This window comes from Symphalangus syndactylus, chromosome 20, assembly GCF_028878055.3.
Source record: "Symphalangus syndactylus isolate Jambi chromosome 20, NHGRI_mSymSyn1-v2.1_pri, whole genome shotgun sequence".
NCBI lineage: Eukaryota > Metazoa > Chordata > Mammalia > Primates > Hylobatidae > Symphalangus > Symphalangus syndactylus.
This window is the reverse complement of record NC_072442.2, coordinates 53,079,182-53,183,266: the sequence shown is the minus strand read 5'-3', so window position 1 is coordinate 53,183,266 and position 104,085 is coordinate 53,079,182. Positions and strand designations below refer to the sequence as shown.

The following is a 104,085-nucleotide window of genomic DNA, read 5'->3' as shown; positions in this document are numbered from 1 at the left end:
TTTGGCAGGGCTGGATTCCACACACCTGCTCACCTCCTCTTCCCAGCAGCCCTCCGGAGTGCCATGATTCGTTCCCACTACAGATGGTGGCAAGGAGGCTCCAAGGACAAACCCTGCCTGACGTCACCTAGCGGCCACCTGGCTAGGCTTCTGCCAGCCAGACCCCCACTGACCAGGCCCCCACTGACCAGGCCTTCACTGACTACGTTCCCACTGACCCCACTGAGCAGAACCCTGAGCCGCGGTGCTCAATGTCCCCTGCCAATGACCCCCCTCAGTCCACAGACCTCCCCTCCCCGCATCAGCACCCACAGGCCATCCCCTGAGGGTCTTCTCGGGTCAAGGCCCCCATTCCAGGACACAGGGAGAGACAGTCGGCCTCAGGCTCTGGGTGCCCAGCTTCATGCTCGCCCCCAAAAGCCCTCTGGGCTCACCTCAAAGGGGGCAATGAGGTGGCCTGGCACTGCCTGGACATGATATCTCAGCCTACTCCTGAGCCACAGAGCCAGAGGAATGGGGGGATGTTTGTCAGACCAGGCACCCCGTTTTGCTGGGTCTCCCAGGGTTCTTCCTGCGGAGGCTGGATCCAGAGGCACAGCACCGAGGCTGCAGGGTGACCGGCCCAGAACCCTCGAGACTGGGCTGGGGACCACATGAGAACTGTCCCCAGATGGCCAGAAGACCCTTTGCTAATTTCCTGGTACCTCATTTCCCACCAGCTACCCTTGCCCCACCAGGAATCCCCTTCTGGCAGAGTCAATGAGGAGAGGAAGATGGTCACAGAATCCATTGAAAGAAAGAAAACAAAATGACAATGGAACATCATCTATTTCCTGTCCATCTAAAAGGAAAGCCTAAGGAAGCTTATTGGGTTCCATCACCCTGAGGGCCCTGAGGATGGCATCACACAGTGCAATACCCAATGGCAGGGGCAGTGCTCCATCCCTGCAGACATCATCGAGGGCACACCTGGGGTCGTCCAGGGTCATGGACCTGGCCACAGAGCAGAAACTGGGTCAACAGGAGTGCACACACGCACACATGTGCACACTCACACACTGGAATAAAATGAATTGAATTTTGTCGCAAGTGTCCACGTGCGCGCGCACACACACACACATACACACACTTGTTGCTGATCTGCTGACTTATCTCATTGGCAAGAAACAGCAGCTAAGCCTGTAATTGCTCTGCTTTTCCCTGGATTTTTCCTTTAGTTTCTCTGACTGCTGGGTTACTGGCCTGTGTTTAGCTTCATGAACATGGGTTTCACTTTATTTTTATGGGGTTCCAGCTCTTGCTCATGGAATCCCTCCCTGCCTGTTCTGTAATCTTCCCTTGTTTACTGCCTGTGGACTTCAAGTATCAGACACAGAGAAAGATTTGTAGAGACTGTTTACTCAGCCCCCACAATTTCCATAGCAGTTCTCTTAATTCCCATCACCTCCAGGGAGGGTCATTGCTGGGATCCTAGGAATCAAGTGCCTTGTCTTGATGGCCACAGTGGTAATCATAATAGTCAATTTTTCCCTCTGTGCAATTCTGGAACATAAAAATCTTCTCTGGTAACAAGACTACAGAAAGCAATGAAAGCAACACTAAACTGAGAGTTTGCTAGCCTATGTTTCTAAGAAATTTAATGTTTTTACATAAATAATGAAGAAGAAATGACTTTTCCAAAGTTCCTGTCATTTATGCCATGGATTGGACTCTTCTATGAAAGCAGTTTCATTGATGGATGGGGATAATTAGCTTAACTTCAAGTAAAAGATTAGAGAGCAAATTGTAAACATAACTGTGCTTTTTTACACTCAAATGACATTAATCAGATAGTTTTGGATCTCTAGAAATATATATTAGAACACATAAGTTCTATATTGAAATACCCAAGTTCGGAATCCTTCGGGTGACTTATTTTTCATCAACTAGAAATAATATTAAAATTGCAAAGATTATGATTTATATTATTTGTCCTAATGGCAAAAATGAATTCAAATACATTTATTAAAGTATAATATACACAGGAATCCTATTATTCTACTACTCAGTGATTTATCACAAAGAGGACACCTGCTTGGAGCTACCACACAGTCCAAGAAAATGAAATAAAAATAACAATCTGGAAATCCCTCTCCTGAAGATCTGCTCCCTAACCACTGCCCATCTGTCTTGCCAAAGCAGTCACCTGGTTTTTAGCAGCCCCAATTAGTGTTGTCTGTTTCATAAATGGATGCATGGAGGGCCGTTCAGTAGGAATGGTTTTGTGTGTGGCTTCTTTGGCCTAGCATTACATTTGTGACACTCCTTCAGGTGGTTTTATGAAGCAGTTCTTTTTTTTTTTTTTTTTTTTTAAGACCGAATTTCGCTCTGTTGGCCAGGCTGGAGTGCAGTGGTGCGATCTCGGCTCACTGCAAGCTCTGCCTCCCAGGTTCACGCCATTCTCCTGCCTCAGCCTCCCGAGTAGCTGGGACTACAGGCGCCTGCCACCATGCCCAGCTAATTTTTTTGTATTTGTAGCAGAGATGAGGTTTCACTGTGTTAGCCAGGATGGTCTCAATCTCCTGACCTAGTGATCCATCCACCTTGGCCTCCCAAAGTGCTGGGATTACAGGCGTGAGCCACCGTGCCTGGCCCAAGCAGTTCATTTCTTTTCCCTGCTCGGTGGTGCTCTGTATGAATATGGCACATCTATCAATTCTACTGTTGATGGGCATTGGTTTGTTTTCATTTTGGGACTACTAGCAATAAAGCCACTATGAATATTCTTGTAATTTCTTTTGGTACACATGTATAGATATTTTAGTTAAGCACAGCCCTACAAATAAAATACCTTGGTCATAGTAACTGCATATGTTCAAATGCAATGCATGTCACTAAAAATTTCAGCTAGGAGGGAAAGCTCAAGACCTCTATTGTACAACATGTTGACTACAGTTAATAACAATGTGGTAATACTTGAAATTGTTGAGACAGCAGATTTTAAATGTTCTCACCACACAAAAAAAGATAAGTATCTGAGGTAACTGATATGCTAGGTAGCTTGATTTAGCCATTCTACAATGTATGTCTGTGGCCATACATATACACAGATTTAGCTATTCTACAGTGTGCGTCTGTGTGTGTGTGTGTGTGTGTGTGTGTATATGTGTGTAAAATGTGGTATAGCACAAATACATACAATTTATCAGTTAAATTTAAATTCCAAAGATTTTTTTGACTAATATATAACCCAACCACAAGTTTGAGAGTTCTAATTAGATGTCCTTTCCAACACTTGATTTTGTCAGTCTTCCTTTTATATATTCTGGTTTGTGGATAATGTTATTTTGTTTTTATTTATTTTGGTCATCTGATTATTAAAGGGCCTGATACCACTTTCATAAATGTTTATTGAAAATGTATATAATCAGGCTGGGCACGGTGGCTCATGCTTGTAATCCCAGTACGTTAGGAGCCCGAGGTGGGCGGATCTCTTGAGGTCCGGAGTTCGAGACCAGCCTGGGTAACATGATGAAACCCCGTCTCTACTAAAAATACAAAAAAATTAGCTCGCCATGGTGGCAGGCGCCTGTAATCCCAGCTACTCGGGAGGCTGAGGCAGGAGAATCGCTTGAACCCGGGAGACAGAGGTTGCAGTGAGCCAATTGCGCCATTGCACTCCAGCCTGTGCTTCAAGAGCGAAACTCCGTCTCAAAAAAACAACAAAAAAAGAAAATGTATATAATCATATTTTCAGGGTTCTATGCAATTTTTTATACTTTTTCCGATGTGGTATCAATCTTTCTAAATGATCTTCGAGAAGTTTTTAAAAATAAATTCTTGACATAAATTTTTGGGATTTTGTCAGTTAAAGGTGCAAATATCTTCCCTTTAAGAAAGAGCTTGGCTGCGCGCGGTGGCTCACGCCTGTAATCCCAGCATTTTGGGAGGCCGAGGCGGGCTGATCACGAGGTCAGATCGAGACCATCGTGGCTAACACGGTGAAACCCCGTCTCTACTAAAAATACAAAAAAAAAATTTAGCCAGGCGTGGTGGCAGGCGCCTGTAGTCCCAGCTACAGGCTGAGACAGGAGACAGGAGAGGAGGCTGAGACAGGAGAATGGCTCCAGGAGAATGACGTGAGCCCGAGAGGCGGAGCGTGCAGTGAGCCGAGATCGCGCCAGGGCACTCCAGCCTGCGTGATAGAGCCAGACTCAGCCTCAAAAAAAAAAAAAAAAAAAAAAGAAAAGGAAAAAAGAAAGAGCTTATTAGGCCGGGCACAGTGGCTCACGCCTGTAATCCTAGCGCTTTGGGAGGCCAAGGCTGGCGGATCACCAGGGCAGGAGATTGAGACCATCCTGGCTAACATGGTGAAACTCTATCTCTACTAAAAATATAAAAAATCGGCCGGGCGCGGTAGCTCACGCCTGTAATCTCAGCACTTTGGGAGGCAGAGGTGGGCGGATCACGAGGTCAGGAGATCGAGACCATCCTGGCTAACACGGTGAAACCCCGTCTCTACTAAAAATACAAACAATTAGCCGGGCGTGGTGGCGGGTGCCTGCAGTCCCAGCTACTCGGGAGGCTGAGGCAGGAGAATGGCATGAACCCGGGAGGCGGAGCTTGCAGTGAACGGAGATTGCGCCACTGCACTCCAGCCTGGGCGACAGAGCGAGACTCCGTCTCAAAAAAAATAAATAAATAAAAAATCAGCCGAGCGTGATGGCGGGCGCCTGTAATCCCAGCTACTAGGGAGGCTGAGGCAGGAGAATCGCTTGAACCCAAGAGTTGGAGGTTGCAGTGAGCCGAGATGGCGCCACTGCACTCCAGCCTGCACTACAGAGCGAGACTCTGTCTCAAAAAATAATAATAATAATAAAATAAAATAAAAAGAGCTTATTAATGGATAATCATTGGAGACGTTAAGTTTTAGGTAAGATAGAAAAAAGGGTCTTTTAACATAGTTGTATTATATATATATTTTGCCTTGTATTTTCATGTTACAGAATGGGTCTAACTTTGGGTCAATATATGTGTTCACTTACTTTTTTTTAAATTTGGAAGTAACCTGAAATTTACACAAAGACTGCGATAGAATTAAAAAGGATAGCCAGGTTCCTCTTAGACTGACACACAGTTAACGTTTAATCCTGCTTGTTTTATCATTTGCTCTTTCTATATACAAATTTTTCTTGAATCATTTCAGAATAAATTTCATACATTACTCTTCTTTACCTCTAAATAATTCAATATGCATTTCTCAATCATGAGGATATTATTTTTACTTTACACAACCATGATATAGTTATCAACTGCAGTAAATTTAACATCAATACATTACTTTTATCTATTCTATTGCTTGTATTCCAGTTTTGAAAAATTGAACCAGTAATGTCTTTAGGAGATTTTCTCTCACACAAGACCTAGTCAAAGATCCTGTATTGTATTTGGTTGTTGTGATGCTTTAGTCTCTTTTAATTTGGAACAGTTATTCAGCTTTTCCTTGTCTTGTGTGACATTAATGTTTTTGAAGAATGCAGTCCTTTTAATAGTCCTCATTTTGGAGTTTGTCAAATATTTCCTCATGATTAGATTCCAGTTATGCATTCCCAGCCAGAATAGTACACACATTATGTTGTGTCCTTCTCATGGTATCACATCTGAGGCACACAATGTCCATGTGCCACTTACTCATTATATTAATTTTGATCATGAAATCAAAGTTTTTTCCAGTTCTTCCACTATATAATTATTTTTTGCCTTGCAATTGCTAATCATAACAAGCAATCTCTGGAAAAGATACTTCAATTCTATGCAAATATCCTGTTCCTCATCAAAATTTCCCCTTAGATTTAGCATCCATTGATTATTCTTGCTTGAATCAGTCTTTACTGTTATGGCTACAAAATGATGGTTTTCCAGCTCCAACATTCCCTTTGCATTTACCCATTGGCATAGGGTATTCTGCGGTAAGCAAGGGTCCTCTGTTATCGTTCATTTATTTACTTATTATCAATGTGAACTCATGGACTACTACTTTTCAATGGTTTACAATTCATCATTTTCTTGTTTTGCTGCTCAAATTGTTCTGGATTTAGTCAGTGAGGACTGCTTCCTGTGTGTTTGTGACCTACCCTCATCATTTTTTTGAGTACTAATTTTTTTTTTTCTTCTGGAATAAGATGTTCTAGGATCTTCTTGGAGTTTCCTTCCCTCAGACCTGCAATCAGCCATTTTTCTGAGGAGCCTTAGTTCCTTTTAGCAGAGAACGATATCAGAAACCAAGATCTGGGCTCATTGCAACTGAGGTGTCATTGCTTTTAGCCCGTTTCGGTAGACACAGCTAGGAAATGTGTGTGCTAAGAAGGTATAAAAGGGATGTGTGGCTGCAGGAGGTCATTTTATGTGTGTTTGTGAGTTTTGCTCATCTGCTAAGTTGCCTGTCTAATGTAGAGAGTTCTGATTATCCACATCCCAGTTAATTTCTTTGGTTAGCAAATTTGTGATTAATATGAGTGGCTGGGAGGCTGTATGAAAACAATAGTGGCAACGAAACTGTGCAGAAAAGTTAACATAGCAAGCCCGAGCCTGCTATCTTTAGAAAGACTTGCCTACAAGGTTGGCCACAGGCGGGCATCTGGGAAGTATAACTTTGGGATCGTTCCCACTAATTCCAGAATTAAAGTGGATCACTGCTCCTCAACTGTCTGTAAAAACAATGCAGCTTATGCTGAACACCTCCTTTCCTTCTGGAAGTCTGGAGTTTTGGTACATGCTAGACAGAGAGTGCCTATGTGACTAGCACCCAGTACAAACCTTGGGATTTGAATCTCTACTGAGCTTCCCTGATAGATCACATTTCACACATCCTGTCACAACTCCTTGCTGGGGGAAATGAGCAAGTCTTGTGTGACTTCACTGGGAGAGGACTCGGGGAAGCTTGTTCCTTGTTTCCTCCAGACCTTGCCGCCCCATGAGCCTTTTCTCTTTACTGGTTTTGCTGTGTGTCCTTTCACTATAATAAACCACAGCCAAGAAAATGACAACATGCTGAGTCCTGGGAATCCTTCTAGTGAATCATTGAACCTGGGGGTGGTCTTGGGGATCCCTAAACATGTAAAAAGAAAATGTGATGTTTTTATCAAAAGAAAACAGGACTATTTTTCTCTTAGAGTGAAATGTGTGGTTGTTGCAGAATGCAAAAGATAGTTAAAGCATAAAACTGGAGAGGATGCTGTAAGTTTTGGAAGGTTTGGGGGAAAGTGAACTTTACTTGTGCTTTATAATAGCTGTGAATTCTGAAAAGAAGAATTAAAATGTATTAAAATTTTGACAAAAGTTGGCTTGATTTTGATGGGTTTATTCATTAAAATCTTTATGAAATCTTTAATTCAAAATATTATATTTAAAAAGATTAAAACTTTGGTTATCTTTGCTTAAGTGATAGTTTGTTCAACAAGAGAAAGGGAAAGATCATTCTTTACCTTCTGTGTAATCTGCCCAAATAGTAGAAATTGTCTCTCATCAGAACTACAGTTTTGTGCTTTGTTCTGTTATGCTTTTCATTATATATATATATATATAAATGAACAAAGCCAAAACAGACCCTTATCTTGGAGCTTATGATATGGCACTCATAAACACGAAAATGTAAGAAATACATGGGTTTGGTATGTCCTATAGTTATTAATTAATTCAAAATGATTGTAAGAGCTGCTCTGTTTATGGGAAGAGGTGTCAGACCAAAGAGAAGGAAAACCTTCCCTAGTTTAATTTTGTATAGATGTTACTAAAAATAAATGTTTCAGAAACTGTATACTTACTGATGTTTGGAAGGCCCTGGAGATATCCACATTGTATATAATGCATTCTTACTCTCAGGGGAACACTGATCAACTCCTCTTTGAAATAATCATGTGTTATACTCCAATAAAGGATTTTACTCTCCTTCATTCTGATAGTTATTGTAATAAATTATAAAGTGTTAATTATAAATTCAGATGGAATTAAATGGTGCTGAGATAGCAAGAGAATGAGCTGATGACATCTTCTGAATATCTGAATCCAGTCATATCTGAAGCCAGATCTCACCATGGGTTTTTAAAAATTACAGTCCTGGGCTGGGCACGGTGGCTCACGCTTGTAATCCCAGCACTTTGGGAGGCCGAGGTGGGCGGATCATGAGGTCAGGAGATCGAGACCATCCTGGCTAGCACGGTGAAACCTCGTCTCAACTAAAAATGCAAAAAATTAGCCGGGCGTGGTGGCGGGCGCCTGTAGTCCCAGCTACTCAGGAGGCTGAGGCAGGAGAATGGCGTGAACCTGGGAGGTGGAGCTTGCACTGAGCCGAGATCATGCCACTGCACTCCAGCCTAGGCGACGAGGGAGACTCCGTCTCAAAAAAAAAAAAAAAAAAATTACAGTCCTGGATAACCCAGCAGGTTTGAGTCACTACAACATGAGATGCATAGGTCACAAGACTGGGAATTGAATCAACCATACAGAAAATTATGTTTTTGATATGGCAAAAGTAATATTTATGGTGGTGGCTGCCCTATACCATCTCGGGTCCCTAAATCACTACTGATGAGCAAAGCCTCCCTGCCAGGCCACAAAGGACAGGTGGCACAAGTTAGCATTAAGAACTGGCACCCTGGTGAGAGGTCCATGCTTTTTGTATACTAGAGCCTGGCATCAAAGAATAGAAAATTATCATCAAAATATAACTCAGCAATCTGCAACAAAGCCCTTTCACATATATAATTTCATGTAACCTTCACAGAAACTCTATGAAATCAATGTTGGAAATACTATCTTAGTTTTTTTTTGAGATGGAGTCTCACTGTGTCACCCAGGCTGGAGTGCAGTGGCACCATCTCGGCTCACTGCAAGCTCCGCCTCCCAGGTTCACATCATTCTCCTGCCTCAGCCTCCTGAGTAACTGGGACTACAGGCGCCAGCCACCACGCCCAGCTAATTTTTTTGTATTTTTAGTAGAGACGGGGTTTCACCGTGTTGCCAGGATGGTCTCAATCTCCTGACCTCGTGATCCGCCCGCCTCGGCCTCCCAAAGTGCTGGGATTACAGGCGTGAGCTACAGCACCCAACTTTCTTAGGTTTTAGGCTTCTGTCAATGTTATCACTGTTTGATCTTTGAAAAACTGCTCTTTTGGGGGGAATAGATGGGGAGCAGGAGGCCAGATTGTCTTATTCATGCTGAAGGTAACTTCCAATAGCAGTGTTTGTTTTACCTGCACAGCATCTTTGCATTTATTTTAGGGAAGCACCCCTTTCCCACCCACAGTGCAAATTGCATCAATGGGATGGACTCCACCCTCTCTTCCTCCAGGGTTTTACATAGACCCAAGCCTGGTCGATGAAAGGACCCCATTTCCGGGGTGCTATTATAAAAGGCTCAGTGATCAGCATGACTCAAGCAAAGTGGAGAAGCAGCCTCAGGGATTTTGCTGGAGCTATTTGGAAAGCGGTACTTTCCTTGGAATTGTGAATGCCAAGAACCATAATATAACTTCCAAGTGCCAGTAGGCTATTTGTCGCCGCAAGAGACTAAGGAAAGCACAGCCAACAGAGAGGAAGCCAGAGCAGAGATGGAGGCGGACAGTCCTTCATCTATTAATAGCAAAGCGTGAATCTCTAGTTTGACTACACGGATTGCCCCAGATATGTGAACTTTGCTGACATGATGATTATGTGTTTTATGAATTGGTGGGAGTGGGAGGGAGGTGAAGCATGCACCATGTTTTTGTATAGTCCACTCAATCTAAGGGATTTATAAACAGAGGTTACATCATGAAAAAAATAAAAAACAATTCAGTGAAAACAGCTAATTTTTTGAGGGTATCAGTGGAAACTACACAGTAGGACCAGATGCCACATTATATATATTACTACAGGGGAATAGCCTTCTGCCTTGTCAATAAAACTTATGGAGAGGGACAGCTCACATGGCTGTGGGTCCCAAGACTGCCTAGTTGGGGCCCAGAAAGAATTACACAAGGAAGGGATGAAAGTAGGCTTCCAACTTGAGTCATCTTCTGATAAACACATTTTATTTTATTTTTTTTGAGATGGAGTCTTGGTCTGTTGCCAGGCTGGAGCGCAGGGACTCGATCTCAGCTCACTGCAACCTGCACCTCCTGGGTTCAAGCGATTCTCCTGCCTCAGCCTCCCTAGTAGCTGAGACTACAGGTGCACGCCACCACGCCCAGCTAATTTTTGTATTTTTAGCAGAGACGGGGTTTCACCATGTTGGCCAGGATGGTCTCGACCTCTTGACCTCATGATCCACCCACCTCAGCTTCCCAAAGTGCTGTGATTACAGGCGTGAGCCACTGCGCCCAGCCGATAAACACATATTTTTAAAAGTGAGAACACATCTAAGAAAATAAAAACTATGACAGATTTTCAATAGATAATTGATCTAGTTAATTGCCAATCAACTTGAATGTTTAGTATTCTTACATTATCACTTTTATACTTTTGGGTGATATTACATTGTCTTCCCCCAAACCAGATATAATTGAAAACTTACACAAAATCAGATTTTTATGACATTTTACCTAATTTTTTTTTTTTTTTTTGAGATGGCGTTTCGCTCTTGTTGCCCAGGCTGGAGTGCAATGGCACTATCTTGGCTCACTGCAACCTCTGCCTCCCGGGTTCAAGTGATTCTCCTGACTCAGCCTCCCGAGTAGCTGGGATTACAAGCATGCGCCACCATGCCTGGCTAATTTTGTATTTTTAGTAGAGATGGGGTTTCTCCATGTTAGGCTGGTCTCGAGCTCCTGACCTCAGGTGATCTGCCTCCCTCAGCCTCCCAAAGTGCTGGGATTACAGGCTTGAGCCACCGCACCTGGCCCATTTTGCCTAATTTTAACTGTGCTTTTTATTCGAAGTTATTCCCTCCCTTTCACCCCAATTAGCCCTATTGAGTAGTGCCTAAACCTGGCCTGGGGACTCAGCACTACTTGTTAGAAACTATCTTCCTCTACTCCTTAACCTTCTTGCAGATACTTGGGCTGCTGAAGGTATCTCCCATCCCATCTGTCCAGAAGTTGTGAAGCCAGATGAACAGCTAGAAATGGGATTGGTATCCTGAATGATATGGAGATATTTTTTGGTTGGTCCTTCATTACATCTTAAAATACGCTTTAAAAAAGGAAGAATTTAAAAGTAATTTACAAAAGTTTCTGACAATACATATACAAACATCTTTATTGACAAGTGAGCCAATAAGGGCACATTTAGTTTACAGATAACCAAAAACATTTGAAATGCATAACATTAAAATTTCCAAGATTCATGTTGCAGTACAAACATGTGGCAGGTTAAACATCAGGCATAAAAAGGACAAATACTGAAACGCAAAGGGCCAGAGATACCAAGTCCCTTAGCACTATTTAAAATGCTATTCAACTGCAAACTTCAGCCTCTGGAAACATCCCAGATAGCTACTGGTTAAGTGATACGAACTAGGAAAAAAGAAGGTTCTGGAAGGTCTCAAGGAGGCTGTGCAGAAAACAGCACCAGATGGAAGCAAGAGCAGAAAGAAGTCAAGTCCCATCTTTATGATAAGCCAGAGAACAGGATGGTCACAGTTCTTCATGGGTAAACAAAAGATGTGGAAGACACAGCCACCCTTAAGTAACTTCTACTGATGGATGCTCTGGCACTTCTCTATGTAGAGAAGGAGAGAAAGAGAGCACCAAGCAGGAGTGGGGGACTCTGTATTTATTGTCTGCCAGTTCTTTTATATGCATTGTCTTGTTTAATCCTTATGACAACCTCATGAGAAGCCAATGATTTATTCCCTTTGTTGAAACCTAATACAGATAAAGAAACTGAGACTCAGAGCAGGGAGTTTTTCAAGGTCACATGACTGCTTAGTTGGGGTGGCAGAATTCAAACTCAACTTTGGAAAGCCCATGTTGGTCTTCTTTCCTTAGTCAAATTTTGGTCCTCAAATGAATTTCTTTTCACTCAAGAATTTGGCAGGTTTCAATAACTTGAATTCTCCTGACAATACATAGTAACATCCTAGAGGCAGGAGTATTTTGATGCATCATTTTCCATCTCTTTTATTTTTCTGACCCCAATTATCTCTCAGTAAGTTCAACTTTTCCATTCCACCTAGTTTCTCTGACTGGTTTAAACCCTTTATCCCACTTCCTGATGAATGCTCTGGAACAGGGGCCAAGCAAATATTTTCTGTAAATAGCCAAATAGTAAATATTTTAGGCTTTCGGGGACATACAATCTACTATGGGCTACATCCCCACCAAAGTCATATAATGAAACTTAAGGCCGGGCGCGGTGGCTCATGCTTGTAATCCCAGCACTTTGGGAGGCCGAGGCGGGCGGATCACAAGGTCAGGAGATCGAGACCATGGTGAAACCCCGTCGCTACTAAAAAAAATACAAAAAATTAGCCGGGCGTGGTGGCGGGCGCCTGTAGTCCCAGCTACTCGGAGAGGCTGAGGCAGGAGAATGGCGTGAACCCGGGAGGTGGAGCTTGCAGTGAGCCGAGATTGCACCACTGCACTCCAGCCTGGGCGACAGAGTGAGACTCCGTCTCAAGAAAAAAAAAAAAAAAAAAAGAAACTTAACTGATGGTATTTTGAAATGGGGCCTTTTGGAGGTGATTAGGTCATGAGCTCTCATGAATGGGATTAGTGCCCTTATAAGGGGCTAAAGATACCAGAGCTCTCCCCTTCTACCATGTGAAGACACAGTGAAAGATGCTTTCTATTAACCAAGATTTAGACCTTCCCTAAATCTGTTGACACCTTGATCTTGGACTTCCCAGCCTCCAAAACTGTGAGAAGTTTCTGTTGTTTATGAGCTGCTCTGTTTGTGATATTAAAGCCCAAAGGCACAACCTCTGCTGCAGCTACTCAGTTCTGACACTGGACACAAAAGCAGTCAAGGACAACATGTAAATGAGTAAATGTGGCTGAGTTCCAACAAAATTTTCCTCTGAGAAGCAGGTGGTGGGCCAGAGTTGGTCCATGAGTCCAGGCCACAGTTTGTCAATTCCTGCTCTAAACCATTAGTACTAAAGACTAAGATGATAAAAGAGGTGAGTTCCTTTTCCTGTGCCTTTTCTTTTCTTTTTTTTTTTTTTTTTTTTGAGAAATGATATGGTTTAGATCTGTATCCCCACCCAAATCTCATGTTGAATTGTAATCCCCAATGTTGGATGTGGGGCCTGGTGCAAGGTGACTGGACCATGTGGGTAGTTTCTCATGAATGATTTAGCACCATTCCCCTAGTGCTGTCTCGTGATAGAGTTCTCATGAGATTTGGTTGTATAAAAAGTGCGTAGCACCTCCCCTCTCTCTCTTCCTCCTGCTCCAGCCCTGTGAAGATACCTGCTCTGGCTTTGCCTTTTGCCATGAGTAAAAGCTCCCTGAGACCTCCCCAGTCATACTTCCTGTACAGCCCATAGAACCATGAGCCAATTAAACCTTTTTTCTTTATAAGTTACTCAGTCTCAAGCATTTCTTTATAGCAGTGTGAGATTGAACTAATAGAGATGACAACAAAAAGTAGGTAAATATGAAGGCAGAGAAATGGCAACTTCTTCATGAGGGGAAGATGCTTATCCTCAAGGAAGTCAGTTGAGGACTATCCTGTGAGTTATTTTCCATACCTGTTTTCCACTCATACAGGGAAGTATGCCTTGGTGTCTCACAGTTGTTTCAGTTCTTCTTTACTGGGACCCTAAATATAATAACACACTGAACCACTCAACTTCTCAGACCCTCAATATCCCTGGGGCTTTTTCTCAAACGGACACAGCATAGCTTACAGAAAGCTGAATAATGTAGACAAAGGAAGTCTCCCTGACTCTTTGATTATAGAAAACCAAGGATTCATTCAGTGCCAAAGATAAGAAAGGAGGGACTTGATCAAAAACCACTGTTAAGATTTTGACCCATTCACTACTTCACATAAACTCCCAGGGAAATGGAAAATGAAAGAAGGTCTCCGCAGTAGAGGAACAACAATGATATAAATCAATAATGACACCAGACACAGTGGCTCATGCCTGTAATCCCAGCACTTTGGGAGGCCGAGGCAGGCAGATCACTTGGTCAGGAGATCAAGACCATCCTGGCTAACATGATGAAACCCCATCTCTACTAAAAATACAAACAAAATTAGCCAGGCATAGTGGCGGGCGCCTGTAGTCCCAGCTACCCAGGAGGCTGAGGCAGGAGAATGGCATGAACCCAGGAGGCAGAGGTTGCAGTGAGCCAAGATCACGCCACTGCACTCCAGCCAGGGCAACAGAGCAAGACTCCATCTCAAAAAACAAAAAACAAAATCAATGATGAACATAATCCATGTGAACATAACTTAGAATTGTCTGTAAATATTATACATCCTAGTTATGGTCATCAAATTAGACAGCAGCTTGTTGAGGGAGGAAGGGAATTCTAAGGACTTTCAACTCAGCCTTTTTAGTTTTTATGGCTAATATAAAAGAAATGAGACTCTACAGGAATTACACCATATGTGTATCTAGATCTCTACTTGGGACTCAAAGAGTAATAAATAACAACATTGTGTCCTCCTGATGATAAGGATGTAAGCCCTCAGCCTAACCTACCTGATAAGAATTTCCTTGCAAAGCGAGAGGCTTACAACAAAGCTCTGACATAACCAAGAAAGGGGAAAACTGGATTTCACAATGTTTGTACTGCTACCCACTCTCAGGGACTTCTTGAATTTCCACAAATAGCTGTTTGGGAGGTTGGAGATTAAAATTTTGAAATCGCTGGCTAGATTTCGTAATTATCAAATTAACGGACATAAGGAACCTGCCTATGGCTCAAAACTATGTATTACACAAATGAAATTAGATGCATACAGAATTGGTCCTCACATGCATATTATGGATGAGCCTTCCACCTAAACACTCAAGTATTTAATATAGTGACAAAACCAACTTACATTTCTTCACATTCAGTAATTTTTCAGGGTTGCTCTTCAGTGTGAATTCTTTGATGTCTGATGAGAGATGAACTGCACTTAAAGCTTTTCCCACACTCATTACATCTAAAGGGTTTCTCTCCGGTATGAGTTCTCTGATGTTGAATAAGAGCTGATGAATGAATGAAGGCTTTTCCACACTCGCTACATTTGTACGGTTTCTTTCCAATATGAATTCTTTGATGTTTAGCAAAATTGGAGCTCCGGCTGAAGGTTTTCCCACATTCATTACACTCATAGGGTTTCTCTCCAGTATGAATTCTCTGATGTTGAACAAGATGTGTGCTCTGACTAAAAGTTTTTCCACATTCACTGCATTCATATGGCTTTTCTCCAGTATGAACTCTCTGATGCTTAGTTAGGGATGAGCAATGGCTAAAGGCTTTCCCACATTCTTGACATTTATAAGGTTTCTCTCCAGTATGAGTTCTTTGATGTTTAATGAGTGCTGATGAATGAATAAAAGCTTTATCACATTCATTACATTCATAAGGCTTCACTCCAGTATGAATCAACTGATGCTGCACAAGATGTGTACTTCGATTAAAACCTTTCCCACATTCATTGCATTCATAAGGTCTCTCTCCAACGTGAATTCTCTGATGTGTTGCAAGGGATGAGCTTTCTGTGAAGGTTTTCTTGCATTCACTGCATTCAAAGAGAATTCTAGTATGAGTTCTCTGGTGTTTAGTTAAATTAGCTCTATGGCTAAAAGATTTCCCACATTCATTGCAGGTATAGGGTTTCTCTCCAGTATGGACTCTCTGGTGTCGAATAAGCACTGAATGGTAGGTGAAGAGTTCACCACAATCATTACATTTATGAGGTTTTTTCTCTTTATAAGTTCTCTGCTTTTTCATTAAGTTTGATTTTTGTTTCAAGCTTTTTTCAAGTGTATGGAAGGCATAAGATCCTTTAGGAACTCTGTCTTCGGTGATAAGGACAGATTTCTGATTGAAGCTTTTCCAGTATACATCATGCTCATGGCCTGTTTCCTCAGAGAGTGGATTCATGTGAGTGAACATTTCTCTCAAATGTCTCTCCTGATTTCCTTGCTGATTCTCTAACCAATTTTCACATTCAAGGGCTGCTTCCAAGTTGGAGTCATAGACACTATTCCGTGTCAGTCTGTCTGTTATTGCAACTTTGCATGATTCTGCTTTGGAAAAATCTTGCACTGAAGTTGAATCCTTGCTCTGTGGTCTAGTCTCCACGTCTGAAAGACATTGGAAATGCAAATTTCCTTCGTTTTCTGTGCTCAACAAAAAGGCAGTTCTGTAATAGGTAAGAGTTAATGAAAGTGAAAAGCATGCCTTCAAGGAGCAAGTGGATTTGACTCTTTCAGATGATTTGCAAAGAGAAACAAATGGAGGGAAACAAATGCTCAGAATATGCAGAGAAAATGAGTACATCCTATCCAGGAGAGTCAGAAAAGGGGAAAGGTGACAAGAAATATAAGAGTAGAGATGCTGATGAAGCAATATATCCACGGATGAGCAGACAATGAGTACACAGATCAGGATGGGAAGAAATAACTTTTTATAGAATACCTACTTGTAATAAATTTCTAGGCACACAACCATCTTAGTGTAGAGTACAGTTATGGCTTCTAAATTTTCACTATTCCAATCCTACTCACATCCAAATATGTATTCCATTGCCGGTTTAATCTTCCTAACAATGCTTTTATAACATTTTGCTGATCAAAAACTCCTATGATCTCCCAAAGACATAATGACAAGTATATGAAATGATATATGCACAAGGCTATTTGTTGAAACACTAACTGAGGTAGCAAAAGACTGATAACATCTCACATATCCTACTATACAGAAATGACTGAACATATAGTGGATACATACAATGGAGTACTATGCAACTCCTTAAAAAATGACAAAGATCTTCACATATTGCTTTAAGGTGCCCACCAAGATATATTAAGTTTAAAAAGCAAAAGCAAGATATAAATAAGCATGCAGTTTGCTACTTTTTTACAAAGAAAAAAAGGGGTACAAATACATATACTATTTGCTTACATTTTAAAAAACAACAACAAATAAAGGATAAATGGAAAACTAATAAAAATTTGTACCTATAGGGAAAACATCAGAACAAGGGAGAGAAGGCCGAGATGGAAGCTTAATCTCTCTAAATATACCTAATATAAATATAGTAGAATTTTTATATCCAATATAAAGCTAATTTATATAGAGACAAAATATTTTAAGCAGTGTAGTTCAAAGAAATAAACAGAGGAGTAAAATAGAAGAGCAAATACAGAAATAAAGTATAAGTAAGAACTAAAGATAATATGAAGGTGGTATTTCAGTCAGTGAACAAAACATAGATTTGTTTTTCCAATGATGCCATGGCAACTGATTAACTACTAGAAGAAAATTAAGTTAGATGAGTCACTCATTTCATACACTCAAATAAATTATATTCATTCATCTATCTATTCATCTTCTAACCATTTTATTCAACAAATATTTATAGAGTATCTTCCATGTGCTAGGCTCTGAACTAGTCACTGGGAAAAAACAGTCACTATACATGTAGAGAAAGAAAAAATTTAATCTAACATTCACAAGCAAACTCTGAATTGTAGTTCTGCCACTTACTAGCTGTGTGATACTGGGTAAGTTATTTAAGCTCTTTACTTCGGTTTCCTTAGTAAGAGGGGGCAGTAACAGTACCCATCTGGCAAGGAATGATAGCAATACCTACCATAATAAGCATTACATGCAAATATCTATGAAGCACTTAAAATTCTGACACAGCATTAAGTGCCACATTAAGTGCTTGTTAAATAAATAAAACATAAATTGATATAAGGCTTGTATAAGTAGGTAGAGGTAAAGATCCTCAAGTATGGTTCATGAACCCCTGGGAAACTGTAAGTTCAAAACTGCTTTCAAAATAACATTTAGATGTTATTTGCCTTTTTCATTGTGTCAACATTTTCAATGATGTTGTAAAAGTAATGGTAAACTGCTTACAACTTCACACAAATCAACACAATACTAAACTTACTAGTAGTCCTTGTATTCTTCCCCATCATGTACTCTTGGTTTAAAAAAAAAAAGGCCAGTTTTATTTAAAAATGTCTAAGGAAGCATAAACATTAATTTCATTGAATTTTAACCCCTGAAGTGCCTTTTTAATATTCAGGGTTAATGAAATAGGAAATATTCATAAGGCAATTCTGTTTATACCAAACAACAATGGTCATCTTGAGGAAATACACCATGCAATCATTTGAGTTGTGAGCCGAACCAGCCACTTGTTTCACAGACCACCATTTTACCTGAAAGGATGACTGAATGGCAAACTATGTTATCTAACTTGGGTATCTGGCAGACAGTTTCTCAAAAATGAACAAAGTGAACCTGTCGTATCAAGGACAACCATGAGTTGTTTATAAAATCTGAGCTTTCAGGCAGAAATTACAAGTTTTGGAAAACTTCTATTTACCACCAAGGGCTTGATGGCTTCCTAAAACTTAAAGGCTTTTCTGATAAGGTCAGTTGTGATACTAAAAGTTATAATATTAAAAAGTGTTGCACAATATAAAGTGCCAACAAAAAAGATTTGCATAACTTAGTGAACCAATATTGTCCAAAAGATTGATAGATTTTCAATATATGAAAAATTCATGGATGTGGTTTCAGATTCTACATTGTACCTAATCTTTCAGAAAGTACCACTTGTTCAGTTATGGAGCTGTTTCAAAGAAGAATAGCCATAATTACCTGAAAAGACTATAAAGTACTCCTTCCTTTTCCAACTTATATCTGTGTGATGCTGGATTTTCTCCATGCAAGGCAACCAAAACAACATGTCATATCAAGTTGCATTCAGAAGCAGTTGTAAGAATATAGCTACTTTCTATTATGTCATACATTAAAGAGATTGGCAAAAGTGTAAAACAATGCCATACTTCTTAATAATATTTTTTGGTTAAAGAAAATAGATGTTTTTTCATAAAAAAATATACTGTGCTAACACATAACAGGTTTATAATTTTTTATTTGTATTTTTCTTTTAAGAGATGGGCTAACACTTTATTGCTCAGGCTGGTCTCTAACTGCTGGGCTCAATCGACCCACCCACCTTGGCTTCCCAAGGCACTGGGATTACAAGTGTGGACCACCACACCCGGCCAATTATTTTTAAATGAATTAGCTAACAGCTTAAAATTTTTGTTTTAACTTGTAGTATAGTAACTATTGGTAGATATAACCCACATAAATGAAACATCTTTAGGGTCTTTAATAACTTTTATAGTTACAGTAGGTCCTTTGATGCCAAAGCATTAAGAACTGCTACACTAGAGCACAGAGATGGAAGAAGAGTAGCTGTGAAATGAGGTTGGGATAACGAGTAAAAGCCAGACTTCACAAGATTTTGTAGACCTCCAGGATTTTGTCTGTTACCCTGAAGGCAGTAAGAAGCCATTCAAATGTTTCAAGCAGACTGATGACAAGATCAGATTTGATTATGAAAATATCAGTCTCACTACAATGTTGAGAATGAAGTATATGGGGGCAAAGGCAGAATCAGAAAGATTATCACAGTAATCTAGGAAAACAAAAAATATATAAAGGAAAATTAACAGTGAAGAAATACTTAGAATATAATTAGGTAAATACAGTGATGAATTGGATAAAGGAGAGAGGGGGAGATGTAAAGACTGTGCATAGATTTCCGCCACGTACAATTTGATGACAATAAGTACCATTAAAACAATTACTGGAAAAGGATGCTGTTGGGGAGATGGGAAATTTAGACTTATTTTAGACATTCAGCTTTAAACATGTTGTACTGAAGTATCGTTGACATAAGCAAACAAAGGAATCAAATAGTTAAGATGTTGAGAACAGCCCTGAGGAGAGCTCTAGGATGGGAATACCAATTTGGGACTCATCTTGATAGAAGGTAACTGGTTGTGGGAATGATGAGACTAATGAAGTAGTAAGTAGAGGCTGAAAACAGTTGATCAGTTGGCCAAATTGGACCTTAGACACATTTTCTTTGGGCCATACTGTTTATACAAACTTTTAAAACTAGTTACACACAGTTAAAAATAGGGAGATTATGGCTGGGCGCAGTGGCTCACGCCTGTAATCCCAGCACTTTGGGAGGCCGAGGCAGGCAGATCACGAGGTCAGGAAATTGAGATCATCCTGGCTAACACGGTGAAACCCCATTTCTACTAAAAATACAAAAAAATTAACCGGGTGTGGTGGCAGGCACCTGTAGTCCCAGCTACTCAGGAGGCTGAGGCAGGAGAATGGCGTGAACCCGGGAGGCAGAGCTTGCAGTGAGCCGAGATGGCACCACCGCGCTCCAGCCTGGGCGAAAGAGCGAGACTCCATCTCAAAAAAAAAAAGGAGATTACAGATAAATGCAAATTTAGGGTTTCTCTCTTGAAAAAAACTAGAAGCATACTGAACGACAACCACCATTTAGAGCAGGGATTCGCAACTACAGCCTGCTGCCTACTTTGCTAAATAAATTTTTACTGGAACATACCCATTCATGTATGTATTTTCTAGGGCTGCTTTCATACTACTGTGGCAGATTGAATGGCTGCAGAGAGACCATGTCCCACAAAGCCTAATTATTTACTATCTAGCCATTTACATAAAAAGCTTGCCAGCCCTTGAGCTAGAGCTACTCCTTTCAGTTGAGGCCTGTACTCCTCTGGTTCACCAGTTTCCACCTTGCTTGCTTAACTCAGTGATATTACCTCCTGGCCCATGTAAGGACTCAAGTTTATGACTCCAGGTATACAAAAGGAAGGGAGATTAAAATCAAATTTCGAGCAATTAGAATATTTAATTGTTCAAAAAAGAAGGCTAAGAAGATACACTCAGAGAAGTAAGAAGCAATTCCAAATGGATTAAGAATCTAAAGAAAAAATTAAAGAATATACTAGGAAACAGAGGCAAATATATATGTAACCTTGGGTTAATGAAAAACGTTTTAAGCAGCACTGAAAAGGCAGAAAAAAAAAGATTGTAAAAAATTAAACTTGTACATCAAAATGCATAGCAAAACTGAAAGTCAAAAACTAGAAAAAGGCCGGGCGCGGTGGCTCACGCTTGTAATCCCAGCACTTTGGGAGGCCGAGGCGGGCGGATCACGAGGTCAGGAGATCGAGACCACGGTGAAACCCTGTCTCTACTAAAAATATAAAAAAATCAGCCGGGCGTGGTGGCGGGCGCCTGTAGTCCCAGCTACTCGGAGAGGCTGAGGCAGGAGAATGGCGTGAACCCGGGAGGCGGAGCTTGCAGTGAGCCGAGATTGCGCCACTGCACTCCAGCCTGGGCGGCAGAGCGAGACTCCGCCTCAAAAAAAAAAAAACTAGAAAAAATATCTGTAATATAACAAAAGGTAAAAACCTCATATATAAGGACCTCTTAACAGATCACTATGAAAACTGCAAAACCCCAAAAAAGGGAGATGGGTGGTGAATGGGTAAGTCACAGAAACTGATAGGTCTCTGAGGTGAAACAGACATATCCATAATCACAGGGAAAGATTTTAAAACTCTTTCAATATTCAAAAGTATAATTTTTTAAAAAATAAGAATATCCAGGAAGGATTTTCTTTATGAGCTATACATAATACTAAGTATAGTAATTAAAACAGTATGGTATTGGACATAGACAGACAAGTAAACCAGAGAGACAAGAAACAGAACTAAGTATGCAGGGGAACTGGGTTTACCACAGCTAGCATTACAAATCAGTAACATAAGATTATTCCATGAACAATGCTGGACTTACTGGCTTTCAGCATGGAAAAAGACAAAATGAGTTTTCCCATTTCATCATATACAAAAATAAATACCTGTAAGACAAAATTGAACATTTTGGAATAAAATAATCTTATTGACACTGGGATAAAGTAGATAGACAATTCACAAAAAGCAATACTTAAAAAAAGTCTGTTATTAAAAATGTTTAATTCTATATGCCTAACACACCAGAAAATAAAATAAGCCAAAGATTAGAAGAACCAATTTCTTCTCACTGACTTGCAATGCTACTTCTGTCATAGATTAGTACCTACAATATATGAAGAACTCCACCAAATCAAGAGAAAAGATATAAACAGCCCAATCTCAAAAAACAGGCAAAGGGTATCAACAGGTAACTCACAAGAAGAAACTTGAATAGCCAACAAACATGAAATGCTCAAACTTGTATTTATCACTCAGAGAAATGAAAATTTTAAAACATCATTTTGCATCCGTCAGATTGACAAAAATTAACAAGTCTGATAACTCAACTGTTGGCAGTTCCTAGTAAAGCTAAACATGCGATGATTTAAGACCTACTAATTCTTCTTCCAGTTATCTCCCTAAACCAGCTCTCAAGATGAGCATAAGGAATCAAAAAAAGGATGATCACTGCAACTGTTACTAATGGCAAAAAAATAAACTGTTCAGTTTATTCATACAGTAGACTTATTACTCCATAGTAGTTAAAATGCATAAACATAATTCATATATATTAACATAGATTAATATCAAAATACAATGTGAACTTTAAAAAATCAGACCACATAACAAAAAGTGTAACAATAAAACATACATATTGTTTTATATACATATGTATATGTCTCTGTGTATACACACACATACACAAACACCAAAATGATTCACACCAATTTCAAGATATAATGGTTACTTCTAGAGGAGAAAGAGAATAAAAGGGTTTCTTTTTTTTGTTTTTTGAGACAGAGTCTCCCTCTGTCGCCCAGGCTGGAGTGCAATGGCACGATCTCGGCTCACTGCAACCTCTGCCTCCTGGGTTCAAGCAATTCTCCTGCCTCAGCCTCCCAAGTAGTTGGGATTACAGGTGCCTGTCACCATGCCCAGCTAATTTTTTTGTATTTTTAGTAGAGATGGGGTTTCACCATGTTGGCCAGGCTGGTCTCAAACTCCTGACCTCAGGTGATCCACCCACCTTGGCCTCCCAAAGTGCTGGGATTACAGGCATGAGCCACCACACCCGGCTGAGAATAAAAGGGCTTTAACTGAATATATAATATTTTTTATTTCTTAAAAAATAAAAGATATCACACACCTCAAAAGGATGGCTAAAATGAAAACAAGCAATATTAAGTGTTGACAAGCATGTGGAACAACTAGAACGCACATACTCTGCTGCTGGGAATGTAATTGGTACAATGACTCTAGAAACCTCTTTGGCACTATCTACCAAAAGTGAGTATGCATCTATCCTATGATAAAACAAGTCTACTTGTATGTATATATCCACAAGAAATGCATATATTTGTTCACCAAAAGGCATTAAAAAAGTGTACATAGCGGCATTATTCAGACAGCTAAAAACTGGAAACTATCCAAATACTCATCTTCAGAAGAATAAACTGGTACATTAACAAAATGAAGAACTGTACAATAATGACAATGAATAAATTATGATGATATGCAACAACATAGATGTACCTCACAGCTAATGTTCAGTGAAGGAAGCCAGACACAAGAGTATATACAATACAATTCCATTTATAGAAAGTTCAAGAACTGTCAAAACTTGGTGCTGTAAGTTAGGATAAGGTTACCCTTGGGAGGAGGGAGGGGCCTCAAAGAGGGCACAAGGGTGCTTCTAGAGACGCTGGTAAGGCTATTGTCTTGATTTGGGCAATCGTTACATGAATGTGCTAAATTTGTGAAAATTCATCCAACTGTTTAATTATTAGTTTTATTTTTTTATTTTATTTTGTTTTTTGAGACGGAGTCTCGCTCTGTCACCCAGGCTGGAGTGCAGTGGCGCAATCTTGGCTCACTGCAAGCTCCGCCTCCCAGGTTCACGCCATTCGCCTGCCTCAGCCTCTCCAAGTAGCTGGGACTACAGGCGCCCGCCACCACACCCGGCTAATTTTTTTGTATTTTTAATAGAGACGGGGTTTCATGGTGGTCTCGATCTCCTGACCTCGTGATGCGCCCGCCTCAGCCTGCCAAAGTGCTGGGATTACAAGTGTGAGCCACCGCGCCCGGCCAATTATTAGTTTTATATTGTAAGAAAAAGAAAGGAAGAAAGAAAAGAGGCAAACGAAGCAAAATATTAGTACATGTCTAATCTCAGTGATGGATACATGAATGTTATTTTATTTTCTGGACTTCTGTATATATTTTAAATGTTTTAGAATTTTAAAAAAATTAAAAAATAAGGGCACACAGGCACTTTCCTAAGCACTGAAAAGTTCTTCACTGTCCTGCTGGGCTATCATTTCTGAAGACTCCCATCTATCTGGCTCACCTGAATAGCTGCTTTTGGGGGCTTTTCTCTCAAGCTTCAATGGTTCTTTTCCATGCTCCAAGTTGTGGTTCTCAGGTTTGGAAACTGGAAGCCCTATTCATTTAAAAAAAGAAAAAGACAGAAAGGAGAAAGTAATGTGAGTAAGTTATTTGTGGAAGTTTTCTTCCAGCAGGTTGAATTGTTACATATTCCTTAGTGAATTTCAACTTTCTTTGTTATTTTTTTAATTTATAAAAATTTACTTTTTATTTTTAAAGTTAATGGGATCTCACTATATTGCCCAGGCAGGTCTCGAACTCCTGGGCTCAAGGTATCCTCCCACCTCTGCCTCCCTAAGTGCTGGGATTACAGGTGGGAGCCACCACACCCAACTTTCATGGCCACTGTCCTGCTGGACTTAGTTATTTGTAATGGGTATAAAGATCTAAACCAGAATATGCTCTCAACCTCTTGATCTACAAAGACAAAGTATTACAGGAAGAGCTGAAGTAAGGGAGGGTGGACCTCTAAATGAAGCTTAAAATATCTGCAGCAAGAGTCTGGGCCTGGTAAAGAGTTCAATTGGATTTGTAAATACAAGTATTTTCAACTGTTAGAAAAGAAAGGAATTTCTCTTTATTTCCTCATTGTGTGAGGAAACTTCAGAGAGATGTTGCAAATTAGTCCTTACCTCAGGGAAGGAGGAAAAAGTGGGACCTCAATGGCAGCACCACATAACTGTAACGGTGGTAACTGAAGTTTCATCTTCGAATGTTTTTCCTTTCCTTCTTCAGTTACTAGAAGTCACTTTCTTTTCTTTTTTTTTTTTAGACAGAGTCTCGCTCTTTCGCCCAGGCTGGAGTGCAGTGGCGCCATCTCGGCTCGCTGCAACCTCTGCCTCCTGGGTTCATGCCATTCTCCTGCCTCAGCCTCCCGAGTAGCTGGGACTACAGGCACCCGCCACCGCGCCCGGCTAATTTTTTGCATTTTTAGTAGAGACGGGATTTCACCATGTTAGCCAGGATGGTCTCGATCTCCTGACCTCGTGATCCACCCACCTCGGCGTCCCAAAGTGCTGAGATTACAGGCATGAGCCACTGCGCCCGGCCTTAGAAGTCATTTTCTTAGGGGATTTTTTTTACATGAGGTTTGGGAGGGGCTAACAATCCCCTCCACCCCTCATACAATCATATGCATGCATGTATGTATGTGTGCATGCTAGTAGGCCCAGGATCTAAAACTGGCCACAGAGTACTCAATTTCACTGGCTCTAGAGATTGTTTCACTGATGGGCCTGTGACCTTATTTGCTGAAACTCTCAGGAAAGAAGCATTTTCTTTTTTAGCTTAGCTATCTAACCGGAAGAATAACGTAACCCTGGGACTGCCACTGGCCATCTTTGCCACATGGGGAAATCCTAGGAATAAAGCTAATACAGAGCAAAACCAAGACAATTGATTAAAAATAAATCAATGAATAAAGGAAATTCTTGATAATATATTTGGATCCCTGAAAAATCAAGATTTTTTTCCCCTATAAGAGTGTGAGTTACGTTTTTGTCACTTAAACCCAAAGAATCCTGATACAAAACAAGCATAGACATTTCATCAAGAATCTAGAGCAAAAACAGATTTTCCACACAGGCCAAAAAGAATTAACACTTTTTGACTCCTGAATGCAAAGGTGAAGGCTTTGTTAAGCTATTTCACTTTCATTAAAGTAATGATGCTCCCATAAGCAGATTCCAGAATCACAATCCATTCTTACAAAGTGAGACCAGGTTCCTATAGTTCTCCAGCATCACATCCCTTTGTGCAGGATCCAGCTTCCCCCACTCCTCTGGTGTAAAGTCCATGGCCACATCCTTGAATGTCACCGTTTCCTAAGACATAAAACATTTTTTTCAACATCTTTCCCTTGACAACTTCTCTTTCATCCCCCAGTTTCTGCTGGCCCTGAAGCAAAAGCCTGAGATGCACTTAACAGGGAAACTGACTATGATAAATGACAAGTATTCTAACGGTCGTCAGATTCGGAGTATTTTATGTAAAGTGTAACTATCAATTATGTGCCAGGCACACTATTCTAGATTCAATATGAGAACCAAAAGATGACCCTGGTTTCTCCATTGAGAGACTACAATTTTTCTGGGGAATAAAGTATTAAAATATGAACCAATGAGTCAACAATGTAGTTTGATTAAAGTAAAATATAAGCAGAGGGAAAAAAAGTCACCTCTACATAATGCTTCTCTGAGTCCTCAATAAAAAATTGAAGAGTCAATCTAGCCAATCACAAGATGAACTGCAATACAGAACTTGTAAATGGAGAAGTCATGGAAAGAAAAGACAGCAAAAACCAATCCAGTTAAACATGAATTAATTCAAAGTAAAGAGCATTAAATTGGAAAATGGCTCCAATTTATGACATACAATTCATAAATATTTATGTATAAAATATCATAAGATTATACTTCTATAAGACAAAAAATCAAAAACCATAAGGAGATAGATACATATCTGCATTGAACATGCACCTTTAAGTAAACCCATAGACAACAGGAATATTTCAAGGTTACTGAAATAAATATGAATCAAATGCTCTAACTGGATAGAAAACACCTTCTGTTTAAACATTCATGTAGCATTTGCAAAAAGTAACAAAGTAAATTTCCGTACATTCCAAAAATAGAACAGAATAATTTATAATAACTGAGAAAATATATCAAAATATGAAAATAATGAAATAAAATAGGAAAAAAAATGCCAAATGGCTAAAACTATACTCAGAGGAAATTTTGTAGCTTTAAACACTTTCATTTCATTTTTTAAAAATGTAAATAAATGACCAGAGCACACAAATCAAGTTAGAACAAAAAACAAAGGAAAAGAGAAATATTTACAATATAAAAGCAGAAATTTTAAAAAGAGAAAAATAAGGCAGCTAGAAAATCTGAATAAGGTCAGTAGGTTATAGTATTATGCCAATGTGAATGTCCTGATTTTGAAAAAATAATAACAAAGCAAAGTAAAATATAAATTTTTGCAAAATCTGGGTGAAGCATATACAGGTTCTTTGTGCTATTTGCAACACTTCGTATGTCTAAAATTATCTCAAAGTAAAGCTACTATGTGGAAAATAATCTAAGATTTAAGAAATAAGAGAATTATTCCCTTAAGATAAAATAATATGTAAAAATCACTAAGTGGCCCCTAAGTAGAAAAGACATTATGAGGAAAAATGACCTTTAGCCTAGAATCTGCATATACATAACTAAATCAACATTCAGTGGGGATTAAGTGCCCAACAATTAGAAGAAAAAGCCAGAACAACAAAAAATGCAAACCATTGCACAAACCGCAGGAAAACTACAAAAGAGGAAACAATAAAGCATAGGAAACAGAATTATAAAAATCACATGGCAAGAAAAGTTTGAAACACATGTATTATACGTGAATGAGCAAATTTCCTTATAAAAAGGTTTTTTAAAAAAGCCACATCCTACATACAGAATAGGCCATCCAAACAAAATATTATTGCTAGGTTGGGTACTGGTGGGTAAATGGAAGGAAATATAGTATACCGTATGTATGAATACAGTAGTGCCAGCAGAACAAAAAATGTGAAAAAATATACATAGTAGAGAGAGGCAGGGACTGAATTTGAGGGGGAAGTAGCATTACCTTTACATTTCTGTATGTCTGTGTTGTTCACTTTGTTACACTGAAGAAGAACTAAAACTTTTAATATTTTTTAAAATCTAATAAATCAAAGGTAAAAAATAGCCCAGGCAAATTCTAATAAGAAAAAAAGCTGCATTTTAAAAATCTAATAAAATGCACAAAGAACAAAGAGTTTTTAAAATTTTCCATAATAGGTTCAATCACCTTGATGCTGTTAACAGTGTTGAAGCTGATATCAAAGTATTGAAATATATATTCACACTTCTGGTACCTGTGCCCTAATTTTCCCCTAGCTACTATGCCTGGCCACTTTGAATCTGTGTAGTTCAGGTAGTATTGACGCCATCTTTGACTCTTGGGTGGGATGTGTGCGTGTACACGTGTGTGTGTATGTGTGTGTGCAGGTATATTCTATAGAGAATTACACTTAGATTTGGCCAATATCTCATCCAGGAATGGGCCTAATACTCCATTAGAGTCAATCCCAGCACTTCTGGAAGAATGACTAGAAGAGAATCTGCCCTTTTTCTCTCTCCTTTAACACAGGAAGATGAAAGCCTAAACTCGTTAGAGGCTAACACTAGGAGAAAAACCTGTTTGGCCATAAAACCCATGGAGAGAAAAGAAAAGGTCAGTAAAATGAAGAAATAGGTTTTAACATTCTTGTTTGAGCCCTATATGTAGCCAGACCTAGATTTTTCAGTTTGTTAGTCAATAGTTACTTCTTTTCACTTAGACCCATTTGAATTGATTTTATCAGCTGCAACTTAAAGCTTCTTGACATTATAATAAAGTCTTCATGACTAATATAAGACAGTTGGGAAGCCAATGGAGACAGGCAAGTACATAAAGGACCCTGAAAAGTCACTTTTACAAACACTATGAACGTGCAGTATCTATTTTCTACACCTTGGATTACAGAAGCAAAGAGAAAGGCTGACGGAGGAATCTCTGGGTTGTGGTATGCCACACACATCATGGAAAGCTCCTTTTTGCCTACTCAACTTCTTTTTTTTTTTTTTTTTTGAGACAGTTTCACTCTCACCCAGGCTGGAGTACAGTAGCCCTATCTGGGCTCACTGCAACCTCTGCCTCCTGGGTTCAAGTGATTCTCATGTCTTCGGAGTAGCTGGGATTATAAGCGTGTGCCACCATGCCCAGCTAATTTTTGTATTTTAAGTAGAGACGAGGTTTCACCATGTTGGTCAGGCTGGTCTTGAACTCCTGACCTCAGGTGATCTGCCCGCCTCGGCCTCCCAAAGTGCTGGGATTACAGGCATGAGCCACCATGCCCAGCCCTAACTTATTTTAATAAAAGTTTCAAACATACAAAAGTTGAAAGATGAATACAATAATCACTGATATAGTACAATCACCACCTAAATTCAAATTTTTTTGTTGTTGTTGTTGAGACAGAGTTTCCCTCATTGCCCAGGCTGGAGTACAGTGGTGCGATCTTGGCTTACTGCAACCTCCACCTTCCACGTTCAAGTGATTCTCCTGCCTCAGCCTCCGGACTAGCAGGGACTACAGATGTGTGCCACCAGGCCTGGCTAATTTTTTGTGTTTTTAGTAGAGATGGGGTTTCACTGTGTTAGCCAGGATGGTCTCAATCTCCTGACCTAGTGATCCACTTGCCTCGGCCTCCCAAAGTGCTGGAATTACAGGCATAAGCCACCACGCCCAGCCAAACATTCATAATATTTGCCATATTTACCTTTTGGGAGAGAGGGGCCGATAATATAAAAGTAAGTTGCTGCAGACGTGATCATACTTTAGCTTTCATCATCTCAGAGGGCTGGATTCTAACTGTAACTCTTTAAATTATGCCTTCATAGGCTTTCTTTTTCCAGTATTTCTTTGAACTATGTGAGGACTTATTATTTTTACAATGACTTCAGCATTTAAGCGCTTTCTGAAATTGCTACTTAAAGTCACATACATGCTGTTTCCTCTAGAGAAACAAGTTTTAAGAGGTATGTACCACATTATATTTAAAAGAGTTTCTCACATTACCAAGCACAGAAATGAGCACAGTAGGCTAAGAAAGGGAAATGCTGCTTACTTGTCTGTTGAGGGACAATAAACACTAAATAGGGAAGAAATCCATCCAGTGTTATAAGTAGAAAACATTTTCTTCTGAGTCCATTAGTCTCCTGACTAGTCTCTCAGATTTAGAACTCAGCTCTGTAGATGGGCTTTAGTGGATAAAGAAACTCCATATCACAAAGAAGGGAGTGCATCTGTACTCTAAGAAACAAGGTGTAATTCCAATAATCAGCAGACTCACTTACCTGGGATCTGGCCGTGAGGTGCAGAGCAGCCACTTCTCCCTCTTCTGTGATCTTCTCTTGGAAATGGGGAGAATCCTGGGAAGACAGAGCTAACGACAAGAAGGCAGCAATGATGAGACCTAGGCTTAACTTGCCACTCAGATTTAAAGTCTAAAAACCGCTTCAACATACTATACGTGCTGCCTACAAACACAGAGACTGAAGGTACCCCAAAACAACCGACCTCCTCCCAGGACCCTCGTCCCAAGATGTGCGGGAATATTGCTACTACTCTGGGCTGGAATTTAGTTGCTATAATCATAACACATTCTGTAAGATGGCATCCTCTGATCTAGAAATTAGAATATGTCAGTAAATTTCCCAGCTTAATCTATACTCATTGGTTCTCACTCTGAAAGCTTATTTATAATGTAGATTGCTGGACCCCCACCTCAAAGTAATAAGCATTAGTTGAGCCTGGGGTACAATCCAGAAATCTAACAACCACCCCAGGGGGAATTCTGGTGTAGGAGGTCACAGCACAACCTTCATGAAACTGGTCAGGTAGAACGGAAGTCAGTCATTAACTACCATGCCTGTTTTCTCCTATGTAAAACAAAACATTTTTGACAACCAAAGAGGTGGATTCTTGCCATAGAAGTTAACATTTCACTCACATTTTGGGGGTAGCTTTGAAGGGTCCACTGTGTGCCCAGCTGCCATGGAAAGGGCGGTGCTCCCATACCAAGCCGTTCAGTCTCACTTAAAAAGCCCATCCATCCCCAAGACAATGGAGACAGCCAGCCAAGAGCCACCTCCCCTGAGCCGACCGTTTTCCCTTCAGGAGCAGGAATTTCGTCCTTCCACGCCACAAGTTCAACACGTCCGCAATTCTCACCTCTTTTCTCAGGCATTTCAGCCAAATCTGTCTCCATGATCACCACCTCCTCCTTGTTCTGGAGATTCTGCTCTTCACCCCAATTCAGATCTCCCTGGCCAGACGAATCAGAAGCCTCCCGGGCCTCGTGGTCCCACTTCCTGCCTTTCCTCCTGGGCTCTGATGAAAGGCCTGGGTTAGATCGGGTCTCTTTCTCACCGTGGAGTCTGCCTCAGTCCTACGGCGCTGGAGCCTGGAAGCCCGGGGACAGCATCCCTGAGGCTGGGTCCTCAGATGTCTGTCCCTACCGCTTGAAGCTGTCCCTGGGGAAACTGGGAGCCTGGAAGAGGTGACGCTGGGGCATCAGGAGTTTGGACAAATTCTGCCGCGCTCGGGGCACTGGCCCAGGACCCCGCGACCGCCCCGCCCGTCGCACAACCGCGTCCCCCCGAAGAGACGATCAGGCCAGAGTGAGAAGGGACAGGGCTCATGGTCTGCCCTCGAGGCCCCTTTAACAAACGCGCACTCTAGCCCCGACTCGGCACAGAACGACCCGGGGAACCACCGCCGAGGCGGAGCGGAGACGAGCGACATCACCACAACCAACTCACCTCCCATCCCGGGCCTCACAAAGGGTACGAACTTCTTTGGCCAGCTCGGAGTCGCGCATGCGTAAGAAGGAGCGGAGCCAGGCGTGCCGCCCTCATCCCGCCCGGAACTACAATTCCCAGAAGACCCTTGGCATCGCCAGACTCCGGTTCTCCGCAGGTGGGAACACCCGTGGTGTGGCTGGGAGAATCGGAGGATCGAAGAGCTCCGTCCGTCTCGGGAGAGTATGAGGCAGCATCTCCTGTGTCTAATCCTCGGGGCAAGGGAGGGAGGGAGCAGCGGAGACGCGGACCGGAGTCAGGGTCCGTCCGCGCTCTTTGTCTGCACAAGTTCCTGCGGCACAGTGCTTAGGGCTGCTAAGTTCAACCCAAATTACTCCGGTGTAAAATACGTTAAAATAAATAGCTTTTATCCGTATTTTGTGCTCCCAGAACTCATCCTTTTGCTTTCAAAACATACGAAGGATGTTTTTAGGAAGAGCAGGTCCCTCTTTGTACACTCAGTCGGATGTTCCTGTATCCACAGACTACTTGTAATCCTAAAAATTCATGTATTTAAAATGAGTTGAAAAGATTGAACCTGTTTTAACAAATTTAAGCAACGGGTTCTTTGCAGACATAAACATTAGTTTAAATGTATCATAAAAGGTGGTTCTTTCAAGGGAGCGTTATTCAGTCTCTCCAATTCTGTTAGGGGACTAACCCATCCACCTCCAGCTTCGTGTCTAGACTGCCCTCCTTTTCTCAGTGAATGACATTACTGCCCACTCACTCATTTGCACAAACCAGAGCCTGAATATTCTTAACTCTTTAATCTCACCATCTATTTACAACCAAGTCCTATTCATTATATCTTAACTCCATTGTTTCCATCTTTCTCTATTCCCAGTAGCATTACCTTAGTTGGGGCCACCACCATTTCACTAGGATTGCCATTGCAGCCTAATAACTGGATTCCTTAACTAAGGTTTTCTCTACCACCAATCTGTTCTCGACACTTTCTGGCTAGTGCTCATTCTAAAACAAGAATATGCTATTACTTTACTGCTTCAAACCGTTCAGTGGCTTTTAGAAACTTCAAGGAAAGATGATTTCCAGCTCCCAGAAGGGATCTGTAACTCCCGTTATCTCAGCCACCTGGTAGTTACACCTTTGTGCAATCCCCTCTTGTGTATGGACTGGGACTTGCTTATAACCAATACAGTACAATAAAGGTGACATAAAAGTCTAACGTGTGTCTTGCTAGGAGACTCCTCTCTTGCTGGCTTTGATGAAGCGGTGGTGATGTTGGGGAGGCCCATATGACAAGGAACTGAGGATGGCCTCCAGCCAATAGCCTGCAAGAACCGAAGGCCCTTGGTCCCACAACCTGCAAGGAGCTGAACCCTTTGGACAGCTCTGTGTGCTTGGAAGTGAATCATTCTTTGTAGAGTCTTCCCATGAGAACCCTGTCTTGCCTGAGATCTTGATAGCTGGCTGCAAAGGACTCACTTAAGCTGTGCTCAGACTCTCACCTGTAGAAACTATGAGAGAATAAACGTGTGCTATTTTGGACCACTAAGTATGTGGTCATATTGTTACGAAGGAAAATTTAATTCCACTTTCTAACATAAAAGAGGATCTTCTTTGTCAAAATCCAATCTGGGGATTGTCTGGAAGAGGGAAAATTGTTGGATTGAGCAACTATTGAAAAGTTGATTTGAAACCCACAGGAAGACAAATGGCACAGTGGGTCCTAGGAGGTGTGTGGCCTGTACATGTACTTTTAAAAAGCTATCCTAAGAATGATAAAGGAGGATACAGGAAATATCAAGCAAGAACTTGTCATAAAAATAAAAACAACAACACTGTGTGTCAAAATATGATGGTTAATACTATATTGGATAGCAGAATGTGTAAAATTGAAAAGTGAATATCTAGAATATTCTAGTGAGGCTACAATATCAGGCTAGGGAACACTACACTTCCAGAAGATATCAGGAAGGGAGGAAAAGTTGAAAAATATGAAAGAAATGTTAAGCAGTATGGAGGCTGACTAGATTTTATGAGAATCCAGAAGGAGAGAAAAACAGAGAGGAGGAACTATTTTAAGAAATAATCAAGAATTATGGAAAAATGAAAAAATTAAAGACTTCATATCAAAAGTATTCATAGAGAGTCAAACAAAATTATGAAAAGACACCACATATTACAGTGAAATCTAACGGAGAAATTCTAAAGCCTTCCAGAAACAAAACATAGATCACCTACAAAAGAAAACAATCACAATTAAAAAAAAAATCCTCAGTGTTAAAAACAGTGCCTGGAATAGTACCAGGTAGTGTCAGATCTCCATCAGCCCAGACAGTGGGAACTAACTGGTGCATTCCCCACACTTACCTTCCGTTGGGTTGCTGATGAGAGAACCTGAAAAAACCTATACCTTGGCCGGGCGCAGTGGCTCACGCCTGTAATTCCAGCACTTTGGGAGGCCGAGGCGGGCAGATCACAAGGTCAGGAGAACGAGACCATCCTAGCTAACATGGTGAAACTCCGTCTCTACTAAAAATACAAAAAATTAGCTGGGCGTGGTGGCGGGCGCCTGTAGTCCCAGCTACTCGGGAGGCTGAGGCAGGAGAATGGCGTGAACCCGGGAGGCAGAGCTTGCAGTGAGCTACGATCGCGCCACTGCACTCCAGCCTGGGGACAGAGTGAGACCCTATCTCAAAAAAAAAAAACCTACACCTCTACAGCAGGTCAAATTCATGACCTGAAGCTGAATACTTCCAGCATATTCGTTCAGGGTGTAGATGGGAATAAAGTATCTTTGCAGTGCTCTGTGTCCTCTGTCTCCCCAAACATCTGACACCATAAAAGCCATTCACAACTATGGAGCCTGAGCAACACCTTGGTTTGTGTTGTCACCTGACCAAGCCTAAAGACCTCCAGCTCAGTCCCCAACCTTCATCCCACCCCCCAGATGATAAAATTCAGACCTCTCTCCTGAAAGGCAGAAGTTAAACATTCAGGACGGTTTCTGGCCAAGGACTTCTTCCAATGAAAACCCCCACCATGGGCTGTCTCCCCTCATTTCATTTTTCTAAAAGGGCAGAGGCCTCTTTTAGAAAATAATAAAATTCAATGTGTGTGATTTACTTTTCTGATCTCTTTGAGAAATACAGAAATATAAAAGTGTGTTCTTAATTCCAGAACCACTCTTTTTGCATAAATACCTCACTGGGCAGCTTTCTAAGTGTGATTTTTCCTGAGTCTCCCTTCACTGGATCTGCCAGAAGACTTGTCAGGGAACCTTTAGTGAGGGTACTTCTTCCTATTTTTCTTCTGTTTTTGGAGGCATACACATTATGCATAACCAAAACAATGGCTCGATTGTGTTTAACTTTGTATTTTGATTGTTGAGAAGAAAAAAAAGTATCAATGTGAAAAAAAAACAGTGCCTGGCATTTTGTGGCTTTTCAACAAATAATAATTAAATAAATAAATCTGATTTGTCAATAGCAGGACTGATTACAAGAAGAAAATGTAATATTGGTAAATAATGTTTGTACGTATTTATGGGGTACATGTGATATTTTGATACATGCATAATACATGTAATAATCAAGTCAGGGCATTTGGGATATCCATCACCTTCAACATTTATCATTTCTTTGTGTTGGGGAAATTTGAAATGTTCTTTTCTAGTGATTTTGAAATGTACAATATATTGTTGTTAACTGTGTTATTAAAGATTCTAACTTATTCCTTCCATCTAACTGTGTGTTTGTACCTGTTAACCAACTCCTTTTCATCACCCTCCACATCCTTCCCAGCCTCTGGCAATCATCACTCTATTCTCTACCTCCATAAGATGAACTGTATTGGCTACCACATATGGCTGAGAACATGTAGTACTTGTCTTTTTATGCCTGGTTTATTTCACTTAACATGATGATCTTCAGTTACATCCATCTTGCTGCAAATGATAGTATTTCATTTTTTATTATGGCCAAATAGTGTTGCATTATGTATATATACCACATTTTCTTTATCCATTCATCCATTGATGGACACTTAAGTTGCAATTGTGAATATGGCTGCAATAAACATGGAAGTGCATGTATCCCTGTGATACACCAATTTCCTTTCCTTTGGATAAACGCTCAGTCATGGGATTGCTGAATCATATGGTAGTTCTATTTTTAGTTTTTAGGCCGGGTGTGGTGGCTCATACCTATAATCCCAGCATTTTGGGAGGTTAAGGTGGGTGGATCACTTGAGGTCACGAGTTCAAGACCAGCCTGGCCAATATGGTGAAACCCCATCTCTACTAAAAATACAAAGCAAACAAACAAATAAACAAACAAAAACAAAAAACATTGGCCAGGTGCAGTGGCTCACATAATCCCAGCACTTTGGGAGGCTGAGGTGGGTGGATCACCTAAGGTCAGGAGTTTAAGACCAGCCTGACCAACATGGCAAAACCCTGTCTCTACTAAAAATACAAAAATTAGCCAGGCATGGTGGCACATGCCTGTAATCCCAGCTACTCGGGAGGCTGAGGCAGGAGAATTGCTTGAAACTGGGAGGTGGAGGTTGCCGTGAGCCCAGATTGCGCCACTGCACTCCAGCCTGGGTGACAGAGTCAGACTCCATATCAAAATAATAATAATGATAATAAGCAAACAAAAAAACAGAACAAAAAATACTATCTGGGCATAGTGGCAGGCACCTGTAATCCCAGCTACTCGGGAGCCTGAGGCAGGAGAATCACTTGAACCTGGGAGTGGGAGGCTGCAGAGAGCCAAGATCATGCCACTGCACTCCAGCCTGGGAGACAGAGCGAGACTCCGTCTCAAAAGAAAAAAAAAGGCTGGGTGTGGTGGCTTACGCCAGTAATCCCAGTACTTTGGGAGGCCGAGGTAGGCAGATTAGCTGAAGTCAGGAGTTCGAGACCAGCCTGGCCAGCATGGTAAAACCCCGTCTCTGCTAAAAATACAAAAATTAGCTGGGAGTGGTAGCACACACCTGTAATCCCAGCTACTCGGGAGGCTGAGGCAGGAGAATTGCTTGAGCCCGGGAGGCAGAGGCTGCAGTGAGCCGAGGTCATGCCACTGCACTCCATCCTGGCCGACACAGTGAGACTCTGTCTCAAAAAAAAAAGAAAGAAAGAAAAATAGTTTTGCTGTATATAGTATCCTGGGCTGATCAGCATAAAAGAATACACATTCACAACCATAAAAAATAGATGGGAGGTTGGGAAGAAACATAGGTGTGGGTTTTAATAAGTTAGGTACAAGCACCAGGAGAATAAAAATATGATGTATAATATTCAAAGCATAAGAAAAGAAGTGACTGGCCGGGTGCAGTGGCTCACGCCTGTAATCCCAGCACTTTGGGAGGCCAAGGCGGGTGTATTACCTGAGGTTGGGAGTTTGAGACCAGCCTGATCAACATGCAGAAACTCCGTCTCTACTAAAAATACAAAACTAGCCAGGCATGGTGGTGCATGCCTGTAATCCCAGCTACTTGGAAGGCTGAGACAGGAAAATCACTTGAACCTGGGAGGCAGAGGTTGCAGTGAGCCGAGATTGCACCATTGCACTCCGGCCTGGGCAACAAGAGCAAAACTCCATCTCAAAAAAAAAAAAAAAAAAAGAAAAAAGAAAAGAAGTGATTATTCCATGGAAACTGAGAGAAGAGGAATAAAAGAAACAGAAAGTATGGAAAAGAGAAAACACAACCCTGTCTCAAAAAAAGAAAAGAAAACACAATATAAGACCTATTATATAATTTATCACAATAAATGTAAATGTGTCAAACTTATCTATCAAAAGGCTGAAAATCTCCATTTGGATTAAAAACTAGTAAGTAGGGCCAGACACAGTGGCTCACGCCTGTAATCCCAGCACTTCGGGAGGCCGAGGAGGGTGGATCACAAGATCAAGAGATCAAGACCATCCTGGCCAACATGGTGAAACCCTGTATCTACTAAAAATACAAAAATTAGCCAGGCATGGTGGTGGGCGCCTGTAGTCCCAGCTACTCAGGAGGCTGAGGCAGGAGAATCACTTGAACCCGGGAGGTGGAGGTTGCAGTGAGCTGAGATGGTGCCCCTGCACTCCAGCCTGGTGACAGAGCGAGACTCTGTCTCAAAAAAAAGACAAAAAAACCAATAAGTAAAAAAAACAAAATGCAGCAATATGTTTTTTTACAAAACATACATTGGAATTCAAGCAAAACAAAAATATTAAAATCCAAGTTATTACAAAACATAAACCAGGCTAATATGAACAAAAAATAGCCAGATAACAATGTTATTATTAATAAAATTAAATTTGGCTGGGTGCAGTGGCTCACACCTGTAATCCCAGCACTTTGAGAGGCTGAGATGGGAGGATCAAAAGGTCAGGAGTTTGAGATCAGCCTGGTCAACATAGTGAAACCCCTGTCTCTACTAAAAATACAAAAATTAGCTGGGCGTGGTGGTGGGTGCCTGTAGTCCCCACTACTTGGGAGGCTGAGGCAGGAGAATTGCTTGAACCTGGGAGGCGGAGGTTGCAGTGAGCTGAGATTGCACCACTGCACTCTAGCCTAGGCAACAGAGCGAGACTCCATCTCAAAAAAAAATAAAAATTAAACTCAAGATTAAAAAAACATTATAATGGACAAAAAATGGACATTATTTTGTAAAATTCGAGAAGAGGTATGACCTATTGTATTTGACCATATTTTTACTTTTTCTATTGTTCCTTCCTTGCTTCCCGATACTCCATGATACTTTCATTTATTATATTCTTTTTGTTTAGAGAATTTCCTTTAGCCATTCCTTAAGGCTAAATCTGATACCAACAAATTCTTGTAGTTTACATACACTTGAGAATGATTGGATTTCCTCTTCATTCCTGAAGGATAATTTCACTGGATTCAATTCACAGTTTGCAGTTCCTTTTCTTTTTTTCTTCAAGTTGACAGCACTTGAAGAATGTGTTATTTGTTTCTGGCCTTCATGATTTCAAACATGAAACCTGGTGTCATCAAATTGGTGTTCCCCTGGATGTAATGGAAACATTTCTGTCTGCTGCTGTTAATAATTTTTTTATCTTTAGTTTGTAGCATTTTAATTATGATGTATCTTGGTAGGAATTTATTTGACTTTATTTGGGGTTCGTTCAGCTTCTTGAATCTGTAAGTATATGTCTTTCATAATTTGGAGCATAAACCAGATTTGGGAAATTATTTTCTGCTATTTCTTTAAATATTCTCAGTCCTACTCTTTTTTTCTCTCCTGGGACTCTAATGTTAAGATTGCTGGATCTTTTGTCATTGTTCCAAAGAAAGGTCCAGAGGCTGTGTTCATTTATTTTTAGTCCATTTTCTTTTTGTTGTTCAGATTGAGTAAATTATAGTAATCTCTCCTCAAGTTCCCTGGTTCTATTATTTGTCATCTCCACTCTACTATCAAGCCCATCCAGTGAGTTTTAAATATTTTAGTAATTGTATATTTTTAATTTCATAATTTTATTTTGGTTTTTTATAGCGTATTTCTTTGCTAAGATTTTTTATTTTTTCATCTGTTTTAAGAAAATTTGTAATTTCTTTTTTTTTTTTTTTTTTGAGACGGAGTCTCGCTCTGTCGCCCAGACTGGAGTGCAGTGGCGCAATCTCGGCTCACTGCAAGCTCCGCCTCCTGGGTTCACGCCATTCTCCTGCCTCAGCCTCTCCGAGTAGCTGGGACTACAGGCGCCCGCCACCATGCCCGGCTAATTTTTTTTTTGTATTTTTAGTAGAGACGGGGTTTCACCGTGGTCTCGATCTCCTGACCTCGTGATCTGCCCGCTTCGGCCTCCCAAAGTGCTGGGATTACAAGCGTGAGCCACCGCGCCCGGCAAGAAAATTTGTAATTTCTTATTGAAACTGTTTTTTATGATGGCTGCTTTAAATCCTGATAAGATGATTCCAGAATCTGATTCTTCTCAGTATAAGCATTAGTTGATTGTCTTTTGTTTTTCAAGCTGTGATCTTTCTATTTCTTGGGATGATGGGTACTTTTGGATTGATTTCTGGATAGTAAGAGACTTTGGGTTCTATTTAAATCTTTCATTTTTTAGAAGATTTATTTAGGTTTAGTATATAGTATACAGGCCTTGGTCTACTTTTTGTGGTGGGCTGTGCTTCCAGTGACTATTTAGTGTTCAGAGCCTTTGTGGCACTACTTTGGTCTGCTCTGGGTTATCTACTGATCCCTGCTGATGTTGCCTGAATGAGTGGAAAGAGGTTGCCCAGTCTGGGCCAAGGTGAGGAAAGGGATTCTCCAGTCTACATGGAAGTAGAGTGCTTCCTGTGTGGAGTCCTCTATCTCTATATGGTGGGATTTCCACCTGCCTGTACTAACCAACCACCTGGTGTCTCTAGGGGTGTGTGTGTGTGTGTGTGTGTGTGTGTGAGCGTGTGTGTGTGTTTGGGGTGGGAGAATGGGAATTCCCAGGTCTGATTGGGCTTGTGATTGCTGTGGCAGGTCCCCTGTGATGGTGCTGCCCTTCCACCTGTTGCTCTAGATGGGAGAGGAGAGTCTCAGGCCTGATGGAATCCCCTCTAGCTGCTTATGGTTAGTGGGGTTTCCAGTCAATCCCTCTAGGCTTACCTGGTGTTGTTAGTGGGGCCCTTGTTCCACAAGGGGAGGAATAAGTCTACGTGGGCCATCTTCTATTGCGAGGCTTGGGGTTATGAGATGCCCCACTAACATGATGTGCCTCCAGTCCTGGGGTCCCTCTCTACCCAGTCCAATTTCCTTTATCTACCTGTCAGAGTTCTTGTTTGTTATTTCTAGTGTTCATAGTAATCAGCAGGAAGGAACAAGGAAAAATAAATCTACAACACCTTGTCTGGACACATTATAAACTTATAAAAGGAATGTGAGATCAAGAAGGTATAATGACTGAAAGAAAAATCAATAACTGTAGTAGGAAAATTTTACATAATCCTCTGAAAAACCAATATATCAAGAAGACAAAAGGAAGGAGAGCTTTAGGAGTTTCAATAACAGGATTATGAATCTCAAGATAATAGGTCTACATACAACTTTACATGCAACAAACAGAGAATATGCATTCTTTTCTAGCACACGTGCATTATTCAGGAAAGTTGACCATATGCTAAAATACAGATGATTCTTCAGTGAGATTTAAAATAATTCATATACATCAATACCACTATATATAGAGAGAAATATAATGTAAGCCACATATGTAATTTCAATTTTTAGTCGCTCTATTTTTTTTTTTTTTTTTTGAGATGGAGTCTCGCTCTGTCGCCCAGGCTGGAGTGCAGTGGCGCAATCTCGGCTCACTGCAAGCTCCATCTCCCGGGTTCATGCCATTCTCCTGCATCAGCCTCCCGAGTAGCTGGGACTACAGGCGCCCATCACCACACCCGGCTAATTTTTTCTATTTTTTAGTAGAGACGAGGTTTCACTGTGTTAGCCAGGATGGTCTCAATCTCCTGACCTTGTGATCCTCCCGCCTTGGCCTCCTAAAGTGCTAGGATTACAGGCGTAAGCCACCGCACCTGGCCTAGTCGCTCTATTTTAAAAACTTTTTAAAAGAGGTGAAATTAATTACATAAACATATTTGTTTAACCCAACATATCCAATATATTTTATTTTAGCTTGCAATCAATATCAAACTTATCAATAAGATACTTTATGTTGTTTGCACTGTCTTTATAATTTGGAGGTATTTTACACTTACAACGCTTCTCAATTCAGACTAGGCACACTTCAAGTGCTTGGTACACACATATGGCTATATAGGCTGCCATTTTGGACAGCACAGATCTATTGCTCTTTGAAGATATGCAATAAAATTAGAAATAAAAAAGAAAAGAGCTAAAAATTTTTTCTGAATATTAAAAACAAAGAAAATCCCACAATACTAAGTAAATTTGGGGTTAAAGAGAAAATAGTGTAAGAAGTTACTAAACCTGAATCGCAAGTTATTCAAAAATGTTAGAGTACGTCTAGAAGAGTATTTAGAAAAATTTATAATTTAAATACATTTAAGAAAAATTGGAAAGAAGTGAGCTAAGAAGTTTATTCAAGGAGCAGGTTAAGCCAAAGGAATACGAAATACAGAAATAATAAATGCTCAAAAATCAAGGAAGTCGTGTACACAAAAACCAATAAAAAGATTATTGAAACGAAAAGCTGGGCTGGGCGTGGTGTCTCACACCTGTAATCCCAGCACTTTGGGAGGCCGAGGCAGGTGGATCATCTCAGGTCAGGAGTTCAAGACCAGCCTGACCAACATGGCGAAACCCCATCTCTACTAAAAATACAAAAATTAGCCAGGTAGGCATGGTGGCACATGCCTGTAATGCCAGCTACACGGAAGGCTGAGGCAGGAGAATTGCTTGGATCTGGGAGGCAGAGGTTGCAGTGAGCTGAGATCACACCACTGCACTCAAGCCTGGATGACAGAGCAAGACTCCATCTTCAGAGCGAGACTCCATCTTCAAACAAACAAACAAAGACAAAAGCTGGTTTAATGAATAGATTAATAAGATACATAAACTTCAAATGAGAATGATGAATTTAAGAGAGCAGACGAAGTTATACAACTGCAGACTGAATAAACAGAAAGAGAGGCACAATGGACATTATTAACCACCAATACATTTGAAAGCATAGATGAAGTAGATAAATTTAGGAAAATATGAAATAAATAAAAAGGTACAAAATGAAATTGGAAACTTCAATAGCTCAATTACCATAAAAGAAATTAAAATGTGGGGCCACACTCCAAATTCTACCAAACTTTCAATGAACCAATCTTCTCTATCTTATATAAAAGGTGTTCTAAAACAACTCAGAGGAATAAAAAGAGATAAAGCGGCCAGATTTATTTTAGTAATTTAATGTAAACTTGGTTCTTAAAATGGATGAGGATATACAAGGAATAAAAATGAAAATTATAAGCCAATTTTACTTATGGACATAAGTACAAAACCTAAATAAAATATTAGCCAACTGACAACTGATTTTTTCTTTTTTTTGAGACGGAGTCTCTCGGCTCACTGCAGACTCCACTCCCCGGGTTCACGCCATTCTCCTGCCTCAGCCTCCCGAGTAGCTGGGACTACAGGTGCCCGCCACCTCGCCCAGCTAATGCTTTGTATTTTTAGTAGAGACGGGGTTTCACCGTGTTAGCCAGGATGGTCTCAATCTCCTGACCTCGTGATCCGCCTGCCTCGGCCTCCCAAAGTGCTAGGATTACAGGCGTGAGCCACCGGGCCCGGCCTCTTTTTTTTTTTTTTTTTTTGAAATGGAGTCTCATACTGTCGCCCAGGCTGGAGTGCAGTGCCGCGATCTCCACTCACTGCAAGCTCCGCCTCCCAGGTTCATGCCATTCTCCTGCCTCAGCCTCCAGAATAGCTGGGACTACAGGCGCCTGCCACCGTGCCCAGCTAATTTTATGTATGTATGTATGTATGTATGTATGTATGCATGTATGTATGTATTTATTTATTATTTTTAGTAGAGACGGGGTTTCACTGTGTTAGCCAGGATGGTCTTGATCTCCTGATTTTGTGATCCGCCTGCCTTGGCCTCCCAAAGTGCTGGGATTACATGTGTAAGCCACTGCGCCCGGCCAGCCAACTGAATTTTTTTTTTCTTTTTCTTTTTTTGAGGCGGAGTCTCACTCTGTCACCCAGGCTGGAGTGCAATGGCATGATCTCGACTCACTGCAACCTCTGCTTCCCGGATTCAAGCAATTCTCCTGCCTCAGCCTTCCGAGTAGCTAGTATTACAGGCGCCGGCCACTATTCCCAGCTAATTTTTGTATTTTTAGTAGAGACGGGGTTTTACCACGTTAGACAGGCTGGTCTTGAACTCCTGACCTCAGGTGATCCACCTGCCTCGGCCTCCCAAAGTGCGGGATTATAGGCGTGAGCCACTGCACCCGGTCAGCCAATTGAATTTAACCTATATCGTGATCAAGTTGATTTTAACATCAGAAAATCTAGATATGAAATTTGCTACATTAATGGATTCTAAAGGAAAAGTAAACCCAAATAACTAACTCAATAGAAATCATTGATAACGTTCAATATCTGTTCATAATTAGGTTAAAAGTTAGTTTTTTAATTTAGGTTAAGAAAAGTTTATAACAGGAGCTGAAGGAGGCGGCGGGCGCGAGACTGGGAATGCGCAGGGCCCCCGCCTCGCCGCCCCCAGCCCGGGCCGCGGCCCCCGCCTTCCCCGCAGCCGTCCCGCACTCGGTGCCCGCCCCCCGAGGCCGGCGGCTGCTCCCACCCGGGGCCGTTGCTGCTTGTGCCGTGAGCGCCGCCCAGCCATTGTCCCCGTCGCTCAGTCACCCGCGCGGGGCCGCGCACCAGGAGGCGAGGGCGCGCATGGGGAGCCTCTGTTGATGCCGCCGCCGCGCCGCCCTCCGAGGCTGCGTCCCGGGAAGCCCGGCTCCCCGAGCACCCCGGCCTGGCCCAGTGCCCCGTACCTGAGTGGGTCCCCATGGAGGCGCCCGGGCTGGCCCAGGCGGCCGCGGCGGAGAGCGGCTCCCGCAAGGTGGCGGAGGAGACCCCCGACGGGGCGCCCGCGCTCTGCCCCAACCCCGAGGCGCGGTCGCCGGAGCCGCCTGCGTACAGCCTGCAGGACTTTGACACGCTGGCCACCGTGGGCACTGGGACGTTCGGGCGGGTGCGCCTGGTGAAGGAGAAGACAGCCAAGCATTTCTTCGCCCTCAAGGTGATGAGCATTCCTGATGTCATCTGCCTGAAGCAGGAGCAGCACGTGCACAGTAAGAAGTCTGTCCTGAAGGAAGTCAGCCACCCGTTCCTCATCAGGCTGTTCTGGACGCGGCATGACGAGCGCTTCCTCTGCATGCTCATGGAGTACGTGCCGGGCGGCGAGCTCTTCAGCTACCTGCGCAACCGGGGGCGCTTCTCCAGCACCACGGGGCTCTTCTACTCTGCAGAGATCATCTGTGCGATCGAGCACCTGCACTACAAAGAGATTGTCTACAGGGACTTGAAGCCAGAGAACATCCTGCTGGATAGGGATGGCCACATCAAGCTTACGGACTTTGGGTTCGCCAAGAAGCTGGTAGACAGGACTTGGACCCTCTGCGGAACACCTGAGTACCTGGCTCCCGAAGTCATTCAGAGCAAGGGCCGCGGAAGGGCCGTGGACTGGTGGGCCCTCGGCATCCTGATATTCGAGATGCTCTCAGGGTTTCCCCCGTTTTTTGATGATAACCCGTTTGGCATTTATCAGATTCTTGCAGGCAAAATAGATTTCCCCAGACATTTGGATTTCCATGTAAAAGATCTCATTAAGAAACTGCTCGTGGTTGACAGAACAAGGCGATTATGAAACATGAAGAACGGGGCGAATGATGTGAAACGTCATCGGTGGTTCTGCTCCGTGGCCTGGGAAGCTGTTCCGCAGAGAAAACTGAAGCCTCCCATTGTGCCCAAGATAGCTGGCGACGGCGACACTTCCAAATTCGAAACTTACCCTGAGAATGACTGGGACACAGCCGCGCCCGTGCCGCAGAAGGATTTAGAAATCTTCAAGAATTTCTGAGGACAGGAGCTCACATCTGGAAGCTCTAAAAATTGTTCGTGGACCTGGGAATTAAAAAGAAAAGAAAAGTGGCGCCAAGCAGAAGAAACCCTGCTGAGAGAGAGAGAGAGAGAGAGAGAGAGAGAAAGCAATCCCAACGTTATGAGAATCGGCTGCACGACCATCCCACGCCTTTCAGGAAAACCAACACAAACGCCCCAGTGGAGACATTTTTAACCATTGTAAAATTTTGTAGAAATCTCAGGCATGACTGGTTCTCTTGTGGCTGGTGAATCATATTATACGTGGTGCTGATGCATCTCGCAAAACGCTTAAAAGATAAGTGGACCACATAGGTTTGAACATTACGAATCGGAACATTTAAAAAAATTCCGTGGTTGCTTAATTCTTGGAAACAGAAACAATTTACTTTATAGTCATTTGAACTGTAAACCTAGCTAGTTGTTTGTATACAGAATGTTTGCGGGTATTGCTGACTGTGGCTTTGTGGATTATGAAACAGCTATAATAAATCAACAAGAAACCTTGAAAAAAATAGTTTATAACAAAGAGATAGCTGGAAATAGAGCAAGATGGCTGACTAGAAATGTATGGATCTTGCCTCGGCTCCTCCTATCCAGGAAGGACCAAGGCGATGAATAAACAGGTAAAACAGCTAAAACTTTACTGAAATGTTGAAGGGAAAGCACTGGAGTGCAGTGGGGGAGTGGAGAGGCAGCTGAGGTGATTGGAAATCCAGGAGAGCAGTGCAGAGTTACCCAGCCTCTGCAGCCCCACTCCCCGACCCAGCTTCAATCAGCCTGGAGACAGGAGGGACTTCCCCTTACAGGAAAAAGGTAAGCAGAACAACTCCACCAGCCACCACTGCCTTACCCACAGTCCTTACTACAGGAGAATGCCACAGTCCTTGAAAGCCCTGAACCTAGTTTAGAGACCTGTTGAAATTCTTGCTACTGCACTGCTCTGGATTAGGAACAGAAAGTATGTGCTCCCAACCTCCACTCACCCATTGTGAGCCAAGCTGTGGCATCAGCAGCGCTGTGCCATCTTGAGACTACAGCCACCTCTGGAGTGCACCGTCCTGTGGGGTCAGTAGCCACTGCACCTCTGCAGCATCAGGGCCCCATCTTCTTTCTACAAATCTCACAAGGGTGGCTAAACTCCATAATCCCACTGTGCATAGATTGGGCTTAGGACCAACTGTGATTCTGGTCCTGCACAACAGAGAAGACGACCCCAACCATCTGTACTTTGAGACAGAGGAACCATGTGGCAATCCCACCCAGGGCAAATATGCTCTTGAGCCGGCCAAACTGCTGACCACCATCCACAAAGCAGAAGAGGTCCCTGAGCCACCAAGCAGCTGACATGCTGCTCTGTCAGCAGAATGGCTATACTTCTGTGCCCACAGCCTGAGAAACAACGCTGTGGTACCCACTCCCATTGTTGACATGCCCTTGTCCTGCCCAAAGGCCCCACACCCGTGATCAGGGCCTATGATGCAGCATTGTGGCTCGCTTCCTGCAGACATGCCCTTTAGTCTGGCTGACCAGCTGTCCAACCACATCCCAGGCCTGAGAAACAATCCCACAGGGTGCCCCTGGAAGGCACACCCTAAGGGTGATCCAGTAGCTGTACCCCCACATTCCCAGCCTGAAAAAGCCTTTCAGGCCACCCCTGGCCAACCAAGAAGCTATGAGCCCACATCCTGAACCTGAGAAAAACCCTGTGGGCCATGCTTAGCAGACATGCACCCAGGCCCGCTCAGAAGCCATGTGTCTGTTCAGGGCCTGAGAAACAGCTTCACAGGCTGCCCCAGGCAGACACCCCCCCAGGTCAGCTGAGTAGTGTGCCTACATCCCAGGCCTGAGAAACAGTCTCATAGGCCACTCCAGGACACACATCTCCCGGCCAGCCAAGCAGCTTTGTGCCTTTGTTGCAAGCCTAAGTAACAGCCCCACAGGCTTCGCCTAGAAGACATGCTCCGAGGACAGCCAAGCAGCTGTGCGCCTGTGTCCAGGGTCTGAGAAACAGTGCCACAGGCCACCACTGGCAGGCACCCTCTAGGCTGGCCAAGCAACGACGCATTCATGTCCCCACCCAGAGTTAACAGTCCCATAGCCCCAACCCCAGTGAGCCAGACTCCAAGTTGGCTGACCCACCATGGGCACACATGAGCCCCTGACTTGAGAAACACCCCTGTGCAAAAGCCACATGACCGCCATCACCACCTCTTAGCCTATGCCACTGAGACATTCACAAATGTCACTAGCATTTTTTTTTTTTTGAGACTGAGTCTTTGTCTGTCACCCAGGCTAGAGTGCAGTAGCATGATCTCGGCTCACTGCAACCTCCAACCTCCGCCTCCTGGGTTCCAGTGATTCTCCTGCCTCAGCCTCCCGAGTAGCTGGGATTACAGGTGCCTGCCATCGCTCCTGGCTAATTTTTGTATTTTTATAGAGATGGGGTTTCACCATCTTGGCCAGGCTGCTCTCGAACTTCTGACCTCATGATCCACCTGCCTCAGCCTCCCAAAGGATTGGGATTACAGGAGTGAGCCACTGCACCCGGCCCGTCACTAGCATGTATTACAGCTGAAGAAACTTACATAGAGAATACACTACTGCATCCACCTAGAACGAAAGCCAACACACTCCATTGAAGCAACACCCCAAGACCCATATGAATAAATCTTTCCCTACAGAACCTACTCCATGAAATTGGAAGAGGTGATTGTTTCATCATATGTGTGTAAATCAATGTAGAGCTGGCTGCAGTGGCTCACGCCTGTAATCCCAGCACTTTGGGAGGCTGAGATGGGCAGATAGCTTGAGTTCATTCAGGAGTTCTAGACCAGCCTGGCCAAAATGGTGAAACCCTGTCTCTACTAAAAATACAAAAATTAGCCTGGCATGGCAGCACATGCCTGTAACCTCAGCTATTCTGGAGGCTGTGGCAGGAGAATCCCTTGAATGCGGGAGGCAGAGGTTGCCATGAGCCAAGATCTCACCACTGCACTCCAGCCGACAGAGCAAGACTCTGTCAAAAAAAAAGGAAAGAAAAGAAAGAAAAAGAAAGAAAGAAAGAAAGAAAAATGTAGAAACACATGAAACATGAAAAAGCAAAGAGCATAACACCTCCAAAAGAACACAATAATTTCCAGTAACAGATGCCAATCATAAGAAAATATACAAAGTTCCAGCTGGGTGCAGTGGCTCACGCCTGTAATCCCAGCACTTTGGGAGGCTGAGGCGGGCGGATCATGAGGTCAGGAGATCAAGACCATCCTGGCTAAGACGGTGAAACCGTGTCTCTACTAAAAATACAAAAAAAAAAAAAATTAGCTGGGCGTGGTGGTGTGCGCCTATAGTCCCAGCTACTCGGGAGGCTGAGGCAGGAGAATGGCATGAACCCGGGAGGCAGAGCTTGCAGTGAGCTGAGATGATTGAGCCACTGCACTCCAGCCTGGGCGACAGAACGAGACTCTGTCTCAAAAAAGAAAAAAAGAAAAAGAAAAAAAGAAAATATACAAAGTTCCAGAAAAAGAATTTAAAATAATAATCTTAAGGAAACAGTGGAATTCAAGAGCATACAGTTACAAAACTCAATGAAATCAAGAAAATTCATAATTTGAATGAGAAATTTAACAGAGATATAAAAAAGAACCACACAGAAAACTTAGAACTGAAGAATACAGTGAATTAAATGAAAAATACAATCAAGACTCTAACAGCAGACTAGATCAAGCATAAGAAACAATTTTTGGGCCAGGTGTGGTGGCTGATGCCTGTAATCCCAGCACTTTGGGAGGCCAAGGTGAGTGGATCACCTGAGGTCAGGAGTTCGAGGTCAGCCTAGCCAAAACGGTGAAACCCTGGTCTCTACTAAAATTATAAAAAAATTAGTTGGGCATGGTGGCGGGCGCCTGTAATCTCAGCTACTCGGGAGTCTGAGGAGGAGAATCGCTTGAACCCGGGAGGCGGAGGTTGCAGTGAGCCGAGATCGCGCCACTGCACTCTTGTCTGACGACAGAGCGAGACTCCGTCTCAAAGAAAAAAAAAATTCTGCTCTATAACTTCACTTTTAACATTGTTTAGTTTTTTTGTTTTGTTTTTGTTTTGAGAGAGAATCTCGCTCTGTCGCCCGGGCCGCTCCGGACTACGTTTCCCAGGAGCCTCGGCGCGCACTTCCGCTTCCGGCCCCTTTCTCTGGAGGAGCTCTGCGCGTGGCGGGTCTGTGTCCTCCCTGTCACCCCGAGCAGAGACCCTCCCTGTGTCTGGACAGGGGAGGAGCAGACGCTGGACAGGGTATGTGTGTTCAGCAGTGGATTGTCAGACTTGGGGTCCCGGCTGCTCCCTTTTGGGCCTCTCCCCGGGCCCGCTGATCTGACTGTAATTCCTTCTGCTGGAGCTAGGGTTCGGCCACCTTGACGCGCCCCCTCTGCCCCTGGAGCGTGTCTTTGAGTTTTGTGTGTGTGGGAGTGGGGTGTATGTGTGTTTCTTATCCGAGACACTTCCGGGTCGTTTGCTTGGAAACCGGCTGAGGGGCCGCATAGCCTGGAGCATTTGGTTGGAAAGTGAGGCAGGTAGCGCCCAAGGCTCCTGTACCAGGGCCAGGTTAGGCACCAACGCTTCCCTTATGTCTCTGCAGCCTGCAGTGTGGTGGAACCGTTTTATAGACTGACAGTGTGAACGTGGGAGGGGATGGATATCAGAGATCCGTTTATCCACATTTTCAGAGAGTGGTATTGCTCTGATGGTGAGTGTAGGCAGGTTACTCTCTGTGTCTCGTGTTCTTTACCTGTAATTTGAGGTTTGTTGTACCTACTTTTAAGTGGTGGTTGTGAGGATTAAATGGAATTTTGACATGCAACAGTTGACACAGGGCCAGACACCAAGTAAGGGATCAATCGCTTGTCGCTTTTATTAATAGTAGGCATCCATCTCCCCATTTGTACGTAGGAAGGAAACACCCAAAAATGAAAAGTAACTTGTAGGTCACCCAGCCAGCTAGCACATAGTGGAAATTAGAATCCAGGCACTCCCAGCAGGGCACTTTCCACCACCCTGCACGTTTGTATTCATCAGGCACAGTATCTTTACTGTTGTCTGTAACTAACTGTCTATGTTCCCAGTGTCTGACTCTGCAGGGCCCTGGTGGTATAAAGGTACTGAGACTTGCCAGTGTTTAGGGCTTCCTGAAGATTAAATGGCTGCTGAAGTTCTTGAGTTTAGCTTTAGCTCGAAAGATACTGCGTCAGACTGCGTTCTGAGTACAGTCTCAGAGAATGAAAAAAGAAATACAATGAAAAAGGGGAAAACTTCAATCCAGAACCTCTTGCCACAGTTTCTGGGAGAATGCTGGCAATTCCCAGGAAGATACGTGGAGAACGGAAAGGTTGCTACACCCAAATAGTGACGCAAAGGCTGTGATTATGGAGGATTGGACCTGCAAACTCCAGAACAGAGGTAAGAAATAGAAATAAAGGGTCCTGCCATTAGCCGAGAATCTACAGTGTGCACACACAACCTCGTTTTAGTTTTTCTGTACAGCAACCTTGTAAAATGTGTGTGGGCAGCACAGAGACCTTGGGCGAGTTAACAGTTTCCTCATCTATAAATAGTGATTTATGGAAAGCACCTAGTGAGTGTGCGAAGAATGGTAGTGATTTTACTAATATCATTCCCTTTTAATTTGAAACTCTGAAAAAACAAGATACCTTACTTCCGTACTCTTTCCGTTATACCACCTGCCTTTCTGAAGGATGAGGGGGGATAAGTCAGACTCCTTGGAAGAGGAGAAAGAAATAGGTATGGAGAGGCTGATGATTTGATTTGGCATTATAGCACATGGGAGAGCCCTAGTCCCTTGAACCTTCTATGAGCTCAGGGCTGGAGCTGGGGCCTGCGTCCCCAGGGTCCGTGGCCCTGCTGCTCATTTCTGGCGGAATTAGAGACTGCTCCTTGGCTCTCCTTCAGTTTTCTCTTAAAAAGTGCTTTCTCTTAAGGAGATACAAAGGGATGCCCCAGATTAGAAGGGACTTCCATAGTCTATCTCTAGTCTGTTTGACTTTCCTATAATATCCTGCCCTCAGGCCCTCTGATTTCTGGAAGTCCTGGAACTTAGGAGTTCCTAACTCTAAGGAACTCTACCTTAGCCCCCACTGATTGTCAGTGTCCAGTACAGGGAGGGGACAGGCATCTTGTGGGGAAGTTGGGATTTGGGAGTATGACCAAATGTATTGATCATACCTTTTTTTCCTCGTAAAACAAAGTATAGAAAGAAAGTGCCATAAAGTCTTTGTTAATGTTCATATGCAGAAAATATTGAGAATAATAATTAACTGATGATTAAATGACCTTTCCTGAGTGCTTATTCTGTACCAGGTACTGGTTTGGGCCGTTTATGTGCATTAACGCACATTGTAGCAACGTAGGTACCATTATATTCTCTTTTTTAAAATTAGGAAACTGAAGCCCAGAAGAAACTTGGCTATGGTTATACAGTGCCAGAATGTAAAGGCAGCAGGCAGGCAGACTGCAGAGCCAGAGTTCCAATGACAAAGGATTACAGGAGGAATGAATTCTACAAAATTGTGAAACCCTGTACTTGATAAGAGGCCTAAAAGAACTACTTCTTCCCCCAAACAAATCCACAAGGAGGTTTAAGTACTGCTTTTTGGAGATGGGTGGAGAGAGGATTGAGGAAATAATAAACTGTAAAATATCAGGAAAATATAGAATGATATGTAGAATACGATAAATAGCATGTAACTCTACTACCTGGAGATAAGCACAAAGAGATGCTCAAAGGTAATAGGATCAGCAGTTCTCTCCCTACAGGCAAAAAAATCAAAATGGAGAAGTAAATTATGAGCAGAAGGTTGCTTGTTGGGCATAGAATCAGATCAAGGGAATTTGGGGCTCATTCATTAATTCATTCACAATACTTAGGGACTGCTGTCTGCCAAGTACACTGTGCTTGGTGCTTAGGATGCAGTGGTGAATGATACGACACATGCAATTTAGTGGAGCGTGTGTGGTGTAACAGGCCTGAGATGGCCACAGACTCACCGTGGGCCTGGAATACTCATGATGGGGTGGCTAAAGGTGTCTATGACCATGACTGCTGGGGTGGGCACTGCTGTCTTTTGCTGCTGTGACTCCCTTTTTCTTGTTCTATAAAATTGGTCACTTTCTCCATTTGTGAATAAAGGAGTTGAGCCTGGAGGTCTTTAAGCACCTCTCCAACTGTAACATTGCACTTCGTGTTTTGTTTTAGGGTTTTTTGGTCCCAGGGAACCTTGTTTTTCAGAGCAGTGGCTCATGCAGATCCTGAGCCCAGTTAAGCATACCTTTCCCTAAGTTTATGTTCATTCTATCCTCTGAGATTATCTTTGAAGTCTCATTACATAGATGTCTGTAAAATCCTTCAAGCTATGGACAGCCAAGGTCACAGGCACATTTTGTCATAAGTGGCTGTTTCTAAATTCATAGGTTTGAGATACATAAAGATAAACCAGGTTCCTTTATGTCGATTTCCTTCCAGTTCTGCCCTCTGAGGACCCTGCCCTTTCCCAAAAGGAGTATCTTGAGAAGGAAAATATGGCTGCTCTTTGCCAGACAGCAGAGTCCCAGGTGAGTTGGGGATTTCCCTCTCTTCTCGGAAATTTTATTTTAATTGAGTTGGGGATTTTCCTCTCTTCTCGGAAATCTTATTTTAATTCCTGAGGCAAATTTCTTTCTCTTAGCATGAAGCTTGTCAACCACATTAGCCACAGCAGTTTGAAAGGAAAGGATCAAGCGGGTGGGATGGACTGCCAACGAGATGGTGTTTGAGTGTTCCTCAGTTGTATGGCAGTAGGAGTGAAAGTCAGGAGGCTTGGTAGCCTCGCCCATCAGTTGGCAGTGTAGAGAAAGGATGGTGGGGGCGGGGTGGGAATGAGGCCTCTTTAGCAGATAATTGAGGAGCATGACTCCTAGAACATGGTTGGGTGGGAATCAAGCTGCTTTTCGTTCACTTGAGACATTTGGCGTAGATAGGTAAAGGCACGTGAGGCATTTCTTGCTTCCATCTGCTTAGAATATTTTGGGGAGAAAAGTTCTACACAAATCTATGTGGCACAAACCAGCAGATTTATTATTATTAAGGGCCTTATTATTAAGGGCCTACTCAATAATAAAATGTTTTAGGGAAAATGCTGTATGGACTTGGAGGAGCAGGAGCAAATGTGTCTGGCTGAGAGAGATTTAGGAAGGTTTTATTCATTCAACTAGCATTTTAAAGTTCTTTTAAGCAGCTCCTAGGCTAATGAAAGTAGTGAGATTTGATGTGGGCCCTGAAGGCTGAGATTCTTGAAAGATTTATAGAAAGTTAGTGACATAAATGACTTAGAATCAAAGCAAGATACTGATTCCTCTGGCACAGGAAAGAAGTCAGTACATTGAAATCACGGAGGTGTTGTTCCACAAAAACTTAAAGCCTTCTTATACTCAAAGTTCTTTCCTAGATATAATTCTCAAGCTTGGCTTCTTGCTTTTTTTTTTTTTTTTTTTTGAGACAGAGTCTTGCTTTGTCGCCCAGGCTGGAGTGCAGTGGTGCGATCTCGGCTCACTGCAAGCTCCGCCTCCCAGGTTCACGCCATTCTCCTGCCTCAGCCTCCCGAGTAGCTGGGACTACAGGCGCCCACCACCGTGCCCGGCTAATTGTTTGTATTTTTAGTAGAGACAGGGTTTCACCGTGTTAGCCAGGATGGTCTCGATCTCCTGACCTTGTGATCCACCCGCCTCGGCCTCCCAAAGTGCTGGGATTACAGGCGTGAGCCACCGCGCCTGGCCAGCTTGGCCTATTTCTTATTTTCTTACTTACGATGTGTCTCTCTCAACTTAACTGAAGATAACCTTAAGGCCAGCTGAACAATAGGCTTGGGTGGGAAGGCCACATCCTTAATCTGACTTTTTTTTGCAGGGCTAAATCACTTTGTTTAGTTAATAGGTGTAATGGGCTCAAAGCTCTTGTTAGACTTACTTCCCACTGTATGAGATCTAGAAACAGTTTACTTTTCCAACCACGTGAGGCCTCAGATTTCTGCACTCTATTCTCTTTTGTTTTGGCTTGAAAATTGACACATTGTTTCCTGAACTTAACTCATTCTTTCTTGGCCAAACGTATCCAGGAGCATTCTACACAAAGAGCGTTCTGGCGCTTTCCAACCTGTTCTAGAGCCACGGGCCCAGTGAGCATTTGCCCTGCCCTCATAGTTGCTAATTAGTTTGTTAGTGTATATTAAGAGTCTGCGTCTTTTGGCTGGATGCAGTGGCTCATGCCTGTAATCCCAGCACTTTGGGAGGCCGAGGTGGGCAGATCACCTGAGGTCAGGAGTTCGTGACCAGCCTGGACAACATGGTGAGACCCTGTTTCTACTAAAAATACAAAAAAAAGTAGCTGGGCATGGTGGCTCACGCCTGTAGTCCCAGCTACTCGTGAGGCTGAGGCAGGAGAATCGCTTAAACGTGGGAGGTGGAGGTTGCAGTGAGCCGAGATCATCACGGCCACTGCACTCCAGCAACAGAGTGAGACTCCGTCTCAAAAAAAAAAAAAAAAGAGAGTCTGGATTTTTCCAGCCTTAAATATTCTTTTCTTTGAAGCGTGCCACCTGACTGTCAATCCAATGCCACCTGTGTATTTGAACTTTTTATTATGATACCTCCCACTTGAAGGTGCCAATTTCCGAATTAGTTTGGGTTGGCTTACTAATAACTGTTGTAACCAATAGACCCAAAATATATATGGCCTTAATACAATATAAGTGTATTGTTTGCTGTCATAGCCATGTGACTAGGTATATAGATTGATAGGATGGCCATTCAGGGACCTGAGCTGTCTGAAGCTCTAGCCTCTTTACCACATGGCTTCCAAACTCACTCTGGGGCTCATGGCCCTACCAGCCAGTCAGAAGGGGAAAACAACATGGAGGAATATACGTGAGTCAGGCCTGGAAAGGGCGCACATCACTTCTGCTTGCATTCCATTGGTTAGGATTTCATGGCCAGGTCTAACTACAGAGGAGGCTGAGAAATGTTTGTATACCTGGAAAGGAGGGGAGGAGGTATATTTTCACGGACAGTTAGCAGCTCCTAGCACTGTTCTCAAACATTTAGGTTATTTAGAACGATTTTGCTATTTTGCTATTGTAAGGTATAAATAGATGTGATTCTTTGTTTATAACTCTCCATATTTCTGATAGTTTTCTTTTTTTTTTTTTTTTTGAGACAGAGTCTCGCTCTGTTGCCCAGGCTGGAGTGCAGTGACGTGATCTCGGCTCACTGCAAGCTCCGCCTCCTGGGTTCACACCATTCTCCTGCGTCAGCCTCCTGAGTAGCTGGGACTATAGGCGCCCACCACCATGTCTGGCTAGTTTTTTTTGTATTTATAGATGGGGTTTCACTGTGTTAGCCAGGATGGTCTCGATCTCCTGACCTTGTGATCCGCCCGCCTCGGCCTCCCAAAGTGCTGGGATTACAGGCATGAGCCACTGCACCTGGCCGATAGTTTTCTCTTTTTTTTTTTTTTTTTTTGAGACGGAGTCTCGCTCTGTCACCCAGGCTGGAGTGCAGTGGCGCAATCTCGGCTCACTGCAAGCTCCGCCTCCCGGGTTCACGCCATTCTCCTGCCTCAGCCTCTCCAAGTAGCTGGGACTACAGGCGCCCGCCACCACGCCTGGCTAATTTTTTTGTATTTTTAGTACAGACGGGGTTTCACCGTGGTCTCGATCTCCTGACCTCGTGATCCGCCCGCCTCGGCCTCCCAAAGTGCTGGGATTACAAGCGTGAGCCACCGTGCCCGGCCTTATAATTGAGTTCTATATATAAAATTGCTGTAAAACAAAACTATCAAATTATGTCAAAGGGGTATACGCATTTTAAGATTTTAAGATTCTTTAATATACGAGTCAATAAAATCTTGTCTTTGACACTGTGAACATAGTTTAATCTGTTTCCTCTCCATCCCATCAGTCTCCCCTAATTACGCCTAATTTAACTTTTTCTTCAGAACCCCATGCAGGTGTTTCAGGGCTTTGTGTCATTCAAGGATGTGGCTGTGAACTTCGCTGAGGAAGAATGGAGAGAACTGGACCCTGCTCAGGGAGTCTTGTACAGGGATGTAATGCTGGAGAACTGTGGGAACCTGGTCTCCTTGGGTAAGCCTGGGTCCTTCCACCCCAGATTGACCTTTCAGGATACCTTTGCCTTCTAAAGATTCCCTTGCTTCTATTAGGGGGTGATAACAAATGAGGCTTTGGTTATTTTCCCCCACAGAATCCAGATCAGGTCCTTAAACTGTTTCTCACTCTACTTGGGTAGAAATTATTTAATTGCTTTTGACAATTAGTTATTTCGTTTTCTCCTCTCTAAAATGCAACAGAGTGGGACTGAGAATAGAGTGGTCCTTTCTCTTTTGAACTTAAAATTACATTCTGTTTGTATCTTTTGAATAGGATTTCCATTTTCCAAACCTGGTATCATCTCTCAGTTGGAAGAAGTGTTAAACCCACGAACGCAAATGCAGGAGGGAGAGGTGCCAAGAAGCAGCTGTACACGTAAGTGAGAACAAGGCGGATTGCATCTTTAGAAATAAGAGTTAGGGGTTCTTCCCAAATCCTCCGGGCCTGTAGAAAATGTCGAATCCCCCTGCAGTCTCATCTTCACTTGACCACATCAGAATCCTAAGAGCTTACCCCTCTATTTCTTCCCAGACTCAAGGAAGAGATACTTCCTCCTTAAAGTTATAAGCCCAACACATGATCCAGAGATCAGCTTTGTGCCTCATCCTGAGACATTTTATGAGGCTATTCCGGTTTCCTCTTTAGTAGCTGGAATCACTTCTTCATTTATTCTGTCCTCATCCTACCTAGTTTTCTGCTATATAAGAAATATGAAGAGAAGGAAAGAATTTGAATAATTTTAAGGATATAAAATTGACATAATTTGTTGTGTAGATTTGAGAGGGGAGGGAGTAACAAAGAAAATTTTCAGGTTTCGGCCAGGTGCGGTGGCTCACGCCTGTAGTCCCAGCACTTTGGGAGGCCGAGGCGGGCGGATCACGAGGTCAGGAGATCGAGACCATCCTGGCTAACACAGTGAAACCCCGTCTGTACTAAAAATACGAAAAATTAGCCAGGTGTGGTGGCGGGCGCCTGTAGTCCCAGCTACTTGGGAGGTTGAGGCAGGAGAATGGCGTGAACCCAGGAGGTGGAGCTTGCAGCGAGCCGAGATCACGCCACTGCACTCCAGCCTGGGCAACAGAGCGAGACTCTATCTCAAAAAAAAAAAAAAAGAAAAAATTCTCAGGTTTCTGGTTTGGATGTGTAGGTGAATGGAAGTTCTCTTTCCTGAGATGGAAAACACAGGAGAAGTAGCAAATTTAGGGGGTGGAAGATGAGTTCGGTTTATCTTAGGTTGTTTGAAGTGTCTATAATAAGTCTAAACAAGTGGTTCTTAACCAGGGGCAAGTTTGCCCCCCAGGGGACATTTGGCGATGTCCGAAGTGTGCTATGGGCATCTCGTGAGTAGAGTCCAGGGATGCTGCTAAACATCCTGCAATGCACAGGACAGGGCCCCACACAAAGACTTGTCTGTCTAAAACGTCAATAGTGCTGCAGTTGAGAAAACCTGCTCTAAGTGGTGATGTCTGGAAGCTAGATGAATATAAGGCCAACATGCCAAATGTATCTTAGTAAAGGAAAGAGATCTTAACTGGTGGTACAGATTTGGGAGTTGCCTGAGAATGGGTGATAATTGAAGCCATGGGAGTGGATAATATCACCCAAAGAGCACAAAAAGAGTTACAAGAGAGCCTAGAACCCTAATGAACACAAACATTCAAGTATCTGCAAAAAAAAATACATATATGTATAGTATATAGTATCCATATTTTTATACTATATATGCAAATATGTATGTGTATGTACACATACATGTATATACACACACACACACACACACACGTGTATATATATACACGTATGTATGTATATATACACAGGGCTTCTCTCCAGTGTGGATCCTCTGATGTTGAGTAACATGGGCGCTTCTACTGAAGGCTTTCCCACACTCCGGACAATCAAATGGTTTCTTTCCAGTATGAACCCTCTGATGCTGGGTAAGAGATGAACTCTGGCTGAAGGCCTTCCCACAGTCTTTACAGGTGTAGGGTTTCTCTCCAGTGCAGACTTTTGTATGTTTTGTAAGAGTTGAGCTCTGACTGAAGGCTTCACTACATTCTTTACACTTGCAGGGTTTTTCTCCAGTATTGAGCTCTGTCACATAAATGTGGCAGAGCTTTCAGGTGTAGTTCAGCCCTCATTAGACACCAGAGACTTCACAGTGGAGAATTTCCCCGAATGTCTGGACAAATCCACTCAGACTCTTCATTTTGTTAAATACCAAAGAATTATACTTTTATAGGTTGTTACAGTGGCGATGCTTTATTATATTTTAAGGGATGAAAATCCCCCCTCTCCTACCCTGGTTATTTTCTCTTGCAAAGCTATCAGAATATCACAAATCCAAGTGAAGAAACACTGAACTGAAATCTGGAATAGCCTAATAGACTCTAAAGCTCAATTTTTATACGTATATGTGTGTATTTTTATCTGTACCTGAAATGACTGATGTCACCATGCAGTGATTTTACCCCCCTTCCCTGGCCTCAGGAATAAGCCAAGAAATTCTAGTTGTGCAGAACTGAGCTTGTTGCCCCTTCTTGTACTGATGGAAATAGTGCCGTGTCCAAACGAAGTAGAGAAGCTCATAGCTAATTACATATCCTAATACCACCTTCCTATAAAACTTTGCCTTAATCTGTAGTCATTCCTGCCCCCAGCTCATACCCTCCTGTGGGCAGCTTTTGTCTGCTTTACCTCATCCCACTGTTTTGTGATCAACCCCCAGAAGATGAGGGACCCAGTTAATGGGCCAGATGTCAAGACTGATGACATTTCACACATCAAGAGAACTTGAAAGTTTACTATTCATACACAGGGTTTCTGGGGAGAGCAGGATAGATGAAAGCTGGTCCAAAATGTCAAGAACAGAGAGGAGGCTGGGCCTTTAAAGTGGCTAGGGAGTGGGGCTGGAGAGCATTCGATCTGTGGGCTTGAGGGATTCAAGCTTCCTGCCAGTGCTGGGAGCTCAGGAGATGCCCATGGATTTCTGTATCTAAAGCACCAGGTGTGCAGTGGGGCAGTGTGGGGGAAGGGAGAATAGAAAATGGTGGAAGCTTAAATGCTGTCAGTGGCCAGACATCAAAAATGAGGCCAACCTCTTACATCTACCTTTTTAGAAAATTTTTTTTCACTTATCTCAAAATAGCTCTTTAATGTTATTGTGTCTTCTTTTTTTTTTTTGAGACGGAGTCTCACTCTGTCACCAGGCTGGAGCGCAATGGCACGATCTCAACTCACTGTGACCTCCGCCTCCCGGGTTCAAGTGATTCTCCTGCCTCAGCCTCCTGAGTAGCTGGGACTACAGGCGCCCATCACCACGCCCAGCTAATTTTTGTATTTTTAGTAGAGACGGGGTTTCACCATGTTGGCCGGGATGGTCTCGATCTCTTGACCTCATGATCCGCTCGCTTCAGCCTCCCAAAGTGCTGGGATTACAGGTGTGAGCCACCGCGCCCGGCCTATTGTGTCTTCTGTTGATGAGGAATCTATTTTGCTTTTTCCATCTCCCCTTTCTTACAATTTTCTTTTTTTTCCCCTTCCTTAAGGCTGAAATTATAGCTATCACTTCTCAGAAAGTAAGAACCTTTTACCTTGGTAACTGACAGCCTTAGGTAGTAACTATTATGCAATCCCAACAGAAGAGTTAGGGAAGATTGAGTCAACACTTTTAGAAAACATTTTAGAAAAAAATAGTCATATGAATTTGTATCAGACTATCACCTGATTAAGTTACTTGAGGCTGCCTGATGAAAATTCCTGTATATGGCTCTAAGAAATTTTATGTGTACCTAATAAAGCCAGGCATTATTTTTTGGTTACGCTGTGACTCAACACATAAATGCAACCTTTTTTTTTCTTTCAAATCTTCCTAAGCTTAAATTGATGTTAGAGTCACTTTTTAGGTTTCCATGAATTATTTTCCCTGCCTTTTTTTTTTTTTCCTGTTTTAGATGCATTTCAGTTACCTGAGAGTGATCCAATTGTATAGGATTGGAGTCCCTTGACTTTGCCATATCATTCCCAATGTACTAGCCAGAACCTGAGATTTCTGTGCTTTGTATTTTTCTCACTAAAAGGGCTATTCTGAACTCTCTCTCCTCACCTGCTTTCCTATCCTTCTCTTCTATTTAAAGAGGTCGGTGTTAGTGCAGCTTGAAATTCAACAGGGCTTGAATTACAGAAGACACAACTGAAGTTAGAGAAGAAAGGATTTTTGTTCTGAAAATTAGCTGTGAGACAGATCACTCTGCATAAATGGTGATATCTGGAAATAATTTTTGAAACGCCCAAAATCCTTAGTAACTTTAAGAAATCGAAAGGGGGTCGGGAGGGTCATCTGTAAGAGTGTCTGTCATTAGAATAGGACTTCTTAAAGTAATGTTTGTTAACAATTGGTAACAAGGTCATTTCCAAACATTGTTTCTGGAGCCAGTTAGCTTTGGATTGGTAAAAACCATTGTTGCTTCCTCAGAGGCCTCATCTGTGGCAATTTGTTTTAGAACTAAAAACTCAAGACAGATGTCCTTGAACAAAAGGTCTGTCCTAGAGTGGGTGGATTGTATGAATTTGTGGATTGTACTGTAGTGAACTGGTGTAATTCTCTTGTAGCCTAAATATAATTTGGATCCAGAAATATTAAAATTTTGAGGACATCATAGTGATGAAATATTTGAAATCAGAACAGTTCTAGAAATGCTATGACTCTGGGACTTACAGAGCCTTTTTGGTTTTGTTTCAGTTTACTCTGACTGTACTGTTAGTAGTATGGCCTATGCTTCTACTCTCCTCTCGGATTTGTTTGTTTGTTTGTTTGAGACAGGGTTTTGCTCTATTGCCTGGGCCTGGAGTGCAGTGGCACCATCACAGCTCACTGCAGCCTTGAACTCCCAGGATCCTTGATCCTCCCACCTCAGCCTCCTGAGTAGCTGGGACCACAAGCAAACGTCACCACACCCGGCTAATTGGTTTGTATTTTTGGTAGATGGTGTTTTGCCATATTGCCCAGACTGGTCTTGAACTCTCGAGCTCAAGCAGTCTGCCCACCTTAGCCTCCTGAAGTGCTGGCATTACTGGCATGAGCCGCCACGCCCAGCATTTGGATATTTCTATAACAGGATTCTCTCTCGTGGGCTGTAGTGTAGACCACACTTACCCTTCATGATGGAGAATATAATTCCTCTCCTTTTACAGCCTAAGCTAAAGTTCAGTGTGTTTGTTTGGTTATGGTAAAGTCTGGGGCGGGGGTTTGATTTGGAGCTTTAGATAGTACATGTTCTGATATTTTGATCTCTTTTTGATAGGTAATCTGGATTCTTTAGCTTTTAAATCATGAGTGTCTAATTTTCTAATTTATATGTTAAAATTGCCTGTATGCTTGGCTGATACGTGTCCAGTGAAGGGAAAATTAATTTATATATTAAATTAATTCCTCCAAGCAAATTATCCTGAATAATTTGCACTGTTGTGGTAAGCTAACTAGGGTGACCCCAGGCTTGATATGAGGATTGCAGGAAGAGATATTTAGTGATTAAAGTAGGGCTTTGTGTCTTTTCGGAGGAGGCGTTAATACTTTTTAGGTTTTCTTTAAGTTAAGAGGCAATTGTCACGCTATCACTCTTTTCAGTTTGCAAGTTAGTCTCCTCTAGGACCCAGCTTAAGGTATCACCTCCACCCTCACCTCTTGTCCACTGTAACTGAAAATAATCTCCTCCTCTGAATACCAGTGCTGCTCACTATTCATATCACTCACATATGCCTATGAAACATGACAATTTTGATGTGATACTAATATCCGGCCTTATTCTCAATTTTAACATCATCAGGGATCATGATTTTAACATCATTATCATCATGATGAAGGAAATCTATCTTTGTTTAGGTCTTTCATTGCTGATTTTACACAAAATAGTACTTGCATATGGTTAAAAAAATCACATGAAATAGAGTTTTTCAATGAAAAGTCATTCTTCTAGGAACTTTGACCTGTTAGATATATATCGTATATTTGATGACTGCTGGCTGTGTTTTGCCAAGAGTCGTCCATACAAAATACAGTGGCTTGAGATAAACATCTCAGGAAAAATCATCTCTTACTTACATTTTACTTAACAAGAGTTCACCTATATGCACCAAGATATCCCCCCCAAACCAAAAGATAAATAAGTATAATTAAGAATACTATAAAATTATGTTTTGCACACCTGTATAAAATTCTATTATTTATCTATTTATACATGAGTTATTATAAGAGCTATACACAAAACTAGGTGTATTTTATGGGCAAATTCAAGGATTTATAAAGACAATATTGGTATTGCCCTGTTTTCATCTTACGTGCTGACTACAGAAGTAACCTTGTGTAAGAGCACGACTTCAGTGAATCTAGAGGCCCAGCCAGTTCATTCGTGTGCTAGTTTATTCCTCTCCCTGAGTGTTTTTCCTTGGTTTGCCAAAGTTGGCGTATCAGAAGATATGCCAATTTATCCTAGTAGGAAGATTGCTAGGATACAGCAACACGGTGAATTAAGAAGCACTTCAGATTAATCTAAGTCCAAAAAAAAAATCCACTTAACCTTAATCAGCTTCATATATTAGGCCTGGAATAAATGTGACTATAGTGAAAGCGGGAAGACATTAGACAATATTCATTTGTATATTATTGATATCAGATGATGCACAGTGACAAAAACAAAACCCTAGAAATACTAGTAACTGTATATATACTAGTAACTATACATGTATAGTGTATGTATACTAGTATAGTATATATGTATGTGTATATATAGTATATATGTATATATAGTTATAGATGTATGTGTATATATAGTATATATGTATATATAGTATAGTATATATAGTATGTATATATACATATGTAGTATATATAATATAGTATATATGTATATAGTATGAATGTATAGTAACTGTATGTATACTAGTAACTGTATAGTGAAAGCATGGCTTAGAATTCTTTGCTTATTCAGTATCACGGTTTTTATAGGATCCCAACACTAGAAATTAAAAAGATTCCAGTAACACCAACCTAATTGTATGTAGAATAATCCTTAGTGGAGGAAATACTATTGTATAGAAAGCCTACAGTGGATCATTTGTCATCATCCCTATTCATAGATTTTAGAACCAAAAGGGAACTTTGAATATATAATATGGGCCTTTTATTTTGCAAGTGAGGAGATGGAGATCTGGAAAGGTTAAATGATATGCCCATGCTATTTGGGGTGAGGGCAGTGGATAGCGGAGCTGAGCTTACACAGACCTCCCAATCCTGCATAAAAAAAAGACCTTTCTGTGACATGTAGACCATAGAGAGCATCTGGGAGACCAATGGTCATAGGGACGCTTCGAAGTGGGAGAAATTAGTGGCTGATTGAGGGACAGGAGGAAGCTGGTTTACATTTAGTGGTAGTTATTGACTGGAGCGCTGCGATGAGGCCATGGTACAGAGTGCTTTGAAGTCCTGCCCTGGGCCTGGGAATGGAGTCTGGATACATGTGACAGGCTTTGCATCCTTGTTGCTTCTGCCCTGTGGCAATTGGGGATTTACTGGATGAAAATGGGTTTTCTTGTTACTGAATTTAAACTGCAGAATATCTTCAAGCTATGAAAATAATTCTGTGTGCATGCACCTGTGGGTTAGAACACTCATTCTAACTGACATGAGGGAATTAGCTCATGAAGACTTCACCTGGTGTGATTTTCTTATGAGTGAATGAATGAACACGTTTTGTTTCCTACTTTCCACTCAGAAGACTCATTCTTTCACATTAGTAGTTTTCAACCAGGGGAGAAAACTGCCAGTGTCTGGAGACAGTTTTGGTTGTCACAATTGGGGGAGGGGGTGTTACTGGCACCTAGAGGATAGAGGCGAGGGATACTGCTAACCATCCTACAATGCATGGGACAGCCCCCACAAAAAAGGATTGTCCCACCCAAAATGGCAGTAGCACTAAGATTCAGGAATTTTTAGAGAAGCAATTTACTATGGCAGTATATCCCCACGAGGTGGCGGTACAGCCTCCTGCTGCAATGTTAAACTACAGTAGTTCACTGTGAGCAGTTGATTGTAATAGCGAATCTATTCTCTTTTTCAAAAAGTACACTTAAACGTTTTTTACATTACAAAAGTGAAATATTCTTTGTGACAGAATCAAATAGTATACTGTAGAAGTGTATAAGTAAAAGAAAGTGGTTCCTGAGCTCCCCCTTGAAATCCTACCCTTTAGAATTGATGTGTATCTTTTTAGATTCTTTTCTTGTGCGTGTATATGTATGCATGCATAACTAGTAGTGTACTCTTTGTTTTTCAACTCACAACTTTGAACATTATACCATAGACATCTTTAAAAATAATTTAGAGGTATCTCATTTTTTAAATGGATGCATTGTGTTCTGATGTATGGATGTCCTATAATTTCTATGTATTCTTATTAATGGGCATTTGGGTTCTTTCCAGTTTTTTTCCTGATACAGGCAATTCAATGGTCATGCTGCTATTTCTGTAGGATACATTCCTGGAAATGTGAGAGCTGGGTCAGAGTACATTTAAAATATTGATGGGCCGGGCGCAGTGGCTCAAGCCTGTAATCCTAGCACTTTGGGAAGCCGAGGTGGGCGGATCATGAGGTCAGGAGTTTGAGACCATCCTGGCCAACATAGTGAAACCCTGTCTCTACTAAAAATACAAAAAAAAAATTAGCAGGGCATGGTGGCAGGCGCCTGTAGTCCCAGCTACTTGGGAGGCTGAGGCAGGAGAATGGTGTGAACCCGGGAGGCGGAGCTTGCAGTGAGCCGAGATAGTGCCACTGCACTCCAGCCTGGGGGACAGAGCCAGACTCTGTCTCAAAAAAAAATAAAATGAAATAAAATATTGATGCATTGGCTGTACTAGTTTATACTCTAACAGTGTAGCAGAGTGCCTTTTTCTCTCCCTAACATTGGATACTATCAAGATTTTATTTTTAATATATATTTTATTATATTTCATTCTTAATAATGTTGAATGTCTTTTCCTATGTTTATTTTTTCTGTTTATCAGTTATTTGTAGTTCTTCCGTGAACTGCCTATTCATTTCCTTTTTCCATTTTTTATTGGGTTGCTTTCTTTTTATCAATTTGGAGTAGTTCCTTATACATTTTGCTTATTAATGCTTTGTCTGTAGTTTCTTTTTGAATATGGGGTAAATTAAGGATAACATAGCTAGCCAATTGAACTAACTGTCTTTATTCAATAATTCCTCCCTTTCTCACTGAGTTGAAATATATACATATATGAGTCTATTTTTGGACTCTGTTCCATCTAATGCTGTGCTAATGCTTTATTTATTGTGGCTTGGTTGGTGAAGAAGGATGGGAAGAATGTTTGGCAGTGTGTTTTCATGTGCAAAAGCCTAGAGACAGGAGAAAACGACAAGGGATTGAAGGAAGGCCAGAGGCTAAGGAAGGAACGAGGGCATGAGGAGGAGGGGGAATGACGCTGGAGCGCAGGTCTGCCTGTATTCACCGTGGGGCCTGTACACAACACATGTGGTTTTAGTCAAACACAGTGCCCTCCACTGTGGCCGCATGGGAGACCCATAACCCAATACTGCATCCTGGGCTGATGACAGCACTGCATCTGACCAGACATGGGATTGACCCAGGGGTGGGCAAGCAGAGTGAACAGGATCAGCCAGAGTTCTCTCATGGCATTCATTGTATGGAGACTGGTAGGGACCAGGTCCTTTTGAGTTTTGGACCCCAAGTTGTAAGGAGACAATTTGGGCCTGCTATTTGGCATCTTTCCTGGCACCTGGAGGGAGTGTACTATTTAGGATGCCTCCGGCTGGAGCAGTATGGACACATTATCTTACATGATTTAAAGCCTGAAAACAAGCAGTTTAGATAGTTTAACAGCTCAACAGTGTCACTGGGGCTCTTTCCATTTTTCTGTTTCTTTATCCTCATCTTACTGACCTAGTCCTCACGTTGGTTCTCATGATTGCCAGAAGACTGCTGCTGCCTGAGAAGCAGAAATATCAGTCAAATTAGAAGGGAAGGTGGAATTCCAGAGATATTGTAAATATAGGACTGGCAGCTGTGCTCTTCATGGGCAGGGCGTGTATCATATTCTTTACTTATTTTGTGACCTCCACAAATAAGTATCTAGTGTTCAGCATCTAATGGATGCAGAATAAATAATGAATGAATGAAGCGATCCTGAATGGAGAGGACAGTGGCACGTGCAAATGTTTTCCAAGTTACCTGCCAGGCCAGGCCAGACTCTGGGACAAATGGACATATCCAGACAGCACTTGGGTGGTTGGGAAAGAGTTAAAATGAGGAAAGATGTTTCAGGAGAAAGAAGAAATGTCAGTTCCTGAGGGGGTATTGCGCCCTTGTCCTCCTCTCTTGGGGAGGAGAAGGCTCCCAAGAAGACAGAGCTGAAGGTCAGTTAGGAACTGAGGGTTCACAGCCCAGCTTCTTCACCACCAGCCCAAGTCTAAAGAAACTCACAAATCTGCTAGTGAGTCACCACCTCCCTCTCTACTGAGCAACTGTAAGATACCTAGGAGTAGCCCTGCCCTATCCCGGAATTCGCCAGAATGTCCCCACGTAGCCTACCAAGACTGTTTCTGGCCCTGAAATCACCAATGTGCATTGGAATTCTGACTCCACCATATATCAAATGTATGGGTTTGGGTCAGTTACTCAATCTCATTAAGTTACTGTTTTCTCATCTGTAAAACCCTATCTCATGGAGATAATGTATTCCCTGCTTAGCAGAGTCCCTGCACAGAATGTGTAGTCAGCTATGATGGTGCTGGTGGTGGCAGCAGCAGTGGCAGGTTTCAAAGGCAGATCTGCTCTCAAGCTCGAGACAACACATGAATGAAAATAACTGCTTTGTGCTAGAAATGCTCTTTGGGAGTTGAGGCTGGCATGTTCTGAGGGTCTAACTATAGGAAAGATGAAATTTAAGAATGGAAAACCAAGAGATTCAAAATAGAATGTGTGCAATGTGTGTAAGTAGTAGAAGAAATGAGTGAGTATCAACTAAGAGGTTTAAAGAAAGCCCAGTGAAGTCGTGTTAAGGAATCTGGGATTCGTGAAAACTGGAGGGACTCAGGAGCAGCCCCTTCCTATCCCAGGATCTACAAGAAGGTCCCCCACAGTGCCTTTTTAAGCTTTGGAGTCACAAGTGTGCATTTAAATTCTGACTCCATCATTGGGAGTCAAATGGGAGTCCCCGTTTCTGACTCCTCATGGGGAAAGAGGCTGGTTTTCCAGATATCTCTTTTAAGAGCCAAGGAAATTCCATCAATGTTCTTTTCATGTATCATCAGCTTAAATTTGCAAAGACTTCTTTATCCCTGAAGCAGTCACCACTGGCTGACAGGCTGCAGTAACCAAGTCTGGTGCAGATAAACAGAGCCCATCCTGGGAGCTGGAGTGCATGGATGTTGGAGGGTAATGTTTTCCAAACTGTGGAAGAAAAAACAGAAAGCTATTTTCTTCCAGGAGGTATTTAAACAGAGCTTGAGTTTGGGATTCAGATGCCTGGGCCTGTGTGGTGCACCTGTGGGGCACCCCAGCACGGTCCTCCTAATAGAAAACGCATCCTGAGAGAAGGAGTTAATTAGAAGCTTAGCTCCACCTCAGAATTTCAGGGTCAGAGTGGGAAAGTGGGTCTAAGTAGGCCAGAATCTATCACTAGGGTCTTCTCTCAAGCCAGCTTCCATGGCATCATGGAGCTTAAGGTAGAAAAGACGCTCTGAGTAAAGAGAATGAGCAGTTTCAGTAACATTAGAGGGACACATTGTAGTAAGCATCCTTGCTCTGGGCTTCATCTAACTAACAATATATTATACTTCATTACCGGGCAACCTGGGCACCATTTGGACTGCAGGGCATCAGAGGCAGCAATGATAGGAGAAGAAGGTGCCCAGTGGAAGACAGTGCCCCAGGGACTCCAGGAAACACTGAGAGGAGGGGTTGGGCAGATCCGAGACCCTTGCTTAGTACATAGGGAAAGGAGCTGCAAAATATGAATGTTGCCTATAAATGTGACAGGCTTCTGGGAAAGTTGGGGTTTCTTACATTTTAGAGAGAGAAGGGTGATCCTTGGCCAGCTCCTTGTCTCACAGCTTAAGAGAACTCGCTGGAAGGAGCCTTCAGCTCCTCAAATCCTGCTGTGTTTGTGCCCATAATAAGATTAGCATACAAGTTCCTTTGCATTTGCGTGATGTGTTCACTTTCATTTTCTCACAAACCGTAAGGTTTTTGTAAGGTTGTTGTAAGTTTATTGGAGCAGATACTACATCCCCATTTTAGAGGAGGAAACAGATTCAGAGAGGTAAGCTATTTACAAAGGTCACACAGCTAGAAGGTGCTGGGATCAGTACTCTGACCACTTGACACTTCTAACTCCAGATTTTCTTTCTGACCATATTGGGAGCCCTCCATAACATATACCATTTACCAAGTTTTCTGATTAATATTCCTGTTTCCTTCCTACTAAAATACTCTTGGCAAGGCAGTGGTTATTTCGCTGTCATGGAGGCAATAGCCCCTCTGTGTTCTTTTTTTTTTTTTTTTTTTTTGAGATGGATTCTCACTCTGTCGCCCAGGCCGGAGTGCAGCGGCGCGATCTTGGCTCACTGCAAGCTCCGCCTCCCAGGTTCACGCCATTCTCCTGCCTCAGCCTCCCAAGTAGCTGGGACTACAGGCGCCTGCCACCATGCCTGGCTAAGTTTTTGTATTTTTAGTAGAGGTGGGGTTTCACCGTATTAGCCAGGATGTTCTCAATCTCCTGACCTCGTGATCCGCCCGCCTCGGCCTCCCAAAGTGCTGGGATTACAGGTGTGAGCACCGCTCCAGGCCCCTCTGTGTTCTTTTGAGCATTCTTGTTGCTTTATTTGCTTCCTGAGTCTATGCACCATGCTTGGAGGAGGGCTGCCTCTCATCCCAGGAAACCCACGTACAGATGTTAGGCTTCCTCCACGCAGACAATCAGGGATATAGAAATACGGAGTGTTTAACCATCTGTTTTTCAGCAGTGAGGTGGAAATCAAAACCATTTGAGCAAATGAGTGTCTCAGTGGAATGAAGAATTGAGCTTCAGTGGCTGCTGAGACATATGCCATCCCTAGAGGACTTGGCTGAGGCAGACTGTTGTTTATAGAGGAACCGGCTCATTGTCCTCTGGCCCTGGCCACAGCAATCGAGGGAGGGGCACATTTTTTGGCCCTTGAATGAACAATGTTTTTTCCTTCCTTTGTTGAGGGGTCTAGGTCTGCGGTCCTTACTTATTGTTTAAAAAAAAGAAAAAACAAACCTCTGAGTAAATATTGGGAAGGTGAAGGGTGGAGGGGATGGTTTTCTGTGATTCCTTCCAACACTGAAGGGCTATACCTCACTAGTAAAAACAAGAGGACCCTCACCCCCACCCTGTAACTTGTTGCTACCTGAAGGTGTCTGTCGGCTTACCTACCTGTGTGCTCCTGCCCAGCAAACCCGGCCTGCCCTGCCCTGGCCATTGGCCTTGCTGAGCTGCTTCTCAGTGCCCTGGAGGCATTCACACCTGGCCTGAGATAAGTCTGCCCTTTTTGAAGGTGGGTGCGGCTCCCTGGAATGTGTGGTATCCCAGCAAATAGCATGATTAGAGGTGCCCATTTTGACTGGGAGCTGGACAGCTGCCCAAGTACTAGAAAACCAGCAGTGCTGAAACAACAATTGGCTCATGGCCTCAGGGGAGCCGGCCTGGGAAACCATCTCCTGTCCCAGGGCAAGAGAACATTTGTTACAGATTTTTTAAAGATTTACTTCATTTATTATGTGTAGGTTGTTTTGACATTTTTAGGCATAACCCATAAAGGTAACTAGATTTGTGTGATTATTTGGGTTTCATACCAATGTTAGAGTTATTACAGAGGTTGATATGGAGATTCAACAAAGCATAGTTGCAGTGTGCTATGTGCCACATAAAATGTCACGCCCTTGTGTCTGGAATTTACTGAGGGTCATTTGAGATGTGGTCAAATTCTTGAGCTCTCCATTTCCAGGGCATTGCAGACTCCCCCATGTAGGTTTCTAGGTGGCCTAGCTGCTAATTCTGGCCCCATAAGCTTGGGTGGTCTGAGAAGTGATCAAAGCGGTGCCCGTGCACCACAGCCACACCTCACTGGAAGACAAAAGAGAACCCTAGAACAACCCAGGACTAGACCTTCGGAGACTTAGGGAAGAAATCACTGTGGTGCACCTCCTTACCTGGCAGATGTCCGTCGCTAAGGGCACAGTTGAAGCTGACTTAGGTGTTTTCTTCATCCAGTAGTGGGGTCCTTCAGGCTGTGTGCCAGGTAGTGAGCTGGCAGTCTCGTCTTCTGTACCAACAGGTGTGTCCTCCTGTCTTTGTGAAGGGAAGGCACGTGCAGTGCCCTGGGACAGCCCCTCCCTCTTGGGGAGGAGCCGTCATTACAACAATCGTGTTCTGAGACTAGGAACAACGGCCCTTAGTGTCTGTAGTCCTCTGTTTTCTCACCTTTATCTTGTTCCTTTGTTAGCGGTAATTAATTACCAAAGTGATTCAAGAGGCCATCTTAGTTTAGGAGAAAGACAGGGCTGGAGACCAGTTTGCTGATAGTGACCCCAAACCGGAAAGTTCACTGGGCCAGCACCTCCAGGTAAGCCAGGAAAATTCTGGGCTGGTTTCTAGAGGAGTGATGCAACTTCCAGCTCAGTGGTTCTCAGACTTTGTGATTTTACGAGACAAATTGCAAAGTGAATTTGGAGGACTGACTTAGATGTCCCTCTTCCAGACATTCCCAATCCTACACTCATTACTATTATTTCAGAAAAGATAAGACCTTTAATTCCAGAAAAGGGGGAAGGACACAATCTCAATAAAGTACAGTCCCATAAGTCAATCAAATTCAGGGTTACGATCAGTTTATGATATTATTTTTATTTTTCTCAGTCTGATGGGCTGATTTGTCTTGAAGTCTGGTGGACAAATATTACCTGTGTTTGTGAATCATAGCTCTGTGTGACTCAGCAGAGACACAAATGAAGAAAAAAATCCGGTGAGATTTTTGAAGAGACAAATGAAAGGCTGTTTTGGCTTAGCAAAAAAGCTTGGATAGCTTCTTTAGCCAGAAACTGCTAGAGAGGGTCTCTGGGTTAAGAAAGCTCTTCTTGCTTGAGTTAACCTAGAGTCCTGAGAGTGATGGCCTTAAACCCCTAAACCAGGAGGGGACCTGTTGGCAGGCATTGCTTATATCCTTTCAGAGGACATAACTTTCAGAGTTTGTCCATTGGTGGGATTATTTGTCAAGACTCAACAGGATGAAAGATGAATAATTACCTACCTACTGCCAATTGCCTACCACATATCTTGGTAGTATTTGAGTCATCAGAATTCTGGGTGGGGGTCCCTCCCTCAATTCTGGAAAGGAATCCCAAACCACACCTTGACCTCACATTCCTGGTGGTAGGTTTGGTTTAGGAAAAAAGAATATCTAGGTGAAGTTAACATTTGTTTTGTGAAGACAAGAGAGACACTTCATTTTATGCAAGAGATACTTCATTTTAGCCCCTGAATGCTTGGGGTTAAGAGGAAGCCAGTGATGTCCAATCAACACCTGATGAACCTGAGGCATTTTTTCCACGGGGCATTTAAGCAAGCTGTAGGCATAGTCAGTAGGATTCTCAGTTCATAAGTTTGGAGGTTGAGATTTCTGTTGAATGCAAACTCCAGGTGTGAGGAAGGAAATTCAGACGCATGCTACGATATGAATGAACCTTGAAGACATTACGCCAAGTGAAATAAGCCAGTCACAAAAAGACAAACACTATGATTTCAGTCCTATGAAGTGCCTAGAGTAGTCAAAATTATAGACAGAAAGTAGAACGGTAGCTTCCAAAGGCTGGAGGGAGAGAGGGAATGAGGAGTTAGTGGTTAATGGCTACAGTTTCAGTTTTGCAAGATGAAAAGAGTTGTGGAGATAGATGATGGTGATGACTGCACAGCAGTGTGAATGTACTTAAAGCCACTGAACCGTACACTTAAAAATGGTTATAATGAGCCAGGCACAGTGGTGTGCACCTGTAATCCCAGCTACTTGGGAGGTGGAGATGGGAGGATCACTTGAGCCCAGGAGTTCAAGGCTGCCGTGAACTGTGATCACACCACTACAGTCTAGCCTGGGCAACAGAGGGAGACCCTGTCTCAAAGACAACCCAACCTGAGCAACATAACAAGATCCTGTCTTTTAATAAAAACAATTAAGATGGTAAATTTTATGTTATTTATATTTTCTGTGTATTTATGTGTATTTTATCACAATTAAAAATAAAAATCCAGGTGTGGGTGGCAACCATAGGGTAGGTGGCAGGCATTCAGAGGCTGGATGCAGTGGCTCACACTTGTAATCCCAGCACTTTGGGAGGTTGTGAAGGGAGGATTGCATGAGCCCAGGAGTTTGAAACTCGCCTGGGCAACATAGTGAGACCCCATCTCTACAAAAAATTTTAAAATTTACAAATTAGCCAAGTGTGGTGGAGCACGTGTAGTCCCAGCTACTTGAGAGGCTGAGGGCTGAGGTGGGAGGATTACCTGAGCCTGGGAGGTTGAGGCTGCAGTGAGCTGTGATTGCACCTCTACAATACAGCCTGGGAGACAAAGTTTTGAGACCCTGTTTCAAAAAACAAAAACAACCAAATAAAAAACAAAAACAAAAAGCATTCAGAGGTAGAACGTTCTGAGAATAACAGAGTTGGGGTAGAGGGGGAGGCTGGGAGCCAGAAGCGTAAATCTTCTGTCACTAAGGGGAATGACCGGGAGGCTGTAGAAGATAGCCAGGAGGAGAGGAGGGGTAGTATTTTGGGGCACATAAGGGGAGCAGGTTTTGCAAAGGGGCTGGGGAGGGGCGATGGTCTAGATGTTGTGATGGGGGCTGAGGGGGACTCCCATCCCACCTAGACATAGGAGATGAGAGAAGGAGCTACACAGGTTGAGAGGTGGCAGGAGAAATTGTCTTTGGGGGACATTCGAGTTTTGGTTAAGACAAGGGGCAAAGCAGAATCTGAGGAGAGACAGAATATCAAGATGCTCCAGGGCTCAGTGGGAGCAAAGTGGGGTGGTGACTATAGAGCCTTTGAAGCAATAGGGAATTTGAGTTCAAAAGAACCATGTGACTTTCTAGCCTCAATATTTGGGTGCCGGGGGTTTGAGCATGGGCATTTGAGGCTTGATGGGATGTGTCACTGTCCCTGGAAGCAGGATCAGAGCTTGGGCCTACTGATGTTCTGCTTCGAGGTTTGGCATTAGAGGGGACTTAGAAGTTGTGGTGAATTCTGTGGTCCCAGAGGGCTGGAGACGAGCCTCCAGAGGGGCCACCACTCCTAATCCCATGCCCCTGCCAGATATCCCAACCTGAGCATGATGCTGTCTCCCAGTGAGCTCGGACATGCACTTAGACCCCACCGCAACATAATTCCTCAGAGGGCCAAACTAGAAATCGATTTACCGGCCCTGACTTAGGACAACATACTCATTTCATGGACAAGGAAACTAAGGTTAAGAGAGGACACGGGTTGGGCGCGGTGGCTCACGCTTGTAATCCCAGCACTTTGGGAGGCAGAGGCAGGTGGATCACGAGGTCAGGAGATTGAGACCATCCTGGCTAACATGGTGAAACCCCGTCTCTACTAAAAATACAAAAAATTAACCAGGCGTGGTGGCAGGCGCGTGTAGTCCCAGCTACTCAGGAGGCTGAGGCAGGAGAATGGCATGAACCTGGGAGGCGGAGCTTGCAGTGAGCTGAGATTGTGCCACTGCACTCCAGCCTGGGTGACAGAGCAACACTCTGTCTCAGAAAAAAAAAAAAAAAAAAAAAAAAGAGAGAGAGGACAAATGATTGGCACTGGCCAGGCCAGGGCCCACATTCCCATTTCCTGTTTTCCACACCACTGTGGAATATCTGCTAGCTCAGGACTTCAGTGGGGCATTGATGAAGGGCTGAGCACTCCCATGAACTGCTCTAAAAGGGTTAGTCATAGAGAAGCAGGTATGAAACAATTCATGAGAGAAGAAAGGGTGGGAATGAGATAGGGAGGGAAGGAATGAGGAAGAAGTGAGCCACATGGAAATCCAAGCAGGCTCTATGCATTCTGATTTCTACTGAAGCTGTAGAAAGGGCCAGGCAGGGCAACTACCTTTCCTTCCCCCTTCTCAGAGAGATCAGAGGCCCTATGGCATGCGGGTGGACCAGTTCAGCCTCCAGTACCAGGTCACTCTGAAAAAGGGATTAAAAGGAAAGCACACCTGTCCATTAATACTGGAGAAAACACTGACAATCGTCTGGACTGGGAGAAGCCAGTCCTCCTGGCTGGAGACATGAAAACCATGGAATTAAATTCCAGAGCTCTGATAGAAGCCTGTGTGGCTTTGCGTGGTCTCTGAGAAGCTACTTTTTTTTTTTTTTTTTTTTTTTTCAATTTTTAAAAAGGACTCAAAATATAAGGACTTCAATGACGGGACAGCCATTCATCTTTCCCCATCTCATAGTGCTGTGGGATAATTAAGGAATCAGAGAGACCAAGGGGTTGAGGAGGATACTTATTATTTATTATTTAGGTGCACTGGCCCAGTCAGGTTAACATCTAAAAAGACTGAGTCCTGAACAGAGTCTGGTTACCTTTTAAGCATTTTGTGGGGCAGAGGGAGATCTGTGCAGAGGGAAGCATATTACAGAAGCGAGAAACAAAGACAGTTATTCAGTTAAGACATGCATTACATCATTTGTTACTTTTCAAGGAAAAAACATGTTTTACAGCTTCAGTTTATCTGCCTAGTGACCTTGTAGCCGCACAGCTAGAGAAATAGGGTCTTCACAATGCTTGGGAAAGGGGGAGAGAAGGCTCACTGGCCACAGAAAAACAAGCAGTTAATTTTTAAAGGACTTCATCTCTTTCTCTTCCTCAGGGGGAATTGGGTTTTCTTACATACAATGAGTTTTTGCTTACACATTCTTTAATTTCTTTTAATTCCTGTTCCGATAGAACTGGACCTGAGGCAGCTAGGAATATGATGCATGTTTCTGACCCTGGCCGGGATCAGAAAGAAGGAAACCTCTCCTGAGGGTCTTCAGCAGTGGAAGAGGGCAGTCAGGACAGGGACAGTGAGGAAACGTTGCATCGCTAAAAAGGGCTACTTATGCGTATTCTTTGCATGGTTGAAAATAGCACTGGAATGAATTTGTAGTCTTTGGTGCCTTCCAACTCTGAGTAGTCACTAGGTCTCTCGGATTTCTGAAAAGTCGTAGTCAGTGACAAGAAACATCCCCCTGTGTTTATCTAGTTTAATCCAAATCCTGTAGAACTCACCCCAGGGGTGCAGAGCCATAGGGAGTGTAGTATCTTGGAATCATCCTAATGCCTGATCCCTGGGGCTAGCTGAATCTGACTCCTCCTCCTCCACCCAATCTCTCTCTCTTCCATTCGCCTTCCAAATCCATTTCAGTTCAAATGTATCTGATTAAATAATCCCAGGGAAAACTGTAGAAAGCTCTAGAATTTGGGGTCCAGGTACCCTGCAATAATCCTGGATTCCTTTGTATCCATCTGCAAACACTGGGTACACTGTGTACCCCCATCCAGGGGCCATGCCTCGCAGCTCCTTTCTTCTAAGGAACTAGAGGCTTCCAATCTCATGCCCTGACTGTGTGTTATGGGCTGAATTGTGTCTCCTTCCCCTACAAATGTGTATGTTGAAATCTTTGCCCGTAATAACTCAGATGTGACTGTATTTGGAGAGAAAGTCTTCAAACAGGTAATTGAGGGTGGGCCCTAATCTAGTCTTACTGGTGTCCTTATAAGAAGAGGAGATTAGGACACAGATATGTACAAAGGAAAGACCATGTGAAGACACAGGAGAAGCCACCTGCAAGCCAAGGAGAGAGGCCTCAGAAGAAAGCAGCCCTGCCAGTGACTTGATCCAGCTTCTAGAACTGTGAGGAAATGAATTTCTATTGTTGAAGCCAACCAGTGTATGGTTCTTTGCTATGGCAGCCCTCATACACCATATGTCTTAGTGTGTTTGTGTTGCTGTAAAGGAATACCTGAGGGGGTGGGGGTAACATATAAAGAAAAGAGATCTTTTGGCTCACGGTTTTGCAGGCTGTACGAGAAGCATGATGCTGGCATCTACTTCTGGTGAGGTCCTCAGGCCGCTTCCATCCACTGTGGGCAGGTCATATGGAGAGAGAGGAATTAAGAGAGGGGGTGGTGCCAGGCTCTTTTTAACAACCAGATCTCGTGGCAGCTAATGTTAATAGAAGGAGAACTCATCACTGTGGGGATGGCACCGAGCCATTCATGAGGGATCCACCCCCATGACCCAAACACCTCCCACCGGGCCCCACCTCCAGTATTGGGGATCAAATCTCAACATGAGGTTTGTGGGAACAAGTGTCCCAACTATAACACCATGTCTAGGAATGTTTTGTTAAGTGGGCAAAAGGGCTATTAACCTGAAGGGAGCATTCTGTGGAAGGAGACAAATCTTCCCTGACCCTCCTGATCTCCACTGAGTACCCACGTGACGTTCATCTCCACGAGTGTGACGGACATTACTGGAATGTTCAGGAAGATGATATGGGAAGGTCAGCATCAGAAGTATGCATCCTGGCTGGGCGCAGTGGCTCACGCCTGTAATCCCAACACGTTGGGAAGCCCAGGCAGGCGGATCACCTGAGGTCAAGGGTTTGAGACCAGCCTGGCCAACATGGTGAAACACTGTCTCTACTAATAATACAAAAATGAGCCAGGCGTGGTGGTGGGCGCTTGTAATCCCAGCTACTCAGGAGGCTGAGGCAGAAGAATCACAAACGCAGGAGGCAGAGGTTGCAGTGAGCCAAGATCCCACACTGCACTCCAGCCTGGGCGACAGAGTAAGACTCTGTCTCAAAAAAGAAAAAAAAAAAAAGCTGGGCACGGTGGCTCACGCCTGTAATCCCGGCACTTTGAGAGGCCAAGGCAGGTGGATCACGAGATCAGGGGTTCAAGACCAGCCTGGCCAAGATGGTGAAACCCCGTCTCTACTAAAAAATAAAAAAATTAGCCGGGCACGGTAGCAGGCGCCTGTAATCCCAGCTACTCGGGAGGCTGAGGCAGGAGAATCACTTGAACTTGGAGGGCGGAGGTTGCAGTGAGCCAAGATCACGGTACTGCACTCCAGCCTGGGCGACAGAGTGAGACTCCGTCTCAAAAAAAAAAAAAAAAAAAAAAAAAAGAACATGCGTCCTATTCCTAGCTGCCTCATGTCCAGTTCTATGAGATGGGAGTAGATGAATGGCTGTCCTGGTGTTGAAGTCCTTACATTTTACATCTCTTTAAAAATGAAAACAAAAAAATGTAGCTTGTCAGACCACACAAAGCCACACAGGCTTATAACAGAGCTCAGGAATCTTCTGTCCTTTCCAGAGCAGGCACAGAGACACGTGGTCTTCAGCAGAGCCTATGGGGTACAGATGATTCACATAAGAATAGAAGTTTCAGGGCTGGACCTGGGGAGGCAGCCTGAGCCTGAGCCGGCTGTCCTGGGCCTGAGTACTCGAGCTGCCTTGTCGTCATCGCATCTGGCTGCCATCCAGCGCCAGCACACAGTAATGAGTGGCTGAGCTTCCTCTGGGAGGGAGGAAACAGTTAAAATCTTACAGCAGCTGCAATCATCTAGGCGTGGTTCTCTTGTCTGACTTGGGCTGCACAGATCCTGGGCCAAGGGACAGAAGAAAGACAGCCTAGGAGCAGAGCCTCCCAGATGGCTGAGTTGGATCTGATGGCTCCAGGGCCACTGCCCGGGGCCACTGCTCAGTCCCCAGCCCCTCTCAGCCCAGACTCTGGGTCACCCAGCCCAGATTCTGGGTCGGCCAGCCCAGTGGAAGAAGAGGATGTGGGCTCCTCCGAGAAGCTTGGTGGGGAGACAGAGGGACAGGACAGCGACTCTGCAGAGCAGGGGAATCCTGCTGGTGAGGGGAAAGAGGTCCTGTGTGACTTCTGCCTTGATGACACCAGAAGAGTGAAGGCGGTGAAGTCCTGTCTAACCTGCATGGTGAATTACTGTGAAGAGCACTTGCAGCCGCATCAGGTGAACATCAAACTGCAAAGCCACCTGCTGACCGAGCCAGTGAAGGACCACAACTGGCGATACTGCCCTGCCCACCACAGCCCACTGTCTGCCTTCTGCTGCCCTGATCAGCAGTGCATCTGCCAGGACTGTTGCCAGGAGCACAGTGGCCACACCATAGTCTCCCTGGATGCAGCCCGCAGGGACAAGGAGGTGAGTGCTTGAGGTCCATTCATCCATTTGGGAGAGGGCAGTGGGGGACGGTGTGCCCGGCTGGCTGCAGCTGCTGGGTCCACTGACGCCATTACTGTGCTCTGAGCATACCTGAAAAAAACTAGCCTCAGTGTCTGCCTGCTGGGTCAGTGTAAATATACATTACACTTGGTTTTGGAAACTGTGTGGAGTGGGTTCCTCCGTCCCCATCTCTGTCCAACTGTCTCTGTGCGATCTCTGTCTGTGTCTGTCTCTCCTCCTTCTTGCTAGTTTCCTGCTGTGCCTTATACAGCTTTTGGTGATGTGTGTTTGGGTGGAAGGTGCAGAAGTTGTGGGGGCTTAGGGTGGTGATATGTCCCTCTGGCTGGATCTGCGTGGCACATCCATTGTCAATTCATGAAATAAAGCCTTGGCAGAAATTCAAGAGAAAAGAACAACTCTTTCTCCTAGTTTCTCCTTTTCTCTTTACCCCAAACAAGAGACCAGTAGAATGGGCCCCTCTGGAGATAACAGGAAATCTAAGAGCTTGAAAAGTGCTAAGATAGCAGAGAATTTGAAACTTAGGTCCAGGTATAATGTCACAGGTGGCTTAGGGATAATAAAAGTTCCTCACCAGATGGAGGTATCAGGAGAGACTAAGAAACATCATGCTCATAGCCTGTCGTTTTATTTGCATCAGATAAGGAAACTGTTTCTAGAACAACTCGTTTTTCTTTGCCCTAAAGCTAGATCCCGGAGAAGTTCCTGGAAATTGGTTTGGCATTTCATATGCTTTTTTTCTTCTACTTTGACTTTCAGCGAACACTTTTAGTTTTCAGTCGGGAAGTGTAGTTGACGTTTGCCCCACATTTCCTACATTCATCATCAAAGAAGTTCCCTGCTGACACTGCATGCAGATGGCAGACCTATGGCCATTTCTTGGCAAATGTTCCCTGGCATCAAAGGAAAGCGGTTTCTAGGAAAGGGGGTCTACTTGCCAGGGCCCCTCCTTTCTGCCAATCCCTAGACATAGATTTTAGCTGGTGCTAGTGGGATTGTTCTGGAAACCTCTGTATTCCAGATGCTAGTGAGTCACTGTTTCCGGCCCGGGAAGCCACTTGCCAAACTGTTTCCAGTGTTTCCAGGGTAGGGAGTGTCCCATCAGGAGGACAGGTAGATCAAGAAATAGATCAAAGGAAAAAGCTCCTATAGTTGAGGAAAGTAGCCTTCATTGAGTATTGCCATGTGCTAAATGCTTTTTGTGGATTTTCTCACCCAATCTTCAAATAACTATGAAGTTATCTCATATCCTCATTATCTCCACCACACTTGTCCAAGCTCATAGTCGACTAAGTCACGGAGTGAGGAATGGAAGCCTGTGGAAAGCCATCCTACTGGAGGGACATGAAGAAAGGACACAAAAATCACAATATTATCTATCCTCTTTTTTTGCACCAAAACCTGCCACACATATACAAGAATTTTATTATTTTTAACTGGAAAAGTGACACATGAAGATGTTAAAAAATAATCTCGACCAGCCGGGCGTGGTGACTCACGCCTGTAATCCCAGCACTTTGGGAGGCCAAGGTGGGCAGATCATGAGGGCAGGAGATCGAGACCATCCTGGCTAACACGGTGAAACTCCGTCTCTACTAAAAATACAAAAAATTAGCTGGGCGTGGTGGCGGGTGACTGTAGTCCCAGCTGCTAGGGAGGCTGAGGTAGGAGAATCACTTGAACCCGGGAGGCGGAGGTTGCAGTGAGCCAAGATCGTGCCACTGCACTCCAGCCTGGTGACAGAGCGAGACTCCGTCTCAAATAATAATAATAATCTCCACCAAACAGTGCAATCGATTTTACTGGGAAAGGAGGGTCTCCAGTCCATCCCAGATCACCAAACCTCGCTTTTCTCCTCGAAGGCTAATACTGTCTATAGTTTCTTGTTTCCTTGCAGAAATGTTCTATGCCTGTACCAACAGAGATACAATACAAATTTTAAATATAGGGCACCTAATGTATTACAGAGACGTGGGATAATTGCAATTCCAAGCAGGAGGAGTCGTGGAGAGCACGCACAGAACTCTGAATTCAGACATCCTAGGAGAGAAGTGTATTAGGTAAAATGAGGACAACTGAGGAATGGGCTTGAGGGCAGTTTGGGGCTGAAAAGCAACATGGCTTTAGGTACAGTGCTAAAACCCCATTCCCCAGACCCCTCTGCTTTCTGGTCTGCTTAAAAGAGCTCTTGTCCTTCCTGTGTCCTTGTCCTGTGTCCTTGTTTTCCGCTCGGAGAGCAAGTTTACTCCGTAAGTGTAGCCACACTCTAGGTGGCTTGTCCAAATCTTAGAAGTCAAAAGGTTTCTTGCAAGGCGCCCAGGAGACCAGCCTAGAAGACACAGTACCTTGACGAGGCTAAAGCCTCCACCGGGATGATTTTGAAAGTCATCAGACATAACTAAGGCTCCGGAAGCCCAGTAGTCCCTTCAGCTAGCCCAGGCCTGCTAGAGTTACTTGCTGAAGGTCACTTTGGGTCATGTTGAAGGGCTAATTACTTGGGCAGGCATGCTGTGTATAGGAAACTGCAAACAGCAGGGTCAGCCATGAAGACACAAAGTGTCTGAGATCCTGCTTAGGATCCACAGAACGACTAATTTCTCAGTTAACCAAGTGAACCCTTTCTGAAGCTCCTATGGTTTCTAGCCATATCAGTGGGCAGACACTGTGTGCTTTGAGAGGTGGGTGTTCTTTCATTATCTTTTCTCTCCTGCTGAGCTTCCAGAGCCCAGCTTTTATTCATGCGGACCTCAGCACTTCCCTTTGCCCCAGCCCAGCATCCCCAGGGCCCTTGGTTTGTCTTTTTTTTTTTTTTTTTTTTTTTTTGAGATGGAGTCTCGCTCTGTCACTCAGGCTGGAGTGCAGTGGCATGATCTCGGCTCACTGCAAGCTCTGCCTCCCAGGTTCACGCCATTCTCTTGCCTCAGCCTCCCGAGTAGCTGGGACTACAGGTGCCCACCACCACGCCCGGCTAATTTTTTTGTATATTTAGTAGAGACGGGGTTTCACTGTGTTAGCCAGGATGGTCTCGATCTCCTGACCTCGTGATCCACCTGCCTTGGCCTCCCTAAGTGCTGGGATTACAGGCGTGAGCCACTGCGGCCGGCCCCCTTTGGTTTTAAGAGCAGCTGATCTTGTTGTCTGCTAGCTGCTAAGTCTTCTCACCTTCTCTGAATCTCAGGCTTGCTATGTAGAAGTGAGACCGTGCACGCACACGCGTGCGCGCGTGTGTGTGTGTGTGTGTGTATGTATGAAATCTGGACTCCTTCTGTGACCATCTTTCCTGTTTGTTCTGACCCATGAAGCAGGTATGGTTCTTTCGTGTTCCTCAAGCGTATCAGATGTTACTGAGTGCTTCCTATCGCTAAGTGCTGGGCTGCACTGTCTCGCCTCCAGGAGCTTGGACTCTAATCAGGAAGCCAAGGCACATACCCTAACTCCACAGAGTGCCAAGAGGCTGGCACGGTGCTATTACTGCACCTTTGGAGCCAACCCTGGGAACGAGGCCAGGGCAGGTTCCTAAGGCAGGAAGACCTGAGCTGAGCCTTGTCCTAGATCTTTGGAGAGCATTAATGCCAGGCCACGACACTGAACCTCAGCATCAGTCCCAGAAAGTTCAGGACTGGATGCTGACTGCAGACACAGTCTCCATGGTGAGCAAGAGCCAAGTATCTAGAGCCAAAAGTATCCATGCTCATCTGGGGAGCGGTTAACTGGTATCACTCACAGCCTGTTTGCTGGCAGCCAAAAGGTGGATGATAGGTGTATGTGGCCACTTGGGAAAGGAATTACTTGGGCCGGGCGCAGTGGCTCACGCCTGTAATCCCAGCACTTTGGCAGGCCGAGGCGGGTGGATCACCTGAGGTCAGGAGTTTGAGACCAGCCTGACCCATGGTGAAACCTTGTCTCTACTAAAAAAAAATACAAAAATTAGCCAGGCACGGTGGCAGGCGCCTGTAATCCCAACTACTCAGAAGGCTGAGGCAGGAGAATCGCTTGAACCTGGGAGGCAGAGGTTGCAGGGAGCCGAGATTGCGCCATTGCGCTCCAGCCTGGGTGACAGGGCAAGACTCCATCTCAAAAAAAAAAAAAAAAGAATTTCTTTCAGCCATTTTGAGGAATGCTCAGGACTCAGTATTATATAACTTGTTTTTCTTATTCTCCCAGGCTGTAAGTATTTTGAGGGGGGGAGTGTGTGTCTTATGTGACTGAGCTGGCCATATGTACTATGGTGAATTCTGAGCAGCTGACTGAGGTATGCAGTCAGCGTCCAAGTGGACTCTAGTGCTTCCTTCTCTAGAAAGGCTAACCCTGCATACTTGGAATACAAAGGAACTGGCACGGTCTGGGATTTTCTTCTCTCTTCCACTCTCCCTGTTCTTCCTATTTTTCATCTCTAATGTGCCCAGGGGTGTTAGAGAAAACACCACACTTTGAGATGAATTAGGAGTCCTTTATTAGCCGGCGACCGAGAGACGGCTAACGCTCAAAATTCTCTCAGCCCCGAGGAAGGGGCCTGATTAACTTTTATATCTTGGTTTAGGCGGGGTGGGGGTCTAGTTAGAACAATTTTACAGAAGTTAAGTAGTCAAAAAGTTAAAAGGATAAATGGTCACAGAAACGTAAACAGTTCCAGGTGCAGGGGCTTTAAGACTATTACAAGGTGATAGACGCGGGGCTTTGAGCGTCATCAATCAGACGAATTCTTGGGGACTGCGGATATAGCTTGCCACAGTATCTTATCAGTTAATTGCATTCTTGGATATGCTGGGAGTCAGCTTGCACAAGTTAAGTCCTTGAGGAAGGGGCTGCCAGTGAAAGAGCCAAGATGGAGTTTGTCTGGTTCTCTCAGCTAAGGGAGAAACAAGGCTAGGTGAATAAGGAGAAAACAAGGTTGGACATTACACTGACATGACCTGGCTGCCACTCTTTGTGTGCTACCTTTGCCCTGTAGCAGAAGGAACCCTTCTGTTAGCATATTTATGTAGTCTTGCACCAGATGAGAAGCTAAATGGCTTGAATGACTTGACAAAGCCCATATGGCCAGCAAGTGGCAGGTCCCCAAATATTTCAGACTCCAAGTAGTGTGCCTTTGACACATTTGTCATTGTCTTGCTGAAGCAGGCAGAGCTCTGTGTGCCCTGCCTTCCAGAACTTTCTGTGCTCATGGGCACCACAGTCCCGCTTCTGGGCAGGGCCCACTCTGACCTGAGATGTGTGTGCGGCTGACCTCTTGGGAAACCCTGAAGCCAGAGTCTGAGGCACCCCATCATTTTCAAGGAACAGGAATAACTGGAGAAACAAGTCTTTCAAAGTGGCTCCACCTTTTGAGGTAACTGGGAGTGCCTTTTCTTGGGGTGACTCACTCAGGAAGGTCCCCGATTATGTACTTAGGGAGTCCTTTTCTCTCCTTTTATGGTAGTCTGCAAATAGCAGAGAAGCCCCTCACTCTGGTTGCTCCCTGGGTGCCTCCTTATGGCTCCGCTGCTGCCGACTGCTTCAACACATTCTTCTGTCCCTGCTGTTTAGATGCCGTGTTGTAGGAGCCTGTTGCTAGGGTGTGTTCTGCTGTGTCTTCCACCACATTTAAACAAGCAGCTCATGTTCCTTTTCTCTCCCCTGGAATAGGTCAAGATTCCAGGATTGCCCCCAAATAGGCCAGACCCACCCCCACTCCCCACTCCCAGGCATCCCGTCTCAGGTATCAAGGATGAGAGGTCACTGGGGCCCCCTCAGCTCCACTCTCAGTGACCTGGAGCCTGAGCAAACATTTCCTGCCTTCTGCAGTGTCCTGGAGAGGCGAGCCCTCTGCCTGCAGCTGCTTCCCTCCCCGGGGGGCCTGGAATTCCCCCAGTCTTCAGTGGAGAATGGAGAGACAGTTTATGCCCTCTGAATTCTATTAGGGCATAATGACTTGCAGCTTTAAATGCAAACAGCAGCTATTAAAAGCAGTGAAAGCTATTCTTTTTTTTTCCCCCCTATATCACCCTTGTGGAAGTAGGGAAGTGATAGGGTCTTGAAGTTTGCAAGGCTTAAGTGCGCCTTGGCACACCTCTTGGCGGGAGGTGTTTAGTGTATCCCAGGAGGCAAGATTGAAGCTGGGGCCAACGCAGGCAAACCCGAGGTTCTTAGGCAGGCACTTGCCTGGGCTGGGAGGGCTGGCTCTGCCTTCGAATACAGAACATGAATGGAAAGCAGCCACGGTAGCAGGAGTGATGATGATGATGATGATGATGATGATGATGATGATGATGCTGGCACCCACTGACATTTATGGAGCTCATTAATAATGTCCCTGGTACTATACAAAATTCTTATTGACGTGTTATCTCATTAGTCCATTCTTTCCTAATCCTATGAAGCAAACACTTTACTGATCCCCATCTCACAGGTGAATAAATGGAAGTTTAGAGATATTAAGTTGTGAAATAAGAAACAGGCCAGGCACGGTGACTTACGCCTGTAATCCCAGCACTTTGGGAGGCCGAGGTGGACGGATCACAAGGTCAGGAGTTTGAGACCAGTCTGGCCAACATAGTGAAACCCTGTCTCTACTAAAAATACAAAAATTAGCCGGGTGTGGTGGTGTGCACCTGTAATCCCAGCTACTCAGGAGGCTGAGGCAGGAGAATTGTGTGAACCCGGGAGGTGGAGGTTGTAGTGAGCCAAGATTGCACCATTGCACTCCAGCCTGGGCGACAGTGTGGGGTGACAGTGTGAGACTCTGTCTGAAAAAACAAACAAAAACAACAACAACAACAAAAACTTAGGTTTGGTCTCTGCCCCCATTTCCTGGCACCCGACAGCTCTTAGAACCCCCAGACTCTCTGAAGTGATAAGTGTCTGAATGCCAGTGAGATGACTGGGTGGCTGAGGGGGCTTCCAAGAGCCTCAGGATGGGGGCTAGTTGCCAGGGGAGCCAACCCTATGATTAAAGGGTTTGACTTTCAGCCCCATCTCCCCGATCTCCTCCAGGGAGGGAAGTGAGGCTGAAGGTTGAGAGGATCACCAATGGCCAATGATGTAATCAATCATGCCTACACGATGAAGCCTCCATATAAACCCAAAAGGCGTCAGGTGTTGTGGTTCACACCTATAATCCCAGCACTTTGGGAGGCCGAGGTGGCAGGCAGATCATTTGAGGTCAAGAGTTTGAGACCAGCCTGACCAACATGGTGAAACCCCATCTCTACTAAAAATAGAAAAAAATTAGCCAGGCGTGGTCTCACATGCCTGTAGTCCCACCTCCTCGGGAGGCTGAGGCAGGAGAATTGCGTGAACCCAGGAGACAGAGGTTGCAGTGAGTCGAGATCACGCCACTGCACTCTAGCCTGGGCAACAGAGCGAGACTCCATCAATAAATAAATAAATAAATAAACAAACCCAAATGGCTGGGCTTCCAGGAGCTTCTGGATTGCTAAAGGGGTGGAAGTCCCTGGAGGGTGTGCACCCTGCACCTGGAGAGGGCATGGAGGTGTCACTTCTCTCCCACATCCCTTGACCCATGCATTGCTTCCATCTCCAAGTAGGGAGTGTCAGAATTGAGTTACATCTTAGGACACCCAGCTGATATTGGCGAATGGCTTCATGTGGAAAAAAACCCACATGTTTCAGTTACAAAAGTGTTCTGTGTTGTGTGACTATAAGACAAAGAAAGTTTGTTTTTCCTATTCATAAGTAAATTTGCTCAAAGTTTCAACTGCTAAGAAAAAAAAATGTGGACTTCCCACCTGGCCATCTGGCTCCAACCCTACCCTCCCTGTGAGGCTCTTGTGGGGTCAGCCTAGGCTCAACTCCATTGATGAACTTGGAAACATGATTTTATCACTTGTACATTTGAAATAATAATCATGTTTACCTATGTTGACAAAAGGAGTCAAACTCTGTAACATATTTGAAGATACTCATCCTGAGCCAAATATGAGTGACCAATGGTCTGTGACACAGCTCTCAGGAGACCCTGAGAACATGTGCCCAAGGTGGTTTGGTACAGCCTAGTATACATTTTAGGGAGACATGAGACATCAATCAAATACATGTAAGATGTAATTTGGTTTGGTCTGGAAAGGTGGGACAACTGGAAGCCAGGGCTTCCAGGTCATAGGTAGATTCAAAGATTTTCTGATTGGCAGTTGGTTGAAAGAGTGAAGTTATTGTCTAAAGACTTAGGAATGTCTGGGTTAAGATAAGAAGTTGTGGGCCAGGCGCGGTGGCTCACGCTTGTAATCCCAGCACTTTTGGGAGGCTGAGGCGGGCGGATCATGAGGTCAGGAGATGGAGACCATCCTGGCTAACACAGTGAAACCCCGTCTCTACTAAAAAATAAAAAAATTAGCCGGGCGTGGTGGTGGGCGCCTGTAGTCCCAGCTACTTGGGAGGCTGAGGCAGGAAAATGGCGTGAACCCCGGGGGGCGGAGCCTGCAGTGAGCCGAGATCGTGCCATTGCACTCCAGCCTGGGCGACAGCGAGACTCTGTCTCAAAAAAAAAAAAAGAAAAAAAAAAGGATAAGAGGTTGTGGAAACCAAGGTTTTATCATGTGGGTAAAGCCTCCAGGGAGGAAGTTTTGGAGAGAACAGATTGTAAATGTTTCTTATCAGACTGAAAGAGTCTGCTGTATCAGTAATTCCAGAAGGGAGGAGGTTATAATGAGCCATGTCTGACCTCCCTTCCCATCATGGCCTGAACTAGTTTTTCAGGTTAACTTTGGAATGCCCTCTGCTGAGAGGAGGGATCCATTCAGATTGTTGGGGGGCTTAGGATTTTATTTCTGATTTACAGCTAGTGTGGGTATGGCAAGGATGGTGTGGGGTAATCCACAAAATGCTTGAAGTGGTGAGCAGCACGGCATATGTGCTCACTGTGTTTTCACTGACTCATGCTGACTGCAGCCCCAGGAGGGCACGGGCTCACCGCCGACCCTTCGTGCCTCCCAGCTGGTTTCTGAGATCAGCCACAGAGGTTAAACTTCTTTCCAGGGAAGAAGGGCGGGGATGTCAGGGCTGGAGAGTGCCCGTGTCCTTCTGTGTGCGTTGGGCTCCTTCCTCCTTAATTCTCTGTTTTCCACTTTTTAGGCTGAACTCCAGTGCACCCAGTTAGACTTGGAGCGGAAACTCAAGTTGAATGAAAATGCCATCTCCAGGCTCCAGGCCAACCAAAAGTCTGTTCTGGTAAGACCAGCCTGGGTCAGCCAGGCCTGTGAGGGTGTGGGACATGGTACTGCATGCCTAGCCTCCATTCCTGTAGGTTCCTTGGGGTTTCTCCACAAATGATAATTGTAGGTACAGTTGACTACACCACGGGGTAGCCTCACCTTGATGTCAGGATTTGTTATGAAATTAGTTTAAGTTTAACCTGGCAAGTGATTTGCTTTTTAATAATATAAATTAGAACCAAGACTAATCCTGTAATAACATTCTTATTTCTACATTTGCTTATGCTGTCTTGACAGAGTGTATGTGTGTGGGGGGCTGGGTGTTTAGTCAGAGGTCCAGAAACTATACGTAATCTTGGCTTCTTCCATTATATGAGGGTGTTCTGCATGTGAGTCTCACCAGTCCTATGACCTGGCAGCTGGAAAAAAGGAGTTGAGAACTCAGGATTGGTGATGGTATTTGAGAAGGCCATGGTGTGCCAGGCTAAGTAGGCAGTAAGTGGTCTCCAAGTGGACTCTGAGGAGTTCTGCAAGTGCCTCTCATCAGTGGCAAGCCAATAACCACCACTCAGAAGAGAATGCAAAACAGGCCGGGCACAGTGGCTCACACCTGTAATGCCAACACTTTGAGAGGCTGAGGCGGGCGGATCACTTGAGGTCAGGAGTTCGAGACCAGTCTGGCCAACATGGTGAAACCCCGATTCTACTAAAAAATAAAAAATTAGCCAGGCATGGTGGTGCATGCCTGTAGTCCCAGTTACTCAGGAGGCTGAGGCAGGAGAATTGTTTGAACCCAGGAGGCAGAGGCTGCAGTGAGCCAAGTTTGCACCACTGTACTCCAGCCTGGGTAACAGAGTGAGACTCTGTTTCAAAAAAAAGAGAGAGAATGCTAAACACCTACCCTATGGAAGTGAATCAGCATTGTCATCTTTATATCTTGAGAATGAATGATTCCATCCATCATCCATCCATCCATTCATCTACCCCTAATGCAGTTATTCATTTCAACTTAATTTTCACCTTCTGGGTGTTTACAACCAACTAGCTACTGAAGGATGAAACACCTCTTTCTTACCCACAATATCTTATTAAAGGAAGAAAGAGAATTATCCCTTTAAAGCCTTATAAACCTTCAGAGATAATGGATTTCCAGGCTCAAGATAACCTGTAGAACCACATGGATGGTCTTGTGTTTCCCAGCTCTTTAATTTTCAGACACTTTGATCCCTCCTCAGTTTTCATAAGTACGTGATGACCAGAGGAGGTAGTTATTACAATAGCTACCATGCACAAGGGGCATGAAGACATGGAGAGATGACAAGACTTGTCTAGGGCCATCTAGATTGATGGAAGGGGAGAACCTAGAGTTGTTGCTCCCTTTACCTAAGAATGACTCAGTATATTGATAGGCGTGTACACCACCCTCAACTCTTTAAACCATTACCTGCTGGCTCCTTGAATGTGTTGAGGCCTCTCCTCTCTGTACTATTTCTGCTTGTCATCATTTTCGCAGTAAGTAATGCCCTTTGCACATTACATTTACATTCAAGCAAGAAGTGTTTCTCAATGGGAGGGTTTAGGAATGAGGGCCAGGCCACAGCAGAAGTCAATCTCAATCCAATATCATCTGACGCCTCCCTTCCACCATCCTTCCTCAGGATGGCCTCAGTTGGGGCCGGGGGTGAGGATTTGGATCCTGAGTTTGTCTTTAGTCTCATGCTTCTTAGCCTCGTGGTATCGTGCTTCTATGAGGAACCTATGGGTCATAATTGTAGACAGGATTCTGCTCCTTTCCCACAACACCCTCATGCTGGTTCCCATGCTGTGTCCTGCTCCTGCTTTCTGGAGGTGATCGGGAGCAGGCAGTGCAGGCAGGGAGCACTCTGTGGCCTCTGTGACTCCTAGAGCCTGGATACCTGGAGCCTGAGTGGACATGAAGGGTGAGTAAGCCGGGGAACTAGGACACATTAGCTAACGCAGAGCCAGGATCAAACATCATCACCACCATTTGCCCCCACTCCCAAATAGTTATAAGCAAAACTCTCCTGTCTTCTGAGGTAGATTTCTTCATCATTACTTCTTTGCCATATGGAAATGTAATTTGACTTTTAGATTTAAATCCAGCGATGATTACTATATCAGAATTTACAGTATTTGCAATGTCAAGGAGGCAACACCTGTAAACAGTTCGTTCAGGAATTGCTGGGAGTCTTGGCCTCTTTCCCTCTTGGTCACCTGCTCAGCAGCAGCCTGTGTATTTATAGTCCATTATGGGTATAGGATGTTCCCCTAACTGGTGCCCACAGTGGACAAGGGGCTAAGCCCTGTCTCTTCTCTGGTCTTGGGAGGGCTTCTGTTTAATGAGCTAAACTTAAAGGTCCTTCCCTGCAACCCCCACACAGCCACATTCCATGGGCTGAAAGCTCAGCTGAACTCCTCATGTGCCTCCCCAGCTCATCCTAGTGAATGTGCCAGGGCCCAGAGGGAGAGGACAGGCTGCGCCAGCTAAGTGCTATAATGCAGACACATGGATCCCCAACCCTGGGCCCTACTTCAAGGCAGTGTGGAATGGTGGTCAAAGGGATGGACTCCAGAGACAGACAGTCTTGGTTCAAACCTTGGCTGTGTGATCTTGGGCAAATCAGTCTATTTATCAGTGTCTCAGTTTCCTTATCTAAGAAATGGAGACCCTAATAGTACCTACCTTTTAGGGTTGCTAGGAGAAAAGTGCCTGGCACATAGTAAGAACTTACTACATGTTGGTTGTTTTTATGATTATTGTTACATAATTAGAAGAGTGACCAGGCTAGCAGCAGAGGGTCCTCATTCTCAGGAGAGTGGGAACAGGGAGAGAGGTGAAGTGTCAGAGGGCTGCAGAGCCTATACCTGGCAGAGCCCCATGCAGCAGGTTTGCCACTTGGGGGGCCTGGGTGGGGCCCAGGTAGCTTTCCTGGTTCTCAGGTCTTCACTCTTCACACAGTGCTCTGAGCCTCCCATCCACAGTCCAGAGCCCATTCTCTGCCTGCCTCCTTCTCTACTATTATCCCCACCTGCAGTCTTTCTGAGCAGCTGGTTCAGGTGCTGCTATTCCTCCTCCCAAGGGTGAGGGCCAGCCCTGAATAACAGGGCTCCAGAGGGAGCCATGACACCAGATAGCCTCAGATTTCCCAAATCGCCTCTCCTGCTGCCCTGGCTTCTCAACACCATCACCTGTCCAAAAGCTTTTCTTGGTATAGGCTGGAAGAATTTGGATAAAGTCTACCATCCCCGCTTTTCCTTAATCCTATTACCACAGCTTATTTGCTCCCAGCTCTGTCAGCTACCTAACCTCAAGGAGGCCAACAGGTAATGGAAAAGTTGGCATAAAAATGAGAATGTAGGCCGGACGTAATCCCACCTGTAATCCCAGCACTTTGGGAGGCTGAGGACGGCAGATTGCTTGAGGCCAGGAGTTTGAGACCAGCCTGGGCAACATAGTAAGCTCCTATCTCTACAACAAATATAAAAATTAGTTGGGCATGAAGGCTTGCACCTGTGGTCCCAGCTGCTTGGGAGGCTGAGGTGGGAAGATCGTTTGAGCCTGGGGTGTCAAAGCTGCAGTGAGCCAGATTGTGCCACTCCAACCTGGCAACAGAGGAGACCTTGTCTCAAAAAAAAAAAAAAAAAAAGAGAGAGAGAATATAGGGAGATTGTCTGTGTCCTCCCACCATCCTCCTCCAGTAGGGATACCCCTTGCTTTCTTTCCCCTGCTTATTCCTCCCTTTGCCACCAGATTGAAGACTGATCAGAGACCATTCTCATGGAATGAATTGCTGAGCCCTGGCCTAAGCCAGGGCCTGAGCCAGGCAGAAGACCTATCTGGTGTCATCATTTTTTCTTCCTATCTCCCTCCAAACCTCTAGGTTCCCACTCAGCCTGGGCCCAGAATCCCATCCTTTCTGAGTCCTCTCCTTACTGTGCTCCCCTTTTTGATCTGGGTCTCATTCTCCCTCCCTCTCTCCCTCTCTCCTTCCTTGCCAGGGATGGGAGGTGCCCCTGAAGCCTCTGCCCAAGGATATCTGCTGTTTGACTCACTTTGGAGCCCTGATGTTCAGAGCTGGCCCTTTACATTGGGAGGAGAAAGAGAAAACAGCACCTGGAGGGGTGCTCAGAAAGTCTCAAATGGGATAGGGCCAGAGTGCAGTGGCGCAATCTCAGCTTACTGCAAGCTCCGCCTCCCAGGTTCATGCCATTCTCCCACCTCAGCCTCCCGAGTAGCTGGGACTACAGGCGCCTGCCACCACACCTGGCTAATTTTTGTATTTTGAGTAGAGACGGGGTTTCACCATGTTAGCCAGGATGGTCTCGATCTCCTGACCTCGTGATCCACCCACCTCAGCCTCCCAAAGTGCTGGGATTACAGGCGTGAGCCACTGCGCCCGGCCATCTGCACCAATTCTTAAAAATACCAGAGAAGAGGAAACCTTCAGAACTTGGAAGATGTCGTAAACGTGATACCGATTGAAGGCATTCGTAGAGGATGCACACCATGCAAAAGAGTCCACATGCATGTGCCCCATCATTCAAACCCTTAATGCTTCTCACATGGGTTTTCTTTTATATTTTATTTGAATGTCACATTCTGTTCTGCATATACATGCTTGTCCTGGAATTGCTTGGGTGCCATGGTCATCTGCACCCTAAACGTTTTATGGGGATTGTGTGTGGTAGCGACAGTATCATCTTAGACATGCATTTGGCTCTGATGGACTCAGTGGTCAGTTTAACTGGGCATAATGAAATGCTAAGAAAGCTAATTCATGCTGATTATACAAAAAAAAAAAAAAGCCAAATTCTTTACCTCTTGAAATATAACTATCAAGTAGACTGAATACACGCATTGCTCTGGTAGGAAAATCAATTTCAGAAACTTGATTAACAATCCCAGAGTGTCAGGGTTGTGAGGGACCTCAGAGGTCATAGAGGAATTCACTTTCTCATCAAATGGATGAGGAGACCAAGTTAATACGTAAATCCTTTTTCCAGGAACCTGGAATTCACATGAGAATGAAGGATTCCTTTTACAATAGGGAACTGCTCCCTAATATATGTGTTTCTCAAGCTGACATTTCTGTATGTTGAGCTTCTATCAAGTTGGATGCCTCACTAAGAAATGTTTGGCTGCCTTCCACCCCCACCCCTACCCCCAGGTGTCGGTGTCAGAGGTCAAAGCAGTGGCTGAAATGCAGTTTGGGGAACTCCTTGCTGCTGTAAGGAAGGCCCAGGCCAATGTGATGCTCTTCTTAGAGGAGAAGGAGCAAGCTGCGCTGAGCCAGGCCAACGGTATCAAGGCCCACCTGGAGTACAGGGGTGCCGAGATGGAGAAAAGCAAGCAGGAGCTGGAGAGGATGGTGGCCATCAGCAACACTGTACAGTTCCTGGAGGTATGGGGGGTGCGGGGGCAGAGGCATCCCACAGCTTCCCCACAAAGCACCCTCTCTTTGCTAGGCCCATGGCCATCTGTGAATGGAACTGTTTTTTGTTAAATGGTGTGCACAGGGAGCTGTGGGAACAGAGAGAGGCAGATTCTTCATTCAGCAGAGTATAGGAGGGGTAGGGAGGAAGGACTGCTCAGGGAAGCTTGAAGCAGGTCCTGGAAGATGAGTCAGGTTCAATGTGCAGTGTGTTCCACGTAGAGGGGACAACATATGCAAAGGCAGAGAGGTTTGAGGAAGCACAGCTGACTTGGGGAGCCAAGGTGCTTTAACAAGGGTGGAGCCTGGGGTACTGGGTGCAGAGTGATGAGGCTAGCACGGCCAGGCAGGTGTCTGGCTGGGAAGGGCTTCAGATGGGAGAATGATGAGAGTCAGTATGTTTTATAAACCGCTCCAGCAGTCCACTGCATGGAGGTTTGCTTGGTAGGGATGAGACTGGAGCCTGCTGCTTTTCAGAGAGGGCTGTGGCTGGAGTAACTGAGGAAGGCTCAGAAGAGCGAATGCTTTTCATTACAATGTATCATTAGAAGTTAAAGGTAAACTGTTGGAACCAGGAAATGCTTTTCATTACAATGTATCATCAGACATTAAACCATAAGCCATTGGAGCCAGATCTGAAGAACATGTAACCTTTCGGGGAAGGAACACTAGGTTGGGGGTAAACTGCAACATCCTGAATCTGTCACAAAACAGCTCTGTAACAGCTCTTAACATCCCTGAGTCTCAAATTTCTCATTTATCAACAAGCCCACTGGAGTAAATATTTCAGAAGGCTCCATCCAAGCTCTGATATTCTGAAATACAATTTTTTTCTTGCTTGCATTTTTGAAAAAATTACCTGCTAGTTACAAAAAACAAATATTTATTGTGAAAAACTTGGAAAACACACAAAAAAGAAAAAAAATCCGTAATCCTCACACAAATACAACATAGTTAACTTTCGAATGAGTAAAAGAGAAGCAGAGAAAGACAGACAAAAACACCAACAAAGCGTCTCTCTTTCTGTCAGTTTCTTTGCTTTTCAATATCAAAACACAAAGAAAATATGAATAACCATTTAATAACCATTTGGCTTCCCACCTCACAAGTTTCCCTTAAGATCTACCCAACGAGTATATAAATTATTTCTCTTTTCTCCTTTTGTAACTTTATTATTTTTGTGTGTGTGTGTTGTTTTTTGAGATGGAGTCTTGCTCTGTCACCCAGGCTGGAGTGCAGTGGCATGATCTCAGCTCACTGCAACCTCCGCCTCCCGGATTCAAGCAATTCTCTGCCTCAGCCTCCCGAGTAGCTGGGATTACAGGCGCCTGCCACCACGCCTGGCTAACTTTTTTTTTTTAGACGGAGTTTCGCTCTTGTTGCCCAGGCTGGAGTGCAATGGCACGATCTCTGCTCACTGCAACTTCCGCCTCCCGGGTTCAAGCGATTCTCCTGCCTCAGCCTCCTGAGTAGCTGGGATTACAAGCATGGGCCACCATGCCCGGCTAATTTTTTTGTATTTTTAGTAGAGACGGGGTTTCACCATGTTAGCCAGGATGGTCTCGATCTCCTGACCTCATGATCTGCCGGCCATGGCCTCCCAAAGTACTGGGATTACAGGCGTGAGTCACCGCGCCCGGCCAATTTTTTTTTTATTTATAGTAGAGACAGGGTTTCACCATCTTGGCCAGACTGGTCTCGAACTCCTGACCTCGTGATCCACCCACCTCGGCCCCCCAAAGTGCTGGGATTGCAGCTGTGAGCCACTGCACCTAGCCTGTAACTTTATTTTTAACATAAAAGACTTTAATACATATAAAATAAGTTCTAGTGTATGATAACTTATTTATTGGCCGGGCACGGTGGCTCACGCCTGTAATCCCAGCACTTTGGGAGGCCATGGCCGGCAGATCATGAGGTCAGGAGTTTGAGACCAGCCTGACCAACATGGTGGAACCCTGTCTCTACTAAAAATAAAAAAAATCAGCCAGGCATGGTGGTGCACGCCTGTAGTCCCAGCCACTCGGGAGGCTGAGGCAGGAGAATCGCTTGAACCCAGCAGGCAAGAGGTTGCAGTGAGCTGAGATCGCGCCATTGTACTCCAGCCTGGGTGACAAAGCAAGACTATGTCTCAAAAAAAAAAAGATATTTATTTTGGCAAAAGATAACATTTCCCCCCAAATTGTTGTTTAGGCATTCAAAACAACATTTATTGAATAACTTATCCTTTCTTCCACTGATTTAAAATGCTACTTTTGTCATGTACAGTATATAGCATTAAAATGTTGAATTACCCTTTTCTCTATCAATTCTCTGGTTTTGATTTCCATGGCTCTATCTAATCATTTTCATACAGCTGTTTTCATTGCTATGTTTTCTGCTATACCTGGTCTGCTCTTTAATGCTTCAGTTGCAGCTGAAGTTTGATACTGTGTTATATCTGAAAGCATCTTTCCTGATCACACGTTGTTTTGAAACTTACATGAAACTATGTGATTATCTGTGTGAAAACACTTTCCAAATACAAAGCAAGGTACAAGAATTACAGAAATTTATGCATTGGATGAAATTGACAAAGAAGAGACAGCACTCCTGCCTGAGAGCTCCTCCATTTTCTACCATGGCTTGTGTTTAAATTGTCAAAAAACAAGTACTGATGGAATGAACAAAGCAAGAATGTTCTTTATTTTTTGGTCCCCAGTCTGGACTGTGTATTGGGGCTGTTCTTGGCCATCTAGTACATCTTGATTTTTAAAAGCCCACTTTCTCACTTGATTTTTTAAAATCCCACTTATTCTGAGGGTTTAGCAGCTAAAAAATTGCTTTCTATTTTGTTAGACCCTGAGCTTGACACTTTACATGTACTTTCTTTGTGAAGGACACATTACCGTCAGCCCATTTTACAGATGCAAAAAGTGACTTAATGAGGAGAGAAGCCTGAGTTTAGAAATACAGAAACCACAGCAAATTCTGCTGTTTCCTTTTCTGCAGGAGTACTGCAAGTTTAAGAATACTGAAGACATCACCTTCCCTAGTGTTTACATAGGGCTGAAGGATAAACTCTCGGGCATCCGCAAAGTTATCACGGACTCCACTGTACACTTAATCCAGTTGCTGGAGAACTATAAGGAAAAGCTCCAGGAGTTTGCCAAGGAAGGTGAGATGCATTCTGGGCCATGGACTATAGTGGGTGTGTCTCTAGCAGTAGATGATAGGAAGGTGACGGAGAGTCAGGGAAGGGAGGATGAAATCAGGGGAATGTCTCATTTTCTTTTTTTTGTGTGTGAGACAGAGTCTTGCTCTGTCACCCAGGCTGGAGTGCAATGGCGCAATCTTGGTTCACTGCAACCTCTGCCTCCCGGGTTCAAGAGATTATTCTGCCTCAGCCTCCCTAGTAGCAGGATTACAGGCACCTGCCTAATTTTTGTATTTTTAGTAGAGATGGGGTTTCACCATGTTGGTCAGGCTGGTCTCGAACTCCTGACCTCAAATGATCTGCCCACCTCGGCCTCCCAAAGTGCTGGGATTACAGGTGTGAGCCACCGCGCCCAGCCAAATGTCTCATTTTCAAAGCCATTCTTCAGACAGGGTGTGTTACTAATGGACTCTCATCTTAATGATTTTCTTTTACAATTGAGACCCAGAGAAGGACAATTAGTCATGCTCATATTATGCCATCGGCTGGCATTTCTGTGACTAGCTTCCCAGGTTGCTGATGCCTATACTTTTAAGTGAAATCCAAGATAGTCTGGATCACTTTTTCAGTGGTTTATGCCTTACCTATGAAAGAAATGTAGTCTATTGAGCATATTTCTGTGAAACATTACTAGGCTTCAGCCCCTTCTTTCCCCAGGAAGCCCAGGGAAGGGTGGCTGGGAAGTCCTGATTTGCAGATTCTCCTGACCACCTGGACAGGTGTGCATTCACAGCTCTCTGATTTTCTAGAGGAGTATGACATCAGAACTCAAGTGTCTGCCGTTGTTCAGCGCAAATATTGGACTTCCAAACCTGAGCCCAGCACCAGGGAACAGTTCCTCCAATGTAAGTTATGAACGGCACCCCCTTCTCCAGTTGTTGATATCAGTGCAGTGCTTTGCTAAGTCAGAACCGCCGTCTCTCACCTAGGTTTCAGGTTCTTGCAACTTCATGTCTATCCCTAAATGATATACTTCTTAAAATTTAATTTAAACAATTTTTTTTAACTTTTCATTTTGAAATAATATGAAACTTACAAAAATATTACAGAAATAGGAAAAAGAATTCCCATATATCTTTCACTCAGTTTCTCCTAATGTTGACACGTTACATAACTGTAATACATTGATCAAAACCAGGGAATAATATCGCTACAATGCTATCAACTAATCTACAGAATTTATTCAGCTTTCACCAACTCTTTCATCAGTGCCCTTTTTTTCTGTCCCAAAGTCCAATCCAAGGTCGCAGATGTTTCCATGTCTTCTTAGTCCCCTTCAGTCTGGATCAGTCTTTCAATCCTTGTGTTTCATGACCATAGCACTTTGAAGAGTCTTGGCTAGTTACCAAGTGGTTCATTTCTATGTATGACTTGGCCAGAATTGCATAACTCATTGACCTGTCATTAAGTGGTATTGACTTGGTCTATTAGCATTTTTAAAACACTGCACAGCTGACCCTTGAACCATGTGGGGGTCGAGATACCAATCCCTCATATTGTTGAACATCCACATGTAGCTTTTGATTCCTCAAGAACTTAACTAGTAATAGCCTTCTGTTAATTGACATAAACAGTCACTTAACACATATTTTGTATGTTTACATATATATACATGTAGACATATATATATGTATGTATGTATATTTTTTGAGACAGGGTCTCACTCTGTTGCCCAGACTGGGGTGCAGTGGCTCGATCATGGCTCACTGCAGTCTTGACCTCCCACACTCAAGCAATCCTCCTCCCTCAGTCTCCTGAGTAGCTGGGACCACAGGTGCATGCCACCACATCTGGCTACTTAAAAAAAATTTTTTTAACAATTGTAGAGATGGTGCCTTGCTGTGTTGCCCAGGCTGGTCTCAAACTGTTGGCCTCAAGTGATTCTCCCATCTCAGCTTCCCAAAGTGTTGGCATAAGCCTCTGAACCCAGTGAGAACTTTTTTAATTATGGGATTTTTAAAATAGCGTTTAATATGCTAATTCACTTGGCAAGTATATACTGAGCATCTTCTCTGAGCTAGAGAAGAATCCCATGCAAAATGTGAAGCTCATAGATTAGAGGAAGGACAAGCAGGAAGCAAACACTCACATGAATATATTATTACAAATGGAGAGGGGCGCCAAGTTTAAAAAGCCATGGTGCTCTGAGAGAGAGTGATTTAGAGTCACAAAGGGCCTCTTCGAGGACATGAACTCTCAGTTGTAGCCTGAATGGATCGGTAGGAATCACCAGACTCAGAGTAGGGCATGATCACATCTCTAAGGGAACAGGCTGTACCAAAGGCTCAAAGAGGATTGAGTGCTGAGTAGGTCTGAGGTCAGCACGGTGGAAATGTAGTAATCAAGAGAGAGAGTCAGAGATACAGGAAAGGACCAGGGATGTGAGGCCTGGTAGGCCAGGGTGAGGGGTCGCTGCTTTATCATAAGAGCAAGGGGCATCACGAAAGGGTTTTAAGCTAGAACAACATGACTGGCCTCAGCCTACAGCTTGAAACAAGCAGCACACCTCTGTTGTGGAGAAGGTCTTGAAGGGGGCAAGAGAGAACAGCAAACGACCAGTCAGGAACCCATTGCACTAGTCCAAGTGAAATAAGTGGTGGCTTAGGTGGGGGGTAACACAGGGGGCTGGAGAGAAGTGGTAGAATCCATAGGAGTTACTGCTTCCTGTGTGTGTAGTGAGGATAGGGGAAGGGGATGAGGGCAAAACAAATGTCAAAAATGACATACAGCTTGACTTGAGCAATGGGGTGCATGAGACCCTATTATTCTTTGGGAGTGGGAGGAGAATATGAGGGCATGTTTGAGAGTTCTTCATGCTCCATTTGATCCATTCATTCATTTTTAAGATGTTGGTCAAATCTTTTAAAAAATGAATGAATGGATCAAATGTGGGTATAGGAGTAGCTGCTTCCTCAAACACTTGCCAACACTGGGTAGAATAATGCCAGGCATTCAATACATGTTTGTTGAATGAATGAATGAATGAATGAGTAAATTAATATATTTCTTGATTCAGTTCATCAAATAATATCAATGTCAAGCAATTTGAGCTTCATAAGGGAAGGGTGTAGATGATTTGTGCTCTCTGTTTTTTGGTCTTCACTCACCTCTTTTCCTAGGGAAACAGCAGCCTGGGTAAATAGAGACCAGAGAAATGGATGTTTTCTCATATGTGCTTTGGAGCCCAGCTGGGTTTAAAGCGTTCTGTCTGAATCAGCTGTCAGTTCCTGAACCACTCTCCTGCCTTCTGTGTCTCCTCAGATGCGCATGACATCACGTTTGACCCAGACACGGCACACAGGTATCTCCGGCTGCAGGAGAAGAACCGCAAGGTCACCAACACCACGCCCTGGGAGCACCCCTACCCAGACCTCCCCAGCAGGTTCCTGCACTGGCGGCAGGTGCTGTCCCAACAGAGTCTGTATCTGCACAGGTACTATTTTGAGGTGGAGATCTTCGGGGCAGGCACCTACGTTGGCCTGACCTGCAAAGGCATCGACCGGAAAGGGGAGGAGCGCAACAGTTGCATTTCCGGAAACAACTTCTCCTGGAGCCTCCAATGGAACGGGAAGGAGTTCACGGCCTGGCACAGTGACATGGAGACACTGCTCAAAGCCGGCCCTTTCCGGAGGCTCGGGGTCTATGTCGACTTCCCGGGAGGGATCCTTTCCTTCTACGGTGTAGAGTATGATGCCATGACTCTGGTTCACAAGTTTGCCTGCAAGTTTTCAGAGCCAGTCTATGCTGCCTTCTGGCTTTCCAAGAAGGAAAACGCCATCCGGATTGTAGATCTGGGAGAGGAACCTGAGAAGCCAGCACCGTCCTTGGTGGAGACTGCTCCCTAGACTCCAGGAGCCATATCCCAGACCTTTGCCAGCCACAGTGATGGGATTTGCATTTTAGGGTGATTTGGGGGCAGAAATAACTGCTGATGGTAGCTGGCTTTTGAAATCCTATGGGGTCTCTGAATGAAAACATTCTCCAGCTGCTCTCTTTTGCTCCATATGGTGCTGTTCTCTATGTGTTTGCAGTAATTCTTTTTTTTTTTTTTTTTTTTTTTTTTTGAGACGGAGTCTTGCACTGCTGCGCGGGCTGGAGTGGAGTGGCAAGATCTTGGCGCACTGCAATCTCCGCCTCCCAGGTTCAAGCGATTCTCCTGCCTCAGCCTCCCGAGTAGTTGGGATTACAGGCGCCTGCTACCACACTCAGCTAATTTTTTGTATTTTTAGTAGAGACGGGGTTTCACCATGTTGGCCAGGCAGATCTCAAACTCCTGACTTCGTGATGCGTTCGCCTCGGCCTCCCAAAGTGCTGGGATTACAGGCGTGAGCCACTGCGCCCAGCCTGTTTGTAGTAATTTTTAGGCACCGAATCTCTCTCATCTTCTAGTGCCATTCTCCTGTCCAGGTAAATGTCACACTGTGCCCAGAATGGATGACCAGGAACCTTCAGAGTGGCTGAAAAGATTGCAGTTATCATAATAAATTGCTAACTTGTGTATTTCCTATGTGCCAGATACTGTTCTTGTGCTTCCTGCACATTAACTCAGTCCTCACAGAACACCCATTGGGTAGATGCTTATATCATCCTTATTTTGCAGATGGAGAAACTGTGGTCCGGGGCAGTTAGCTAATTTGTTCAAGGTCACTCTTGTCACATGGTGAGTGAGGGGCAGAACTGGGATTCAAGTCTGGTTAGAATGACACTGGACTTTTAACCACCACATCATATTGCCTTCCTTTTTTTTTTTTTTTTTTTTTGAGACAGTCTTGCTCTGTTGCCCAGGCTGGAGTGCAGTGGCGCAATCTCGGCTCACTGCAAGCTCCGCCTCCCAGGTTCAAGCCATTCTCCTGCCTCAGCCTCCTGAGTAGCTGGGACTACAGGCGCCCGCCACCACGCCCGGCTAATTTTTTTGTATTTTTAGTAGAGATGGGGTTTCACTATGTTAGCCCGGATGGTCTTGATCTCCTGACCTTGTGATCCGCCCGCCTTGGCCTCCCAAAGTGCTGGGATTACAGGCGTGAGCCACCGCACCCAGACTGCCTTCCTTTTTTTTATTTTATTTTATTTTTTTTTGAGACGGAGTCTTGCTCTGTTGCCCAGGCTGGAGTGCAGTGGCACAGTGTCGGCTCACTGCAAGCTCCGCCTCCTGGGTTCACGCCATTCTCCTGCCTCAGCCTCCCGAGTAGCTGGGACTACAGGCACCCTCCACCATGCCCGGCTAATTTTTTGTATTTTTAGTAGAGATGGGGTTTCACCATGTTAGCCAGGATGGTCTCGACTTGACCTCGTGATCCACCCACCTCAGCCTCCCAAAGTGCTGGGATTACAGGTGTGAGCCACCGCACCTGGTCGCCTTCCTTATTAGATCATGGACATTGTATAAAAGGGAATAAAATGCATAGCAGAGAAACTTCTTGAAGTTTGCAAATCCGCACACAACATCTGACTCAGCCATCTTGCCATGTACTGGCACACTGCCTCACTGCCTCACACAACAGCCCTTTCTATTTGGGGACAGCAAAGATTAGAAGAAATGTCTTAAAGTGTCTGAGTTTTAGTCCCTGTGACCTCTGGAAAGGGGCCCTATTCCTCTCCTCTAAAGTAACCTGGAATATGTGGACTTGTCTGATTTCTCATTCAAAGAATGGTTCTTTAAGAACTGTCACGTTGGCCGGGCGCAGTGGCTCACGCTTGTAATCCCAGCACTTTGGGAGGCCGAGGCAGGCGGATCATGAGGTCAGGAGATCGAGACCACGGTGAAACCCCGTCTCTACTAAAAATACAAAAAAAATTAGCCTGGCGTGGTGGCGGGCGCCTGTAGTCCCAGCTACTCGGAGAGGCTGAGGCAGGAGAATGGCTTGAACCCAGGAGGCGGAGCTTGCAGTGAGCCGAGATTGCGCCACTGCTCTCCAGCCTGGGCGACAGAGCGAGACTCCGTCTCAAAAAAAAAAAAAAAAAAAAAAAAAAAAAAAAACTGTCACGTAACACCCACGCCCCAGGTGTTCTTGTTTTCATATTACATTTTCCACCTTCCTTTATGGTTCTCAGTCCTTTCCCCCTGATTATTTCATTCTTCTTTTGACAGATAAGCTTCCTAAGATTAATCACAAGCATTCATCAAGCCTTTAGGCAAATGGCAAACTGTCTTTAAATGGGTTTCTGAGGCTATAACTTGAAGTCTCTGGTGGGATTCACCAGAAATGTAAATTTTGAGTCTGTTCCTGTGACCTTTGTCAAGGCAAATCTCTTTTTCTTCAATCAGTCTGATTGGCCTGTCTCAAGAGTATATTACTTTAGCATGCATGACTTGTTACCTGTATTTGTATCTAAAGATGTATACAGTGTAGGATTTAAAATGATTTTACTTTAATTTCATCACATCATTGCTTTATGCTGAGACTCTTGAGATTGATGATTCCTCATCCAGTATATTCACTCTCCTTCCTAGCTTAGTGTCACCTGCACAATTGGTAACCCTTTCTTCTTGTCTTATCCGTGTTGATAAATATATTGATGAGATTAGGACCAAATCTAGAATCTTGTGGCACTCAGTCAGTGGCTTCTAGCTTTAGTTATATACAAATTATGCACGGGTGGAACTGTGCAATAATGTAGCTCCACCTTTTCCACCTTTATCCACTGAACATGATGAAAGACATTTTCAGTGGCAGAAATCAAGATATGCTATGTTTAGGCTGGGTGTGGGGGCTCACGCCTGTAATCCCAGCACTTTGGGAGGCTGAGGCAGGAGGATCACCTGATGTCAGAAGTTCGACACCAGCCTGGCCAACATGGTGAAACCCTGACTCTACTAAAAATACAAAAATTAGCCGGCCATGGTGGCACGTTCCTGTGATCCCAGCTACTCAGAAGGCTGAGGCAGGAGAATTGCTTGAACCCAGGAGGTGGAGGTTGAAGTGAGCTGAGATCGTGCCACTGCACTCCAGCCTGGGCGACACAGCAAGAAAAAAAAAAAGATATGCTATGTTTGAATTTCTTTGATCTCTGTAATAATGATCTCAAGACAAATTGAGATCAGCTTGGACTGCCTTATTTTATTGAATCCCTGTGGGTTGTTGGTGCTTGGTCATGGTCATTTTCTTTTCTAAATGTTCACAAAATATTTAATAAACCACTTTAGATTTCTGCTGTGGATTAACACCACGTTTTCTAGTCGTTGTTTCCAGAATCTATCTTATTTTTCTTTTTAAAAAAATCTAGATGCCTGTCTGCATTTGATACAATTTGGATATTTGTCCCCTCCAAATCTTACGCAGAAATTTGATCTCCCATGTTGGAGGTGGAGCTGTGTGGGAGGTGTTAGGATAATGGGTTGGATCCCTCATGAATGGCCATGATGACACCATGCTTCTTGTACAGCCTACATAA

General features: G+C 43.9%; 2 protein-coding genes and 1 pseudogene across 8 annotated transcripts; 2 read left to right on the top strand and 1 right to left on the bottom strand.

Annotated features, from left to right (window-relative positions):
- Positions 1-11,186: 11,186 nt before the first annotated feature.
- On the bottom strand, positions 11,187-31,770 carry ZNF286A (zinc finger protein 286A). Of its 2 annotated transcripts, none has more exons than XM_055255893.2 (6): positions 31,720-31,770; positions 31,130-31,361; positions 30,253-30,341; positions 26,043-26,157; positions 24,297-24,389; positions 11,187-16,213 (listed from the first exon to the last, which is right to left on the bottom strand). In XM_055255893.2, exons 2-6 carry the CDS (start codon positions 31,164-31,166, stop codon positions 14,982-14,984), a joined length of 1,566 nt encoding a protein of 521 aa, XP_055111868.2. In that variant the 5' UTR covers positions 31,167-31,361; positions 31,720-31,770; the 3' UTR covers positions 11,187-14,981. The 2 variants fall into 2 exon arrangements, with proteins under 2 accessions (XP_055111868.2, XP_055111865.2); XM_055255890.2 differs by having other exon boundaries at positions 31,130-31,288; positions 31,720-31,755.
- A 6-nt stretch (positions 31,771-31,776) lies between these two features.
- LOC129469673 (cAMP-dependent protein kinase catalytic subunit PRKX-like) lies at positions 31,777-45,313 on the top strand (annotated as a pseudogene).
- Positions 45,314-49,487: 4,174 nt separating this feature from the next.
- On the top strand, positions 49,488-101,207 carry TRIM16 (tripartite motif containing 16). 6 transcript variants are annotated; one of them, XM_063629361.1, is made up of 8 exons: positions 49,488-49,603; positions 50,643-50,764; positions 52,845-52,933; positions 87,965-88,060; positions 93,234-93,467; positions 96,489-96,654; positions 97,443-97,538; positions 99,955-101,207. In XM_063629361.1, exons 2-8 carry the CDS (start codon positions 50,731-50,733, stop codon positions 100,536-100,538), a joined length of 1,299 nt encoding a protein of 432 aa, XP_063485431.1. In that variant the 5' UTR covers positions 49,488-49,603; positions 50,643-50,730; the 3' UTR covers positions 100,539-101,207. The 6 variants fall into 6 exon arrangements, with proteins under 6 accessions (XP_063485431.1, XP_055112290.2, XP_055112287.2 ...); XM_055256315.2 differs by lacking the exons at positions 49,488-49,603; positions 50,643-50,764; positions 52,845-52,933 and adding an exon at positions 56,854-56,895; XM_055256312.2 differs by lacking the exons at positions 49,488-49,603; positions 50,643-50,764; positions 52,845-52,933 and adding an exon at positions 78,193-78,856.
- Positions 101,208-104,085: the final 2,878 nt, after the last annotated feature.

Bases quoted from the DNA above. Each gene is read 5' to 3' on its own strand.
- ZNF286A (XM_055255890.2), bottom strand. The intron at 30,342-31,129 runs GTGAGAATTGCG...TCTTGTCGTTAG, and splicing joins TGAAATGCCTGAGAAAAGAG to CTCTGTCTTCCCAGGATTCT. The intron at 24,390-26,042 runs GTAAGAATGGAT...TTAAATGAATAG, and splicing joins TAGGAACCTGGTCTCACTTT to GGCTTCCAGTTTCCAAACCT.
- TRIM16 (XM_055256312.2), top strand. From the start codon at position 78,338: ATGGCTGAGTTGGATCTGATGGCTCCAGGGCCACTGCCCGGGGCCACT. The intron at 78,857-87,964 runs GTGAGTGCTTGA...TCCACTTTTTAG, and splicing joins CAGCCCGCAGGGACAAGGAG to GCTGAACTCCAGTGCACCCA. The intron at 88,061-93,233 runs GTAAGACCAGCC...CCCTACCCCCAG, and splicing joins CCAACCAAAAGTCTGTTCTG to GTGTCGGTGTCAGAGGTCAA.